Source organism: Salvelinus namaycush, chromosome 35, assembly GCF_016432855.1.
Source record: "Salvelinus namaycush isolate Seneca chromosome 35, SaNama_1.0, whole genome shotgun sequence".
Lineage (NCBI taxonomy): Eukaryota > Metazoa > Chordata > Actinopteri > Salmoniformes > Salmonidae > Salvelinus > Salvelinus namaycush.
In genome coordinates this window covers 17,707,464-17,829,077 of record NC_052341.1, presented here as the reverse complement: position 1 = coordinate 17,829,077, position 121,614 = coordinate 17,707,464, and the positions used below count along the sequence as shown (strand labels likewise).

General features: G+C 44.1%; 1 protein-coding gene across 1 annotated transcript; it reads right to left on the bottom strand.

Moving 5' to 3' along the window:
- Positions 1–5,044: 5,044 nt before the first annotated feature.
- akt3a (v-akt murine thymoma viral oncogene homolog 3a) lies at positions 5,045–80,501 on the bottom strand. Its single transcript, XM_038974635.1, has 14 exons — positions 80,302–80,501; positions 53,388–53,497; positions 30,295–30,420; positions 24,943–25,054; positions 21,214–21,361; positions 20,686–20,817; positions 20,475–20,540; positions 17,480–17,548; positions 16,068–16,190; positions 15,219–15,347; positions 11,250–11,464; positions 10,881–10,968; positions 10,446–10,548; positions 5,045–6,396 (listed from the first exon to the last, which is right to left on the bottom strand). Exons 1-14 carry the CDS (start codon positions 80,499–80,501, stop codon positions 6,311–6,313), a joined length of 1,707 nt encoding a protein of 568 aa, XP_038830563.1. The 3' UTR covers positions 5,045–6,310.
- Positions 80,502–121,614: the final 41,113 nt, after the last annotated feature.

Genomic DNA, 121,614 nt, shown 5'->3' with positions numbered 1-121,614 from the left:
TCTGAAGCTACATGGACATCAAATTAATTACAAGTTATTATTACGTCGCTGTTGGATGAAAACCTCGTAACTCCTCTTTTTGCCTTTTTTAAAATGTTATTTTTGACATGTATTGAAAGCAGTAAGTCCACTCAATGTACTCTGAACATTGACTCTAGGACCAATAAAATGTATTTAAAATAGCTTCTGAAAGTTCATAATTGTTTGTTCGTTAATGGGAAAATATGGCAGTTTTTTCAATTTCCTAAAAGTTTTCAGTTTTGGAGATGAGGTTTTCATCTGACAGCGATTTGTTTTTAAATAAATACTTTACAATTCATGCTCGTTCATAACACTACCAGGAGCAAGATGACAAGAAAATCTGTTGTAGACATTACAAACAGTAGCAGCAAAGTGTGTACACTGAGGTGTAAAATAGATTTATATATAGACCCTGCAGTTAGTAAGGATAGAACCCACATTGTCGTTGGTCGGAGTCGTGGCGATCACACAGCTCAACTCAGACCTTTGACCCTGGAGATGGCCAACGGCACTAGAATGCTTCACCCAGTGGAACTGAACATCACTCTGTTAATAACCCGCGGAAACAAACATCTGGGATTCCTAGGTGGATGTTCTACGTATCCTCCTCATATATAGCTACATTTTTTAAATATATTTTTTTAAATCTGCGAGTTCTAAATTGAATCGTGACTGAGTGGAACTGAGCTCTCTTAGAATAACAGGTAAGACATGTCCAGTAGAAAGGTAAGACCTCATCAGTGTCACTCAGCTGAAGTTGTCTCCCAGCAGCCTCTCCTGGCCTTGTTATTATCACACTTCATTATGACAATATTTTAACAATAAACTAATTTAAGCATGGACTGCATGAGGGGACTGTGCTTTCAAGTAATTCTCTTATTTATTTTTATTTATTTTAAATGTAAGGGCAATTTTCAGTTCTCTGAAATCATAAAAGGAGCAATTTACATGATAGCAGTTTATTTATGTAATAAAAAAAAGCGTATTATCATTTTGGCCCGTACTGCCAATTGCCCTTGGTAGTGTGCACTGCAACGTCAATAAGGACATTAGCTTCCCCCTTGAAATTCCCTGTTCTCAAATATGTCCTTATAAAAACAGTCTATTCCTTTTTTACAAGTGCATATTCATATGGATGAAATGGAAGTATTGCCGCGTTCACGTGCTATCGGAGTTATAGGAAGCTCCTAATTCCCAGTGGGAAAATTAACTTGAATGACCCTCCAAGTAGGAAACTCAGAAAAGGTTGTTCCCCGAGTTGCCACGTCTTACCACTGACCTTTTCAACTAAAAGATGACAACATACGTTTTTTACAATAACCTTATCAATGTGAATAATGTAGCAAGTCTGACCATATTGTCAATATAAAGCAAGCTAGCCAACGTTATTATTAGCAAGCTTATTGGTTGAAGAAGTGTTCCGACTTCAAAAGCACTTTTCTTGAAAACAATCATGTTGGACATCCCAGTTTCCTATTTCCCACAAGCACGTGAAGCCAGCAATAGTCACAGTTCAGCCAAGCGAAATGTGAAGTCTTCTGTGTCTGAAGCAGTGCCACAGTAATCTCTCGTTGTTAGATGCACATAACATAGGATGGTATCGTAGCGTCTGTCAACATACCGTGGGATGCGACGACTAACGATAGTTTTTTACAATTTGTAATGGGAGTTTCCGTTAAGGGGGACTAAGGGTTGGATTCAATCCGTATCGTGGAAGATCTGCGTTAAAATGTAAAGACAATTTCCGATTGGGCCAACATATGCAGCATTTAACATGAATGCAGTTTCCGCAATGCGGGAACATTGCCTTTAAATTTAAAATCAAGCTTTAACGCGGATCTTCTCCCCCAGGGACATAATCAAGCATCTGACATAATTATGCAAGATTTTATTTCTTTGTGTGACTTTGACAAATGGTGGAGGAAACAGAATTTCACAGAAAAACGAATAGTAATGCCGAAAAGGCGAAAGAGAGAATACTGTAACTCTCCCTTCCTTCCCCCTCGTCCATAATCAGCTGCAGTACTAAAGACCATAACATGACTGCTAAATACCCCAAAACATTATACTCAACCATATTCAATTCAAAAATAAAATAAACAAATTCAAGTTGTCCATTGATTAAATTTTTTTTTTTTTTTTTTTTTTAAATGTTTAAATAAAAATGATTCAAAATCACATTGTAAGCCATAAAAGCCCCTATTAATCACACATGGTGAAATGTTTCTTTTTTAGTCAAAACACATACCAGCAAAAACAAAAAAGGAATGCATCTTGGAAGACAAAGAGAAAACTCAACCATAACAGACAACCACACAATTGAAAGCCTAGGGGTTAGTGATCACAGCACAGTTGTTCAGTTTCTCTCCACATTCTTCTATCATACATAATTGGCCATATTAATAAAACAACAGACTGACATTCAATCATGAACAATTAACTGCTAAGACAAATAATGTCTTTCCCATATTTCACAGTCTTCTCTTATGAGAAGAGTTAACTTCCTACTTGTATCACAGCTGAACAAGATTCACCATTTCTCATTTTGCAATATAATCTCAAAACCACACCTGTTCCATGCAAAAAAAAGTTTAAAAAAAGGACTTTCTCTAGTGGCTTAAATATGGACCAATCATGTCACACTTTTTGAAGTTATGGCCATCATACCTTTTCAATAGACTCACTATATCGAGCCACCTCAAAATTAGTTATACCAAACGACTACTCGTTCTCTTATCAAAGCCATACCACAGTCACTTTCTGAACTAGTAATGTACAGTATATTGTACGCATACAAAATATACTTCTCTCTTGCTCAACTTCCTCTTTTCCCTCTTATTGGACCCCATCAACTACAATGAATATAAGACCAATCATTCATCCTTTGGGAATGTGTAATAATCTGAGAAATGTCACTACATCTGCTTTGGTCTTTTTGGTCCACATCACTACATTCACTCTAACTCTTTTCATACCTTCACAGACAGGATATCTCTTGCTAAAAAAAATGGTTTGTCTTCTGCTCTGACATTAGCATGATAGGCTACGTCCTCCTTGCTTTGCAAACCACTGGTGGAATATACTGAACCTAAATTATATCACAAACATCAAATGGAACTTGAATGTAACCTGGAAATCAGGAATGTGTAAACTCTGTCCTTTCGATGGATAATCGTAGGTCACATTGATGCTAAGCAAGGCTAACTTATGACTAGTGGATAGGACTTGTGCCTTAGTGGTTCTCTTAGGAACTTAGTCGGACTTTTGAAAGTTGTAATAGTAGAAAGCACAAGGTGCAATTTAAAAATTGGGTAGTACATCATCAGTTCCTCTTGTCATTGCAGACCGTAGAGACTTATTTATAACTTGTCAGAAATGTCCAGATCAACTAGTCCATGTCAGCTAATGGTTTTTAGCCCATTGATTATGTTGTAATGTTTGAGTCACTCAGATATGACATGAACACACATAAGACATGGCAGAATGTGTAGAATTGAAGGAAACTAGCTTTAAAATAGCAAGAAAATATATAGTTATACAGAATGGTGTGTTACGTTCCATTGAATACTATGGCTCTTCTTCCACAGAGCTAGTTACTGAATGTTGTACACTTTTAGAATAAATCAAATGATGCCAGTCAGCATAGAGTAGGTGGTTGACTTGACTATCACTTGAAGATTCCTATGCTGACTGTGGTACACTTCAATAAAATGATGACCCCAAAACATTATTGGTCATTGACTATTAGCTATGGTAAAACGGTAATACAACACCATAATGTTAAGGAAACTACATTCTATGTAGCATTGAAAGCTGTTACAAGATCCCAAAGTAGTCAGCCACAAAATAAAGTTAATTATACAGTGTATCTACCCTTGGAACATTGGTCAGAGTCTATAATACTCATTACCAAACAGTCTGCAGTGTATCTACCCTTGGAACATTGGTCACAGAGTCTATAATACTCATTACCAAACAGTCTGCAGTGTATCTACCCTTGGAACATTGGTCACAGAGTCTATAATACTCATTACCAAACAGTCTGCAGTGTATCTACCCTTGGAACATTGGTCACAGAGTCTATAATACTCATTACCAAACAGTCTGCAGTGTATCTACACTTGGAACAGTGGTCACAGAGTCTATAATACTCATTACTTCAGTAAGCTTTGTAGCTATTCTCCATCTACGCCTATTCTTACAATCTCTTGACTTTAAAACCGTAGAGCCAATGAATATATTCCCTTTGTAAATGCTTAAGTTATTCATTCTAATGTCATATTTTTCTTGTTCTAAAAAGCAGAGGTAAAGAAAAAGGCCTAAACATGCAGTGTGTTATTAAGCAACTAAAATGTAGTAAATTACACAGTTTGAGGAAGCTTGTTCTGTGCCATTCTCATGTATTTACATGTATTACAGGAATGCTCAGATGCTAGAAGACAACAGTAGCGTCATACCAGTTGAAGCTTATACAGCCCTTATATACTGTATGTGGAGAAGAGAACTTAAAGGTTTTAATACCACTTAGACATTCCAGGTTAGATGCCCGTGAAATGTAAAAGTCTTATGGAAAATATTTAATAATAATACCTTGATACTGATAGAGCAGACAGCATATTAAAGAGTTCTGTCTTTTTCATTGTCGTCATATTTTGGTAAGAGAACAAAGAAACAAACCAAAAAAAATAAAAAATTAGAGCAAAAACAAAAACATGAAGGCTTTGCTTCTACATTCTTAAGCCATTATTCGAGGTGCCTTTTTCATCCAGAACAAAAGACTGGACATTAATCCTAATCATATAACAAGAACAGTTCTACAAAAGAAGAACAAATAAATAAAACAACAGGAAGCCATTGCTGTGGTCCAAATCAAACAATGCCAATACCTCCCTCTTGTCCCCATTGAATCATAGTTATACAGTATGTCCCCCACCCCGGTCAGATAATTCAAATTCCTTCACCCTTCTTACAGGTTTAGCCCCACCCCCAAACCCCATTAGCCACCCCCCTTACAGGAGCATTAGACAGTAAACAGCCACCATCTTGCATTTCTCATTCACATTTATACATTTTTGTTTTTGAATGCTTTTATTTTCTATGGTGATATGTCTGAAATAAAGCTTTACATAATTTCAGTTGTGGGAAGCATCTACCTTCAGCCAGATAACCCTGACACACATACCTAGAATGCTCTTCCTCTCATCCTCACTGTTAAGACAAGTTGAGGTGAACCTTGCTGTTCCTGACAGCTAACGCACAGCTCGGATTCACAGGAGGTTACAGCCAACAGTGCTGTGCCTTCAGGCTCTCTTAAAATCTCTACACACAGTACACAAACATTTACTCCCATTCATACATAACATTGGCAGAGCAACATCCCAAAGCGTTCACACTATTCGAATGACTGATTTCACAGGCGAGAGGAGAAAGTAAAAATCACAGCCTATCAACAAATAGCAGACGAGACTAGAGGTTTACTTTTGCACACCTTAAATAAGGGACAAAATGACGTAACAGTATAATATGTGAGACTACAGTCATAGTGTCCATGAGAAGTGGTGGAGGTGGTTTGTATAGTTAGCGCTTGTAGCTTGACCTGCAGAGTAAAGATAGCAGTACCGGTGACCTGTATACGGAGGTGAAGACAGATTGATCTCTGTGTAGCCTGAGTGAACCGTTTTCTGGCCGTTTTTGACTTCTGAAAGAAAAATCTCTAATCCTATAGTAAACTTATTTCTATACACACAACACAGATGTTAGCTAACCAAACGACAATGTGTAAACCCAAATGTCATCAAGAGAAGAATGAGGACCGTTGCAGATTATGACACAGCAAACAAATGGAGAATCTCCTGTGAATCTCGAGTTCTAGTATACTGTCCTATGTGAAATGAGAACGCTAAAGACAGCAGCGCTCCCTACCAGGAATGTCAGTCTCCTACAGTAGATAGAACTGGATCGCAGAAGTCAATGACCAAGGGATCTAATGACACACAACACAACAAACCCGTTTGCCCTCTTGAGTCAGTTTCAAGGCTTTAAAAGGAGCATTCCATAAGAAATGCACCTTTAACTGTCGGGAACTACCAACAGGGCTGAACTTCTGTCTGACCACACATGCAAAATCCCCATGAAAAAACAGACACATAAAACATACAGTGATGGATCTCCATGCTCACTATGGAATGACCCAAATGGAGAGAGGAGGGGTTAGCTCAGGCTAGGTTGGTTTTATACTGTAACCTTCCATTGGTACTGATGGTGGTGCAGTACTGTCTGGATACAGCGATCATTCTCTCCCACTGGCCGAGTAGGAGAACTGGGGGAAGTGTGGTCTCCGCTCGTTGTCCATGCAATCCATCCCGTCTTCATCAACTGGGAGGGACAAACAGGACATTACTCACTTCAATCATGCAATTCAACCTTTTTACAGTGATTCTATTTAAGCCTCTCTGATGCTCTAGTGAGCATGTTTAAGGCCTAGATTCATTTAGATCAAGCGTTAACTAGCAATAGCTGACACCCTCATCGCTGATGTTTTGGCACTGTCGGAGGTGTAACTGCGCTGGAGCTGTCAAATCGGTGAGCAGCTGCTCTTGTGATCATTGTCACGAAGCCACACCCGTCCCACTCGAGTTAGAAGTTCATAACGAGAAGGTGTAGGCTATATAGAAATAATGATGCTCAAATTGAAAATCATTAAACAAAATAATGAAGATTTATATCAGCCAGGTGTAGATTACATCATATTTCAGTGTTCGAATTTGTGAACGACCCACTGGGCACAACGCGTCATTTCAACGTGGATTATTTGGTTGAGCCGTTGATCAATGAGATTACAACCTTCACTGAGTATACCAAACATTAGGAACACACTTACTAATATTGAGTCCCCCCCCCACCCCCTCCCTTTTGCTCTCAGAACAGCCTCAACTCATCGGGGCATGGACTCTACATGGTGTCAAAAGCGTTCCACAGGGATGCTGGTTCATGTTTACCCCAATGCTTCCCACAGTTGTGTCAAGTTGGCTGGATATCCCTTGGGTGGTGGACCATTCTTGATACACACAGGAAACTGTTGAGCGTGGAAAAACCCAGCGGTGTTCTTGACACAAACCGGTGCAGCTGGCACCTACTACCATACCCCATTCAAAGGCACTTACTGTGCATTCGGAAACTATTCAGACTTCTTCCCCTTTTCCATATTTTGTTACGTTACAGCCTTATTCTAAAATGAATAAAAAAATTATAGGCCTCCCAAGTGGCACAGTGGTCTAAGGCACTGCATCACAGTGCTAGCTGTGCAACTAGAGATTCTGGTTTCGAGTCCAGGCTCTGTCGCAGCCGGCCGCGACCGGGAGACCCAGGGGCGGCGTACAATTGGCCCAGCGCCGTCTGGGTTAGGAGAGGGTTTGGCCGGGCAGGGATGTCCTTGTCCCATCGCGCACTAGCGACTCCTGTGGCGGGCCGGGTGCAGTGCACGCTGACACGGTCGCCAGGTGTACGGTGTTTCCTCCGACGCTTTGGTGCGGCTGGCTTCCGGGTTAAGTGGGCATTGTGTCAAGAAGCAGTGCGGCTTGGTTGTGTTGTGTTTCGGAGGACGCACGGCTCTCGCCCTTCGCCTCTCCCGAGTCTGTACGGGAGTTGCAGCGATGAGACAAGACTGTAACTACCAATTGGATACCACAAAATTGGGGAGAAAAATCCTCAATCTACAAAAAAAAAGAGACATTCACATAAATATTCAGACCCTTTGCTATGGGACTCAATTGAGCTCAGGTGCAACTTGTTTCCATTGATCATCCTTGAGATGTTTCAACAACTTGATTGGTGTCCACCTGTGGTAAATTCAATTGATTGGACATGATTTGGAAAGAAACACCAGAGACCTGAAAATAGCTGTGCAGCGACGCTCCCCATCCAACCTGACAGAGCTTGAGAGGATCTCCAGAGGAGAATGGGAGAAACTACCTAAATAAAGCTGTGCCAAGCTTGTAGCGTCATACCCAAGAAGACTCGATTTATTTCAGCTTTTATTTCTTTCATCACATTCCCAGTGGGTCAGAAGTTTACATTCACTCAATTAGTATTTGGTAGCATTGCCTTTAAATTGTTTAACTTGGGTCAAACGTTTCGGGTAGCCTTCCACAAGCTTCCCACAATAAGTTGGGGGAATTTTGGCCCATTCCTCCTGACAGAGCTGGTTTAACTGAGTCAGGTTTGTAGGCCTCCTTGCTCGCACACGCTTTTTCAGTTCTGCCCACAAATTTTCTATGGGATTGAGGTCAGGGCTTTGTGATGGCCACCCCGATACCTTGACTTTGTTGTCCTTAAGCCATTTTGCCACAACTTTGGAAGTATGCATGGTCATTGTCCATTTGGAAGATCCATTTGCGACCAAGCTTTAACTTCCTGACTGATGTCTTGAGATGTTGCTTCAAAATATCCACATAATTTTCCGTCCTCATGATTCCATCTATTTTGTGAAGTGCACCAGTCCCTCCTGCAGCAAAGCACCCCCACAACATGATGCTGCCACCCCCGTGCTTCACGGTTGGGATGGTGTTCTTCAGCTTGCAAGCTTCCCCCTTTTTCCTCCAAACATAATGATGGTCATTATTTTAGTTTCATCAGACTAGAGGGCATTTCTCCAAAAAGTACAATCTTTGTCCCCATGTGCAGTTGCAAACCGTAGTCTGGCTTTTTTATGGCGGTTTTGGAGCAGTGGCTTCTTCCTTGCTGAGCAGCCTTTCAGGTTATGTCGATATAGGATTTGTTTTACTGTGGATATAGATACTTTTGTACCTGTTTCCTCCAGCATCTTCACAAGGTCCTTTGCTGTTGTTCTGGGATTTGCACTTTTTGTACCAAAGTACATTCATCTCTAGGAGACAGAACGCGTCTCCTTCCTGAGTGGTATGACAGGTCTGTGATCCCATGGTGTTTATACTTGCGTACTATTGTTTGTACAGATGAATGTGGTACCTACAAAGTACCTGCAAAAATCACTGACGCTGGAGAGTCATATCTCCCTCACTAACTTTAACCACCAGCTGTCAGAGCAGCTCACAGATCACTGCACCTGTACATTGCCCATCCAACTACCTTATCCCCATACTGTTATTTCTATCATTTATTTTGCTCCTTTGCACCCCAGTATCTCTACTTGCACATTCATCTTCTGCACATCTATCACTCGTGTTTAATTGCTATATTGTAATTATTTTGCCACTATGGCCTATTTATTGCCTTACCTCCCTTATCCTACCTCATTTGCACACACTGTATATAGACTTTTTATATTGTATTATTGACTGTATGTTTGTTTATTTCATGGGTAACTCTGTGTTGTTTGTGTCGCACTGCTTTCCTTTATCTTGGCCAGGTCGCAGTTGTAAATGAGAACTTGTTCTCAACTAGCCTACCTGGTTAAATAAAGGTGAAATAAAAAAATAAAATAAAAAAATTGCTCCCAAGGATGAACCAGACTTGTGGAGGTTTACCATTTTTTTCTGAGGTCTTAGCTGATTTTTCCACTATGTCAAGCAAAGAGGCACTGAGTTTTAAGGTAGGCCTTGAAATACATCCACAGGTACACCTCCAATTGACTCAAATTATGTCAATTAGCCTATCAGAAGCTTCTAAAGCCATGACATAATTTTCTGGAATTTTCCAAGCTGTTTAAAGGCACAGTCAACTTAGTGTATGTAAACTTCTGACCCACTGGAATTGTGATACAGTGAATTATAAGTGAAATAATCTGAATGAAAAATTACTTGTGTCATGCACAAAGTAGATGTCCTAACCGATTTGCCAAAACTATAGTTTGTTAACAAGAAATGTTCGGAGTGGTTGAAAAACAAGTTTTAATGACTCCAACATTAGTGTATGTAAACTTCCGACTTCAACTGTATGTTTACATTTGCAAACATTTCTAAAAAACAGTTTTTGCTTGGTCATTATGGGGTATTGTGTGTAGATTGAGGCTGTAATGTAACAAAATGTGGAGAAAGACAAGGGATCTGAATACTTTCCGAATGCACTAGAAATGTTTTGTCTTGTCCATTCACCCTCTGATTGGCACACATACACAATCTGGCTCAATTGTTTCAAGGCCAAACATCCTTATTTGACCTGTCTCCTCCCCTTCATCTACACTGATTGAAGTCGAATTCCAGGAGCCGCTTGTGAATTTGACAGCCCTAACGCAGCAGTTCCACCTCCAACACTGCTAAAACAACTGCTATGCGGCTAGCGTGGCTCTGATACAATCTAGCCCCAAAATAAAACATGATCATCTAACATATGGAAAGACATTGTTACACCACTTGCACATCTAACATAGCCTGAGTAAAGTGTCAAGTGACAGTGTCTCACCTTTTAAACATTAGCAAAAAAGAACAATAAGAAAAAGTTTCACTCACATTTTTCAGGGGGAGTTATTGTAATTGTCTGTGCCGTGAATTCTTCGTCAAAATACCTGGTATCTGTCTCTGACGACACCTGAGGTTTGAAGGGCGGTATCAGCTAGGTAGGAGGGGAGGGAAACACACAGCACTTGTGTCACAGAGGTGTTGCAGCACACAGGCAGGACTGGAGGCAACGAGTTTACACCTCCCACAATGCATTTCACCTCCCTCTGCTACCAGGGTTGCATCATCTTAGGAGTACACTGTGTCTGTGATGGTAAAGCACTGAAAGAGCAAGGATAACTTTCCTCTATCTAGACAATGAGTTAGCAAACTATGATCAGGAATGCATACTGGTGAGGGGCAAAGAGCAGGAGTCCTGTAGGACTCCCAACATGATTCTACAATATGAATGTGTACATATTATAGAACTGGTATTACAGGCATTACCTTCTTATCATAAACATCTTGCCACTCGATTCCAGTAAAGAAACTATGTCCCATGATTTCTTTAGCATCATCTGGACCTCCTCCAAGCCTGTGAAAAGTAAGCATCACAATTTATTCAAAGGTTTGTCTGCCTCCAAGACATTAGTGTTACAGTACTTTGAATTTGATGAATAGATATGATTGACTTGAAGCTTTTTAAAGCTAGCAGGGTTGGGGTTAACTGAGTGTAAAACTGAATTGACCTCAACCCTGATAGTTAGTTTAAATAGAGCTAGTGTATAGTCACTTCCAATGGGGCATTATTGGATGGTGAGCAGTGCTGCTTGGAGTCTGGCTGGCCAGGGTGTGTATAGTATAGCTGGCCTATACCTTTTGTTGGGGTCCTTTATGAGTAGTCCTGACAGCAGTGACTTGGCGTCTGACGACAGCGTGCGGGGGAACTTGATGTCCTCCATGAGGATCAGCTCAAACAGCTTCTCATGGTCCTGGTTGTAGAAGGGTAGCCGACCGCACATCATCTCATACATGACCACGCCCAGACCCCACCAGTCCACCGCCCGGCCGTAGTCATTGTCCTCCAGCACCTGGACAGACACACAGATCATGGAATAAGAACATATTATCAATATGAACTGTATGGTATCTCTATGGGACAGGCACTAACTCCTCTATTCAACATTGCAGTTCAGAGGAACAAACTGCTGCAAACTGGTCCGATCACCCCTGCCAACAACACACACAAAAACACGAAGCACATCAACTTTGTTATTTCGCCAAGTGTTTTACATACAACCGACTTCTGACGCAAAGTTGGTTAACAAACGACCTGGTGGACATTTGACCCCTGCGAGTTTCTGTTTCCAGGTCCAGCTGGTTTACTATGACTAACACAAAGCCCTATTCCACAGTACGGTGTTCCCGTGACATGAGAACCCAACAGCATCATGCAGTGGCATCACTACATAGACTGCGATGGCTGTCACTCTGCTGCTGCGTGTCACAGATGCCCCTGTTGGCCAAGCCAAGTGGCTGGCGCTGGAGGCCCTACCTGGCACGGGCAGACAGGAAACGCTCCTGGATGGACATAGAGGGCCTCGCCATCATGATGTGACCCGCTGGTTCAAGGGCAGCCTCACCAGAGAGAGAGGTGGATACCTGGCTACGGGAAGCATGGAGCCAGAGGAGCCACGTCTGAATCAAAGCCTTCTATCTGGGCTGCTGTCCTAATACACAATCAACCTGCTCTTCTCCTTCTCTTACATCGTCTCCGGTGTGCTGCCGTTCACCTTGTTGAAAAAGCGAGGGAGGAAGAGAGATGGAGGGAGTACAGGCTCCATTTCAGACCGTCGCTGAGGAAAGGCCTAATTAATATGACTACCTAACGACAAGTGGCGCTGGAGAGAGGCCAGTTAAGCATATGCTCTGAATCTCTAGAATAATAATGTCTTGTCTCTAATCTTAATGGGAAGCAGAACCTGGACGTGTCAACGCAATGATCCGCTGTCTTAAAGAGTAGTCCTAACCAGAAAATATCAACCAAGACAACATGACAACCTCCAAAAAACATTCTGAGTTTCTGGGCCCGTATTCATAAAGCATCTCAGAGTAGGAGTGCTGATCAAGGATAAGTTCTGCCATTTAGATTATATTGAAGAAGACGAGGACCTGATCCTAGATCAGCACTCCTACTCAAGACGTTTTATGAATACAGGCCCTAATCACTAAGAATTCAGTTAGACTGAACTTTAAATGACTGAAACAAGTTACTGTGTTTGTACACTACATGTAATCCCAAAAAGCTGAGAATTATCAAACTAAATAACACTGGAAGCAAATTGCTGGTAATAACACGTATTGAGCTTATCAAGACGGGCAACCGGCTGGATGGAAATCAGCATCACTGAGAGAAACAGTGGTACAGTCAAAGATGAACTATTCATGGGTTTGAACATAATGCTGGAGGGATAACACTGGATTACCAAGTAAAAACCTGAGGAGGAATGCTACCACGCACACCAGATGGAATATCCTTCCCCCTCATCAAACCAAAAGTTAGGAGAAAAAATAGTTACATGTTTAATGCCGTTTCATCACCTAGGGCCAGAGGTGTGTGTGTGTGTCTGTACATATGCATATGTGTGTACATATGCATGTGTGTGTGCAGGGAGAGCTGGGATTGGGAGTTTGTCCTGGGACTGTAGCAGGAGCAGCTCGGGTGCAGGCAGGGATGCGATTAATACACACAGAGCCAGTTGGGGTCCCCCCTGTTCCAGAGCCACAGGCAGAGAGGCAAGCCTGGAGGGGAGGAACAGGCCCCGTTCGGACAGCCATGTGGCGGGGCTGCTGCTCCCAGGACTGACTGGGGCCCTTGGCAGGCTTGGCTGGGCAGGGACAGAGAGAGAGAGCCTTTGGCTCCACCAGCCCAGTTACCCAGCGGGGCACAGGGAACAAACACACAGCTCCGCCCGCCCAGCCTGCCCTAGCTTGTGTACACACACATAAAGAAACATAATAGGCTAAATGTACATATACACATGGCGCATAAATGTGCATTGAAACACTACAGTATAAACAATTTAATATATTTTTACTACCGTTATCAAATCATTTGGTTATATCTTCCCAAATGTTTTAACCTGCACATTTTTTTTACTTTGTAAAAAATACATGCATATCAAAATGAGAGAGATGTCACTGAGTTATTTCAATAAGGCTAAAGTAACCAAAACTAGGAGAGTATGTGTTACAAATGTATTATTAAGAAAAAATATTTTTGGTATTCTCATTTGCCCTTTTTTTAACAAGGCAAATCAAATATATTTTACACAAACAAAAAGAAAAACTATCTAAATTTCATTTTATAACCCCAAAGCATTGGAATATTTTAACTTCCCTCTTTTAAATCCCAGCTACTTTGCATGTCTGGAACTTGGCGCGGAGTGTGTTCTGTTATTTTTACACCAGTGCGGCGGTATAGATTTCCAGGTTTCCCAGCCACCTTCTTCCAACCTCCCCCATCTGCCACCATCTGCCTCTATTTAGCATGTACTTTTTTGTGCAATCACATACTCTTGTGAAAAATAACCAACACTCAAATCATCTCCTGGCACAGCGGAGGGCCTTAGCAAAACAAAATCCAGCGCCAAATTGTCCTCCATACTTTTTTAAGTGGGATCTATGCCCCCGTCTATCCCCTGCCTTTCTTCCCCCACCCGACCCACAGTCCTCACTCCTCTGCACTTCATAAATATGCATTGTAGTAAAAACCTGAGACCATAACGTTGGTCATGTTTAAGCATTGGTTAAAGGGGGAAAAAAATGGTTTGCAATGTGGTACGTTTTTAAATGTTTTTTTTGTCATTCAGAAAGGACACCAAATACTTGTTATTGAGTTGTAAAATATTGTACATCTACTTTACTGTTGTTAATGACCAGAATATAGCAGTTCGTTATTGAACATTAAAGTGACTACTTAAAGCTAGAATCTGCAGTACCCCGCCTCCGTTTTGGTGAAAAGCTGAGAGATGCGCCTGGAAAGATGTAACCATTCAAAAATTCATACACAGAGCTATGGATGCAAGTGCCCTCCTTGATATCAAAATTATAGTTTTAACTAGGTTATGAGGATATACAGTGTTTGTTTACATTTACATTGTTTACAAACATTGGAGTAAAACAACTTATATTTTGGGTTCTGATGGGGTACGACAATTGAACTAAGTTCATGAGGCATTTATAAGGTCTATTGTTCAAGAATCAAAGAGCATATATCATTCATTTATAAGTCCAAAAATGGATGTAGCAACTAAACATTCTAGCTTTAAATAAAGAGAGAAGATAAAACAAATCGGCCAATGAGAAATCACAGCAGAACGGTGTTTGATATAACTAGATTCCTCAATTTCAATCTTACAACTTCACACATCCACTTGTTTGTCAGCCTGGCGCCAGGGACAGTGTCTCCTATAGAGCATGTGAGGGGGTTTACATTATGCTCACTGTGAGAGGCAGTGTGAGTCCCAATGGCGTCATTAGCTATGGGACTCTGCCATGAGGATGATGTAAACCTGCTGCCATAGCTACAAGCATTATTTGGCAGATGAATCTTAAAGTCTTGGCCATAAATAGGCTACAGTATCTCAATAGACTGGTTATTGTAGTGGGTTTATGATGTTTAGTTCTAAATCAAAGTGAACTGGGGTACACAACTATAATAATGATGTAGACCTAATACAATTGAGTTCTAATGCTCGGGTGAGTTTTGTACTGTATGTCAGGGGTTTGAAGGGGTGAATATACCAGACAGGGAATGTGGGTTTAGAAGGGACCGTACTGTACCTCTGGAGCTAGGTACTCCGGCGTTCCACAGAAAGTCTTCATTGTAGCAGCATCTGTGATTCCTTCCTTGCAGAGCCCGAAGTCTGTGATTTTGACGTGTCCGTCTTTGTCTAGCATTAGGTTCTCCAGCTGCAGGGGAACAGGAAACAACTTTGAAAGCGCTGAAGGCCAAGCCAGTGTGTGGGCAGGACAATGCCACAAGGACAGACAAGCACTGCAGTGCAACACAGTTAGAAAAACAGGCTTATAAAAGCCCAGGGATGTACTGCAAACTCAACGACTCTGACAACACATACTGTATTGCTGAGCTGCACAAGAGAAGGCAGTCTGTGATTCCTCTCTATGTCCCCCAAGTTTATTTGATAATTTCAAGTACACAAGAAAATGTACTGTCTGCCTCTGCCTCTACTCATGTCTCAGCCAGTAAAATGTGTTGTGGAGACACTTCACATTGTGAGGGAAGTTGAATAGTCTGACCAGAGTCACGTTAATAACAAGGAGGAAAGTAAACAAGTCTCCTTCTTGTTCACAGTTCCTAGCAGATGAAGGGAAAGAAACCTCAAGCTAGTCAAGCCGTTCAACCTTTTAATTTTAACGGCAAACGCTTCTTTTTTCATGTTTCAGGCAGGCTTGGGCCAAGGCTGTAAGCGAAACGCTGTGTCATCTTTCACACACCCGAGAGAATTTTGATGTTTTTCAAAAAGCCCCTCTCTCCCAAAACTGAAAACTCTGGAGCTTTTAATACATTCCCCACATCCCGTGCCACTCGCACAGGATAATGGGCCACATTAGGTGAGGGAAACAACAACTTCCCAAATATCTGATTACTTTCCCGCTTTTTTTGTTTACCTTGAGATCCCGGTACACAATCTTGGCGGAGTGCAGGTAGTCCAGAGCGGAGACTATTTCGGCACCGTAGAAGCGCGTGCGGTCCTCAGAGAACACCCGCTCTCTCGACAAATGGAAAAACAGCTGCAGGATAAACAGCAGGGACAGGATTGCAATAATTACTGATTTATTGGAGGAAATTAACACAACATAAACTGCCTCCCATCGCCATATTGAGATGATGGATGGTGGGGCCCTTGGAGGACGCCCGGCGAACTTAGACAGCAGCTGGCGCATCATCCCCATCTCTCCACCGGGTAGCCGGCGCGGCCTGTTAAATCAGCCTTTTAATCAATACACCAATCTTGTTAAAGGCAATCGGCGCCGCTCATGGGCTAACATCCCATTAAAGAGGCCGGCGCCCTTTTCTGCAATCATCTTTTCATTTTTGAAAGAGTGAGTATGGGAATACCCTCTCCTCCATTCTCTCTCTCTCTGTCAGATGTCAAGGCTCTCTGTAATTTCTCTGCCATCCCTCTCCCCCTCCTGTCTCCCTGCCCGAGCTCCTCTTGTACAAATTACCCAGGAGGACACGGGGCGGCACATCTTCCATTAATTGTTGAGGGAGGTTTGCATATGGCCGCTGGGGCGGTGCTAACGGCCTGCCTGATCAGCCTGACCAGCCTGACAGGTGGGGAGGAGAGGGGAGGTGTGGGGTAGAGGGGGGACTATGGGTGAGGACAGGTGGGCCTTCATCAGAGCACTGGCAGCTGTGAATGCGGCAGGCAGGTTTGTAAAGATGAGGGAGGGAGGCAGGCAGACAGATCGACCCACTAAGGTGAGGGGGTTCTGGGTTGGAGCTGGCTGGACTGATGGAGGGAGCAGGTGATGTTTAGACTGAGGGAATGAACGCAAGATTGCAAAGCATCCCGATTAAAAATGCCGTAAATCGAAATTTTTGCGAATCAAAAATCATTTCAGAATGTCATTTCAGTAATATCACCCATAGGTGTGTTCAAATGGACATAAATTGGGAAAAGGTTTGGAATGGTGACAGGTGGAGACCAGTTTGCTGGAAGCAGAAAATATCCAACTTTACCAGAGAGAAATACTGTGGAAGCGACAGAAGAAATGTATTAGACCATGATACACTCATACAATGCTCATTGGTCAATCTGAATTATTTCAGTATAGAATGATCCTGCAAACTCAAAAGTACAACAGTAATCTTACACTCCACAGACAGGACCTACACAGGACCGACCGTGTGCTGTACTCCTCTGTGTGTGAGTGTATGGGTAACTTTAGAGAGAGAGAGAGACAGAGACCGAGACACAGAGACAGAGTGAGAGAGAGACAGACGGAGAGAGAGAGCCACAGACAGAGAGAGAAAGAGAGGACAGACAGAGATACTGGTACTAGTCAGGGCTTACCTCTCCTCCATTCACATATTCCATTACAAAGCACAGGCGGTCTTTAGTCTGGAAGGAATACTTCAAAGACTGAAACAGGAGGAACAGAAACACAACCATCAGCTCCACAACCTGAGGATGGTTTTCACACCTAGCACATATGTATATTCTTGTTGTTTTTCAGAGAGAAGTAAGTTTTCTATCCAGGGAGTACACATTAAACAAAATAACAGTTGCTCTTTGACTCTCTTAAGCCTTGATTGCAGATGTGAGAGAAGTGAAACAAGGTGAAACGTTACCGTGATGTCATATGAACCTTAATTGTTTTGCTGCATGTGTGTGTGTATGTGTGTGTTTTTGCTTGTGTGTGTTTTGCAGCGAACAACAGCATCTGGAGTATCACTGAAATGACCTCTCAGTGATGTCTTGTCGACAGATGTAAAGCTAGACTTGGGCTGTTCATTTCTAACAGTTTATCCACTGCATTATAATGAGTCTCTGGGGGTTCAGGTACATATAGGCTCAATATGCTGCTAACTGCTTTTGTCTATTGTATGCATGGGTACATGTGAGCGTGCGTGCATGCATGCCTTTGTGTGTGTGTGTGTGTGTGTGTGTGTGTGTGTGTGTGTGTGTGTGTGTGTGTGTGTGTGTGTGTGTGTGTGTGTGTGTGTGTGTGTGTGTGTGTAGGGATGCGTACTCACAGTTAGGAAAGGGTTCCTGGTGCTTTTTAATACTCTGCTCTCTGTGTGTGTGTGTGTGTGTGTGTGTGTGTGTGTGTGTGTGTGTGTGTGTGTGTGTGTGTGTGTGTGTGTGTGTGTGTGTGTGTGTGTGTGTGTGTGTGTGTGTGTGTGTGTAGGGATGCGTACTCACAGTTAGGAAAGGGTTCCTGGTGCTTTTTAATACTCTGCTCTCTGTGTGTGTGTGTGTGTGTGTGTGTGTGTGTGTGTGTGTGTGTGTGTGTGTGTGTGTGTGTGTGTGTGTGTGTGTGTGTGTGTGTGTGTGTAGGGATGCGTACTCACAGTTAGGAAAGGGTGCCTGGTGTTTTTTAATACTCTGCTCTCTGTGAGTGTGTGTGTAGGGATGCGTACTCACAGTTAGGAAAGGGTTCCTGGTGTTTTTTAATACTCTGCACTCTGTGTGTGTGTGTGTGTGTGTGTGTGTGTGTGTGTGTGTGTGTAGGGATGCGTACTCACAGTTAGGAAAGGGTGCCTGGTGTTTTTTAACACTCTGCTCTCTGTGAGTGTGTGTGTGTGTGTGTGTGTGTGTGTGTGTGTGTGTGTGTGTGTGTGTGTGTAGGGATGCGTACTCACAGTTAGCAAAGGGTGCCTGGTGTTTTTTAATACTCTGCTCTCTGTGAGTGTGTGTGTAGGGATGCGTACTCACAGTTAGGAAAGGGTGCCTGGTGTTTTTTAATACTCTGCTCTCTCTGTGTGTGTGTGTGTGTGTGTGTGTGTGTGTAGGGATGCGTACTCACAGTTAGGAAAGGGTGCCTGGTGTTTTTTAACACTCTGCTCTCTGTGAGTGTGTGTGTGTGTGTGTGTGTGTGTGTGTGTGTGTGTGTGTAGGGATGCGTACTCACAGTTAGGAAAGGGTGCCTGGTGTTTTTTAACACTCTGCTCTCTGTGAGTGTGTGTGTGTGTGTGTGTGTAGGGATGCGTACTCACAGTTAGGAAAGGGTGCCTGGTGTTTTTTAACACTCTGCTCTCTGTGAGTGTGTGTGTGTGTGTGTGTGTGTGTGTGTGTGTGTGTAGGGATGCGTACTCACAGTTAGGAAAGGGTGCCTGGTGTTTTTTAACACTCTGCTCTCTGTGAGTGTGTGTGTGTGTGTAGGGATGCGTACTCACAGTTAGGAAAGGGTGCCTGGTGTTTTTTAACACTCTGCTCTCTGTGAGTGTGTGTGTGTGTGTGTGTGTGTGTGTGTGTGTGTGTGTGTGTGTGTGTGTGTGTGTGTGTGTGTGTGTGTGTAGGGATGCGTACTCACAGTTAGGAAAGGGTGCCTGGTGTTTTTTAACACTCTGCTCTCTGTGTGTGTGTGTGTGTGTGTGTGTGTGTGTGTGTGTGTGTGTGTGTGTGTGTGTGTGTGTGTGTGTGTGTGTGTGTGTGTAGGGATGCGTACTCACAGTTAGGAAAGGGTGCCTGGTGTTTTTTAACACTCTGCTCTCTGTGTGTGTGTGTGTGTGTGTGTGTGTGTGTGTGTGTGTGTGTGTGTGTGTGTGTGTAGGGATGCGTACTCACAGTTAGCAAAGGGTGCCTGGTGTTTTTTAATACTCTGCTCTCTGTGAGTGTGTGTGTAGGGATGCGTACTCACAGTTAGGAAAGGGTGCCTGGTGTTTTTTAATACTCTGCTCTCTCTGTGTGTGTGTGTGTGTGTGTGTGTAGGGATGCGTACTCACAGTTAGGAAAGGGTGCCTGGTGTTTTTTAACACTCTGCTCTCTGTGAGTGTGTGTGTGTGTGTGTGTGTGTGTGTGTGTGTGTGTAGGGATGCGTACTCACAGTTAGGAAAGGGTGCCTGGTGTTTTTTAACACTCTGCTCTCTGTGAGTGTGTGTGTGTGTGTGTGTGTGTGTAGGGATGCGTACTCACAGTTAGGAAAGGGTGCCTGGTGTTTTTTAACACTCTGCTCTCTGTGAGTGTGTGTGTGTGTGTGTGTGTGTGTGTGTGTGTGTGTGTGTGTGTGTGTGTGTGTGTGTGTAGGGATGCGTACTCACAGTTAGGAAAGGGTGCCTGGTGTTTTTTAACACTCTGCTCTCTGTGAGTGTGTGTGTGTGTGTAGGGATGCGTACTCACAGTTAGGAAAGGGTGCCTGGTGTTTTTTAACACTCTGCTCTCTGTGAGTGTGTGTGTGTGTGTGTGTGTGTGTGTGTGTGTGTGTGTGTGTGTGTGTGTGTGTGTGTGTGTAGGGATGCGTACTCACAGTTAGGAAAGGGTGCCTGGTGTTTTTTAAGACTCTGCTCTCTGTGTGTGTGTGTGTGTGTGTGTGTGTGTGTGTGTGTGTGTAGGGATGCGTACTCACAGTTAGGAAAGGGTGCCTGGTGTTTTTTAAGACTCTGCTCTCTGTGAGTGTGTGTGCCACTTCATCCTGTGGGATATAAGGTAGTGAATAGAACACTGCTTCTGAGACAGCGCAGCATATGAATATAACAGTAATTTCTTTATAGAACGTCATTCAACTTGCTACCAGTAGGTTTAGTTTGATGAAGTAATTAACATGGAGTGAAACGTACCTTTGCAATAATGACTTCTTTCTTCAAAATCTTCATTGCATAATATTTCCCGTTAGCCTTCTCTCTCACTAGAATCACTTTACCAAAAGTGCCTTTTCCCAGTAGTTTTAAGTAGTCAAAGTCATTCATTGTCTGAAAGAAACCGTAGGTCAAGTCAGTGCAGTTATAATAGTTCTAGAAAGCAGAATTTGTGTCTGATTTTAGAGGACTGATGGGAAACTTAACACATCATTTAACAGCTCCGCAAAATGATTCTATCCGTGTTTCTGTATCAGTCAATCAGGATATGTCTCCCGTGGTGTGGTCATCCTTTAGTCAGTGGAGCTAAAGAAGACACTTTGAACCAATGGCTTCTTGCCACTGAAACACTTCACGACGTGTTGCTTAGAATTTGTATGTTTATTTAATTTCATCCCTTAGGTCCCCGTGCGGGATGGGATTGGGATGTAACTTCATTCTGTATGTATCTATTCATGTTTGCTGACAATTATTATCACAAAAAGTCAGTGGTCCAGATGTATCTCTTACCTTCCGTTTATGGTGGCTGGTAGAGGTGTCCATCTCCTCCAGCTCTCCGATGTTGTCCATCTGAGCCGTGGGACTGCATTGGATCCTCTCTTCCTCCTGTCTTTGGAGTTTGTCTGCTACTATCTGGATGGCCTCCGTCCACTCATCCCTGTTTGCAGAACACAAACCTCTAGTTACAGATGCGGTCAAATATATCGGCATCCTTGCACTTTACTATGGCTTGCGATGGAGCAGAATGTTCTGTTTCTCTTTTCAAAACTGGTTGAATGGCAATTTTTACCCAGTAGGCAGCTGCAACTTACCACGTGATAAATTACACAGTAAATGACTTGCCTCCAACCAAGTTAATTTGAATTTGAAATTATTTATATATATTTTTGTCATGTGAAGTTGGAAATCAAACAAATACACGTGTGAACACCAAAAGTGTTTTCAATTTCAACTGATTTTAAAAGAAATAGGGGATCTTGCAAGGGTACTAATATATTTGACCGCAACTGTAGGTAGTGTGTCTTAACAGTCTATAGTCTGGTTAGCCCTGTCCACTTGTCCCTGTCAGGATATGTACACCTGTAAAGTTACATATACAGTATAACAATAGTCTGGAGTATGGATAGCCTATTTTAACTCATACCATACAGCAGCTGTAACACAGACACATGAACAAACTTCTGCATGGTAACAGTGATATTTCACAATGAAATGTAGCTACTTGTTTGACGTCTAATGTGACACCATTATGCATAATCAATGACATTCTGCTATGTTAAGAATGATCTATAGACAGTGCAATATATTCATTACACCTTCACAATGGGGTAAAACTAGAACTTTCAACAAAGGCTAATCTATGCAATCATCTATGTAATCGTCAATGATCAGTCGCTTTAAAACAAAACAAATGTTCACAAATTAGTTTATGTCAATGGGAACTACTGCGTGTTTGCAAATGGCTTTACCCCCCATTGGGTTTTCATTTGTTGTGCTGTACAACATCTGTTGCATTAAAAGAGTGATGCATTTGGATTTGTGAGCACGTGTGTATTTAATGATGATGAATATATCCGTGTGTGGTTTGTGCTTCCCTCTGGGCTGTACTGCTGCTACATCAACATTCCACAGGAGGGGATCGTTAGCATTTGGAAACTTTCATTTACAGTACGTTAATCTCTCATGGACCGATTCTTGTGGAGAAATGAAACGGTGAGAATCTGTCAAGGTTCACGTAGAATTATATGATTACGAGCAGCAGTAGTAGTTCCTGGTTTTGTTTTTTTGTCATTGATTATTTGGACGAATCAGGATTGGGGAGAAGGCGATGCTTAAACTCGTGCGGTGATTTTCAAGCCCGTGTGCAGATGATAAACGGTTTCCACTAGATTCCACATCCACAGTCAAAATTGGCTATATTGTAAAAATTCATGAAACCAAAAATGTCCTTTCGGGCCATGATAAATACAGGTGAAATTAGCAGAAGGAAGGGGTTTGAACTAGAGTTTCCGTTTGCGAGGGAGGAGACTTCGCTTCCTTCCTTTACACAAAGGTAATCACAACTGTTAATGGTATTCCCCCTAGAAGTCAAACAGGACATCTAGCACATGTGGTAACCTGATAAAACAAACAACATTTGACTCACAAAGTAGCATCCGTGTGGGTTTTTTTGTTCCATGTTTTGTTTGGACTTTGAGAGGCCCATATGTTACAATGAGGGATTGAACAAGATGCAAATCCATACCTACACAAAAAGACTCTTTCTGAACACCTTTTCCCAGCTTCACTCAGGTTTCTGAATATATCGGATGTGACTCCGAACAAGGGCAAAGAAAAGTTGTGTTCCATTTGAACAATCAAACGGCACAGTGTACACATAAAAAGCAACGGGAATCCTCTCAAGGTCGTGCAGATGAATGCGAGCCGAGCCTCTCTCCCTACCCCCTCCGTTTTTTTTTTAACGTATAATGAGATTTTTTCGCTAATGAGAGATAATGGGCCTGACTACAGTCGGGCGACGTGCCAGCTGGTGCCTCCCCTCTCCTCACTCGTGGGCCTGCCAATGCTGGGCCCTTGCCAGGCGGGTACAGTACAGTAAAAGTTGCTGCCAGCCAGCCAGAGACACAGTACAGTACAGTGGCTGTAAGGTTTAAGACAGGAACTGGAAAATACGTTTAACCTTTCCTCTTAACCGCTGGCTGCACTTCCCCTCAACCCCCTGGCCTGTCTAGTGAGGCTACAGCTCAAACTCAAATTCTCTTCACTTCACCAGCAGAAAGTAGAGTTTAAGACCATAACATCTGCCAGTGCTACTTCCTCTACCCAGCTCTGCTCCGTAGCTCACTCTCACAGGTCGCTGCCTGCAGTTGCCCGTTCCCCAGAGACAGAAGAGAGGATCGTCTGTGTGTGCCAACTGTGAACAGGCACAGCTTATTATCTTAAGTCTTATGGGCAAACACTGTTCTTTCTGGAGAGAGATAAACATCTCAATTTCCGAGAAGAAGAGCAGCTGGAGAATTTATGCCAGTGCTACTATACTTGAAAGGTCTCTTTTCTAGCCTACATACAAACCCCCCACAACCCCCTCTGCTGATCACCTGGTTGGTTTTACTGGAACGGTAAATGGAGCATGTATGATCTGTGTTTTCTATCCATCTTTGTTAAATGACACACTGCTCTAATTTCAAATGGATTTGAAACTGAGGACAAATATGTTTGTCGCAGAAAACGTTCACACAAAATTATCTCTGAAATACCATTTAGTATAAAGTCATTTCATAGTCATATTATAGGCCAGTGATGGGCAACTGGCGGCCCGCCACCGCAGATCAATTTCATTTTTGGGAGGAGGGAACTCAGTCGGGGTCTCAACTTAATGTTGTGAGGTAGAATACACAAGGTGCAATTTCGAAAATTGGTTGTGTATCAGCATTTTCTGTCTTGTTATGTCAATTAGCCATGTCAGCTAAACATTTTTAGATTGGTAAGTTAGTCTACCCTGCTATCTAAACATGTAGTAATCATGGTCAAATTTTTGACCGGGGAACCCCATTGATTTTGTTAGTCATTCTCACTCAGATATCATATTCAAAACTGCAAACATTTCTATCCACCCTATGGCAAAATTTGTAGAATTGCAGGATTCTTCAATTTCTTCTATCCGCTGGCAGGAGGGCCCCCAAAAGGCTAAGGCCGACTCTGACTACATGTGTAGGTATGGATGTGGATACGCAGACCAGCGAGTCACTGCAGCCCCTCATGATGAGTTCATATGTTTTTGTGGCCCCACTCCCATCAAAGTTGACCAGCCCTCTTATAGATTATCATAGTAAACCATCAATTAAAATAGAACAGGTGAACAATTTATCTCAGTTTTACATGACCTCCTGACTTGAGAGCTACACTATGACTTTTCATAGACGTACTGTTTTCATAGACGTACTGCTTTCATAGACATACTGCTTTCATAGACGTACTGCTTTCATAGACGTACTGCTTTCATAGACGTACTGTTTTCATAGACGTACTGTTTTCATAGACATACTGCTTTCATAGACGTACTGCTTTCATAGACGTACTGCTTTCATAGACGTACTGTTTTCATAGACGTACTGTTTTCATAGACGTACTGTTTTCATAGACGTACTGTTTTCATAGACGTACTGTTTTCATAGACGTACTGGGTAGAGGAAAAGCAGTCAGTTGGCCATAGATAAGCAGACTAAGGACTGAGCCTACCTTTCCTCTGGCGTGTCCACATGGAAGGTCCTCTCTATGACGGTGGTCCATTGTAGACATCTGATGATGAATGTGTTGGGCTTTGGTCGTTCTGTCTTCATCAGTTGGCATTCTGAGACAGAGAGGACAGATAGAGAAGCGTCTGTGAATATTCAGATTTACTAGATGTCAAATGTTGTGTCTGAGCTTCAGTTGCTGATAGGGCTGGGAATTGCCAGGGACTTCATGATACGATATTATCACGATACTTAGGTGCCGATATGATATGTACCGTGATTCTCACAATTCTCAATGTATAGCAATTTGATACTGCGATCTTATTGCGATTTGATGTTCCAAACATATTGCTCACTATAGTGTCTGCTGTAAAGGGACAATAGAGAGCCATGAGGAAATTCGTTTTGAAATAAAAGTGCAAATAATGTGTTGGCTTACTATTTTTTTTTTTTTTTTAAAGATGGGGAACAAGTTATAGGATGAGAAATACAGGAGTTTTGGCATAGGTACAGCCGATTACCGCTAGCTAACGCTACCTACAGTAGCTAATAAAACTAAAACTAAATTAAAACATTTACAAATCAATACTTGGGAGTCAAATATCAATATAATGTCATCCAAAAATAATATTGCATTATGTAACTGTAAAGATTTTTTCCCCAATCACTAGTTGCTGTTGATACTAGTTAATTGTGATGAAAGAGTAGGTTAGCTTTGTTATTGGTTATGTACATACACTGAGTATACCAAACATTAAGAACACCTTCCTAATATTGAGTTCCACCCCCCTTTTGCCCTCAGAACAGCCTCAATTCGTCGGGGCATGGACTCTACATGGTGTCGAAAGCGTTCCACAGGGATGCTGGCCCATGTTGACCCCAATGCTTCCCACAGTTGTCAAGTTGACTGGATGTCCTTTGGGTGGTGGACCATTCTTGATACACACGGGAAACTGTTGAGCGTGAAAAACCCAGCAGCTTTGCAGTTCTTGACACAAACCGGTGCGTCTGGCACCTACTAACATACCCCGTTCAAAGGCACTTAAATATTTTGTCTTTCCCATTCACCCTCTGAATGACACATACAAAATCCATGTCTCAATTGTCTCAAGGCTTAAAAATCCTTCTTTAACCCGTCTCCTCCCCTTCATCTACACTGAATGAAGTGTATTTAACAGGTGACATCAATAAGGGATCATGGCTTTCACCTGGATTCACCTGGTCAGTCTGTCCTGGAAAGAGCAGGTGTTCCTAATGTTTTGTACACTCAATGTAGATGGACTGTACTGCAGCAAACACAACACTTCGCACCAAGTTAAAGCTGTCTCATTCCATGCAGGAACACACACAGCCAGATGGGGCTTCAAGCCAACTGTGGAAAAGTTTTGCAATGTGCTCCACTGTCACCGCTACAGCAGCTATTGGGGACAATGTTCAGTCAGATGACAGCTGAAACAGAGTGTTGAGCCTGTACGTGCCAGTAGGTAATGACTTCCCTCCCTCAGCTGGCCTCATCTCTGCCGCCACCAAACGGCGGGACGGCCTAAATATAGGCGGGAAGGTTAATGACGACACGGCTAAGGTCGCAGGCGCACTCTACCTCTTTCTTCCTGCTCCGCTAATAAAATGGAGTCTCCCACTGAGCGCAGAGAAAACAAGGTCATGACGGAGTTCCAGTAGGTAGTAGCGCTGGACACAACATAGTCATTTAAGGGGGAATACAGACAGAGGAGATTGTTTTGCTTCAGCTAAACATACTAGGAGAGAGCTCCAGCAACTGTACTGCCATCAATCAATAGGCATTTATATTGGAGTGTTACTGTAATATGCATTCAGATTCATTTCCCTATTCTGAAATCCCTAGTGGGATAGGGCCACCACCTACACTACTGTCACTATTAGTTCATCAGTTTGCATTCTTGTTATATAACATTCTATCCTCATTTGAACTCTCCACGTATTCATGTACTTCAATTTACCAAACTATATTGAAATGTAATTAACAAGTGGTATATATTAGAAACATGGGGCTCTGGAGAAGGAAAATATTCATCAGGGACCATAGCATTGTTTTCTAGTCATTTAGGTGAGTTATCTGAGACATACTTAGTGTTTGACATTAGACTGTAGCCTGTTGGTCAGGCAGTGTTTGACATTAGACTGTAGCCTGTTGGTCAGGCAGTGTTTGACATTAGACTGTAGCCTGTTGGTCAGGCAGTGTTTGACATTAGACTGTAGCCTGTTGGTCAGGCAGTGTTTGACATTAGACTGTAGCCTGTTGGTCAGGCAGTGTTTGACATTAGACTGTAGCCTGTTGGTCAGGCAGTGTTTGACATTAGACTCTAGCCTGTTGGTCAGGCAGTGTTTGACATTAGACTGTAGCCTGTTGGTCAGGCAGTGTTTGACATTAGACTGTAGCCTGTTGGTCAGGCAGTGTTTGACATTAGACTGTAGCCTGTTGGTCAGGCAGTGTTTGACATTAGACTGTAGCCTGTTGGTCAGGCAGTGTTTGACATTAGACTGTAGCCTGTTGGTCAGGCAGTGTTTGACATTAAACTGTAGCCTGTTGGTCAGGCAGTGTTTGACATTAGACTGTAGCCTGTTGGTCAGGCAGGCAAGTAGGCAGGCAGGCAGGGAGTGTCTCAGGCTCTGTCTGTCTGTCTGTCTGTCAGTGACAGTATCTCTCCCCACGCTTGGGACGGACAGACAGGCAGGCAGGCGGGGCTGCACCATTCCATTTCACTGGCCCATTTGACTACAGCAGCCAGCGTCCCAGCACCACCTGGCCTCCCAGCTTTGGACAACAGATGTGGCAATACTGTAGTGCTGCCAAGCCAGCCGGGGCCGGATGTATGGCCACCCTCTCTCCCCCAGCCTTTAGATTAAAACCTGGCCGCGCTAGCTTCCTGACGGATGGAGAGAGAGAAAGCAAGAGTGAGAGAGTGAGAGAGGAGAGAGTGAGAGAGGAGAGAGAGAGAGTGAGAGAGAAAGAAAGAAAGCTCCCTACATGTGTCCAAGTGGTAACACAGCAAGGCCGGATGAATTGATGGATGGACCCACCCTCTTAAACTGTCCTTTCTTTCCCCTTGAAAAACTATCCAGCAGCCAATCATAAGGCAAATCTGAGGCCATTGTCAGTTCTGTTGTGTGTTGGGACAATAGGAAACTGTTGTAGTTGTTTCATGTCCATGTAATTACTGTGGCCTTTGTTGTAGGAACTGTGCCAAGGAGTCAAATGTTTCCACCAGCTTAGTGGCTATCAGCTTATGTCTAGTTGTTTTGGTAAACAGCTGAGGGATGGGGCTGGAGAAATGTAAAAACTTTCAAATTCATAGAGAAACATATGGATGCAAGGATGAACTATCCATGAGATCTAAATTATACTTTTGACCATGTTTTGAGGCTTTGAGGTGGAGTAAAACAAGCTTATATTTAGGGTTTTGATGTCATTTATAATGTATCTTCTTCAAGAATCAATGGGTGTACATGTATATCATTAATTTAAAAGTCCAGTTGATATACCAATCTCAGATTGCCCCTTTAAGTATACAGTTGAAGTCGGAAGTTTACATACACTTATGTTGGAGTCATTAAAACTTGTTTTTCAACCACTCCACAAATTTCTTGTTAACAAACTATAGTTTTGGCAAGTCAGTTAGGACATCTACTTTGTGCATGACACAAGTAATTTTTCCAACAATTGTTTAGACAGATTATTTCACTTATAATTCACTGTATCACAATTCCAGTGGGTCAGAAGTGTACATACACTAAGTTGACTGTGCCTTTAAACGGCTTGGAAAATTCCAGAAAATGATGTCATGGCTTTAGAAGCTTCTGATAGGCTAATTGACCTAATTTGAGTCAATTGGAGGCATACCTGTGGATGTATTTCAAGGTCTACCTTCAAACTCAGTGTCTCTTTGCTTGACATCATGGGAAAATCAAAAGAAATCAGCCAAGGCCTCAGAAAAAAAATTGTATACCTCCACAAGTCTGATTCATCCTTGGGAGCAATTTCCAAATGCCTGAAGGTACCATGTTCATCTGTACAAACAATAGTACGCAAGTATAAACACCATGGGACCACGCAGCCGTCATACCGCTCAGGAAGGAGGCGACCTTCTGTCTCCTAGAGATCAACGTACTTTGGTGCAAAAAGTGCAAATCAATCCCAGAACAACAGCAAAGGACCTTGTGAAGATGCTGGAGGAAACAGGTACAAAAGTATCTATATCCACAGTAAAACGAGTCCTATATCGACATAACATGAAAGGCCGCTCAGCAAGGAAGAAGCCACTGCTCCAAAACCGCCATAAAAAAAAACAGACTACGGTTTGCAAAAGCACATGGGGACAAAGATCGTACTTTTTGGAGAAATGTCCTCTGGTCTAATGAAACAAAAATAGAACTGTTTGGCCATAATGACCATCGTTATGTTTGGAAGAAAAAGGGGGAGGCTTGCAAGCCGAAGAACACCATCCCAACCGTGAAGCACGGGGGTGGCAGCATCATGTTGTGGGGGTGCTTTGCTGCAGGAGGCACTGGTGCACTTCACAAAATAGATGGCATCATGAGGTAGGAAAATTATGTGGATATTTTGAAGCAACATCTCAAGACATCAGTCAGGAAGTTAAAGCTTGGTCGCAAATGGGACTTCCAAATGGACAATGACACCTAGCATACTTCCAAAATGTGGCAAAATGGCTTAAGGACAACAAAGTCAAGGTATTGGAGTGGCCATCACAAAGCCCTGACCTCAATCCTATGGAAAATGTGTGGGCAGAACTGAAAAAGCGTGTGCGAGCAAGGAGGCCTACAAACCTGACTCAGTTACACCAGCTCTGTCAGGAGGAATGGGCCAAAATTCACCCAACTTATTGTGGGAAACTTGTAGAAGGCTACCCGAAACATTTGACCCAAGTTAAACAATTGAAAGGCAATGATACCAAATACTAATTGAGTGTATGTAAACTTATGACCCACTGGGAATGTGATGAAATAAATAAAAGCTGAAATAAATCATTCTCTCTACTATTATTCTGACATTTCACATTCTTAAAATAAAGTGGTGATCCTAACAGACCTAAGACAGGGAATTTTTACTAGGATTAAATGTCAGGAATTGTGAAAAACTGAGTTTAAATGTATTTGGCTAAGGTGTATGTAAACTTCTGACTTCAACTGTAGGTATCCCTTGGGAAAGAGGCCTCATGACCTCAATGGGACTTTCTAGTTAAAGAGGTTAAATAAATAAAACGAAATTGTCAAAATCATCTAGGCCTACTTATCGCTGTAGCATATTATTGATTTAGATGAATTGACGTACTAGAAGCCAGCACAGTGGATGACTCACTTGCAACAGAGAAATTATTAAGGGGATAGGGTAGGTCTGCGTCCTGTGGCTTCTCTTTGTAACCTATGAACGAGCCGTCCGTTTTCAGCAGGAAGTAGCGTGGTCTCCAGTTCTTGATATATTCTCCTGTAGAATAAGAGAGAGAGAGAGTTTTTGTTAGTGCATGAAATCTGCCAGTCCATAGATTCAAAAACAGTAAGGTATGCACTCATAAAGCAGTTAAAACCACTTAATACATTTTTAAATGGTTTTATGGAACAGGTTTAAAAAGTTGTTGGCTCTTTGAGCTCTATGCGCAATTATTTTTAGTGCAGACATGATTGTTTTTACATTAAAGTGCAGTAACACAGCTTAACCCCTATAATCAGTATCATTCTAAAGTGGCTACTGTTTCAATATCCATTCACATCAATAGCTTTTAGACTCTCATCATATGGCTTTGCTATGTTTTGGGATTAACATGATCAAAATGATAAAAACATGTTTACGATCTCAGGGCTGAAATCACTCCCCAACGATCATGTGCCTCATTTTGGGTTAGACTGGGGGACCCCTATCCTCCTACCCCGGGATTTAGGCTAGCCCTGTAGAGAGGGAGGTCAAATCTCCATCAGGGGGCCAGAGCAGACACCTTTAACCCTCCCGGGCGGCAGCAGCAAAAAAACAACATCTGCTAAGCAGCTGGTTATCCCGCATTACCAAACAAAACTTCTGGTGCAACAGCCTGCTCCATCTAATAACCAACAGCAGGATTACAAGGGTGTCAACATCTCAGCACACAGCGCTACATCATACGCACAGCACCGGGTTCAACACAGGATACTGGAGAGCATAGGCAGCACATCTGCTTTTTTAACATACACTGAGTGGACAAAACATTAAGAACACCTGCTCTTTCCAGGACATAGACTGACCAGGTGAATCCAGATGAAAGCTATGATCCCTTATTGATGTCACCTGTAAAAATCCACTTCAATCAGTGTAGATGTAGGGGAGGAGACAGGTTAAAGAAGGATTTTTAAGCCTTGAGACATGGATTGTGTATGTGTGCTATTCAGAGGGTGAATGGGCATGACAAAACACGTAAGTGCCTTTGAATGGGGTATGGTAGTAGGTGCCAGGCACACCAGTTTGTGTCAAGAACTGCAACGCTGCTGGGTTTTTCACACTCAACAGTTTCCCGTGTGTATCAAGAATGGTCCACCACCCAAAGGACATCCAGCCAACTTGACATAACTGTGGGAAGCATTGGGGTCAACATGGGCCAGCATCCCTGTGGAACGCTTTCGACACCTTGCGGTGTCCTTGCCTGACGAATTGAGGCTGTTCTGAGGAAAAAAAGGTGGGGTGCTACTAAATATTAGGAAGGTGTCTGTAGTATTACAACTACTGTGTAAGGTGCATACTAGAAGCTATGGTAACTGTTAATGGAAGAAGTTTGGAATTTGACTTGAGAGGGAAGGTACTACACTGCTGTCTGCCAAGATAGAAGTCATAGCACTTGACTGGAGTTTTTAAAAAGTAGCAAACAATCATATGCAAATGTTCTTCTTCTTGTTAATTTATTTTTGTTGATATTTTCCATTTTACAATAGATTTTTACTGTAGGCAAGAAGATTGAAAATGTCAATGAGACCGACAGTCAAACAACGATCTAAAAAGTACCATTCTTTAGTCCTTCCGCTTCCACATATAATACTAATATAACCATTATGTTCAATATTCAGTTCCATTTAGTTTCAGCATCAGGCCATTTCTGCTCCAGCCTCATTCGTGTGGATGGACACACTGAAATCCTCTATAATGGACGAGATGTGAAAATCCTAAAACGTGTACTTTGTGTTTTTAACTCCTGGTAATTAGCCCACCATCCCGATGGCTGACACGCACGCCTCTGTGACAGCTCTGATCACTTCTTTTTTTTACACCGGGAAGAGAAAATAAACAACATGTTCTATTTGTAACATCCACTTAAAGCATAATGACAGCAGCTTTTCTTAATTAACACATCAGAGAAAAACACCTGCTCATGTTAATTTGAGGAGACGGAGGTCTTTGCCGGTATGCCTCTGTGAGGCTGGGGTCTGTGGGAGGGGAGGACAGGAGGGGAGGAGAGCAGCTGAATGCAATGCAGTACGCCGTGGGGACAGGAGCCACCATAGGTAGCAAGGTCTCTCCTCCGACTCGCTCACACAGCCTGTCACAGGATCTCACCACTAACACTTGGTAGATAAATAAATTAGGCCTATAAATTATTCCTGATCAAAACAAGACATAAATGTAAGTATAGACATTTGCTACCAGACGGAAGAGTGGGCGTGACACAGTTAATTGCATGAAGTCACTGAGAGGGAGATGTCTAGCTTTTGAATTAATCACATGTACTGGATTTAAGCCAGAAGGTAACAGAGTGTTAAGACAGACAGGGTGGTCTTTAATGAATGCTACAAATAGGTGTCCCACCAGATTGCACTTAGTGTGTGAGTGTAGCTGTATTTGGTCAATGCAATATTCAATCTGTGGTGCTGGGTTTGCAGTGAGGCAAATGGTCCAATATCCTGGACTGAGGGTTAACCCAAACTGGGAACCAGACTATGTAGAGGGGGTAGCCAGAGGTGGAACAGAAGGGGATGGACAGTTACACCCACATATAGTTCCAGCTCTCAGTCTCAACTGATCCAATAGTGTTCCATCAAACTCTCAACGCTGGCCCTGGTCATAATGACTCTGCTAGCTCAAATTCTGAACATCTTGAATGAGCTTCTGTAGGCAGATACTCCATGTTATATTTTGGGCAGATTGAGAAAATGTCCTGCATTCAACACAATACTGTTTTTTTGCAGTACGATGCAAACAGTTGAAATAAAAATTCAGCTCAGCCACCCACAGAATCAGTTCTGAGAGAGACTGTTCCAACAGATCCAATTGCACAATTAAAGCAACATACTGTATGCCACTCAATTACAAGACCAGATTAATTGTTCATTTGTCAGTGGACTGAGACAGGCAGGTGGCTGTATGAATCTGGGAATGGACTTCGATGGGCCACTTCCACCGACAGATGAGCTCTTCACCAAAAAACTTTCAGCGGCCCAACACCGTCACAGCTCCTGAGACCGTTCTAAGAACCCACACCTCCATCTTCTTGTTCATTTGACGCAATCAGGTTTTTAGTTTTCAGAAGGAAAAAAAAAACACAGCCCATTTGTTAATCAGCCCAAACAAGTATTTAATTTAATGCTTTGGCCGGAGCCGGCCTGATTTGCAGATGGGCTTGTGACGGGAGCCCTGGGACCGGCGGGCTGCCACGTTCCAGCACACAGGGCTGGGCGCTCCAAACCTCCAACCAGCTTGTCTGGGCACCGCCAGAGACAGAGACAGCCGCTCCTGCAAACGGTGCCCCAGCCCCCAGCCCTCAGCCCAGGCACCGACATGAGCACAGAGACATGGGCAGCACCAGACCTGGCCAGACGGAGGGAGGGATGGATGGAAGGAGAGAGAGATGGAGAGAGAGAGAAGAAGAGAGGGAGGATAGAGAGAGAGAAATCTGTCTGTACCTGGATCTGCTGTTTCTCCTCACCATGTAGGTTGTGTACCATGGCAGCTTGCTGAGGGAGAGCGGCTGGACCCACTTTGTCAATTTGGCCAAGCTAACAGGAGAGGAAGCTCTCTGACAATAGCACAAAACTACCTCATGTTATCTTCTTTTTACACTGTTTAACTGAGAATGGAGACACTAATAAATATATGACCAAATTATACATAATTTAGCTTACAGTTTACAAGTTATAGGTATTTAGAGGCTATTTATTCAATGTGTATAAAACCTGTATAAACTGTACTGTATTTATAATTAGATAATATTTTAGGTTGACAATAATTCTATTACATCATTTCTGATATATCACGCCTTACTTTTATTTTCTTGCATAAGTAAAATCAGGATTGTGCCTCTACTGCCATTCATTCAGTCAATGGGTGATTCCAATTAGACTGGTTAGAATTTCGCCCTGACCACAATGGCTGCCAGAATAGGGTGACTAAATCAATGGAGGCCAGAGAAGTCAAGGGGTGATCCTTTAGTGATGCAAAGCTGCAGGGATTTGCTGTATTTTCTACCTGAATTGCCCAGAAAGACTTAGGAGTTGATCCCTTAGAGATGACGGTCATGTCCCCAGTTAAGACACTCAGACACAACAAGGTGGTCTGAGCTCTGATCCTCTGGCATGCCTAGATAGCTGGGAGTAAACAGTGGGCTACATCCTGCATGGACAGATTCCCCTACCATCAACCTGGGATGCCCAGGTAATCCACGCAGGGTAAATGCAGGGGTAGGGAGGAAGGTGTGTCCTTTACTCCTCTACGTGTGAAAATGAAGAAGAAGTGAAGTTATAAGAGGAGGGCACTAAAACGAAAATGGCCATTAGAAAGAGATCCTGTACACTGTTCAGTTCTTCCAGACCATGAAAGACATTCTCTCTTTTTATTTAGTTCAGACTCGGTGTGTGTGTGTGTACTGTGTTCCCATGCCCCCTGCCATAGGCTTGTGACCGGGAAGTAGCCCCAGGCACAGCTGCCCTGCTGCTCCAACCCAGAGGCTCTCAGACATCTTATGTGAAATCCAGGGCTGGCTCAAACCAATCCACTTACAGTGTATTAGTGTCATTACCAGGCTGCCCAGAAGGGAGGGGTGGCCAGGAGACTACTTGGCTTCTGGGAATGTACGCGGGGGTGGTGGCTGGTGACAGTGGTAGTACAGGAGTGAAAGCCAGACTGACTCTGTATGCCCTCTGTTTAACTGTTCCTCCCACAGTGAACTACAGTGAATGATCAGAAGAACACTTCCCCGCCAACCAGTGGGGAAAACAACCAGTGGGGAAAACAACCAGTGGGGAAAACAACCAGTGGGGAAAACAACCAGTGGTTACCTAGATTAGCCCATTAGTTCACAGCACAAACTTTTTTTCATAATGCAATGTACTTGTTGTCTGCTTGTTTTAGTCAATTACAAAATACATTTAAGAAAAATGCAATGTCTAAAGATTATTTGTCATCATTGCCTGCTCCCGAGCTTACTCACTACTTAGAAAAACGTAATCAAAAGACAGTACAGTATGAAGATAGGCTAAAACTGCTTCTCCAATAGAAATTGCCGATCACTCTTGTAGGTCACTGTGACGTTGGCTAACTGAGCTCATGAGTAGAAACAAGTTATTGCGTCTAACCGTCGTCTTGCGCCAAAATGCGCATGTGCAAATCAAAAGCACTCCTTGATAAAAAGTAGTTTCTCATGAAAATTAAAACGTGTTAGGTAGTCACTTTCACGAGGTTGGAGTAATGACATGTTCAACTACTAAAAGACATTGAGCCGAATCTATGTTGTGCCTTTCGATTTCAAGAAAATTAATTCTCTCATTGACTTCTCAATACCCCAAACCCCGGCCTGGTCTGTTTAGTCTGTTTCACAAGCGTTCCCGGAAGTCTCGGGATGTTGCGCCTCTGGGATTAGAAACTCTGTGACGTAATATTGTAGGGCTTCCCTCATGCCCCTTTTCATGATGGTGCTAGCAGCCACATGAATGAGTGCTAGCATCAAAAAAACAAACGGACTATACACCTACAAGTTGTGAGTGGCACTTCTAGTGGCCGGGGACTTTAATGAAGGCAAATTTAAATCCATTTTACCTAATTTCTACCAGCACGTCACGTGCAACTAAAGGGGGGGGGAAAAACTCTAGACCACCTTTACTCCACACACAGAGACGCATACAATGCTCTCCCTCACCCTCCATTTGTCAAATCAATTTTGGGGGGGGAACTTTGACCCCTTTCTCTCCCCAATTTTGAGATATCCAATTGGTAGTTACAGTCTTGTCCCAACGCTGCAACTCCCCTAAGGAGTTGGGATAGGTGAAGGTCGAGAGCCATGCGTCCCCCGAAACATGATCCTGCCAAGCCGCACTGCTTCTTGACACGCTGCTCGCTTAACCCAGAAGCCAGCCGCACAAATGTGACACAGCCTGGGTTCGAACCCGTGTCTGAACTGTGATGCAGTGCCTTAGACCGCTGAGCCACTCGGGAGGCTCCATTTCGTAAATCTAACCATAGTTCTATCCTGCTAATTCCTGCTTACAAGCAAAAACTAAAGCAGGAAGTGCCAGTGACTCGCTCAATACGGAAGTGGTCAGATGATGAGGATGCTACGCTACAGGACTGTTTTGCTAGCAGAGATTGGAATATGTTCCGGGATGCATCCAATGGCATATTGAGGAGTACACCACCTCAGTCACCGGCTTTATTAATAAGTGCATCGACGGCGTCGTCCCCAGTTGATATACCAATCTCAGATTGCCCCTTTAAGTATACTGTTGAAGTCGGAGGTTTACATACACTTAGGTCGGAGTCATTAAAACTCGGTTTTCAACCACTCCACAAATTTCTTGTTAACAAACTGTAGTTTTGGAAAAGTCGGTTAGGACGTCTACTTTGTGCATGACACAAGTCATTTTTCCAACAATTGTTTACAGACAGATTATTTCACTTATAATTCACTGTATCACAATTCCAGTGGGTCAGAAGTTTACATGCACTAAGTTGACTATGCCTTTAAACAGCTTGGAAAATTCCAGAAAATTATGCCATGGCTTTAGAAGCATTTGATAGGCTAATTGACATAATTTGAGTCAATTGGAGGTGTACCTGTGGATGTATTTAAAGGTCTACCTTCAAACTCAGTGCCTCTTTGCTTGACATCATGGGAAAATCAAAAGAAATCAGCCAAGACCTCAGAAAAAAATGGTAGACCTGCACAAGTCTGGTTCATCATTGGGAGCAATTTCCAAACGCCTGAAGGTACCACGTTCATCTGTACAAACAATAATACGCAAGTATAAACACCATAGGACCATGCAGCCATCATACCACTCAGGAAGGAAACGCGTTCTGTCTCCTAGAGATGAACGTACTTTGGTGCAAAAAGTGCAAATCCCAGAACAACAGCAAAGGACCTTGTGAAGATGCTAGCGGAAACAGGTACAAAAGTATCTATATCCACAGTAAAACGAGTCTTATATCGACATAACCTGAAAGGCAGCTCAGCAAGGAAGAAGCCACTGCTCCAAAACCGCCATAAAAAAGCCAGACCACGGTTTGCAACTGCACATGCGGACAAATATCGTACTTTTTGGAGAAATGTCCTTTGGTCTGATGAAACAAAAATAGAACTATTTGGCCATAATGACCATCGTTATGTTTGGAGGAAAAAGGGGGAGCTTGCAAGCCGAAGAACACCATCCCAACCGTGAAGTACGGGGGTGGCAGCATCATGTTGTGGGGGTGCTTTGCTGCAGGAGGTACTGGTGCACTTCACAAAATAGATGGCATCATGAGGAAGGAAAATTATGTAGCTATATTGAAGCAACATCAGTCAGGAAGTTAAAGCTTGGTCGCAAGTGGGTCTTCCAAGTGGCTCTGACTCTCGTCGGATGTGGCAGGGCTTGCAAACTATTAATGGACTACAAAGGTAAACCCAGCAGTGAGCTGCCCAGTGATGGGAGCCTACCAGATGGGCTAAATGCCTTTTATGCTTGCTTCGAGGCAAGCAACACTGAAGCATGCACGAGAGCACCAGCTGTTCCAGATGACTGTGTGACCACGCTCTCTGTAGTCGATGTGAGCAATACCTTTAAACAGGTCAACATTGACAAGGCCGCGGGGCCAGATGGATTACCAGGACGTGTACTCAGAGCATGTGCGGACCAACTGGCAAGTGTCTCCACTGACATCTTCAATCTCTCCCTGACCGAGTCCGTAATACCTACATGTTTCAAGCAGACCACCATAGTCCCTGTGCCCAAGAAAGCAAAGGTAACCTGCCTAAATGACTACCACCCCGTAGCACTCACTTCAGCAGCCATGAAGTGCTTTGAAAAGCTGGTCATGGCTCACATAAACACCATCTTCCCGGAAACCATAGACCCACTCCAATTCGCATACCGCCCCAACAGATCCACAGATGACGCAATATCAACCACACTCCACAGTGCCCTTTCCCACTTGGACAAAAGGAACACCTATGTGAGACTACTGTTCATTGACTACAGCTCAGCGTTCAACACCATAATGTCCACAAAGCTCATCACTAAGCTAGGGACCCTGGGACTAACACCTCCCTCTGCAACTGGATCGTGAACTTCCTGACGGGCCGCCCCCAGGTGGTAAGGGTAGGCAACAACACAGCTGCCACGCTGATCCTAAACACGGGGGCCCCTCAGGGGTGCGTACTTAGTCCACTCCTGTACTCCTTGTTCACGCATGACTGCGTGGCCAAGCACAACTCCAACACCATCATTAAGTTTGTTGACGACACAACAGTGGTAGGCGTGATCACCGACAACGATGAGACAGCCTATAGGGAGGACTTCAGAGACCAGGCAGTGTGGTGCCAGGACAACAACCTCTCCCTCAAAGTAAGCAAGACAAAGGAGCTGATCGTGGACTACAGGAAAAGGAGGGCCGAACAGGCCCCCATTCACATCGACGGGGCTGAAGTGGAGCGGGTTGAGAGTTTCAAGATCCTTGATGTCCACATCACCAACAAACTATCATGGTCCAAACACACCAAGACAGTGGTGAAGAGGGCATGGCAATGCCTATTCCCCCTCAAGAGACTGAAAAGAATTGGCACTTGGGTCAAGCTTCCTGTCATCCAGGACCTATATACTAGGCGGTGTCAGAGGAAGGCCCAAAAAATTGTCAAAGACTCCAGTCAACCAAGTCATAGACTGTTCTCGGCATGCAGTACCAGAGCGCCAAGTCTAAGTCCAAAGGCTCGTTAACAGCATCTACCCCCAAGCCATAAGACTGCTGAACAATTAATCAATGGCCACCCTGACTATTTCCATTGACACCCACCCTTTGTTTTTACAATGCTGCTAGATCTCTCTGTACTTTGCTCCGTTCATTTTGCCTCAATCCTGACTAGTCTCCCAGTCCCTGCTGCTGAAAAACATCCCCACAGCATCATGCTGCCACGACCATGTTTCACCGTAGGGATGGTGCCAGATTTCCTCCAGACTTGACGCTTGGCATTCAGGCATAAGAGTTCAATCTTGGTTTCATCAGACCAGAGAATCTTGTTTCTTATGGTCTGAGAGTCTGTAGGTGCCTTTTGGCAAACTCCAAGTGGGCTGTTATGTGCCTTTTACTGAGGAGTGGCTTCCGTCCGGCCACTCTACCATTAAGGCCTGATTGGTGGAGTGCTGCAGAGATGGTTATGTGGTTGCTTCAAGTTGTGTATTTACGGTATTCTATGTATTGCCTTGAAATCAACTCCAATTCACACAACATTTTTTAATGGCGCATGCAATTGGCACGCTGACTGCAGGAATGTCCACCAGAGCTGTTGCCAGAGAATTGAATGATCATTTCTCTACCATTAGCCGCCTCCATTGAGCCTGTTTGGGATGCTCTGGATTGATGTGTACGACAACGTGTTCCAGTTCCCGCCAATATCCAGCAACTTCGCACAGCCATTGAAGAGGAGTGGGACAACATTCCACAGGCAACAATCAACAGCCTGATCAACTCTATGCGAAGGAGATGTGTCGCGCTGCATGAGGCAAATGGTTGTCACACCAGATACTGACTTGTTTTCTGATACATTTTGATTTAAGGTATCTTTGACCAACAGATGCATATCTGTATTCCCAGTCATGTGAAATCTATAGATTAGGGCCTAATGAATGTATTTCAATTGACTGATTCCATTATATAAACTGTAACTCAGTCAAATCTTTGAAATTGTTGCATGTTGCATGTTTATATTTTTGTTCAGTATAATTGCATGGCTTCAGAAGCATTCACAATGATATAGGGTCTAGGCCTACAGTAAATTGCATTATGGCTGAGCATGATCATGCCAAACATTGTCAATAAGCAAGATTAAAGGCCTAAAAAGAGAACAAATAAACAAATCTAAACAGCGCTGGATAGGCTGCGTTTCCGCTGCCTACAATTAGCACTTTGGATCATGTTTTTAAGGACACTCCTAAAATATTTCCAACCCCTTCCAAATGAGCGCAAGCACGCTGATGTTAGACAGGTAAAATGTCAAACCTGGCGTTTGAGCTGGAAAATGCCAGTGCGCCAGTTTTTACATGACTAAATGGCAAACTAATGTGCATTTGACACTAGCGCCGCCTTAACGCCAGCTGAAAATTGAGCCCTGGGGGTCAATGGGAAATAATGTTTGTTCTCCCCAATTTGTGGGCATGGTTGATACCTTCTTATGACGTGAATATCGACTCAAGATTAATAGGCTAGTTAAGTGTAGTTATAGTATTAATAGTAGTATGTGTAGTATGTGTAGTATTAATCATAGCGATGGACTAAAAGCACATAAAAGTCCACTCCACTACATGCTATCCATTCTAGGGACACAATGACATCAGTGCTCTCACTTCACTAGAAGATCTCCCTTCCTGGCATATGACAAGATTCCAACAGCGATTTAATTTCCGAGAACAGCCCAGATGTATGATTAGTACTGCCATGATGAGTAGTACTGTGGTGGTGGGTTCCTCCAACAGCAGACAAAGGGTGGCTCTGGTTCTGGGGCCGGCAGCCACAGGCAGATTGAGTGGGGCGCCCAGGGGACCCTGGTGGTCCCCTGGGGCCCAGGGAGATTTCAGCCCCGCCAGCTGCACACAGCTAGCCCTCCTGGTGCCCCTCTCTACCCCCCCAGCTGGTGCAGCGTGCTGCGGATAGAGAGGTCAGATCATGGGCCACCATAGCCACACACTCACCCACACATACGTGTACAGAGACACATTACCAGGCGGCCGGATACAAAAACAACAGTCCTGTAGCCCAGCAATACAGCTCAGATCAACGCTGGCATTACACATACTAGCTTTCAGGCTGATAGATAGTACAGCTGGTAGTACAGTGTGAGAGTAAGGATGATTACTCTCATGACATTGTTTGTATACGCAACAGGAGCAATGGGGATAACTATTGACTTCTGAAAAAAGGTTTAGATTAGTGAAACTTTTTAGTGAGACTTAATGAGACTTTCAACTGGTAGTAAAGGATGAGAGTAAGGATGAGACTTTCAACTGGTAGTAAAGGATGAGAGTAAGGATGATACTTTCAACTGGTAGTAAAGGATGAGAGTAAGGATGAGACTTTCAACTGGTAGTAAAGGATGAGAGTAAGGATGAGACTTTCAACTGGTAGTAAAGGATGAGAGTAAGGATGAGACTTTCAACTGGTAGTAAAGGATGAGAGTAAGGATGATACTTTCAACTGGTAGTAAAGGATGAGAGTAAGGATGACTTTCAACTATTAGATGCACTCTCGAACTTTTGTATAATTACATCCAGTCATTTTGAAAGTGGTGTCCATGAGCCAAAATGGGTCACCGTTATATTGTGTCCTACATCATCCAATTGTGTACTACGTCATCCATTTCGTGTGATATGTTACGAATTTCTTGTGCTTGAGATCCTGGAGTGCATCTTTAACGTGAATCTAACAGTGAGAAGGAGGAACTGAGTAAACTATAAAAACTGACATTACAGGCGGCTGAGATGCGTTTCAAAATATTGCATGCGATATGGATCTCTTGTGATATAGATATTGCACATGTCAATATTGCAATTCAGATTTGAATTTATTTAATTGTGCAGCCCTACTATGTATTACCAAGTAATGATTGATCATTCCTCTTATTTACAACTTCTGATTTTGATTGAAATAGGCTTTATTACAGAAATCTTCTCATGTGTAACAAAGCAGCTGTCACAAATGTCCACATTCAAAATCTTAAGAAGCTCCATCCTTAGACCTTTAGCTAGATCTGACTGAGAGACTAATGACTATGTAATCCCATTCCCTGTCTCCCACACAGCACCTCTCCCCTCCCCTTCCCCTGCCTCCCCTCGCCTCTCCTCTCCTATTGGTCAGTCCCTGTAAAACTAGCAGTGCTCACTAGATGGCGCTGGCTCCCTAGAGCAAGCTCACTGTCTCCCCGGCTGCCTGCCTGGCTGGCTTCACACTCAGCACAGAGGGCCACAGTAGTCGGTGAGTGACGGAGACACTGCAGCCAAGAGGCCCTCTCTCCCTAATCCCCTTTCCCTCTCTGGAGCACGAGGGGGGGGTATGTGTGTGTGTATGTGTGTGTGGGGGGGCGCAGATCCTCCCAACTGGCACAGGTGGCACCGTGGCTGTGGCGTCCACCACCCCTCCAGCTAAGATGCAAACGCCCACTTTCCTAATCCCAATCTGAATTATGGAGAGGCGGGTCCGTCCCCGAGACCCCGGGGGAGAGGGATGAAGGTCGGTTTACTAAACACACAACCTGGGAGGGGAGGGGGACAGGGGTTCATTGAGCTACTGTACCTACTGTCCTCCTGCTCTCTATACTGATTATAGAAGATTCTGCAGACAGGCCTTCAATTAGCGAGGGGGTAAAGTTTGGTCACATGGGTAACGTTGATCCTCCGAATGAGCCTTTTCTTTACCCTACACAGGACATTATAGACTAGTAATGCCCCGATGTCCTCAAATACACAGGTCAGGATGCTCACACATACCTACAAATCCTCAGCTCAATGTCCCGTACATTACTCAATGAAGACATTACTCAAAACAATGTGCCAGTGAAACCTAATGCCCTCAAATTCCCAACACAAATACAGATTCACACAGAAAATGGGTTAAACTCACTACTTGACACATTCGATGACCAATGTAATAGGCTAATTGAGTTGGTGTTGGTGTTGTGCTACATTGTGTTAACCTGTTGTATTTTGTCTGTAAGCCTGTGATTGTGTTTGCTATGAAAACACGGATAATTAATATGATTATCTAAGGAACTGTGACCCAATTAGAGCTCATAATCAAATAGCCTCAATTGCTGTTATTGCCTCGATCTGTTTTCCAATCTAATTATTTGACTTGTGTAGATAGACTTGAGCGGTGCTGTTTGAATATATGTAATGGAAGGTCACTGCACCATTTAAAGGTGTAATGCGTAGGCATAATGTTCCACATCAATAAGCACCATGTGATGGTTGATGATATGCTTACTTACTTCACCAGATTGGATCTGATGTACACTGTTGGCATTTTAAATGTCCTTGCCTTTGCTGTCCTTTGACTTTATCCTTCACTTGATGTCACTGCATGAATTACCTTGACCAGCCTTCTCTTTGTTGAGTATAAATTACAATTAAAATAAATCATGAAACTTCAATAACATGATTAGAAAGCAAGTAAAAGCTTGGGGAATGATCTGAAACTACCACTGAAACCAGTCTTTACATGGGTGTCTGCTAGATAGTCACAGTAATGAAGAATACATAATAAATGCCATACTATACAGAAACACAGTCCTGTGAAACACCTAACATCTCTTAACAGTTTGGACAGCATTTCATCACTTTTATGCCTCAGCACTGTTGTAAGAACCACAATGTTAATATTTCAACAGTAATGTGGTCTCATTCATAGTGTGAAATTCATACAAGCTCCTCCCTTCATTTAACATGATAATCCTCCTATTCTTCAGAGACGACATGATTGAACCAACCAGCGCGTAGAGGCCAGGGTAGACTAATGCTGTCAATAGGACTGACAGGGGGAGGAGAGGACACAGACTACCTCCCAATGGTTGCCTGACACAGACAGAGGTCAGGGAATTAACTTTTAGTTAAGGACTGGTGGGGAGCTTCCCTGAGTGGAAGTCAGGATTCCCAGAAAACAGTGAGGAAGGGTATTAGACAAAGGGGTTGTTTAAGGTCAGAGTGCACTGCTGCTGCTGCTCATAGTATTTAAAGTAGCGGATTGCATTCCTCTGACAGGGAACCTGAACATCAATACCAAATGTATCATGATTTAGCCTACATTTCAATAATGAGTTTCCCTGACAGACGGAGTAGTAGAGGTGAATTAGCTAGCCTGAATGAGTATATTCTAATGGTCATCTCTTCTAATGGGCACACTTGGTGGTACAGGCTAAGAAGCCATTTCAGATATTCAGAGGGTGACCGGCCTGGATGTTCGGGGGATAGAGAACCAACTCAGGGGTTAGAGAACTGACGGGGTCAAAGGGTGTCAGTGTGCTGAGACTGTCACCATCACCACAACTGTCATTATTAATTCATCCCAGTCACAGGGTGACTCCCACATGTTCCACTGGGCCCCTGGACTGGACACAGCCATGTATTATGGATATACACAGCTAGCAAGAGAGGACCTGGAGTCACCTTCAATATGTTACTAACAGGAACTGATACAGTCATACAATTAGGCAATTAAATGTGTGGTGTGAATGAGTGCTAAAACTCAATAAAAAGTTGTATGTAACAAATATGCTAACTTTGGTTAAAGGCTAACTCAAACACGTTGGTTATGTTGGACTAAATCTTCTATCAAAGAGCGGAAAGGAAAGTGGACGTTGTTCATAACAGAACAACAACAGAATCACACAAATTGTAACCACTGTATCTGATCAGTGCAGTGTAAGGCAGAACCAACAGTCTGAGCGGAGTCTGTACAGTACAGGCCAGGCACAGCAGCGGTGGACAGGTGCAGGACTCAGGGCTCTGTGCTGCTGTGCTGTGGCCGTGCCTGTCTGCCTGGCTCTGTGCATGTGGTAGAGGCTCTGAATGGCCATTATATCCAGAGTGGATGGATGGGGCTATATTCTATTATTTATTCAGCAGTGCTGGGCTGAGCAGGACCAGGGCTCTGGGAGGCAGCTGGCGAAGGGGGGACAATACAGGATCCCCCCTGCCCCATTGTCCACCACCCCTCATACCCCAACAACGCCCCACTCCTCACCCCACTCCTCCACCACCGCTTTTGTGCTGTGTCCTGTCCTTCTCTTCCAGTAAACTAACCCCCCCTGAACCCTAAACACACACACACACACACACACACACACACACACACACACACACACACACACACACACACACACACACACACACACACACCAGCTGATAATCCCCTGTACCCCAGCACACCGCAGAGTAAACAACCAGGGACTGTCATATGCGTCCCCCCATACTCACACACACCAAATCCACTACCACCCATATTCCCACGCCACACCCCTGTACTCAACACTAATGAATTGAGACTAACAGTGCCACCAACCCCAGCCAAACTCATTTAAATGGGCCCATTCAGAGAGCTCATTGAAGCCCAGACAGTTAGAGCACTTGAGCTCACAAACTGCTGTCTGTAAAGTGGAGCTGGTGTTTATGATGTAGTGGGTGTCCAACGTCTTTTTGGAGTTGGCGAACCCTGTGCAGCCACTGGAGACCTTTAAACAGAGCTAAAGACAGAGAGATTTGTCTCCCTCTCCTTAACCAACTTCTGTGTTGATCTGCAGCAAATCTCCATTGATTTTTGCTGTATTGTTAATAGCTTGCTTGCCCAGATGAATGAATAGAAAGGATGCTAATATTGCCAGCTGGGCTGTGGTGGTTATATATCTGTGCACTGTCCTTTGTTCCATCCTGCCTTGAGTAAAATATCAATACAGCAGTGCTGTCAGGAAGAGGAGCAGTTTGGCCCAGACCAAGATGCCTCTCTTTCTCCCTTAATTGCTCTTGGCAAGCAAAGAAGATAGAGCAGAAAGACAAACACTGCCTATCATTGACTTTCCATCCACCGTAGCAGAACCACTTCAGAATTCATCAAACCATAATTCATACACACTTAAGACAAATAATATCACACCATTACAACTTAGCACACTCTACTGCTTTTTCAGGAAGCTATGAAAAATACATCAACAACAAGTCTTCTTACAACAGAACTCCCTATTCATTTTCTTCCAGTACGTAAGTAGCCTTGCACGAACCCCGGCTTGTGCGAGACGCAAAGGCTCATACTATAGGCGCAGGAGCCTTTCTCATGTTTCTGTAGTGTGAGGCAGCTTGATGTACAAGTACACCCCCTGGACAGGACGCTAGTCTATCACAGAGCCTTACCCACAATCTGTCTCCTTAATGCTGAGTGCCAAGCAGAGACGCATCGAGTCCCATTTTCACAGTGTTTGGTATGACTCGGCCGGGGATCGAACTCCCAACCTTCCAATCTCAGGGCGGACACTCTAACCACAAAGCCACTGAGTTGGTAAGAGGTGCATAAGAGGACATTGAACTACTCCTCAGAAATGCTGAGGAGAATCATCAATGATCCAGCTTGTGATCCCTTTTATTGCCCCTGATTAATAAGTTATTGCAGCGTCTTGACGGGTTGCCAACCCAAGCGCATCCTGACTTGACCCTGGTAAACTGCTCTCCCTGGGGGTAGACAGTGAGTGAGGATGGGCTCTGTCGGTCAGCCCAGCCCAGCCGCTTTGTGAGGACGCTACTGGGGGGTGTTAGGGGGTGGCGTGACCTGGAAGAGACCACAGCTGCCCCCCTGTCCCTCCACACCCCAATAACAAGACCCAGAGTTGGATGACAGAGTGGTTTCTACAGTGGAGTTTCTCCCAGTCACGACTGCTCCTGTCCTGTCAGATTCAGCCTTGGAGCTCAGGGATGAACCATCCCAGCGGGAACTGTGGATGTGATCTGAGACAGATGAGGTGAGAGTGTGTACTACTGTCTACCTAACCCAAACACCCTCCCCCCTCACTTCCACCCTACTCCAAACCACACTCAGACTGTCCCCACCCACAGCAGCAGCCTGGCACTGAGTGCGTCTCAAGTTCCAGTCATTATGCTGCACGACATCTGCACATGTTTATGTGTCTGTCTCTCTCCCTCTATCCCTCCCCCTCCCTCCCTCCCTCCCTCACAAGCTCTCCATCTCTCTCTCTCCTCCATGCACGCACGCACACAGACACACACACACGGACACACACACACGGACACACACGGACACACACACACGGACACACACACACACACACACACACACACACACACACACACACACACACACACACACACACACACACACACACACACACACACACACACACAGGCTCTCCAACACACCCACTGGAGTTGCTTTTCTTGCCGGCAGATGGCAAGTCAACAATCGCCCAACCAACAGCAGCGGTGCCTCATCGCCCAATCGGCGGCCCCCAAAATACAAGCATACATACACCCCCTCCTCTATCCTCCTCCTCCCCCCTCTCTATTTGCCCATTTCTTTCGTCCCTCTTCCCCCATCTCCCATCTCTTCACAGACACAATAATGACCCCTTTGTTTGTCTCTCCCCACAATACAGCTGCATAAACCATTTGCGGGTACGAGAGCCTCTCTCTTGTTAAAACACATGCACTCTAAAACACACACAGGAGCACTCCTACACACTCTCCGATCGCTGCTGTCGAGTGGGTTTAAAGAAAAGGTGCTGTGTTGAAGAGGCAGAGGCACAGCTGCATAGCGGAGGGTGGCAGGCAGGCAGGCAGACAGGCTCGCATATTAACCCTATAGGAGGTATGACTGAGCACAAGGAGAAAAGGGTTGGACTTCTGCTGTTGTGGAACTTTGATTGGTCAGATGCCTGTTGTTTGTAGAGGAAAATATACAGGACCTAGGTTAGTGGTAGAACACTAACAGGGTAGAGTGGTAGAACCCTAACAGGGTAGAACACTAACAGGGTAGAATGGTAGAACACTAACAGGGTGGTCCCGTGTGGCTCAGTTGGTAGAGCATGGCACTTGCAACGCCAGGGTTGTGGGTTCAATTCCCACGGGGGGACCAGGGTTCAATTCCCACGGGGGGACCAGGATGAATATGTATGAACTTTCCAATGTGTAAGTCGCTCTGGATAAGAGCGTCTGCTAAATGACTTAAATGTAAAATGTAAATGAGTGGTAGAACACTAACAGAGTAGAATGGTAGAACACTAACAGGGTGGAGTGGTAGAACACTAACAGGGTGGAGTGGTAGAACACTAACAGGGTAGAACACTAACAGGGTAGAGTGGTAGAACACTAACAGGGTAGAGTGGTAGAACACTAACAGGTTAGAATGGTAGAACACTAACAGGGTAGAATGGTAGAACACTAACAGGGTAGACTGGTAGAACACTAAGATGGTAGAGTGGTAGAACACTAACAGGGTAGAATGGTAGAACACTAACAGGGTAGAACACTAACAGGGTGGAGTGGTAGAACACTAACAGAGTAGAACACTAACAGGGTAGATTGGTAGAACACTAACAGGGTAGAACACTAACAGGGTAGAGTGGTAGAACACTAACAGGGTAGAGTGGTAGAACACTAACAGGGTAGAGTGGTAGAACACTAACAGGGTGGAGTGGTAGAACACTAACAGGGTAGAGTGGTAGAACACTAACAGGGTGGAGTGGTAGAACACTAACAGGGTGGAGTGGTAGAACACTAACAGGGTAGAGTGGTAGAACACTAGAGTGGTAGAACACTAACAGGGTAGAGTGGTAGAACACTAACAGGGTAGAGTGGTAGAACACTAACAGGGTAGAGTGGTAGAACACTAACAGGGTAGAACACTAACATGGTAGATGGGTAGAACACTAACATGGTAGATGGGTAGAACACTAACAGGGTAGATTGGTAGAACACTAACAGGGTAGAGTGGTAGGTACACTAACAGAGTAGAACACTAACAGGGTAGATTGGTAGAACACTAACAGGGTAGAACACTAACAGGGTAGAGTGGTAGAACACTAACAGGGTAGAGTGGTAGAACACTAACAGGGTAGAGTGGTAGAACACTAACAGGGTAGAGTGGTAGAACACTAACAGGGTAGAGTGGTAGAACACTAACAGGGTAGAGTGGTAGAACACTAACAGGGTAGATTGGTAGAACACTAACAGGGTAGAGTGGTAGAACACTAACGTGGTAGAACACTAACAGGGTAGATTGGTAGAACACTAACAGGGTAGATTGGTAGAACACTAACAGGGTAGATTGGTAGAACACTAACAGGGTAGAGTGGTAGAACACTAACAGGGTAGAGTGGTAGAACACTAACATGGTAGATGGGTAGAACACTAACAGGGTAGATTGGTAGAACACTAACAGGGTAGATTGGTAGAACACTAACAGGGTAGAGTGGTAGAACACTAACGGGGTAGAACACTAACAGGGTCGAACACTAACAGGGTAGAGTGGTAGGTACACTAACAGAGTAGAACACTAACAGGGTAGAGTGGTAGAACACTAACAGGGTAGAACACTAACAGGGTAGAGTGGTAGAACACTAACAGGGTAGAGTGGTAGAACACTAACAGGGTAGAGTGGTAGAACACTAACAGGGTAGATTGGTAGAACACTAACAGGGTAGAACACTAACAGGGTAGATTGGTAGAACACTAACAGGGTAGATTGGTAGAACACTAACAGGGTAGAGTGGTAGAACACTAACAGGGTAGAGTGGTAGAACACTAACAGGGTAGAGTGGTAGAACACTAACAGGGTAGAGTGGTAGAACACTAACAGGGTAGAGTGGTAGAACACTAACAGGGTAGAGTGGTAGAACACTAACAGGGTAGAGTGGTAGAACACTAACAGGGTAGAATGGTAGAACACTAACAGGGTAGAGTGGTAGAACACTAACAGGGTAGAGTGGTAGAACACTAACAGGGTAGAACACTAACATGGTAGATGGGTAGAACACTAACATGGTAGATGGGTAGAACACTAACAGGGTAGATTGGTAGAACACTAACAGGGTAGAGTGGTAGAACACTAACGGGGTAGAACACTAACAGGGTCGAACACTAACAGGGTAGAGTGGTAGGTACACTAACAGAGTAGAACACTAACAGGGTAGATTGGTAGAACACTAACAGGGTAGAGTGGTAGAACACTAACAGGGTAGAGTGGTAGAACACTAACAGGGTAGAGTGGTAGAACACTAACAGGGTAGATTGGTAGAACACTAACAGGGTAGAACACTAACAGGGTAGAGTGGTAGAACACTAACAGGGTAGATTGGTAGAACACTAACAGGGTAGATTGGTAGAACACTAACAGGGTAGAGTGGTAGAACACTAACAGGGTAGAGTGGTAGAACACTAACAGGGTAGAGTGGTAGAACACTAACAGGGTAGAACACTAACATGGTAGATGGGTAGAACACTAACATGGTAGATGGGTAGAACACTAACAGGGTAGATTGGTAGAACACTAACAGGGTAGAGTGGTAGAACACTAACGGGGTAGAACACTAACAGGGTCGAACACTAACAGGGTAGAGTGGTAGGTACACTAACAGAGTAGAACACTAACAGGGTAGATTGGTAGAACACTAACAGGGTAGAGTGGTAGAACACTAACAGGGTAGAGTGGTAGAACACTAACAGGGTAGAGTGGTAGAACACTAACAGGGTAGATTGGTAGAACACTAACAGGGTAGAACACTAACAGGGTAGAGTGGTAGAACACTAACAGGGTAGATTGGTAGAACACTAACAGGGTAGATTGGTAGAACACTAACAGGGTAGAGTGGTAGAACACTAACAGGGTAGAGTGGTAGAACACTAACAGGGTAGAGTGGTAGAACACTAACAGGGTAGATTGGTAGAACACTAACAGGGTAGATTGGTAGAACACTAACAGGGTAGATTGGTAGAACACTAACAGGGTAGAGTGGTAGAACACTAACAGGGTAGAGTGGTAGAACACTAACAGGGTAGAGTGGTAGAACACTAACAGGGTGGAGTGGTAGAACACTAACAGGGTGGAGTGGTAGAACACTAACAGGGTGGAGTGGTAGAACACTAACAGGGTAGAGTGGTAGAACACTAACAGGGTAGAGTGGTAGAACACTAACAGGGTAGAATGGTAGAACACTAACAGGGTAGAGTGGTAGAACACTAACAGGGTAGAGTGGTAGAACACTAACAGGGTAGAGTGGTAGAACACTAACAGGGTAGAACACTAACATGGTAGATGGGTAGAACACTAACATGGTAGATTGGTAGAACACTAACAGGGTAGATTGGTAGAACACTAACAGGGTAGATTGGTAGAACACTAACAGGGTAGAGTGGTAGAACACTAACGGGGTAGAACACTAACAGGGTCGAACACTAACAGGGTAGAGTGGTAGGTACACTAACAGAGTAGAACACTAACAGGGTAGATTGGTAGAACACTAACAGGGTAGAACACTAACAGGGTAGAGTGGTAGAACACTAACAGGGTAGAGTGGTAGAACACTAACAGGGTAGAGTGGTAGAACACTAACAGGGTAGATTGGTAGAACACTAACAGGGTAGAACACTAACAGGGTAGAGTGGTAGAACACTAACAGGGTAGATTGGTAGAACACTAACAGGGTAGAGTGGTAGAACACTAACAGGGTAGAGTGGTAGAACACTAACAGGGTAGAGTGGTAGAACACTAACAGGGTAGATTGGTAGAACACTAACAGGGTAGATTGGTAGAACACTAACAGGGTAGATTGGTAGAACACTAACAGGGTAGAGTGGTAGAACACTAACGTGGTAGAACACTAACAGGGTAGATTGGTAGAACACTAACAGGGTAGATTGGTAGAACACTAACAGGGTAGATTGGTAGAACACTAACAGGGTAGAGTGGTAGAACACTAACAGGGTAGAGTGGTAGAACACTAACAGGGTAGAGTGGTAGAACACTAACAGGATGGAGTGGTAGAACACTAACAGGGTGGAGTGGTAGAACACTAACAGGGTGGAGTGGTAGAACACTAACAGGGTAGAGTGGTAGAACACTAACAGGGTAGAGTGGTAGAACACTAACAGGGTAGGATGGTAGAACACTAACAGGGTAGAGTGGTAGAACACTAACAGGGTAGAGTGGTAGAACACTAACAGGGTAGAGTGGTAGAACACTAACAGGGTAGAACACTAACATGGTAGATGGGTAGAACACTAACATGGTAGATTGGTAGAACACTAACAGGGTAGATTGGTAGAACACTAACAGGGTAGATTGGTAGAACACTAACAGGGTAGAGTGGTAGAACACTAACGGGGTAGAACACTAACAGGGTCGAACACTAACAGGGTAGAGTGGTAGGTACACTAACAGAGTAGAACACTAACAGGGTAGATTGGTAGAACACTAACAGGGTAGAACACTAACAGGGTAGAGTGGTAGAACACTAACAGGGTAGAGTGGTAGAACACTAACAGGGTAGAGTGGTAGAACACTAACAGGGTAGATTGGTAGAACACTAACAGGGTAGAACACTAACAGGGTAGAGTGGTAGAACACTAACAGGGTAGATTGGTAGAACACTAACAGGGTAGATTGGTAGAACACTAACAGGGTAGATTGGTAGAACACTAACAGGGTAGATTGGTAGAACACTAACAGGGTAGATTGGTAGAACACTAACAGGGTAGATTGGTAGGTACACTAACAGGGTAGATTGGTAGGTACAGTGGGTTTTGTGTTGTGTCCTCATGATGGCCTCCTTGGTGACCCAACTGTTTCTGCATTCAACAACACTCCATCGTTGCTAAATCAGACAAAAAATAAGACGGACACAATCTTAACCTTCTTGAAGCGGACTGTCTTTCTGCCCCCTGCTCTTTTTATTGCCAGTGGCAGTTGTCCAGCTCACCATTTAACTAAGTGTCCTCGTCTGTGTGTGGATTTATCAGTTTACAACTGAACGGTCAGCTCTGCTTAACTCAGACTGAATGAAACCAGACAGCGGCGTTACTGAAAAATCTAATAATATTGTATTGGTCACATACACATATTTAAACAGACGTTATTGTGGGTGTATCAAAATGCTTATGAAATTGTATGATTCAAATAAACAAGCCTACGTCAGCACCAATGTCATTCATATAGTGCTGGGGTTATATTCCCATGAGACCAGCACAAGGCACGCTGCTATGTCTTAGGTTTGTGGGAATATGGTGTTACAGTCAGGGCACATAGCCTAATGGTCATGTCCTCCTGTTCATCTGCTTCCATCGTCTGACCTCTTTGGTCTGTCTGGCTGCCACAACTCTATCCATCCAGTTTCCACATCTCCAATGTCTCTCTGTCTGTCTGTCTACCACCCCTAACAGCCCCCCACACCTCCCTAACAGCCCCCCACCCCGCCACGCCCTAAAAACCCTCACTCCACCCAGGGGCAGAGCAGCAGGCTCCCAGCAGGGAGGATGAGGAGGAGAGATGTAGAAGGTGAGGCTGGGTGCTGTGGTGTTGATCGTTGTGGTGGGTAGGGGTGTAGCTGCAGGGAGGATGAGGAGGAGAGATGTAGAAGGTGAGGCTGGGTGCTGTGGTGTTGATGGTTGTGGTGGGTAGGGGTGTAGCTGCAGGGAGGATGTTAATGCCTGCCCCAGACTGTGAAGCAGACAAACAGGCAGTCAGGGAGACAGCAAGACAGGCAGGCAGGCAGGAAGGCAGGCAGGCAGGGAGGCAGGCAGGCAAGGTGACAGACAGGGTGACAGGCAGGCAGGGTGACAGGCAGGCAGGCAGGGTGACAGGCAGGCAGAGTGACAGACAGGCAGAGTGACAGGCAGGCAGGCAGGGTGACAGGTAGGCAAGGAGGCAGGCAGGGAGGCAGGCAGGGTGACAGGCAGGCAGGGAGGCAGGCAGGGTGACAGGGCCACCCAAAGCTGCAGCAGCACTGGCAGACAGACAGTTCTGCAGCCTGAGAGCTCATCTCACTGTAATTCTGCTCAGGAGCTCAACTGGGTTTTCATTCACAGCCACATGAAGTGAAACCATGAGGGACCTGAAGCATATTTCTGAGCTACCCTGCACGGAGGGCAGTACAGTATAAAATGGTACTGTAAAAAAAAGGAGAAAGTTGACATATTTCTATTATATATTTATTTTTATATACCCAAAGCCAATTTACTATTTATTCCTGTACTTTAAAATATTTAACAAATACATAATCTGGCAAATTATAGGATGATCTAAAGTCTTGTTCTTGCTTTATCCTCTCTTCCTCTGCTAATCTGATCTAATCTGGGTTTTGGCCTTTATATTCCGGGTTTATGGAGTATGACAGAGAGACAGCAACTTCATTGAGTGATCGGGAGAGAGTGTGTGTGCGTGTGTGTGTGTGCTCTACAGTACCTGCTCATAACACCTCTGTGAATACCCTACAATCCTCTCCTACAAATCTCTACAGTGACAGGCTGTTATCTGGTACCTGAACAGGCAGCTGCGCAACATCCCACTGCAGAATACTGTAGAACTGTAGACCCCAGTCATACCCTCACTCACCACATCTACAGTATACAGTTTGAGTTCCATTTACTTTCACATGGTGTATATTTGAAGTGAACCCATCTCATCTGATTGCCATAACTCCAATTTAAACAGAAGGAGAGAGGAGGCGGTGAGGGAGGCAGAGGAGAGGAAGTCTGCCAGCTTGCCAGAATCTCTGGAGCATCCAGTGTGAATAAGAGCCAGGGCAGCTTATCTAGTCATTTATTGCATGTGCTCAGCATTCCCCCCCCCCCCCCCCCCCCTCTCAACTCCCATCCTTCACTCGCTCTCTCTATTCCTCTCTTTCAGAGAGTGTGGGCCTGGGCCAGTCATTAGTTGTGTGCGGTGTGTCTGTCTCTACCTTACGCCACAGCACAGAGCACGGCCCCCCCATTAAGAACACCAGTAATGAGGGGGATGAGCGCTGCTAATTGTAAAACTTGGACCCTGCCAGTGGACCATATGGGAGGCATTTATCCTTTCTGAAAGCCATGCTAACCGTCACTTACATGATTTTTGTCAGGGCTTTTTCCTGGAAAGCAAATGAATAAGTGTCTGATTGGCAACTGGAGAGTATGGTGGTGACTGAGATGGAGAAGCGTGAATTTCACTTATTTATTTTCTCTGTCCAAGGTCTCCAGATTCAAAATCTCTTTTCGTGCAAATAAAAAAGAAATACATGCATTTTCAGTAGGCCTAATTACTGCAAATGCGACTGAAAGGTGTTCCACATACCAGGCTATGGGCTGTTCTAATTTCTGAAGTAGATTCCACTACTCTCTCAGATACAAAGTTCTGAAAAGATGCCTGGGAGTTGTGTGTGAAGTAGGAGTTGGCTGTGTTCAAACACATGGACACATGGTGGCATCTGCTATAGCCACCAGAACCACTGTTGCATACTGCAAATGCCAGAAGAGCAGATAGACCTTTAATGTAAATCATTTACAGAGCAGGAGACAGCTGTAGCCCAGCAGTTAGCAGGCATATACGGTAAAGGACAGCGAGAGCGAGAGCGAGAGAGAGAGAGAGAGAGAGAGAGAGAGAGAGAGAGAGAGAGAGAGAGAGAGAGAGAGATGTTGAAGGTAGGGTTTATCATTAGTGGGACATGATCATTTCTGAGATCAAGAGACTGTTTCAACAGAGACGTGCGGACCAGCTGTTTCTCTAGGAAATCATTATTTATGCTTTCTGAATCTCAGGTCACTTTACTGTACATTGGTCAAAGTGACATTATGAGCACAAGCTGTGGATGTAGAGTCCAACTCTGCCCACGACAGCGTGCAGCAGCCTGGCTGGCACAGCTGACGGCATATTTTAGTCCCCTGTGAAGAATGTATCATTGTTAAAGAGTAACTTACGGTTAGCGTCGGACAAATACTTCAGCCAAGGATAAGATAATATGGCACTAATTTGGCTGTAATCAAATACACCCTCTGCATATGAGCCAGAAGCACTGGCACAGTAGACAAGAAGTCCATTGTTTGCCAGATGCTATCATTCTATAGGTGCATGAGCAATCTCTGCCCTTGTATAGACAGGAGAGGTACTACTAACACCTGTTGCTGTATGAGACTACACTCAGACTCCATTTGCCTTTGTGTGAAATGTCAGAGCATAGAACACATTTCCAACTACAATGTCATCTTGTGCAGACAGATAAATCAGAACCGGATTAGACTCGGTCCATCCATGTCTTCAGAACAGCTCATACTACGAACTATTAGGGCTCTGAGTGCGAATTGTCAGGGAGCTCGGTTACCAGAACCCCTGTGAAAACCATTTCTCTGGTAGGCAGGAGCACATTATTAATAACTTGCTCCTCTTCACAGGAACCAATAAGGCCATTATGGGGAGAGTGAGAGCACCCTTTCAGCGCTGGCTACCTACAGTGGCAGGCTGAGCAGTCAGAGAGATACTGTATGTCAGGGTGACCGGTGACTGCCGCTGCGGCTGTCTGGTCTGAAAGGGCTGTAATGGCAGGAGAGCAGAGGCAGGCTGGAACAAAACCGTAGCAGATAGAGAATTGGGTCCCCTAATTCTTTAACCCCTAATACACTCATACAGTACAATCTCGTCTCAAAGCCAATCATAGCACCCTATTCTAGATCTCAGCAGCCTGTTTGCTCTACCTACCATTGGTTTGGTACACTCCAAAATGTACGTTTGTTAGATGTTTTCAGCTTATGGTTTTAAAGGGGCAATCTGCAATTGGTACATACATTTTCTTTTCTTTTTAAATGAATGATACATAGCAATTGATTATTGCCCTCCATAATTATTTGGACAGTGAAGTATTTTTTCTTATTTTGGCTGTATACTCCAAAAGTTTGGTTAAAGTGCAGACTGTCAGCTTTAATTTGAGGATATTTTCATCCATAGCGGGTGTATCATTTAGAAATTACATCTCTTTTTGTGCATAGTCCCCCCATTTTAGGGGAGCAAAAGTATTGGGACAAATTCACTTATATGTGTATTATTGGTCCCATATTCATAGCACGCAATGACTACATCAAGCTTGTGACTTTACACATTTGTTGGATGCATTTCCTGTTTGTTTAGGTTGTTTCAGATGATTTTGTGCCCAATAGAAATTAATGGTAAATATTAGTGTAATTTTGGAGTCACTTTTATTGTAAATAATAATATAATATGTTTCTAAACACTTCTACATGAATGTGGATGCTACCATGATTACGGATAATCCTGAATGAATTGTGAAAAATGATCAGTGAGAAAGTTAGACGCACAAATATCATACTCTCCAAACAATGCTAACCTCCCCTGTTTTTGTAGTTGTGAGAGGTTAGCATGTCTTGGAGGTATGATATTTGTGCATCTGTAACTTTCTCACTCATCATTATTCATGATTCATTCCGGATCATCCGTAACCATGGTAGCATCCACATTCATGTAGAAGTGTTTAGAAACATATTCAATTCTTAGTTACAATAAAAGTCACAACACATTTTTTTTAATCACAAGCTTGATGTAACCATTGCGTGGTATAAATATGGGACCAAATACTTAACGTTTTACTACTTTAATACACATAAGTGAATTTGTTCCAATATTTTTCTCCCGTAAAATTCTAAACGATACATCCGATATGGATGAAAATACCCACAAATTAAAGCTGTCAGTCTACACTTTAACCTCTTAGTCATTGTTTGATTTCAAATCCAAACTTTTGGCATATAGAGACCCAAAAATGCTTCACTGTCCCAATAATTACAGAGGGCACTGTATCTTAGAAATGCCTCATGAGCTTAGTTCAACTGTCTTACTCCATCAGAACCCCAAAATGGCCTTGTTTTACTCCATCAGAACCCCAAAATGGCCTTGTTTTACTCCATCAGAACCCCAAAATGGCCTTGTTTTACTCCATCAGAACCCCAAAATGGCCTTGTTTTACTCCATCAGAACCCCAAAATGGCCTTGTTTTACTCCATCAGAACCCCAAAATGGCCTTGTTTTACTCCATCAGAACCCCAAAATGGCCTTGTTTTACTCCATCAGAACCCCAAAATGGCCTTGTTTTACTCCATCAGAACCCCAAAATGGCCTTGTTTTACTCCATCAGAACCCCAAAATGGCCTTGTTTTACTCCATCAGAACCCCAAAATGGCCTTGTTTTACTCCATCAGAACCCCAAAATGGCCTTGTTTTACTCCATCAGAACCCCAAAATGGCCTTGTTTTACTCCATCAGAACCCCAAAATGGCCTTGTTTTACTCCATCGTCTCTAAACAATGTGATTGTAGACAAACTCTCTAAAGCTTGAAAACATGGTTAAACTATCATACTGATCTCGTGGATGATTAGTCCTTGCAATCATTGCTCCATCTATGAATTTGATAGTGGTTACATTTCTCCAGCCCCATCTCTGTTTACCAAAAATGTGGTTGGTGGCCTCTTTGTTGTTGTTTGAATCCCAGATTGCCCCTTTAGGGTACTATGTCATCATGAAACACCCCATCTACCTTCCAACTGAATCAAATCAAAATGAAAGCTGGGACCGAGGGTAGGGAGGGGGGTCAAAGTCAATATTTTGCTGGTGGTGGAATTAGGGCCACAACAGCACACCACCGTGGTAAGGAACAGGTCCTAATCCGCTGCTGCACAGGCATATGGTAAATGTAATTGTATTTGTGCCCACAATAGCATGGTAATTGGAAAGCCGTAGCTTCATCCGCCCATGACACTTTTCCATTATCCACCTGCCCACCCCGGGGCTCAAAGTGCAGAGTATCTCTCTCTCTCCATCTCTCTCTCTCTCCTAGCTTTCTCCTATGCCTGAAAAACCCAGCCACATGCTCCCCAGCAATACTCTTAAGACCCCTGAAATCCCCAGAACCCTTCAAACCCCTTGCCCCTAGCTAAGGCTTAGTAGTCCTCCGGCCCCAGACTCTGCGGCCCCGCCCCCTCACCCCAGCGGTCTCACTGATTGGCCTCTGGCATTTACTCTCCGCCAGGCCGGCCTGTGATTAGCATGCTGAAATTCATGGGGGATTACCAGTGTGGCTCTGCTGCTCCAGCCGGTCCGGCTCGCACTATGACCCATTCTGGCTCGCACAAGCCAATGACCCGTTCCAATGAGCTGTTCCGGTTCACACAAGCCAAGGCTCGTGTTGCTCGATGTGGTGGGCCACTTTATAGCAGGTTAAAAACAAATTCTACTCTCCTAATCTAGCCCACACAAACCATCCCCTCTAATCCTAATATTAGTCTAGCAGCTCCTCTCCAGACATGTTCCACTGCTGTGGAGACGGTAGGGGAGAGCTTTCTACAGACACTAGTACGATACTCTGACTGGCCATTCCTATAGTGGTTAGTGTACTGTACTTCCTGTAGTGGTGAGTGTACTGTACTTCCTAGAGTGGTGAGTGTACTGTCCTTCCTAGAGTGGTGAGTGTACTGTCCTTCCTAGAGTGGTGAGTGTACTGTCCTTCCTAGAGTGGTGAGTGTACTGTCCTTCCTAGAGTGGTGAGTGTACTGTACTTCCTAGAGTGGTGAGTGTACTGTACTCCCTGTAGTGGTGAGTGTACTGTCCTTCCTAGAGTGGTGAGTGTACTGTCCTTCCTAGAGTGGTGAGTGTACTGTCCTTCCTAGAGTGGTGAGTGTACTGTACATCCTAGAGTGGTGAGTGTACTGTACTTCCTGTAGTGGTGAGTGTACTGTACTTCCTAGAGTGGTGAGTGTACTGTACTTCCTAGAGTGGTGAGTGTACTGTACTTCCTAGAGTGGTGAGTGTACTGTACTTCCTGTAGTGGTGAGTGTACTGTCCTTCCTAGAGTGGTGAGTGTACTGTACTTCCTAGAGTGGTGAGTGTACTGCACTTCCTGTAGTGGTGAGTGTACTGTACTTCCTAGAGTGGTGAGTGTACTGTCCTTCCTAGAGTGGTGAGTGTACTGTCCTTCCTAGAGTGGTTGGTGTACTGTACATCCTGGAGTGGTTGGTGAACTGTCCTTCCTGGAGTGGTTGGTGAACTGTCCTTCCTGGAGTGGTTGGTGAACTGTACTTCCTGGAGTGGTTGGTGAACTGTACTTCCTGGAGTGGTTGGTGAACTGTCCTTCCTGGAGTGGTTGGTGAACTGTCCTTCCTGGAGTGGTTGGTGAACTGTCCTTCCTGGAGTGGTTGGTGTACTGTACTTCCTAGAGTGGTTGGTGAACTGTACTTCCTGGAGAGGTTGGTGAACTGTACTTCCTGGAGTGGTCGGTGTACTGTATTTCCTGTAGTGGTTAATGTATTGTACATCCTGGAGTGGTTAATGTACTGTACATCCTGGAGTGGTTGGTGTACTATACTTCCTGGAGTGGTTGGGGTACTGTACTTCCTGGAGTGGTTAATGTACTGTACATCCTGGAGTGGTTGGGGTACTGTACTTCCTGGAGTGGTTAGTGTACTGTACTTCCTAGAGTGGTGAGTGTACTGTCCTTCCTAGAGTGGTGAGTGTACTGTCCTTCCTAGAGTGGTTGGTGTACTGTACATCCTGGAGTGGTTGGTGAACTGTCCTTCCTGGAGTGGTTAATGTACTGTACTTCCTGGAGTGGTTAATGTACTGTACTTCCTGGAGTGGTTAATGTACTGTACTTCCTGGAGTGGTTAATGTACTGTACTTCCTGGAGTGGTTGGTGTACTGTACTTCCTGGAGTGGTTAATGTACTGTACTTCCTGGAGTGGTTAATGTACTGTACTTCCTGGAGTGGTTAATGTACTGTACATGCTGGAGTGGTTGGTGTACTGTACATCCTGGAGTGGTTAATGTACTGTACATCCTGGAGTGGTTGGTGTATTGTACTTCCTGGAGTGGTTAATGTACTGTACATCCTGGAGTGGTTGGTGTACTGTACTTCCTGGAGTGGTTAATGTACTGTACATCCTGGAGTGGTTGGTGTACTGTACAGTATATCCAATATTGAGACAGTAGATATGCTCAGCTGTACAGCATGTTTCCTGAAAAGTTACAGAACTATGAATGTCAGGTGACTTGTCTGTCCGGATATTACTGTAAGCCCTGAGGTAGGCTAGTTGTTTGTTTTTCACTGGCTATTTCAGGGTTCTACTTCCTCTGATCATTGGTGACACTCTGTTCAACCTTTCCTCTCTGACTGGATATGACCCATAAAAACAGATGTAACAGCACTCTACAACTAGACAGCTAAACAACTAAATCTCTATGTTATGTACAGTGGGGAGAACAAGTATTTGATACACTGCCGATTTTGCAGGTTTTCCTACTTACAAAGCATGTAGAGGTCTGTAATTTTTATCATAGGTACACTTCAACTGTGAGAGACGGAATCTAAAACAAAAATCCAGAAAATCACATTGTATGATTTTTAAGTAATTAATTTGCATTTTATTGCATGACATAAGTATTTGATACATCAGAAAAGCAGAACTTAATATTTGTTACAGAAACCTTTGTTTGCAATTACAGAGATCATACGTTTCCTGTAGTTCTTGACCAGGTTTGCACACACTGCAGCAGGGATTTTGGCCCACTCCTCCATACAGACCTTCTCCAGATCCTTCAGGTTTCGGGGCTGTCGCTGGGCAATACGGACTTTCAGCTCCCTCCAAAGATTTTCTATTGGGTTCAGGTCTGGAGACTGGCTAAGCCACTCCAGGACCTTGAGATGTTTCTTACGGAGCCACTCCTTAGTTGCCCTGGCTGTGTGTTTTGGGTCATTGTCATGCTGGAAGATCCAGCCACGACCCATCTTCAATGCTCTTACTGAGGGAAGGAGGTTGTTGGCCAAGATCTCGCGATACATGGCCCCATCCATCCTCCCCTCAATACGGTGCAGTCGTCCTGTCCCCTTTGCAGAAAAGCATCCCCAAAGAATGATGTTTCCACCTCCATGCTTCACGGTTGGGATGGTGTTCTTGGGATTGTACTCATCCTTCTTCTTCCTCCAAACACAGCGAGTGGAGTTTAGACCAAAAAGCTCTATTTTTGTCTCATCAGACCACATGACCTTCTCCCATTCCTCCTCTGGATCATCCAGATGGTCATTGGCAAACTTCAGACGGGCCTGGACATGCGCTGGCTTGAGCAGGGGGACCTTGCGTGCGCTGTAGGATTTTAATCCATGACGGCGTAGTGTGTTACTAATGGTTTTCTTTGAGACTGTGGTCCCAGCTCTCTTCAGGTCATTGACCAGGTCCTGCCGTGTAGTTCTGGGCTGATCCCTCACCTTCCTCATGATCATTGATGCCCCACGAGGTGAGATCTTGCATGGAGCCCCAGACCGAGGGTGATTGACCGTAATCTTGAACTTCTTCCATTTTCTAATAATTGCGCCAACAGTTGTTGCCTTCTCACCAAGCTGCTTGCCTATTGTCCTGTAGCCCATCTCAGCCTTGTGCAGGTCTACAATTTATCCCTGATGTCCTTACACAGCTCTCTGGTCTTGGCCATTGTGGAGAGGTTGGAGTCTGTTTGATTGAGTGTGTGGACAGGTGTCTTTTATACAGGTAACGAGTTCAAACAGGTGCAGTTAATACAGGTAATGAGTGGAGAACAGGAGGGCTTCTTAAAGAAAAACTAACAGGTCTGTGAGAGACAGAATTCTTACTGGTTGGTAGGTGATCAAATACTTATGTCATGCAATAAAATGCTAATGAATTACTTAAAAATCATACAATGTGATTTTCTGGATTTTTGTTTTAGATTCCGTCTCTCACAGTTGAAGTGTACCTATGATAAAAATTACAGACCTCTACATGCTTTGTAAGTAGGAAAACCTGCAAAATCGGCAGTGTATCAAATACTTCTTCTCCCCACTGTATGTGGTAGGCCTTGCGCCTGCACCTTAAAATCCTGCTAGATGATCCCACCTTTTCACCAGTGTTGGTGGTTTTATATGGCCTGAACACAGCAGTGGTAACTGTAATAGCCTAGACTAGGCTAGTTCTCAGAGACCTCACAGAGTGCCTGTTATAATCTACCACCTGGCTCATTCAGGGGGAGGCTCTCTAACTGTGCATACCTCCACAGCTGCACTGCCTTGTGCTGCTGCCAGTTGGGGTGTGCGGGTGGGTGGGGGGCGGGTGAGGGCAAACCGGCCGGGAGAGATGCTCCACTACTGAGGAGGCCTGGACCCCAGGGGGCGCCTGTGCTAATCAACCTGTCCGCTCCCCTGTTCCGCCCCTCCTCACACAGCCAGCCTGCCATCAGAGGGGGTAGGGACAACCCCACCACCACCCCCAGCCACAGCAAGAGGGCAGTGTGAACCACAGAGGGAGGGATAAGACTAACACACCTCTCCCAAGCCTAAAACCAACCCCACCCAAGTACAGCCACTGACTGGTACTACACACACTCAAGTGTTTTGGCCTATACTATCAGGGGCTGTGAGTGCAAGAGAAATGGAGACAGAGAACGAGAGAAAGACTCTGGAAGTCAAATACAACAAGCTATAATGTAGATGAGTGTGCAGTTGTAATAAATAAAGACCCCATCAGACTCACCAGGAAGCCAGAGTAAACACCATCCTTCTCCCCCACTCCCCCTTCTCTCTCTCCTCCCCCACTCCCTGGATCCAGGGGCTTTGACAGCAATCATCTGGAGGCCCTCTCTCCCCATAACAAACAGGTGTTCCGTTTCACAACCTCCTCCCCCTCCCTCTCTCCCCCACCCTAGTGCAAACTGTTAGGGAGGCCTTTCTGCTCTGAAAGCAGCTGCGGTGGCTATAATTAGCCAGTGGGCCACGGCGGCGGCGGCGGCGGCTGCTGCTGCTGCAGAGAGGAGAGCGCTCCTGTTGCCATTGTATAAAGTTGTGTTATGAGTTGAGACGTGCAGTGCAGTCAGGGGGGGATGTATGAATTATGGATGGGGGATCCATGCTCAGAGGAAAGCCTGCTTCTGTCTATGTGCTGATGGTGATACTAACGGGAGAGTGGAGGAGGAAAGAGGGACAACCTCAGGGAACCTGCCCAGTGAGCCTGCCTGTATTCAGTTATGTCATATCGACTGTACTGTACCAATAATATTTGACATGGTTTACATTAAACCAGATACGAGGTGATTGTGGAGCAATGATTATGGCAGACCATAATTCCTATTTCCTTACATTCTGTAGCTCCACAGTTAAAATGTGTATTGACAGAACTATGTTTGGATTGCTGATTACCCCTGCATCTATGTGTCAAAGAGCCCTGCAACAAAATATGTGTCAAATTGACTTGTCTACCTAGGGGTTCCCTCATTTGATTGGCAACCAATAGGGGTCAGTCTACTACACAGTCATCTCTCCCCGGCTGAGAGCGAAAGCCATGTGTGACTATGTGGTGAATGTGTGTATATGTGTGAATCAGTAGAGAATTGTATGACAGAGGAATCAATAGTGGGCTGAAGTAAGAGTACCCATAGCGTGAAACATAATACCTCTTTCCTCTCTGCCTATAGTTCTTGCTGACATGAGTTGGGACAAGATTTAGTGGTGGAGAAGATAAGCATTTTGTCGTGCCGTTAAATTCCCAGGGCATGGCACCTCAACACCACCATGCAGTGTCTGATCAGGAACATAGTCTTCCTATCCTATTCACAGAGCGCAGCCATCACCTCTGTAGCACAGAACAGCCTGTTCTCTCCACAATACACCTCAGCTTGTCCCCATTCCACAGCTATTACTGAACTGAGCCCTACTCAAGATGAGACAAAGCAGTAAGAACTAGGCAATAAAGTCCCTCAGCACATTTGAATGAACAGAGTAGCTGTGGACTGGATGATACTGCAACAGAGGAGCTGTGGACTGCATGATACTGCAACAGAGGAGCTGTGGACTACAACAGAGGAGCTGTGGACTGGATGATACTGCAACAGAGGAGCTGTGGACTGGATGATACTGCAACAGAGGAGCTGTGGACTGCAACAGAGGAGCTGTGGACTGGATGATACTGCAACAGAGAAGCTGTGGACTACAACAGAGGAGCTGTGGACTGGATGATACTGCAACAGAGGAGCTGTGGACTACAACAGAGGAGCTGTGGACTACAACAGTGGAGCTGTGGACTACAACAGATGAGCTGTGGACTGGATGTGAATGGATACATCTCTGTGACGGGTTGCTAGGCTATGAAGGGGTTTTAGGTGCACCAGGGGAAATCACCTTCACTCAGAAATATATATGTTCATATCACTTACCTTTATGAACAGGTCCAGAGTTGGTGAGGGTGAAGAGGCAGCGCCGGAGAAAAAGAGAAAGAGAGAGATGCTTAGAGAAATGTAAAGAATCATCATAGAACAAACTGGAAACTATATACAGTACATATATGCTTGCTGTTTGGGGTGTTAGGCTGGGTTTCTGTACAGCACTTTGAGATATCAGCTGATGTAAGAAGGGCTATATAAATACATTTGATTTGATTTGATACATACATGGGAGAACAAATCAGTGTGTGTTTGTGTGTACGTAGGTAGGTGAGCAAACTGCCCAGTGCCCATTTTCAAAAGTCACACTCATCTCTCCTTCACACACACACTTCTCTCCACATCCACCCGACCATGACAGACAAAGCTCCTGACAAAGCTCCTGAAGAAAAGAGGGAGGTGTGTTGTTCAGGCCCTCTCCCCACAAAAGCCTGCTTGTCTCCTTACACTTAAGAGCCATTAAAAGCACATTGACCCTGTGTCCTGACGTACGTGCGCCTGGCGTGCTGCCTCAATGGCCACACACTCGGGGCGTGCGCAAGTGTTTGCCGAGCCCTTCAGTGCTTCTCTTGCGGCCACTGCCCTCTTGCACAAAACGCAAAGCCATTAAATAATTAATCCATCATGTTAAAAGATTCTGACAGCCTACACAAGTTAGTCCAGTCATGGCTTATAAAATAAGGGCATGGAAGGTGATTTCTACATGATAAATTGACTGATTGATTGATTGGTCTTGGGTCTTTCCCACTTCTAAAATAACTGTACATTGGTATTTCCTGGAGGCATAACTACAAGTGTCAGATGGAAAAGAGCTTTCTGATAACAACTGTCACAAACAGAGATTGTGGTTGATGTAAATAGTCCAGTAATGCACCGAGAAATCATATAGCCTATGCATATAGGCCTATATAAAAGAGAACCATGTTTGGACTTTTTGTGGTGTACTGTAAACATAATTGTAATTTGCCAAGGAGCTACAATTTGAGCATCCCTCCCCTGCTAATGCTTGGTGGCCTAGTGAGATCTAAAGTCAAACAGGATGGAATCAACTAGGCCTGTTGGGGTGAACGTGTTATCGCTACACCAGCAGTCATGAGTCAATAACAGGTTGAAACTGAGTGGAAAGCATAGACGTAGTGGATATTGTTTCAGAGCCAAACACAACGAAATGGACAGTGCTTTCTAAGGTGATGATTCATTCAAAGCATTTAAGAGGTTGCATGTAGAACCCCCATATGCATATTAGAGCTTATGCATACGCATAGGCCTTTATATGAGCCCAAGCCTGAAAAAAAAGCCTGAATTAAAATAATGATTGTTCCATTATACAACAATTATACCACAGCATTGTTGAATACTCGTTTCTGATTGGCTAGAAGGGGATTCTAGAATGGACATTAAAACCAGATAATGGGACAGTTGGAAAAGATACCAAGACACCTTGCAATCATGACGCAATATGCACGTGCACATGCAGACCATACTTGCTACAAAGTTACAGAAAGCTAAACCAACAATCCGACAAACCAAAATTGGATAAGCGCAGGTCCAACGAATAAAACGTAGCTAGCTAGCAACTGATTAGTTTTTTTCAGAGACATCATTTTTTGGAACATCTGATGACCTAACATAGTGAGTGATGAAAATGAATTTCTCCGGGCCCTACTGTAGTCATGACGCAAGTGGCGCTATGATGTCAAATCCTCCCACATTTCTAGTTTGACCAGCTATTTCCAGCAATTGATATTTTGAATTTGGTTGTCATATTGGCAACAAACTATTTAGCTAGCTTCTAGCCTAGTGTTTGATATGCAATGTGATCTCATAATGAACAGTGGGTGCAAGTGTCCTGACGAGAGGGCACTATGCCAGGCAAAATTGGGCATCATTAGCTCATTATCATGGATGTATCCAAATGAATATCAATAGAAAACAGTTTAAACAAATGCAAATGCGGCTACTTTGCTGTTAATCTGTCTGCAGAGACCGTGACTGTGTTAGCCGTAGCTAGTCTTCTACCTAGCAAGCAAGCAAGGGATAAGAACCTTGCTGGTGAGCATGGCAACGGAACATATAGAATGAGCAACTGGGTCGCGTCCTTAAATATATAACTAATCGAACAAACGACTGGGTCGCGTCCTTAAATATATAACTAATCGAACAAACGACTGGGTCGCGTCTCTAGCAACCAAAGATGAGAAGATGAGATGAAGTATGAAACATAAAAAATTATAAGAATTAAACCAGTAAATGTGTACTTTAGTATTGTTTTCTTTGGTAACTGTGGTATAAGCGGGATAAACGTCTCCGTTCTGTACATTAACTTAATGTAATCATGATAGCTGTACTGGGGTCGGAAAGCTCAGTGTACACAAGCGTATCGGTAGGGTCGGTATCTTCTGGCAAGGAGAGAACATATAGGCCTAGGCGATGCGGTTGGTTCATTGATTTTGCAGGGCGGCTTGCAGAGTAGGCTAGCTAGCCTACAATTATAGTGAATTTGTATTTGATATTATATTTTCATAATTAAATAGGCTAACACATTATTTAGCTACAGAATATCTCACCACTGTGTTTCCATCTCCTCCTTTCTCCATTCCTTTCTGGAGCACGCAGAGAGAGGGGCTGTCAACAGTTTAATTAAATATGTTTTGTTGAGGGCCTCCCGGGGTCTCTGGGTTCGCGCCCAGGCTCTGTCGCAGCCGGCCGCGACCGGGAGGTCCGTGGGGCGACGCACAATTGGCCTAGCGTCGTCCGGGTTAGGGAGGGTTTGGCCGGTAGGGATATCCTTGTCTCATCGCGCTCCAGCGACTCCTGTGGCGGGCCGGGCGCAGTGCACGCTAACCAAGGGGGCCAGGTGCACGGTGTTTCCTCCGACACATTGGTGCGGCTGGCTTCCGGGTTGGAGGCGCGCTGTGTTAAGAAGCAGTGCGGCTTGGTTGGGTTGTGCTTCGGAGGACGCATGGCTTTCGACCTTCGTCTCTCCCGAGCCCGTACGGGAGTTGTAGCGATGAGACAAGATAGTAATTACTAGCGATTGGATACCACGAAAATTGGGGACAAAAGGGGATAAAATAAAAAATATAAAAAATAAATAAATAAATGTTTTGTTATGAAAGCATGTTACTATTGATGTTCCCGAACAGATTACATTTGGTTTCACAAATTTAGCCCCCTTTCCCTTTTCCACATTTTCTTCCCGTTACAGCCTTATTCTAAAATTGATTAAATATTTTTTTCTCCTCATCTATCTAAACCCAATACCCCATAATGAGAAAGTGAAAACAGTTTATGTGTGTGTAAATTTACTAAAAATAAAACACAGAAATACCTTATTTACATAAGTATAAATACCCTTTGCTATGAGATCCGAAATTGAGCTCAGGCGCATCCTGTTTCCATTGATCATCCTTGAGATGTTTCTACAACTTGTGGTAAATTCAATTGATTGGACATGATTTTGAAAAGGCACACACCTGTCTATATAAGGTCCCACAGTTGACAGTGCATGTCAGAGCAAAAAACAATACATGAGGTCGAAGGAATTGTCTGTAGAGCTCCGAGACAGGATTGTGTTGAGGCACAAATCTGGGGAAGGGTACCAAAAAAAATGTCTGCAGCATTGAAGGTCCCCAAGAACACATCGATTTTCAGCGGCAGCGACTGTGAGACTAGTCAGGATCAAGGGAAAGATGAACGGAGCAAAGTACAGAGAGATCCTTGATGAAAACCTGCTCTAGAGAGCTCAGGACCTCAGACTGGGGCGAAGGTTCACCTTCCAACAGAACAACGACCCCAAGCACACAGCCAATACAGTGCAGAAGTGGCTTCAGGACAAGTCTCTGAATGTCCTTGAGCGGCCCAGCCAGAGTCCGGACTTGAACCCGATCGAACATTTCTGGAGAGACCTGAAAAAGGCTGTGCTGCGACGCTCCCCATCCAACCTGACAGAGCCTGAGAGGATCTGCAGAGAAGAATGGGAAAAACTCCCCAAATACAGATGTACCAACTTTGGAGCGTCATACCCAAGAAGACTCGAGGCTGTAATCACTGCCAAAGGTGCTTCAACAAAGTACTGAGTAAAGGGTCTGAATACTTACGCAAATGTAATATTTCAGTTGATTATTTGTTTTATTTGCAAAAATTCCCAAAAACCTGTTTTTGCTTTGTCATTATGGGGTATTGTATGTAGATTGATGAGGTAAAAAAAATATTGAAACCATTTTAGAATAAGGCAGTAACTTAAGTCAAGGGGTCTGAATACTTTTCAAATGCACTGTAGTTGCATCATGCAGGCCATATATGTTTTGATTTCTAAGACATTCTAAGGTTTGTATCATTCACAACTAAAGTTGCCAAATCACTAGATTTAAAGTTTATAGAATCTATTTCTAATTATGACTTTATGCTCAACATAGCCACTTCATATGCACACTCGCTCGGGAATGGGAAAAATATAATTTCTGTTCAATTGTATTCTTCTCTGTGTATTCATGGATGCCAAGGGAAGCCAAGCTTCCCCCAAAAATGTACCAATAAATTAGCTTTCGTCTCTCGGTGTTCCATAATTTCCCATCAATTCACAAGAGGCTGAATGTATCTCACAGGAGAAAGCATCCGAGCGAGCGAAATAGCGCCCCTCTGTCTCTCTACTTGTAGACCATCTATCTGATGCTGTCTGGTCCAAACGAGTATGACATTGTTGCCAACCGTAGCATTGAAGGCAAGGGAAGCCAGCGAGCGTCCTATCAAATCCCATTGAGAGCATACGTCATTGACAGAAAAACGTGAATTGTTGTATCTCTTGATGTTGTTGTCCTCCGGAGGCTAGCTAACCAGCTAGCTAAAATGGGCCCTTCCCTAAATTATTCATGGAGGAGATAGGGATTTGGACTTGTGGTTTTACTTAAACCTCCATACTGGCCAATGATTAAAACGGTGATTCTGGTGCAACCATACATTGTGCCACTGGCCTGAGAAGATGGAAGTTTGATATGCATCTAGATGTAGAAGGCTAATGTTAACTAGCTAACGTTGCCCGTGAATGGAAGTTAGGCTAGTGAGCAAGCATTTTAGCCAGGTAACCTAGGACAACAACAAATTAAAGCGTGCACTGTATGACAAGAGTGAGCATGAAAGAGAGGATGGCATTTGTGTTTCTCTACAAGTAAGGTGAGTCAACATGTTTTTCTACTTGCATGAACGTGCACACATACGCACAGAGAAATCAGAACCATGGACAGCCACATCATATTTAGCTTACATTGATTGGACTACATTGTTTTTGGTATCTTTTAGTTGTCACTGTATTAGACTAAGCCGAGGTTCTACATCAATAGTTGTTTAGTAGTCCGAAAATGTTGGAAACATTAACTTGCTTGACCATGCTGTAGGTCATGTAACTGTGTTACTGTACATGCAATATGCTTTGTGGACTTCACTGGACAGGGGTTGCTATCCAGTTTTGTGATAAAACAAAGGTGTGGTTAAATTTCTACCACTGTTTCATCTTATTGTCTAGGCCTTTAGGTCTATATTTCACGGTCGCAGGGCATATGAATTAACAGGTTATAGAGTAAACAACGCAATTATCACAACACATAGGTTGTAATATGGAGAGGCTTCCCCAGTACCCATGCACCACTACGGATTCTTCTTACTAGAAAATCATAGAATAGAAAATAATGGAATGGGATTGATAAGCATCTCTTCTCTGCTGAATGAACTATATAATGGATGTGTTGTGATGGTGTATATTAAATGGATTTATTAGACTTTTTAAAATGTAGATGTTCTAAAGGCGCACATCATAAATGGGCTCCTGAGTGGCGCAGCAGTCTAAGGCACTGCATCTCAGTGCAAGAGGTGTCACTACAGTCCCTGGTTCGAATCCAGGCTGTATCACATCCGGCCGTGATTGGGAGTCCCATAGGGCGGAGCACAATTGACCCAGTATCGTCATGGTTTGGCAGGGGTAGGCCAATATTGTAAATAAGAATTTGTTCTTAACTGATTTGCCTAGTTAAATAAAGTTTTTTTTATTTTTTTTATCAAACATCAGCAGCTTATATGAGTGGAGGCACGGAGATGCTAAACATGTTTGTTAATTATCAGTCAATTACTGTGAGACCGGCAGTCATTTGCATTACCGGCCACAGCCCTAGAATCAACCCAGACTAAATGTTCCAAGTCATTCTAGACATCTACCTCCTTCTAGGAACTACAGTCTCAGTGGGATATGGAGGAAGAAAGTCTGTCCTTCTACTGCCTTTGCTTCAGATGGTGCTGTCCTGTTTGTGAGACTCAAACAGCTGTGCACTTTGTGGTTCCCGCAACACATGTCCATATCTGATCCCTCTTTAAAGCTGCTCCCTTGTCTGTGAATGGGATGGATAAATACTGTGTCCATCTAATTCTGACATTGGCAGTAGGCAAGTGCCAACTACCCAACCTGCCCTCAATGGGCCTGACACTGAGAGGTGAATCTTAGACAAGCCCTTTAGACTTTGGACCAATATATCACAGGACTTCACACTTATTCAAACCATAAAGTAATAGCAAGAGCAAAGACACAACAAGAGAGTGCATTGTCTTGGCAGAAGCAGCGAATGTGACACACGCTTGAGCGGAATACAGTTGGACAGACACTTCAAACCATAAAGAAAAATAGAAAGTCACAAGTTTGTTGTTGCTGTTGGTTGTTACAGTAGGCAGTCATTGCCTAGTACTGAAGCAACCGGGTGAAAACAGGAAGCGATGACGGAAGCCTATAAAGAAATGTTTGTTTTATCGGGTTAGTGGCACCATAGACTTCCAAATTTGCATCCCAATGGTGAAACTCTCCGAACACTAAGACAGTTGTCTTTTTTAAAAGGGGATTGGATGAGAGAAGAGAAGGGGGGGGGGGGGGTTCACAATGAAGACTTGCTTCGGACCCAAACAATCCTTGCCTTTGTCCTGCTAGAAAATGCTTAACTGTGCTCCGGCCCAGCACCCAGCATACCAATTAGTGAAGCTTTGACTCACTATCAGACAAGCCCGAGACTCAAAAGGTCACTGTCTGGGCCGTTTACAGACACATCGGGGTCCCAAGTCTAGGACTACATCCCAAATTGCACCCTATTCCCTACATTGTGCATTACTTTTGACCAGAGCCTTACGGGCCGTGGTAAAAGTAGTTTACTATATAGGGAATACGGTACCATTTGGAACACAAGCTAGAGCCTGCCAGACACACATCCTTCCTTTCCCAATCCCCAGCCACAAACTCTCACATTGAGACACATTAAATAAACACACCCCCTCTTTCAACCTACAACATACTGCTCTGTAGAGACTTCCTCTTTCCTTTAAGGCACAATTTTTTCATTGAGCTGGCTAGTCTTGTACAGTGTCGTTTTTTTGACAGCCTACTGTACATCATTCATGAAGAGCAAAGGGAGTGAGTGGAGAGCATCGGGATACAGTGTACATCAGTGTGGTGTCCTGTCCTCAGCATGACTGTTTACCTTAGCTCAATGAATCTACACTCTGTGTCCTGAGGGGGAAGAGGCATTAATGTGCCCTCTTCATGACAGTGCTGGTGTGTGTGGACCATGATAGATCCTTAGTGATGTGGACACGAGGACTTGAAGCTCTCAATCCAATCCACCATAGCCCCGACGATGTGAATGGGGGCATGCTCGGCCCTCCATTTCCTGTGGTCTATGTTTTTCTGACGTTGAGGGAGAGGTTGTTGTCCTGGCACCATGTAAACTTACTGTTGTTTAGCAGGGTATGAAAAACAAACCAACAAAGGACCAACAGTAGGCTATATCTATGAACTAACATGTACCTCCTTGCTCCGGCAGTTACGTCGTTGTAGGTAGAATCATTACACTGACTTAATCCAGTCAGGATGATCAGGTTTTCCCTATTAATAGAACTGACTCTCCCTTGTCCTGTCTCCTGGGTCACATCATGACCTGTCTGATCTGTTAAGTCACTTTCACCAGGGTACACACTTGTACACAAATATAAAACAGTCCTTATTTACACTTTACCATTCTGTCTAACCCCTGATGTCGGGACAGTTGTGCTGCCAGGAAGCCTGAATCATTAAGATGCTTTCAAAGTATCTTTCAGTTCTCCACTTCATCTAGCACAGCAAGGACACACTCTACAAGCAGGAAGATACAAACATGGATGAGGATCTACAATGCGCCTAGGTGTCATAACAACATTTGGTCAGTTGAACAGCACCATGTTACTACCTTGACATTAGTTCTCCTGTCACCTCCCTAGTGTTGTACAAAAGGCTTTGTTGTGTTTTGTTGCTATTACTTAGTCCTGACTTCCTCCTCAGCGCTCTTGAAAGGCTGGTATTCCCATGGCACTTTCACTTCCTGTCTATCAGCCAGTGAAGTTCTGGGTTCAGGTCTGGGGAGCGTGCCCAGAAGAGGCCGCTCGAGTAGGAAGTGGGAAGAGAGAGAAACAAGAGGCAAGGAGTGTCTTGGTTGCAACAACACATTTCAACATTACACCACTCAACCGTTGGTTCCGGTTCTCTGTCATGTACACGGAAGAGAAGTCATTAAGCCATAAAGCCGTTGGTAATGTCAACATTACCTCTTTAGGAGTATGACACAAGTAGGGCTGTGACGGTCATGGACTTTTGGCTGATTGTAATTGGCCAGCCACATGTCTGCTGTCTCCGTAATAACCGTTCAAATAGAAAATATATACATTAAAAGAGGCTCATTTTCTAATTTCCTGCATGTGCTGCCATAGGAATAGAATGAATAGAACGGGCATCCCCATTCAAGTCAATGATGCCATAATGGGTGGACTGGCGGCCATTGCGAGTATACCCATAGGAGCAAAGCAGGAAGTAAAAGCAGGAAGTTTGTTGATTTGTTGATTCAACTCAACTGACATAACATAAAATACATTCCATAGCATGAGCTACAACAGTTAACATCATTTGAATGAACATTCGACATTACCATGGAATTTATTGCATCACAATATCAGGCAGCCATTGTGAGTGTACCCATGAGTTTACCAGTCAAATTGCCAGAGTTAGATGTTCCAAGCCCATTCTATTCATCATTTGCTACAACACCTTGCTTGTTTTAGCAAGGGCAACAACGCTTAATCACATTGGTAAGAGTCCATGTTATCTCAGAAACTGACTCAACTGCACGAATGCCCAGCAGTCCTGTCTTCAGTCAGCGGTTCATAAAAAAAGATATACAGTACCAGTCAAGTTTGGACACACCTACTCATTCAAGGGTTTTTATTTATTTGTACTATTTTCTACATTGTAGAATAATAGTGAAGACATCACAACTATGAAATAACACATATGGAATCATGTAGTAAGCAAACATTTTTGTTGTTATACATGTATATATATATATATTAGATTTTAGATTGTTCAAAGTAGCCACCCTTTGCCTTGATGACAGCTTTACACACTCTTGACATTCTCTCAACCAGCTTCACTGGTCTCATTGGTCATTGTTCCAATATTTGTATGTGGCTAGGAGATGATACGTGTGCAAGTACAGTTGCCATGTGTGACTGTCTGTCTGCATATGAATGTACTCTGGGCTCAGTCACTTAAGTGAAATATTTCCCCTGAGATTGGGCGATGATTAATGGACTTGGTGATAGCCAGCCAGCCAGCCAGTAGATGTTAGACCAGATGGGAAAGCAGAGTTTCTTTTAGAGAAGTTTGTCAAGTAAAGTCTAACATAGCATACTAGACACACTAAGCACATCAGCTAAGGTACATTAACCTTACAGTACCTTAGCATTGACATTAGCATTAATATTAATAATAAGATTATTACAAACAAAAAAAAGAATTTCCCTCAAGGGAGTATGAACTATTGCTCATTGTCAATTTCTATTAAACCGGTGCGATGTTAGCCTATTTACCAGCCTCTCTCTGCTGTGGGGTGATAGAGACAGATATGAATGTGCCCCTCATAGATGCAACATGCTCTTTGATTGGTGCTAGTTATACCAGATAAGACCTGTCGTTGTGGTGTGGGAGTGGGGCAGCTGTGTGGCTCCAGTCACTCCCTCATTAACGATGAGGGCCAGACCAGCTGTATGACACAAATCCACTGGAAGACAAGAGAAGAAAGAGAAGGAAGAAAATAACCTATCTCTCAGAGACAAAGAGAGGGAGAGGGGTGAGGCCCCTCCGTGCTGCGACGAGATCGGCTTCACGTCCCCAGGGAGCTCCACCTGCCACCTGGCCAGCCCTCACCCCTTACCCCGCCCCTCTTGGTCCCCCTTTGTGTCCCCTCTATGGTGACAGAAGATCCGGTCACATTTGTGTGTTTTCATCTTTCCTTTCTGACTGTGTGTTTTCAACTTGGAGGAGGCGCCTCCCTCACTTCTGACTTGGTACCATCTGCATCAACAGAACAAAGGATGGATGATGAAGAATGGATCAAAGCTAATGGTGTCAAAAACACTTCCTTCATTTTCATAATCTGCCTGTTTTTAACTAAACTGTCTATCCAAGTGTTAAATTGTTAAATGGATCAAATGTCTGCCCGGATTACAATGAGTGTCCCCCCCCTGTTAATGCACACATACTGTACCAGGCATTTCATCCATACACTTGGCATGAGGACATGGCTGAGTGCAGATGTATTGCCACCCACTCAAAGGGGGGTTAACACCCTTCCAGACGCAGTCACACTGGGCAGGGTAAAGGACGGCCAAGTAGCGCCCTAATCCTCACACTGGCTTGGCCAGCCTTTTTGTTTGGTTTCCATTATTATTGATATGTCCCCATCTCTGAGTGCCATCTGGGGGCTTTGTGTGCCCTGCGGCCAGCTTTGTTACCAGGAGAAGCTCTGTTACAATGGGGAAGGGGGCCTGGTTGAGAGGAGTAGGGAGCAGTGGAGACCCTTCAGCTCCTAAAGGGGGCTGTGCCCTGCCCTCTCTCTTTCCCCTCTGGGACTCCATACCCCGGCCGCTAGTGATGCGCGCGTTGACTCATAACCCGCAGTCCCCGTGGTTATATACCTGAGCTGGTTGAATAAAGAGAAAATAATACCTTTAAAAAATCTATACAAATTTGACAGTTACAAAACGGGGACTTCAAATAGGCCTATGGCACGTAAAGGGAACTATAGTCTATTGTTCAAATGGGTTAAAGGGAAACTGAAATCTGGACACGGAGTATACCCTCTCACATAGCCTTAATATTAACTCCTACAGAATTCAGCATTTCTTGCAGTAAAATGAAGGCTACATTTTGACTCAGGAACAGGAGTGGCGGAATATGATTTCTTTCTTTCAGCCTCTTGAGAGAATGTGAATGTGCAATTAGATACCGTCTGTAGAGGTGCTGTCTTTATCAGCATCATAAAACCTGATAGTATTTCAACTAGATAAAATATGCATCCAAGCCAAACTTAAATCTTATCAGAAATATGTTGGGTCGTTTTCAGAGCTTTCCATTTCCTTACAACCGGTCAAACTGATGACATTTGGAAATGTTGCACAGAAAATCTTACCGTTTGTATTTTTTTTTAAGAGTTATTTCATTTTCTCCCTTGTCGTCTAAACGTCTTTGCGCCGTGAATGAAGCAGAGATGACAGAGAACTTTCCAGATGTAAACTAGACTGAAGCATTCATTCTATCGATTTACAGTTTTTTACAATCACCTTGGCACTAACTTCAGAACCTTGCTGTCATTTTTCAAAACTCTAGACACAAAACACACAAAACTTTTCAAAACTCTTAACACTTTTTCCAATTGCTTGGATACAATACACATAAAGCTAAGATCATTTGTTCATTGAACTAAAATCACCTGTTCAAAATGAAAACTTAACATCAAAGTATTACCATTTCAAAATGCAATTCACACATTACATCTGAGATGACTGTCTATTAATTTCATTACAATGATCTAACTATCAATTGATACAACTGTTCAAAATGATAAGTAACTGTTGCATTACTCTTAATGCAGAGTTTTATGGAAACTGACAAACAATATTCCATGTTAAGATCATTAAAGTTTCAGGATAATGAGATCCACTGACACCAATTACCGTGGAACATAAACCAATTGGACCACATTATCTATGGATATTTCATCATCATTCTTTATCAAACACTGTTTCCATGGTCCCATGTACCACTTTTCCAGACCATGTTTTCAGATTTGACATTACTGTACACTCACCGGCAACTTTATTAGCTACATCTATCTAGTACTGGGTAGGACCCCCTTTTGCCTCCACAACAGCCTGAATTATTCACGGTGTTGTATGTTAAGAGATGCCCTTCTGCACACCACTGTTTTAAACGGCTGTTATTTGAGCATTTGTGGCCGTTCTGTCAGCTTGAATGAGACTGGACATTCTCCTCTGACCTCTCTCATTAACAAGGTGTTTTTGCCCACAGAAACGTCGCTCACTGAATGTGTTTTGTTTATCGCACCATTCTCTGTAAACTCTAGAGACTGTAGTGCGTAAAAATCCCAGGAGGGCAGCTGTTTCTGAGGTGCTGGAATCAACATGTGTGGCACCAACAATCATACCACGGTCAAACTTGCTTAGATTACGCATCTTGCCCGTTCTGTTTGGTCGAAAAACAACTAAAGCTCTCTACTCTATATACTGAGTTGCAGGCAGCCACATGATTCGCTGTTCGAAGGAGCAGGCTATTTGTGTTGACACGCAGGTGTACCTAATAAAGTGGCCAATAAAGTGGTTACTGATGATTGAATTCATATTGTGGTACGAATATATAGTGAAATGAGTGGTATCCACCTACAACAACATAGCAATAACACGGAGCCAGCAGGTGATCCAGGTCACAAGAGGTCAAGCAGTGGAAGGAGGAAGATGAGGAAGACGTGGCGGTCAAAGGAATGGCAGGGGACAAGCACCCCTTCTGAGAGGTGGTCGTGGGCCTCGTTTGAGAGGTGTGGGGGAATGTGGTAGAGGACACGGACCAAGACAGCGGCAGCAACAGCAAAGAGTGTCCAATGAAATCCAAGCAATAGTTGTAGACCATGTTGTAAATCATGACATGACAATGACTGAGGCAGCTACAATGATTCAACCAAATTTCAGAAAATCAACCGTGACCTCAATCATCAGAACTTTCCGCAATGAGAACCGGTAAGTCTTCAGCAGGCACTAAACGTTAGGTTACTCTCAATTGTCAAATGACTGTATACTGCATGCCAATGTGTACCACAGAGTGTGTGATATGACTAAATGTGTTCTGACTGTAATTTTCCCAACAGAATTGAGAATAGGCCATTTAGGGGAGGCAGTTGCAAAATTCTGACTGACCAACAAGAGCGGGCTGTGGTCAATTTGGTTCGGTCCAGAAATGATATTTGCCTTACAGAAATTCGGCAGCACATCTTGGACAATGACGACAATGTTCAACAATGTGGAAGCCATAAGTTTGTCAACTATTGCACGCACGCTGAAAAGGCACCAGGTGTCTCTAAAACAGCTATACCGTGTGCCTTTTGAAAGAAATGCAGACAGAGTGACGCAACTGAGGACTGAGTATGTTCAGGTATGTTCAGGTATGTTCAGTTTCAAGAAGCCTGTTGTGAAAAATTCCCCAAAAATTCTACAACATTGTAATCAGTAATTCTCTTTTCAAAATGTATTTTTACAGGGAGATGGAGCTGGATGCTGATGAAAACCATCACAAATTCCTCTTTTTGGATGAGGCAGGCTTCAACCTGGCCAAGACAAGGAGGTGAGGTCGGAATTTTATTGGCCAGTGGGAAACCATCCAAGTACCTGGACAACACGGGGCCAACGTCACCATGTGTGCGGCTATATCAGAAGATGGTGTGGTGAGATGCAGACCTCGTATTGGATCATATAATGCAGCTCTCCTTGTAACCTTCCTTGATGAGCCAAAGCAGGTCTGTAGAGCTGATGGCGTGACCTATGTCATTGTGTGGGACAATGTCAGGTTCCACCATGCTCAAATGGTGCAAGCATGGTTTCAGGCCCATCCACAATTTGCCGCCCTGTACTTACCCCCATACTCTCCTTTCCTTAACCCGATTGAGGATTTTTTCTCCACATGGAGGTGGAATGTATATGATAGGCACCCTCACGAACAAGCCGCCCTTCTCCAGGCCATGGATGACGCATGCAATGACATCACGGCAGACCAGTGTCAGGCCTGGATTCGCCATGCCCGAAGATTCTTCCCAAGATGTTTGGCTAATGAAAACATCCATTGTGATATGGATGAGAACCTGTGGCCAAATCCACAAGACAGGGTTGATGGAAATATAGAAGTACAGTAATCAATCCTTTGTTTTGCTTTTTACAGTAAGCCAGGTGAGGAGCACTGCAGTTGAGGTTTCACTGTAGTTTTTTTGTAGCTAGTTATTTTTGCTTTGATTCAAAGAAACCTGTTGTGATTTTATTGTAATTCATCAATAAATTTCAGATTTTGTTCAATGATTCCACTGTGTCTATAGTATTCTCTCTGCTAGTCCTTTTACAGTGATTTATTTACGTGTAGTACCATAATGAAACATTTATCACATACTACAATATTTAATGAATGTACGAACAACTACACAGTGAAACTATCGGTATCTTGTGTGTGGGTGATCTAAATTCATGTTTCTATGGTATTTCATAATAAAGGAGTTATTTGAACTAATGATTCTGCAAGTGCAAGGTTTCTTTAAATGAATGCACAATGCAATGTTTTGAACATTGGACAGCCTGTGTTACGAGTGATGACCATTTTGAGTTTTGTGTCTAGCGTTTTGAAAAATGACCACAAGGTTCTGAAATTAGTGCCAAAGTGATTGTAAAAAACTGTGGGACTTTATTCTGGTGAGCAAGGGTTTATTTAGTATTCTAGGGCAACATGTGACAGAAGTGAAGCTGCATGTATCTAATTGTAGGCTAACAAATAGTCTACCAAAATGTTGGAAATTATAAGCATAAATATATCTAAATCAGGCAAAAGGAAATTCCTCCACCCTCTGTCAAAAAATCTGACTGTAGCCTAGAGCGTTTTTTTCTATATTAAAGGGTTAAGGTCGAGTGACAGCCTCAGATCTTTATCACATATAGTCGGGCGGTTGCGGATGGGTTACTAGCAATTGCAGACGGGTGAACAAACAACTGACCAGCGCACCACTACCACCCGCCTGCCCTCCCTCACCACACTCACCTCCCTGCAGCCCGCCATAGCCTTGCAGCTGCTGCACACGCTGCCAAAACCAGTGCTGGATGCTGGGCCCCCAGACAAACAGCCAGTCCCCCTGTACTGCAGCTGGGGACACCATGTGGGGTGGTGGGCTCCCAGGGTCAGAGAGGAGGGCGACATTCCCCACCCTGACTGAATAATCTAAGGTTTAGTAAAGCAGGAGGATTAGAGGGGCAAGTTTGCTAGCTAGCTAGAGAATAAAAGAACAACTGATTGAGGAAACGAAGTCGTCAGTGGTTATGGCATCTGTTATGGCTCTCGTGGACAGACACACGTAACATATCAATGGTATTAGCGTCTGTCAACAGACTGTGTGATGCGACAACTAACAAGGATCTTTGTTTAGGTATGCTGCTTTTTCATCACTGATCATTTGGACAAATCACGATTCCGCAGGTGCCTGCATCTTTCGAATTTTGGAAGGAGAGGGGGCATTTGGCCATAGAATTGCCTGAAATTTACAGAGAGTTCCCATTTAGGGGGGTTGATATTTTACAAGTCGCATTAGTATATTTATTTTAACATCTGCCCCCAGAATTTAATTGAGGATCCAACGCAAATACGCAAGATTCTCATACTGGGTTTCCAAGATTAGTCGTGGGCTAGCTTTCTATAGCTTTTGTTGTGTCTGTTGAATGAGCGGGTGGCCTTGGCTGTCTATCATCAAGATAATCTTTTAGCAGTCGACGCGCTGCTCTGACGAGGCAGTGGAAACAAGGGGTAGTGGAAATGCTGTGCTAGCCGACGAGGGGAGGACAGCTTATGTCGCAGCATTCCCCTTGTGTTAATCCATAATGCCGTCTTCCTCCTAGAGACTTCCTGATTAAGGGTGTACACACACGGAGGCAGAGCCGGTTAGAACGAGATGCTACACACTTCAATCTTAGCACTGGGCGAGCGGCTGCCTGGGAAAGAGTCATGGAGTAAGTAGTAATAATCCCAGCTAAAAATAGCAGCCTCATAGCAAAGAGTTAGCTCCTCTCACCTGAGGAGAGTGACTGAGATGCCACTTCTCCCTCCTAAATCCTAGAAGGGAAGATCTGCTTGGGTGCATGAAAACACAGGGGAAAATAACTCTTTGCTACAGTATGAGAGACAGTAAGAATGTTTTAGAGTATGTCCTACAATTATGTGAATCAACAATTCTGAGTACCCCATCTTGTTACACTATTCATTGAGACAGGGTAGGATGTTTTGCATGATGTCTTGTGGCATTCCTCTCTTTCTAAAAGAGGACCAGTGGACTCACTTGGTGGTGAATGTTTTATGACTGTGTTGTTCTAAAATGTTAGCTTACTGGATGTCCAGAACAGAGGAAGTTGGTGGCAGCTTAATTGGGGAGGACGGGCTCATGGTAATGGCTTGAGCGGAATTAGTTGGTATCCATGTGTTTTATACCATTCCATTCGCTCCGTTCCAGCCATTATTATAAGCCGTCCTCCCCTCAGCAGCCTCCTGTGGTCCAGAAAAACAGATTTTTGCTCCACTACACTGCAAACAACCTGAGAGCATGAAAGTATCTCTCCATGCTCCATCTCTCCCTCTATGTCCTCTCTCCCCCCTCCATCCCTCCCTCCATGTCCTCTCTCCCCCCTCCATGTCCTCTCTCCCCCTCCATCCCTCCCTCATGTCCTCTCTCCCTCCCTGCTCCATCCCTCTCTCCGTCGTCTCTCCCCCTCCTCCATCCCATGTCCTCTCTCCCCCTCCTCCATCCCATGTCCTCTCTCCCCCTCCTCCATCCCATGTCCTCTCTCCCCCTCCTCCATCCCATGTCCTCTCTCCCCCTCCTCCATCCCATGTCCTCTCTCCCCCTCCTCCATCCCATGTCGTCTCTCCCCCTCCTCCATCCCATGTCGTCTCTCCCCCTCCTCCATCCCATGTCGTCTCTCCCCCTCCTCCATCCCATGTCGTCTCTCCCCCTCCTCCATCCCATGTCGTCTCTCCCCCTCCTCCATCCCATGTCGTCTCTCCCCCTCCTCCATCCCATGTCCTCTCTCCCCCCTCCTCCATCCCATGTCCTCTCTCCCCCCTCCTCCATCCCATGTCCTCTCTCCCCCCTCCTCCATCCCATGTCCTCTCTCCCCCTCCTCCATCCCATGTCCTCTCTCCCCCTCCTCCATCCCATGTCGTCTCTCCCCCTCCTCCATCCCATGTCGTCTCTCCCCCCTCCTCCATCCCATGTCGTCTCTCCCCCTCCTCCATCCCATGTCCTCTCTCCCCCCTCCTCCATCCCATGTCGTCTCTCCCCCTCCTCCATCCCATGTCCTCTCTCCCCCTCCTCCATCCCATGTCGTCTCTCCCCCCTCCTCCATCCCATGTCGTCTCTCCCCCCTCCTCCATCCCATGTCGTCTCTCCCCCCTCCTCCATCCCGTCTCTCCCTGTCCTCTCTCCCTCCCTGCCCTCTCCCTGCTCCATCTCTCCCTCCCCGTCCTCCATCTACCCCTTCCTGTCCTCTCTCATTCACTGCTCTATCTCTCCCTGTCCTCTCTCCTTCCCTGCTCCATCTGTTCCTCCCTGTCCTCAGCCTATGACCCAACATGACCTCTGGCCTATAGAGGCTGTGACTAGGGTTGCTGTCCCTATCATGAAACTGTCTCCCTGACAAGCACAGCACAGAAACCAGAGAATATAGATCCGTTCTCGGCACAATGTCAGGAGAGAACAGAAACCTTATTGTACACTACACACTCCCTTAGATACTGTAGGGTACTACAGTACACATTTCTGTTTCTAAGCAGGGATTGTTTTATTTCACAGAAATAGGTGTTTGCAGCCAATATTCAAACCTATGTATGACATTATAGACAACGACAACTTGAGATTAGAATGTCAGGTTCACTTACTGGCACAATACTGTTTATGAGGGCAATGAGAATCCATGAATTGATCCTTGTTTGAGTGCGGGTCAGGCCCTGCCAAAGCACCATAAATGAATGAGTCGAATGGCTTTGGCCATCACAAAAGAGTCAAGCCTGGCCAATAGACCAAATGTAATAAAAGGGACAAGCCAGGGCTGGGAGTGCTGCATTATGGGTGAGGGAACGAGTAGTACTGGGAGACTGTGGGCAGAAGGCCCATCAGTGTCTGAGGAGAGGTATGATGATGAGAGGGCTGCTTACAGAGACATTATTAGTTCTGTCAGCCTTGCAGCCCAATGCACATATACCCAGCTACAGCTACAACTAGTTACAGCAGCCTGGGCCCTGTTGGTGGGCTGCTAGGACTAAAAATATATTGCCTGCCTGTCCTCTTGCCCTCGGACACTTCACAGTCTCTGTACATGACAATGTCACGCTATAGGAGGAAATATCAAAACATACAAATTGAGGCGGGGGGGAGAGAGAGAGAGAGAGACCACATCTGGTGATTAACCTTGAGCAGAGAGGGCTGTGTGACAGGGAGTGACTGGCAGGGTAGGGCAGTAATAGAATAACCGTGTAACTGACGGTAATGGATGAATACTGTCATGAAAATAAAATAAACCGTCAAAACCATTTAAATAGGCATACATTCATTTAAGGATTTTGTTTAATTTGTATTAACTTTATTTTCATGTAGATACTTTACATAATAGCGAGAGTGTTTAATTATTATAAGCTATTATTTTTCTAACTTAGTCTGTCTATTAAAATGTCTACATCTCCTCCTATTTCCAACTGTACTTTGATGCTCAAGCAGCTAATACCCTAGAGCATTATAGGATATGGTGTGAGGACTTTCTTTCAGATAATGCACATTTTCTTTGCTTGCTAGTAAATAAAAAGGTTGAATGTGTCTGACTATTCATTAATTATTCAAAAGCAGTCGACAAGGTTGTTCTGGCCTATAACGCGCTAATGTTGTGTCAACTGGACAATGTGCCAATCCTATCCAACCTGACTTTGTATAATTTGATACGGATTCTGTTTTGTTGTTTGACATGAATGAAAATGCCAGGGAGGAGTAATTGTGAGTAGGAATCAAATTCTTGATAAGTGTTTCCTAGGGGACCCTATAATATTTGGTTACATTGAATCTTATACTACTACTACGCTAACATATTCATGCTTCATGTATTCTTCTTTGATTTAGAGGATAAACAAACAACATGCTGATTTAGGTCTACACCATCACTGGTATAATCAGGCTGTATAGCTCATTACGTTTGCTCCGACTCAGTACATTTATTAGCTACAGTTGAAGTTGGAAGTTTACATACACCTTAGCCAAATACATTAAAACTCAGTTTTTCACAATTTCTGACATTTAATCCTAGTAAAAATTCCCTGTCTTAGGTCAGTTAGGATCACCACTTTATTTTAAGAATATGAAATGTCAGAATAATTGTAGAGAGAATGACTTATTTCAGCTTTTATTCTTTCATCACATTCCCAGTGGGTCAGAAGTTTACATACACTTAATTAGTATTTAGTAGCATTGGCTTTACATTGCTTAACTTGGGTCAAACGTTTCAGGTAGCCTTCCAGAAGCTTCCCACAATAAGTTGGGGGAATTTTGGCCCATTCCTCCTGACAGAGCTGGTGTAACTGAGTCAGGTTTGTAGGCCTCCTTGCTCGCATATGCTTTTTCAGTTCTGACCACAGATTTTCTATAGGATTGAGGTCAGGGCTTTGTGATGGCCACTCCAATACCTTGACTTTGTTGTCCTTAAGCCATTTTGCCACAACTTCGGAAGTATGCTTGGGGTCGTTGTCCATTTGGAAGACCCATTTGCGACCAAGCTTTAACTTCCTGACTGATGCCTTGAGATGTTGCTTCAATATATCCACATAATTTTCCTTACTCATGAAGCTATCTATTTTGGTAAGTGCACCAGTCCCTCCTGCAGCAATGCACCCCCACAACATGATGCTGCCACCCCCATACTTCACGGTTGGGATGGTGTTCTTCGGCTTGCAAGACTCCCCCTTTTTCCTCCAAACATAACGATGGTCATTATGGCCAAACAGTTATTTTTTTGTTTCATCAGAACAGAGGAAATTTCTCCAAAACGTACGATCTTTGTCCCCATGTGCAGTTGCAAACCGTAGTCTGGCTTTTTTATGGCGGTTTTGGAGCAGTGGTTTCTTCCTTGCTGAGCGGCCTTTCAGGTTATGTCGATATAGGACTCGTTTTACTGTGGATATAGATAATTTTGTACCTGTTTCCTCCAGCATCTTCACAAGGGCCTTTGCTGTTGTTCTGGGATTAATTAGCACTTTTCGCACCAAAGTACATTCATCTCTAGGAGACAGATTTTCCCATCATGTCAAGCAAAGAGGCACTGAGTTTGAAGGTAGGCATTGAAATACATCCACAGGTACACCTCCAATTGACTCAAATTATGTCAATTAGCCTATCAGAAGCTTCTAAAGCCATGACATCATTTCCTGGGATTTTCCAAGCTGTTTAAAGGCACAGTCAACTTAGTACATGTAAACTTCTGACCCACTGGAATTGTGATACAGTCAATTATAAGTGAAATAATCTGTCTGTAAACAATTGTTGGAAAAATGACTTGGGTCATTCACTTGCCAAAACTCTAGTTTGTTAACAAGAAATTTGTGGAGTGGTTGAAAAACGAGTTTTAATGACTCCAACCTAAGTGTATGTAAACTTCCGACTTCAACTGTAGCTAGCTAACTAGTGATTAGCGGCTAACATGATTTAGGCCCAACTTGCTAAGAAAACAAACGGATAGTGTAATTATAGAACGCTAGTGGATTTATATTAAGAAGCAAAGTGAAAACAGCATCGTTGTCATCAACATTGTTGCTTGTGCTGCATTGACCTGCATTGACCATGCAGACTGAACGCAAGTGTCTGGTGGTCAAGCAACAACAAATGCGCTCCTTGAATGACAGAGGACGGGGCTAAGTCTGTGTGGAAATCGGCATGGAGAGTGGAGAGAGATGACTCAAGTAGCGGAGTAAACTATAAAAATGGACGTTACACGCGGCCTATCACATTTAACAAACTAAAAACATTAAAATACCATTATAGAAGGTAAAGTAAAAACCCAAACCGGTCTGTGCATCAATACGTGTACATCGTAAAATACGGTATACCGCCCAGCCCTAATACAGTGTCGGCCCGCAATGCCCTTTTATGAATGCCCATGTGTTAGCCTACCATTTGTAAAACAGGCAATTTACAGTTAATCCCTTTCATTTGGTTACATTATATTTGGTTAATTGCATGTATTAATTACAGTACTTTACCATTCTCATTCTCTTAGTAAATCAACCTCTTACACTTGTGAGAAACAAGTTTTGGTTTATTTCATACCATCATCTAGACCTATGAGCAATGAGCATGTATCTGGTTTCTCTGTCCTGTTAAATGTTGACAAATAAACCAGCCTGCTTAGAAGCTCCTGGCCTGCTTCGCAAATGTCAAATGTAGGAAGGTGCCCAGCTGGGCTTCTCAGTCATTTTTTGTTCACCTCACACAGTAAGTCAACACATTATTTTTATTTTTTTTACATCCATTCAAATTATAATAGTTCCTCACAGTATTTGATAAAACATCCCCATCAATAATCAGCGTCGCTGATAAATAGGCTATGGACATGGTTTTGTGTGTATTTTAATAATTCTATTTCATCTTCATATGATAACATAGCTGTCCCCTTCATACTTTCCTTGTCAATTCATTCTTTTATAGCCTACTTTCAGGAAAGCCTAAGGTAGGCCAAGATTTTTCAATATGTTTTAAGGAAAGGAGAAATATTTGCTCGTGTCTGACATAGACTGGTGGCCTTGATTGACGGGTGGTTTTACGGGCGTGTTCATTCAGAAAGTTTCCTAAATTAGCCCGTCTGGACTCCATCTCTTTAATAAGAATCACATTTTAAGGTCATGATGTCATCTTGTAAAAGGTCTGTTTTCAGTAGCTTAGGCTACATTCCCTCATTACGCCGTTCTCTCTTTGAAGAACATATGTCAATGCCACTGCCATCGAATGACCGCAGCATTAGGGGTTTGTGACGTTATGCAAATATTTTGGGGAAACCCATCGGACTTCATTTGAATGGTTTTGTGTGTCGAAATAGGATCTGTATTGAATTGTTTTTTATGCGGAAAAAACATTCAAGGACAAGGTAGGCATATATCTTTATTTTGACTCCGTTAATGTGTCAATACAAAAATGGAACAAATGCTCTCCAACCTGGTATTTCTTAATTTGTTGATTTTATATTTATAAGTAATAACCTGAATAATCATGATGAAATGCCATGATAATAACGAAGTACAATGGCTTGTTTCAAGTAGGTTTTTATTAAGAAGCATATCCATGTAAACAAGCATCATTATGACCTCCCCCCTGAACAGTTATGTCAGTGACCATGTACATTGGCCCAGCCAATTACCGTAACCTCAAATTCCAAGACCGTCACAGCCCTACGGTGGAGTGAGTTTAACACTCTCGGGGGGCTACCTGACGCTGTGTGAGGGCCCACTACCTGCTGGGATGGAAACATGTTGCCTGGTCAGGGATAGTCAGTGTCAACGCTTCACTGTGCTATACTGTAAGCGCTGCAGGGTTAATATGCTGGGACTAGTAACTCAAACGGCAAGAGAGTGGTTGGTATTGGTTTACTGTTACTGTACTGGGGAATGGTTGGTGTCAGTGTTGAATCGAAGAAAAGCTCAATGTGATTGGCAAACGCTAGGCCTACTACTTTTCATTGTAAAATTAGCATAGGCCAGTCCCCCCTAAACAAATGAATGGACTTCAATAAATGTGTGATGAAGAAGACATGTGAGTTGAAGACGAATAGAGTTAGGCACAATATACACTAGGAGACAGGTACAATCAAGGGAAAGCCTTTTTAGAAGAAAAACCCTAGCTTTACTTAGCCTGAAAATCAGTTATGTTACAGAAACGTAAAAGCAGTGTGGCAAACCTTACAATGGCTTTGTCTAGCGAGTAAACAAGAAAATACAAACATGCTGTCTAAATGCCAGACAAAGGAGCTGGGGAAAAAACATCCTCCACTCAAACAGACATAGTAAAATGTTTTTGAAAGCTTCCGTCTCATCTCCAGCAGCAAGGGGGAAAACAGTTTCCTGATAGCTTTCAGAATGAGTGCACTTCCTCCGTCTCTCTCTAGACTTCTCTCCTCTCTCCCTCTCTCACACGCTTTCCTATCTCCCTCTCTCTCCCCCCTCTCTCTCTCTCCCCCTCTCCCTCCCTCCCTCCACAGATGAGATGGCTTGAGTGCATTTCATTTCCTCTACATCTCTCTCACCCTCTCTCCCTCTGTCCAAGATATGAAATTGGTAGAGTGGTAGAGTGCAGGGAGGTGGGGCTCCCCAGAGCATCGTTCTGTGGGATGGATTTGGTGGTGGCCCTGTTGCCCTCTCTAGCTGCTTAATGGACCCGCTTCCTCCCGCTTCACCCCCTTTGACTAGGAATTTCTGGATTGTCTGAGGGGTGGCGGTAACCCGGCCAGGAGCTCCCTGTGCCCAAAAGCTATCAACAAACTAAAGACAATCCAATCGAATGACTTGTGTTCAATGAGGTGAAAGGTTCAAAACATACTGGCAATAGAGGGTGGGCCCATCAATATGTGCCACTGTCAATGTTGACAGTACTGGAAGTGGTTTTGGATACTATGTACAGTAGTTTCATGTCCTTTATGTACTGTCACTAAGGCTTAGAACACAAAGAGGGGTGTGGATAAGTCACACAGGGAACCACTGATGAACTACAGTTTGTCTGTAAAATGCTGCCTTGTTAAACGTTTTGCCAGACTTTATACCTAGTGACAGATTTCTGTGAGAAAGGGTGAGTGCCAGGTAGCTACTATTCTGAGGTCTCATTCACATTCAGGTGCCACTGCCTCTGCCGCAGCACTCCCATCCAGCGGTACAACAGCAGACGTGAGGATTGTTTTGTTTTCTGTCTGTGAAACACACCTCAATGACAATAACAATCCCAGCTAGGTCCCTGCTCGGCTACCAAGTGCCGTCTGTCTGGCTCTGAGGGGACTGGCAAGGGAAAGTCGTGCACGGTGCAGTCCGTGCCTCACGCCACCGTCCCCGCGCTGTGCTTCTGCCTCCCTCTGCCACTGACGCTGTCGACTCAGACTGGCTGGGGAATACAGCAGGGTGAATCCGGGACACGCCGCACCTCTTCTAGCTCACGCTACAGTGACAATCACCACCCCTGGGGCCTCATTTAGAACCGTTGCGTAAATTTCACACTAAATATCTGCCTGTGCCATTTCTGAAAAGAATACGTACTTCAGCGGCAGTCGGTGATGTTTAAGATTAGGGAGGACCAAAAAAAAATTCATGAGCATGGCCTTATTTCTATTACAGCATATTGGATGACTGTCAGCCATATTCCATTCCCCCAGTTCAATGTAACATCGATAGGTTTAGGCTATTACATTATACTCAAATTTTCCATATGCCCATCATGAGGTTGCTACAACCTAGCATATAAATGAAAGTTTACAACGTAGATGCACGGGTTGAGAGAAAAATTTGAGTAATCAAGGTGACAGACAGTGACATCAAGGTGACAAATACCACCTTGCACACTCTTGCACGCATCTAGCTGATCTAGGGTGTGATCATTAGTCCAACAATTGCAAACAAGAGTTTCTATTGGACAAATTCAGGTATGTTTATCCCTGTTTTTGTTCTGTTTGCCTCCATTTAAAAAAAGTTTTTCAACAGAATCTGAGGAATGAATACACCCCTGATCACTCACACACACAGTTCACTTTCATAGTATGCACATACAAACAGCATGATCACTTTGCTCATTGTATAATTCCTTCTCACATCTATGCGCTCTCCTCCTCTCACCTTTTCCCTTTGCTTGTGGACTTCGGTGCACAACAACAGTTGTCTATGAACAGGCAAGCTAAACCTTCATACCATAACCGCTAACTGCTACAGACCGCCTACATCGTTGTCACCATATTAGCTTATGTCATAGTCCACACAGCTACTATAACTAACGAGTTAGTAAACCTCCTACAATCATGCAGTACAGTGTACAGCAAGCAGTTCAGCAGTTACACTGGCGGGCCCTGGTGGTAATACTTTTATAAAACCATAAGCTTAACTTGACTTGGAAGAGTTCCAGTTTTGGATAGCCTTAACCAGATAGCTAACATAACATCCCTCTTTGTTTGAGCCGGGTGTTTGAGTAGGCTAAAATAGCTAGCTGCATTCACTAGCTAAGTAAGTAAAAAAAAAAAAAAAATGAAATAAAACTAGCTCTCTCCCTCCCTCTCTTGCTCCTTCATTTAAGAAATGAATTTGTTCAAAACTGTTCAGCTATTTTCTTTCTCTCTCTTTGAGTCAACTACCCACCACATTTTATGCAATGCAATGCTAGCTAGCTGTAGCTTATGCTTTCAGTATAAGTTCATTCTCTGATCCTTTGATTGGGTGGACATAGGGCTGGGCGAAATGGACAAAATATCATATCACGATATTTTAACATTTTTGACGGAGTTACGGTATTTTATGTTTTTTAATTATAAAAGTTCTAAATGTTCATGACCCTATTATAAATAATTTCAATGGGGCTTTCTCCACTTATACTGTTCAATCCAACTCCAAGCAAAAATCATCTTCACCATTTTCTGCATTTCCTGCACTTTTATTACTATTTCCACACTGTGCCACACAGCATGATATGGGCAAAAATATATATAGGCTTAGTTAATTGATGGACTGTTGGAATCATGGAAATATAACGAGTATCCTATTCTATAGTTGGAATATAGTGGGCAGCACCTTGAATACATTCTTGACATGACAGCGAATTAATAAACCAAGGAGGAATTATTGACAGGGTAGGAACCCAAGTGTTGGTCAGTGTTTCCAGGTGACACTAATTAGATGTTGCATTACATGTTTTCTTACTTCATATAGCTAGCTAGCTGGCCAACATATTCATGCTTTGCCTATTCCTCTCTGATAAGATACCGTTGCACAAACATGCTTATCTAGGCCTACGCCAGCACTGGTACCAGTCAGTATTAGCTAGCTAGCTATGTTTGCTTTGACTCTTAATACATTTAGCAAGGTAGCTAGCCATCTAACTAGCAATTAGCATTAGCAACACCTTGCTAAGTAAAGACAAACTACAGGATAGTAGTTTGCAGACAGTAAGATACACAAACTAATAGTGTATAGAAAGAACGCTTGTGGAAATCAGCATGTAACCAACATTGGAGCATCAACTGACCATGCAGAGTGAACGGCAAGAAAGTGCTCGTGACTCCGTGGTCGAGCAACTGCTTTCTCCTTGAGCGACAGCGGGCAGGGCTTGGTGTGGTTGTTGGCATGCAGCAGCAGGAGGAAAGGGAAATGACTTGAAATGACTCAAGTAGAAAACGGAGTGAACTATACAAAGTGACATCATACACGCCGGAGTTGCGGATCACATTTAACAAACCAAACATTGAAATAACATTATAGAAGGTAAAATAAAACAAACAGTTCCATGCATCAATATCAGTATATTGTAAAATATGGTATACCGCCCAGCCCTAGGTGGACAACATGTCAGATCATGCTGCAAGAGCTCTGATATGTTGGAGGACATCCTCTGGAAGTAGTTATTCTTACTTTGTAAGTCTATGGAACGGGGTGAGAACCATGAGCCTCCTAGGTTTTGTATTGAAGTCAATGTACCCAGAGGAGGATGGAAACTAGCTGCCCTCCATCTACACCATGGTGCTATCCCAGAGAGTGCTGTTGAGGCTACTGTAGACCTGTTTTAATCCATCATTTGGTGATGTGAATATATTTAGTACAGTTTTATCTAAAAAGGCTAACATTTTTAATGTTTCACAGTTTTTATTTTTAGGAAATTCCTCTGAGGAGCCTCCACTAATGTACAGTACCAGTCAAACGTTTGGACACACCTAGAAAAACCTTGGAATGAGTAGGTGTGTCCAAACTACTGACTGGTACTGTACGTCTAAAAGGATTGAGATTTATAAACTTGGCACACGCCATACATATGCATGTTTCCTGTTATAAATCCGACCTGAGGTAAAAATGCATGCCATATTTGGCGAAAGACACAGTTTCTGAAAGAAAACAATGGCTAATTGTTGTGGACCTGTCAGCAGAATGTTTGAATTCAACAATGCTTTGCATTGACATTACCCCCAACCTTAATATATGCTGGACTGCCTGCAAGTTCTGAAAAAATGTCTAGACTACTGAAAAACATTGACATTAGATTAGGATACTTACAGTAGTTTCATACATAACACAATGTAAAAGATGAACTGTCTGTTCACCTGTTAAATTTGGCTGTAAACTGCGCTGCCTATGGGTTCGCATAGGCTATGTATTTCAAGTTTTGCTGTAGCCCTATCTATTCACTAGGCCCCATTAAATAAATAATGAGCGTGGTCATTTGTTGTATGGCTACTTCAGGAAGGCATCACGGACAGAAAAGATGAGGAATTTATTCTGCAACGGAGGACAATCTCAATGTGTTTCCTCGACAACATCGTAAACTCAAATATACTCTCTAAAATAACTTGCATAAGTATGAAAGTACATGGATAATTAAATTGAAAGGGGAAATAAAGAAAATGTCTGTCTATGAAAAGATAGAACAAGATGTGAAGCACTCAAAGACGAGCACATACAATCCCTCTGTCTGTACAGAATAATTTGCCTTCATAATCAGCCATTCATTTTCATTAGCTAGGGCTTACTGGCCGAGGGAACAAATACAGGCTTTCCTGCCTTAACAGGAAGTGAAGAGTGACAGCCCTGCTCTCTCCTCCCCCTCTATTGTTGGCAGAGGGAGTAGTGTTCAGAACATTTCAGCACCACGGGCTAAGACAGTTAACACTGTCATTTCCTGGTCACATCCCAGCAGGAGACCGTCCCTCCATTTCCCCTTGATACTGAATAATGTAAAGCATGTAATGTGATGCTGATACTGTGATACTATTAATGTACAGACCGGAGGAAGCTTCATCAGCAGTAATGTCACAGCGTTCCCCTTCTCTGATGGGTTTTGCAGGAGGGTGTGGGAATGGAGGGGAAGGCTAGCTGAGCTGAGGGGTGAGCTGGGTGAGGAAATGACACCTCAACGGAGGTGAGAAAGGTGTGGGGGAAACCCGTATTTTGTCTTAGCGGGAGGTGGGTCAGAGCTTGGTAGCCAGTTTAGTTTATTCTGATGCGACCAGCTTAAAACACAAAAGGCAATTTCTCTAAAGGTCACTCAAGACCCAATTTCACAGAACATGAGACAGCCTTCACAACACCCAAGAACTGACTTACAATGACTGTAGGTAAACAACGATGGGGGGGTTGTGATACACTGCCACACACTACAGTAATCTAGTAGTCTACATATTGCATAATGTTGTAGTGCAGGAAGGGATGTGAGGGTAAATATGTTGAACATAATGAGATCACATGTTCCCTTAAGGCTTACAGAGATGCAGGTGGCTATGCTCTCGGCCGGGCTATGGCTGTAAAGCATGTCACTGACAGCTGTAACTCCTGTCCAGCAGCACTTCTACACAGAGGAGACAGAACAGCTATAACTCATTAAAATCCATAGTTGCTACATCCATCTTTTGATAAATTAATGATATACATCCATTTATTCTTGAATAATATAACGTATAAATGCCTTAGGATCTTAGTTCAACTGTCGTACCCCATCAGAACTCAAAATATAAGCTTGTTTTAATGGTTTCTTAATGTAAACAATGTACATGTAAACAAACACTGTATAGCCTCAAAACATGGTTTAATCTATAATTTTGATATCACAGTCCTTATATTTGATATAACAGCCCTTGCATCCATAGCTTGGTCTCGGAATTTAAGAGTGGTTACATTTCTCCAGGCTTTCTCCTCAGCTTTTCACCAAAACATAGGCGGGGTGTCCGCTTTGTTATTGTTTCAATTGAGGACTCTAGCTTCAACATCCCTGGGTTGTATATCGGGTCCCTTTATGGATTCTCCAAACAAGCTAGTCAGTTGACAACACTGTCAGACAACACTGAAACACCCTCTTTGCAGCTTTCAGTATACTGGGAGAAACAAAGAAATGTAACCAACAAAGTATTACCAAGGAAGTGTTTACTTTGTACATTGGCTATAAAGGCAAAGCTTGATGACATTGCACCAATGCAGTTTGTGTGAATACCAGTCATGTCCAAGGTCTCCATTCCCCTTCATACTTCAGGTGACGATTGGCTGAGGAAACATGAGAAAACATCCCTATTTTGACAGGTGCTTCCATCCTAGGTGACCCTGAGAGATCTCCAAACAACCCCCCACCAGGCCTGACTGATGATGTATGGCAGACCTGTGTGTGTGTGTGTGTGTGTGTGTGTGTGTGTGTGTGTGTGTGTGTGTGTGTGTGTGTGTGTGTACATGTAGCGTCCATGTGTACGCGTGCATGTGTGTGCCTGCCTGCTAGACTCCCAGTGTTTTCCCGTCACGTTAAAGCAGCAGTGGTCTCAGCCCAGCCAGCCCAGCCAGTCCTTTTGCTTCTGGTCATCAGTTCAGCTTGTGCGTAAACAAGTTGACAGGCCCGCTGGTTGGTGGTGGTGGGGCACGTATCCAGCCCTACACTCTCCCCATTCCTCCCCTCTCGTCTCCTCTGTCCTCCCACCCTCCCCGGCAGCCACTGCCACCACTGTCTCGCTCATCCACCCTTCCAGCCGGCAGCGAGCCGAGCAGCACCATCAATCGATGTGCTCCACCACTGTCTGCATGCTGATGACGACGGCCGGGCCAGCCTGTCCCTCTCTGTCGCCCTTTAAAAAGAGAGGCCTTCCCTGCTGCTTTTATGGAGCACTAACCTTTTAGAGCACCCGCCATGTAGATTTAATGCCAGAGGCTGATACAGGAGAGAGAGAGACCAGCAGGAATACAGTGACCTGAATCCTCCATTGTCGTTAAAGGGATGACACTTAATGTCAGCCAGTTGTAGGCCTTTTTCTCCCACAGCGTATTATGATTGTTCAATTCTACATACGGTCAAGAACAATATCTAAGTTCTATTACCAGTTAGTAGGAGAGAAGAGGGGGCTAAACATTATTTAGTGTGGCTGGTGGCATGATGACAGAGGCAACATGGCTTGTGGAAGCTGTGACTGAAACGTCTGGAGTGGCTGGAAGCTGTGCTGCGTCGGCAGGGCTGGGGATGGGCTGCAGGGAGAAAGCTTGTCTTGCGTAAAGCACACACACAGTGTAAGCAGCCTCAATAACGTCACAATCTTAGATTACTAGCCCTGAGCTCCACATAATCACATTAACATCCTGGGCTCTGTGGCCTTTAGGAACATTAACTACGTAATGAGGGATTCGGCTACTTTACTGCCACATGCACTGACTGTATAAGGTTAAAACTTATTTTTAAATATGTTTTATTGTCACATACACCAGATAGGTGCGGTGAATTGTGTTGTTTTACAGGGTCAGACATAGTAGTACGGCGCCCTGGAGCAAATTAGGGTTAAGTGCCTTGTTCAAGGGCATATCAACAGATGTTTCACCTTGTCGGCTCAGGTATTCGAACCAGCGACCTTTAGGTTACTGGCCCAAAGCTGTAACCGCTAGGTTACCTGGTTTCCTACCTACATACCTCCCCTAGATGTACCTGAGAGAGCATCACCTCTGGAAAGGAGCTGGTGAGAGGATGATTAAAAATGCTGTGTAGAAAAAAACAGGGAACAACAAGGGGATCAGTCAAAAGGAGCTTTCTAAAGCAGCTGCTGCTGAAGTGGATGGAAGGTGGTCATCACGTCACCAGTAGGCAGTCCCTTCGGCCTGTCAGGGCTTTAGGTCTAAGCTTTGCCCTTTTGACATCTTAGAAAGAGTTTGTGAGGGTTGAAAAGATGCAGCTTAAAATGCACATTAAGTGTGGTTCAGAATGTGTCCCTAACCACCACAGACAGCATAGAGGTAGTTTCAGCACCCAGAACCAAATCTTCAGAACGTACTGGCCAGGAACTCAATTTACCGTAACATTTTAATGTAGGTCTGTCACAAGGGCCTACATAGATGGGTATGGGCCTTGTTGTGATTGTCACAGATAGAAGAATAAAACATTATGTTGGTGACTGCCTCCACACAGTTGGAAGTGAGTGAGTCACTGCTCAACAATGTGCACAGTTTGTTAAACCGCACTGTATCCCTTCCTCCGGATGTGAGTGTGGATGTCATTCACTACAAAAGCCCCCAGTGTCTGTCAGTGTGGTTGGCGCAAGCTGGCTGTGTGTGGTTGTGAGTGTGCATGTTTATCACTGTTGTATGTAAATGAGAAAGGAAGAGAATAAAAGAGAGATGCAAAAGAAGAAAGGGAGGACGAAAGTCAGAGAGGTACGGAAAGAGGAGAAAGAGACTAGTGTTTTGACTGTCTACTCTGTGCTGCAGTCGAGAGGGAGAGAAATGGGCGACACAAAGACAGCGGCGGCGGGTGATTGATATCAGAGCGGTCTGGCACTGCCACCTGATCCACTCGGCTCCAGCAGCACTGAACTCACTGAACTCACCGAGCCAAGATGGCCGTCCAGCTGGAAGCGAGGGGATGGGTGCACAACAGCCCAATGCCCACTCGCTCATCACTGATGTCTCAACACTGCTGAGGGGTTTGTACTGACAGGCAAGCACAGTGGCATTCCCATGCATAGACACACCCACCCACACATCCATTTATTCTACACATGATACAGTGCATCTTCTGGCCATGATTAAAGAGAACTATGGATCATCATTTTGGTTTATGTATTTTAACATCCTACTGCCTCTCATTATAGCATGTCTTAGAGACATCGATAATATGCATCTAGGATTTCCTTTTCTGAGATACTAGGCCTATACAGTTTAGAACTCTGTGTAGCCTAAGTGCTAATGTGGGAAAGTGTGGATGTGACCTTCGACAGGAAGCCTTACCTCAACCCTCACAGCCATTAATCTCCTGGGTTACCATTCTAAAATCATATCAATCATATACCTGGTGTATCAATGTCCCATCCTAACTCGTCCCAGACGAAAATCTATGGTTAAATTTTTTTTTTGAATTAAGACAGGAGTCTAAATGCCTTCCTTCCTTCCTTCAGAAAGGACTACTTTCACACAGAAAGGACTACCTTCACACAGAAAGGACTACTTTCACACAGAAAGGACTACTTTCACACAGAAAGGACTACCTTCACACAGAAAGGACTACCTTCACACAGAAAGGACTACCTTCACACAGAAAGGACTACCTTCACACAGAAAGGACTACCTTCACACAGAAAGGACTACTTTCACACAGAAAGGACTACCTTCACACAGAAAGGACTACCTTCACACAGAAAGGACTACCTTCACACAGAAAGGACTACCTTCACACAGAAAGGACTACCTTCACACAGAAAGGACTACTTTCACACAGAAAGGACTACCTTCACACAGAAAGGACTACCTTCACACAGAAAGGACTACCTTCACACAGAAAGGACTACTTTCACACAGAAAGGACTACCTTCACACCTTCTTCCTCATATGACATCCGCTGAAGATTTAGTTGACTTTGCATATTCTCATTGGGCTGTTAGCAGCACAGCTTGCCTGCCTAGTCTAATGTAGTCCAGCATCATACTGTAGCGAGATGTGCTACATACATGGCAGTCATCTGACAGCCTAACTATGATGAATGTGAGTGAGGGCCAAGGCCCCATGGTCCCAACCAAGGCCCCAGGGTTACGTAATAGAAGCACACTTTGAAAACAACTGTCGGCCATCTTGGATGCTGTATCCAGTTCAAATACTGAACAAAAATATACTACTATACTATAACTATTGTAAAATAGATTGTCTGTAAAATCTGTATAATATGTATAAACTGAAGGTAGAAGCCTAAGTGTTATTGTTTCTTAGTTTACTCCAATTGGGGGAGGGGTGGTAGGGTTAGCGGGGAATAATAAAGGTATATTAAAAATAAATAAATATTGGAGGGTGAGGGGCCTCCCGGGTGGCGCAGTGGTCTAGGGCACTGCATCGCAGCGCTAGCTGTGCCACCAGAGATTCTGGGTTCGCGCCCAGGCTCGCATGGCTTTCGACCTTCGTCTCTCCCGAGCCCGTACGGGAGTTGTAGCGATGAGACAAGATAGTAACTACTAACAATTGGGGAGAAAAAGGGGGGGTAAAAAAATGTTTATAAATAAATAATTGGAGGGTAGGTAGGTAGGTAGGTAGGTAGGTAGGTAGGTAGGTAGGTAGGTAGGTAGGTAGGTAGGTAGGTAGGTAGGTAGGTAGGTAGGTAGGTAGGTAGGTAGGTAGGTAGGTAGGTAGGTAGGTAGGTAGGTAGGTAGGTAGGTAGGTAGGTAGGTAGGTAGGTAGGTAGGTAGGTAGGTAGGTAGGTAGGTAGGTAGGTAGGTAGGTAGGTAGGTAGGTAGGGTTGAAGTCGGAAGTTTACATACACTTAGGTTGGAGTCATTAAAACTTGTTTTTCAACCACTCCACTAACTTCTTGTTAACAAACCATAGTTTTGGCAAGTCGGTTAGAACATCTATTTTGTGGATGACACAAATTTTCCCAACAATTGTTTACAGACAGATTATTTCACTTATAATTCAACGTATCACAATTCCAGTGGGTCAGAAGTTCACATACAGTAAGTAGACTGTGACTGCGGCTATGGAACCCTGACCTGTTCACTGGACGTGCTACCTGTCCCAGACCTGCTGTTTTCAACTCTCTAGAGACAGCAGGAGTGGTAGAGATACTCTTAATGATCGGCTATGAAAAGCCAACTGACATTTACTCCTGAGGTGCTGACTTGCTGCACCCTCAACAACTACTGTGATTATTATTATTTGACCATGCTGGTCATTTATGAACATTTAAACATCTTGACCATGTTCTGTTATAATCTCCACCAGGCACAGCCAGAAGAGGACTGGCCACCCCTCATAGCCTGGTTCCTCTCTAGGTTTCTTCCTAGGTTTTGGCCTTTCTAGGGAGTTTTTCCTAGCCACCGTGCTTCTACACCTGCATTGCTTGCTGTTTGGGGTTTTAGGCTGGGTTTCTGTACAGCACTTTGAGCTATCAGCTGATGTAAGAAGGGCTATATAAATACATTTGATTTGATTTGATTTAAACAGCTTGGAAAATTCCAGAAAATTATGTCATGGCTTTAGAAGCTTCTGATAGGCTAATTTACATCATTTGAGTAAATTGTAAGTGTACCTGTGGATGTATTTCAAGGCCTACCTACAAACTCACTGCCTCTGCTTGACATCATGGGAAAATCAAAAGAAAATCTGCCAAATACATCAGATTTTTTGGGGGGGGACCTGCACAAGTTTGGTTCATCCTTGGAAACAATTTCCAAACGCCTGAAGGTACCATGTTCATCTGTACAAACAATAGTATGCAAGTATAAACACCATGGAACCACGCAGCTGTCATACCTCTCAGGAAGGAGACATGTTCTGTCTCCTAGAATGGAACGTACGTTGGTGTGAAAAGTGCAAATCAATCCCAGAACAACACCAAAGGACCTTGTGAAGATGCTGGAAGAAACAGGTACAAAAATATCTATATCCACAGTAAGACGAGTCCTATATCGACATAACCTGAAAGGTCGCTCAGCAAGGAAGAAGCCACTGCTTCAGAACCGCTACAAAAAAGCCAGACTACGGTTTGCAACTGCACATGGGGACAAAGATTGTACGTTTTGGAGAAATGTCCTCTGGTATGATGAAACAAAAATGTAACTGTTTGGCCATAATGACCATCGTTATGTTTGGAGGAAAAGGGGGAGGCTTGCAAGCCGAAGAACACCATCCCAACTGTGAAGCACGGGGGTGGCAGCATCATGTTGTGGGGGTGCTTTGCTGCAGGAGGGACTGGTGCACTTCACAAAATAGATGGCATCATGAGGTAGGAAAATTATGTGGATATATTGAAGCAACATCTCAAGACATCAGTCAGGAAGTTAAAGTTTCGTCGCAAATGGGTCATCCAAATGGACAATGACCCCAAGCATACTTCCAAAGTTGTGGAAAATGGCTTAAGGACAACAAAGTCAAGGTATTGGAGTGGCCATCACAAAGCCTTGACCTCAATCCTATAGAAAATTTGTGGGCAGAACTGAAAAAGCGTGTGCGAGCAAGGAGGCCTACAAACCTGACTCGATTACACCAGCTCTGTCAGGAGGAATGGGCCAAAATTCACCCAACTTATTGTGGGTAGCTTGTGGAAGGCTACCCGAAACGTTTGACCAAAGTTAAGCAATGTTAAGGCAATGATACCAAATACTAATTGAATGTATGTAAACTTCTACCCACTGGGAATGTGATGAAAGAAATAAAACCTGAAATAAATCACTCTCTACACTATAATTCTGACATTTCACATTCTTAAAATAAAGTGATGATCCTAACTGACCTAAGACAGGGAATTTTTACCAGGATTAAATGTCAGGAACTGTGAAAAACTGAGTTTAAATGTATTTGGCTAAGGTGTATGTAAACTTCCGACTTCAACTGTAGGTAGGTAGGATGTATGTAAACTCAGCAAAAAAAGAAACGTCCTCTCACTGTCAACTGCATTTATTTTTAGCAAACTTAGCATGTGTAAATATTTGTATGAACATAACAAGATTCAACAACAGACATAAACTGAACAAGTTCCACAGACATGTGACTAACAGAAATGGAATAATGTGTCCCTGAACAAAGGGGGGTCAAAATCAAAAGTAATAGTCAGTATCTGGTGTGGCCACCAGCTGCATTAAGTACTGCAGTGCATCTCCTCCTCATGGACTGCACCAGATTTGCCTGTTCTTGCTGTGGAGATGTTACCCCACTCTTCCATCAAGGCACCTGCAAGTTCACAGACATTTCTGGGGGGAATGGCCCTAGCCCTCACCCTCCATTCCAACAGGTCCCAGATGTGCTCAATGGGATTGAGATCCGGGCTTGTCGCTGGCCATGGCAGAACACTGACATTCCTGTCTTGCAGGAAATCACGCACAGAACAAGCAGTATGGCTGGTGGCATTGTCATGCTGGAGGGTCATGTCAGGATGAGCCTGCAGAAAGGGTACCACATGAGGGAGGAGGATGTCTTCCCTGTAACACACAGAATTGAGACTGCCTGTAATGACAACAAGCTCAGTCCGATGATGATGTGACACACCACCCCAGACCATGACGGACCCTCCACCTCCAAATCGATCCCGCTCCAGAGTACAGGCCTCGGTGTAACGCTCATTCCTTCGACGATAAACGCAAATCCGACCATCACCCCTGGTGAGACAAAACCGCGACTCGTCAATGAAAATAACTTTTTGCCAGTCCTGTCTGGTCCAGCGACGGTGGGTTTGTGCCCATAGGCGATGTTGTTTCCGGTGATGTCTGTTGAGGACCTGCCTTACAACAGACCTACAAGCCCTCAGTCCAGCCTCTCTCAGTCTATTGCGGATAGTCTGAGCACTGATGGAGGGATTGTGCGTTCCTGGTGTAACGCGGGCAGTTGTTGTTGCCATCCTGTACCTGTCCCGCAGGTGTGATGTTCAGACGTACCAATCCTATGCAGGTGTTGTTACACGTGGTCTGCCACTGCGAAGACGATCAGCTGTCCATCCTGTCTCCCTGTAGCGCTGTCTTAGGCGTCTCACAGCACGGACATTGCAATTTATTGCCCTGGCCACATCTGCAGTCCTCATGTCTCCTTGCAGCATGCCTAAGGCACGTTCACGCAAATGAGCAGGGACCCTGGGCATCATTCTTTGTGTTTTTCAGAATAAGTAGAAAGGCTTCTTTAGTGTCCTAAGTTTTCATAACTGTGACCTTAATTGCCTACCGTCTGTAAGCTGTTAGTGTCTTAACGACCGCTCTAAAGGTGCATGTTCATTAATTGTTTATGGTTCATTGAACAAGCATGGGAAACAGTGTTTAAACCCTTTACAATAAAGATCTGTTAAGTTATTTGGATTTTTACAAATTATCTTTGAAAGACAGGGTCCTGAAAAAGGGACATTTATCTTTTTGCTGAGTTTATATATGTGTATGTATGTACTGTCGTGGCCAAAAGTTTTGAGAATGACTCAAATATTAATTTTCACAAAGTCTGCTGCCTCAGTTTGTATGATGGCAATTTGTATATACTCCAGAATGTTATGAAGAGTGATCAGATGAATTGCAAAGTCCCTCTTTGCAATGCAAATGAACTGAATCCCCCAAAAACATTTCCACTGCTTTACAGCCCTGCCACAAAAGTACCAGCTGACATGTCAGTGATTCTCTCGTTAATACAGGTGTGAGTGTTGACGAGGACAAGGCTGGAGATCACTCTGTCATGCTGATTGATTTCGAATAACAGACTTAGAAGCATCAGAAGGAGGGTGGTGCTTGGAATAATTGTTCTTCCTCTGTCAGCCATGTTTACTTGCAAGGAAACACGTGCCGTCATCATTGCTTTGCACAAAAAGTGCTTCACAGGCAAGGATATTGCTGCCAGTAAGATTGCAACTAAATCAACCATTTATCGGATCTTCAAGAACTTCAAGGAGAGCGGTTCAATTGTTGTGAAGAAGGCTTCAGGGCGCCCAAGAAAGTCCAGCAAGCACCAGGACCGTCTCCTAAAGTTGATTCAGCTGCGGGATCGGGGCACCACCAGTACAGAGCTTGCTCAGGAATGGCAGCTGGCAGGTGTGAGTGCATCTGCACGCACAGTGAGGCGAAGACTTTTGGAGGATGGCCTGGTGTCAAGAAGGGCAGCAAAGAAGCCAATTCTCTCCAGGAAAAACATCACTAATATTCACTAATTAACTACACATGGTTGATGATATTACTAGTTTATCTAGCTTGTCCTGCGTTGCATAAAATCGATGCGGTGCCTGTTAATTTGTCATTGAAACACAGCCTACTTCGCCAAATGGGTGATTTAACAAGCGCATTCACGAAAAAAGCACTGTCGTTGCACCAATGTTTACCTAACCATAAACATCAATGCCTTTCTTAAAATCAATACACAAGTATATATTTTTAAACCTGCATATTTAGTTCAAATAAATTCATGTTAGCAGGCAATATTAAACTTGGGAAGTTTTGTCACTTCTCTTGCGTTCATTGCTCGCAGAGTCAGGGCATATGCAACAGTTTGGGCCACCTGGCTCGTTGCGAACTAATTTGCCAGAATTATACGTAATTATGACATAACATTGAAGGTTGTGCAATGTAACAGCAATTCCGTATTTCACTGAAAGAATAAACGTTTTGTTTTCTAAATAATAGTTTCCGGATTTGACCATATTAATGACCTTAAGGCTTGTATTTCTGTGTGTTATTATATTATAATGAAGTCTATGATTTGATAGAGCAGTCTGACTGAGCGGTGGTAGGCAGCAGCAGGCTCCTAAGCATTCATTCAAACAGCACTCCACTGCGTTTGCCAGCAGCTCTTCTCAATGCTTCAAGCATTGCGCTGTTCATGACTTCAAACCTATCAACTCCCGAGATTAGGCTGGCAATACTAAAGTACCTATTAGAACATCCAACAGTCAAAGGTATATGAAATACAAATGGTATAGAGAGAAATAGTCCTATAATAACTACAACCTAAAACTTCTTACCTGGGAATATTGAAGACTCATGTTAAAAGGAACCACCAGCTTTCATATGTTCTCATGTTCTGAGCAAGGAACTTAAACGTTAGATTTTTTACATGGCACATATTGCACTTTTACTTTCTTCTCCAACACTTTGTTTTTGCATTATTTAAACCAAATTGAACATGTTTCATTATTTATTTGAGACTAAATGGATTTTATTGATGTATTATATTAAGTTAAAATAAATGTTCATTGTTCATTCAGTATTGTTGTAATTGCCATTATTACAAATATATATATATATATATATATATATATATATATAAAAATCGTCCGATTAATCGGTATCGGCTTTCTTTGGTCCTCCAATAATCGGTATCGGCGTTAAAAAAAACATAATCGGTCAACCTCTAATCACAATCACACCATGAAACATACAGCCCTGCCCTTCTTCTTCCCGGAGAGATATGTATTCCTGTCTGCACGATGAACTGAGAACCCAACTGGCTGAACGGACTCAGACAGTATATCCCGAGAGAGCCATGTTTCCGTGAAACAGAGTATGTTAAAATCCCTGATATCTATCTGGAAGGAAATCCTCGCTCTGAGCTCGTCAACTTTATTATCCAGAGACTGAACATTAGCGAGTAATATGCACAGATCGGTAGGTGGTGTGCGCACCTCCTGAGTCAGACTAAAAGTCCACTCCGAGTACCTCTTTTCCACCGGCGGTGTTTTGGAACAGCCTCTGGAATCAGTTAAATTGCACTGGAGGGTACGAACAAAGGATCCGATTCGGGAAATTCCTGGTCGTAATGCTGGTGAGTTACCGCCGCTCTGATATCCAAGAGTTCTTCCGGGCTGTATGTAATAACATGAAACATTTCCTGGGCTAATAATGTAAGAAATAACACATAAAAAAACTAAATACTACAACGTTTCCTAAGAGCTAGAAGCACGGCAGCACTGTCCGGCGGGCCCTTTTTTTTAAGCCGCCTCCAATTTGGCAATACGTCCAACCGGCCTCACAACCGCAGACCACATGTAACTAGGGCTGTTACGGTGACCGTATTACCGCAAAACACCAGTGGTCACGAAGGCAGTCAAATTCCACGTGATCAATCAGGTTTCTCCAAGCTCTGATGCTGCTGTTGGTCATTAGTAGCCTACCAAACTTGCTAACTGCCTGGTACTCAGCACTCTATTGTCCCTCTAACCACTCTGACATCAATGCAAACGTAATCGAAAATCTCATGAAACACTTCATGAGAGCCCATAAACTCATGTTGCGCAACATTTCTATAGGCTAGGAAATTGCGTGAGAAAACAGTGGTGGCCTCTATTAAAAAAAGAGGAGGATCCCATCAGCTTTCTATAAGCTAGGCCTACAATATTTATTTCTCAACTTTCCTAATATTAAGCACATTGCTTCTCTTTACAACAGGAGTAAAGCCTACCTGGGTGGCATTAAAAAATGTACCATGGGAAAAGCATCCTCCATTAGCTATTTACGTGCATAGATGACGTGTATTTTTCCCCCTAACCCTGTTTCGAGACAGGTGCCTGATAATGGTCCATTCTAAATCTAAACAAATTTCGCACATATACTAAATAATATATGTAAAGACAAGATTAAATCAAGAATAGTCTGATTGGTGACAATATTAGCCTATCACTTGTGAATTATATATTATCACTTGTGAATGATGCCCAGCGTAAGGCAAGAAACAATGCCTTTTTTGTGTGACTTTTTCAAATCATAGTCGCACACCTCATGTAGCCTAGCCCATAGGCCTATATGTTTTGATAAGGTTTGTATCACAACTAAAGCCGCCAAATAACGTCTTAAAATGAAGCACATTAATCCCCTTTACAAGGGGTGTAGAGCCTAACTGGCATACATAAGCAGTGGGTGAGTTTTCATGTTTGGGAAAGGTAATTTTCACCATAAAAATGCACCCTTATAATAAAAGCATTACATGCATAATCACATTTGCGGTCACTTTTGATAATAGTGTTTTCCCGCTAATGGAACATTCACGCTTATAGCCTACTGCAGTGTGCGCATCGCTGGGTTTATAATGTTAAGAAATAGCCTAATAGTTTATCAGCATTTTAAGCTAAACGTTTTGATCTGGTGCGTCAGCCTCATTGCGTAAAACAGTTTTTTTGATGCAAGTGGTTGTATTAATTTGGGATCTATCGCATTCCACAACTGTCCCAGACTATGTTTGACATTTTTATTTCTTGCACACAATAGGTAAACTTTTATACTATGGGGGATAGTAGATTAATGTAGGCTAGTGCTTTTGCTGTTCGTTAGGCCTACTCATCTTGTTGGCTGACGAAAAGTAAATGTGGACAGTTCTTCCAATATCTTCAATATGCAACTCGGAATTGGATAAGGATGCGTGCAGTTGCGTTCCCAATGTGTCGGTCTTCACTTGTAGCCTGTTAGAAAGACCCGATCACGTGATGGAGAGCCATATGAGTGAGAGGTGCTTTGGAGCATGCAGCACTCAGGGGGAAGTGAATTATAATTATTATATTCAGCCAAAAGGGCACAACAGCCACTGGCAGCAAAAGACATGGATTTTTTTTAAGGGGCATTATGGCCACAAAAAAGGGGATGACGCCAGAAAATTTGAGGCATTATCAAGTGCTTGTCAAATTGTGAATGAGAGGCTGATGAAGTGTGTAAAGCCTGCACAAAAACCAATAGAGCTCATGCCTTTCATGAGACTTTTTTCAAATCATTATTAGAGTCGTATCATGCAGCCTTAGAATGTATTAAAAATCAAAACATATAGGCCAACGTTTGTAGAACAACTACAGTTTGATTAATAACTCTAAATTAAGCATATAGGAGTACCTGTTTCTTTGTTACCCGCTCAACACAGAATAGCTGCATGTGCGCACTCCCTCAAATCGTTAGGAGAAAACATCCTTTCTATTTTATTCAGCTTTGTTCAATTGTATTCTTCATACTATAAAATTACATAAAATAATGCACGGGAATTGCAAGCAAATCTTGTCTGCTAAATGAACTAGCGTAGCCAACAGCCTGATGAGGACCTAACATAAGGACAACCCAGAGTTTGCTATTCTGTTCTTCTGAAATAGACTCCATTTTCTTCATATCATGCTTCTTTAGACCTGTCTAAATTCTGGATTTATTGTGAAAGTGTAGGCTATATTACATGGATTTATTAGACTTTTGAAAATGTAGATGTTCCAAAGGTCTGCGTCAGTGGCTTGAAATGCTGAATGTGTTTATGTTAATTAATGGTCAATTACCGTGAGAGCAGCAGTTATTTGCTTGGCAATCACTGACTGACGAAATTTCATGACCGCCACAGCCCTACGTGTAAACACGCCAGCCCAGGACCTCCACATCCGGCTTCTTCACCTGCGGGATCGTCTGAGACCAGCCACCTGGATAGCTGATGAAACTGAGGAGTACTTCTGTCTATAATAAAGCCCTTTTGTGGGGGAAAACGCATTCTGATTGGCTGGGCCTGGCTCCCCAGTGGGTGGACCTATGCCCTCCCAGGCCCACCTATGGCTGCGCCCCTGCCCAGTCATATGAAATCCATAGATTTGGGCCTAATGAATTTATTTCAATTGACTGATTTCCTTATATGAACTTTAACAAAGTAAAATAGTTGAAATTGTTGCATGTTGTGTTTATATTTTTATTCAGTATACTGTATATACATTCCTGAACCAACCACTGCTCCTCACAGAACAGCATGCACACGCCTGTGCTTGACTCTTCCATACTAATGCCGGAGTGGGACACTTTCCCATGAAAGATTCATTGAACACTTAATGAAAAGTGAGCGTATAGTTTGGATGTTCCATTGCTAAAGGCAAACGCGTCATCACCACGACTGATCAGTATCTGTTACCTAAGCTGATAGTTCAGGCCAGCAGATACTGCATGCGTGTGTGGCATCAACCATGAAGACTTCTGTCATGGTATCCCAATTTTCCTAATGGCTCACAGCTGATTACATATTTATGAGCATGGCCAATATATACTCGGATTAAAAACAAAGGAGGTCCTACACACACACCCTCACAACCCCGAGTGCGTCTACAACACAACAGCTCTGATTGGCTAGGTAGGGATAGGCTTATGGAAGAGGCCATACGTATGTCAATGCAGCATAGACCGGCAGAGTCCAAATACTCGGCCCTAAATCTGGTGTCCTTTGACAGCTCTTTGGTCTTGGCCATAGTGGAGTTTGGAGTGTGACTGTTTGAGGTTGTGGACAGGTGTCTTTTATACTGATAACAAGTTCAAACAGGTGCCATTAATACAGGTAACGAGTGGAGGACAGAGGAGCCTCTTAAAGAAGAAGTTACAGGTCTGTGAGAGCCAGAAATCTTGCTTGTTTGTAGGTTACCAAATACTTATTTTCCACCATAATTTGCAAATAAATTCATTAAAAATCCTACAATGTGATTTTCTGGATTTTTTTTCTCATTTTGTCTGTCATAGTTGAAGTGTACCTATGATGAAAATTACAGGCCTCTCTCATCTTTTTAAGTGGGAGAACTTGCACAATTGGTGGCTGACTAAATACTTTTTTGCACCACTGTATTGACTTTTACTTTCTTCTCCATCACTTTGTTTTTGCATTATTTAAACCAAATGGAACATGTTTCATTATTTATTTGAGGCTAAATTGATTTTATTGATGTATTATATTAAGTTAAAATAAGTGTTCATTCAGTATTGTTGTAATTGTCTTTATTACGATTAATCGGTATCGGCTGTTTTTGGTCCTCCAATAATCGGTATCGGTATCGGCGTTGAAAAATCATAAAATCGGTCGACCTCTAATGGCTATGTTAATTTCCCAAAAACAACTCAACGCAATCACTTCTCCTTTTAATCATTTTAATATATATATATTTTTTTATATATTTTTTTTTTTACCCCCTTTTTCTCCCCAATTTCGTGGTATCCAATTGTTAGTAGTTACTGTCTTTTCTCATCGCTACAACTCCCGTACGGCTCGGGAGAGACGAAGGTCGAGAGCCATGCATCCTCCGAAACACAACCCAACCAAGCCGCACTGCTTCTTAACACAGCGCGCATCCAACCCGGGAGCCAGCCAGCTGGAAGCAAGCACCAATGTGTCGGATGAAACACCGTACACCTAGCGACCTGGTCAGCGCGCACTGCGCCCGGTCCGCCACAGGAGTCGCTAGTGCGCGATGAGACAAGGATATACAGAGCCTGGGCTCGAACCCAGAGTCTCTGGTGGCACAGCTAGACCACTGCGCCACCCGGGAGGCCTATTTTAAGCATATTTTAACACAGGCTGACAGTGGTACGTTGTTGAAGAACAGTAAAAAAACATTCCCTCTCTGCTTCAGTAAACTGTTTCCTACAGGTTTACTCATGGTTCCATTTAAAGTCATTGAGCTTTGTGTAAAAGGCAGTATCAAGCAAGAGACCCGTTCCGGGGTATAACGCGCTCTCTCAGATCGACACCCATTAGACGCCCATGAGTTTAGCCAAAGCCAATCAATACCAAGAGTGTTCCTCAGAGGTTGAACCAAAAAAGTAACAACATCTTGAGTCAAACCAGCCTCCATTCCTACAGCTCGCCTCTAAGCCTTGCCCCCCAGACCCAGGATCAGCCTAACAGTGCCATAGGTATGGGCCACCCCCTGCTCCTTTTCCCCTTCAATGGCACCATTCAGGCGGGTGGCAGCTGACACGGTCACACTAGCCAAGATGTCCGTCCCTGATAAGACCCTGAACAGAGGTCCTGTCCTGTCTGCCCCCGAAACCTGAGCACTGGACGGGGAAAGAGCACAGCCAGACATGGCTGAGTGGTCTCTCTCCCCCTCTCACTCCTTCTCTTTGCGGTATCCATCCTCCTGACTCTTGAGTCATCAGACTCTTGACATTGAGCTCATCATTACAGTAGTGAACTCTATGATCCTGCAACTCTTCACACCAAACACCAAGTTTGAGCCAGCGTATGAGCAGAGAAACACGGGCCTGGTAATATGTACCAATGGAAACCTATAGAACAGGGCTGTCCAACCCTCTTCCTGGAGATCTACTTTCCTGTAGGTTTTCAGTCCAACCCTAATTTAGCATATCTGATTCAGCTAGTTAAGATCTTGTTGAGCAGCTAATTAGTATAATCAGGTGTGTTAAATTAGGGTAGATCTCCAGGAAGAGTGTTGGGCAGCCCTGCTTTAGAACATCCCTGCTGAAAAAAACAGCATAGACCAGAATAGGCTGATTATGCTGGTCACCTGCCTTCACTGTGTTTTTGCTGGTGCCTTCATTGTGGTGTTTTTGCTGGTGCCTTCATTATGGTGTTTTTGCTGGTGCCTTCATTGTGGTGTTTTTGCTGGTGCCTTCATTGTGGTGTTTTTGCTGGTGCCTTCGCTGGTGCCTTCATTATGGTGTTTTTGCTGGTGCCTTCATTATGGTGTTTTTGCTGGTGCCTTCATTGTGGTGTTTTTGCTGGTGCCTTCATTGTGGTGCCTTCGCTGGTGCCTTCATTGTGGTGTTTTTGCTGGTGCCTTCGCTGGTGCCTTCATTATGGTGTTTTTGCTGGTGCCTTCATTATGGTGTTTTTGCTGGTGCCTTCATTATGGTGTTTTTGCTGGTGTCTTCATTATGGTGTTTTTGCTGGTGCCTTCATTATGGTGTTTTTGCTGGTGCCTTCATTGTGGTGTTTTTGCTGGTGCCTTCATTGTGGTGTTTTTGCTGGTGCCTTCATTGTGGTGTTTTTGCTGGTGCCTTCATTGTGGTGTTTTTGCTGGTGCCTTCGCTGGTGCCTTCATTATGGTGTTTTTGCTGGTGCCTTCATTGTGGTGTTTTTGCTGGTGCCTTCGCTGGTGCCTTCATTATGGTGTTTTTGCTGGTGCCTTCATTATGGTGTTTTTGCTGGTGCCTTCATTGTGGTGTTTTTGCTGGTGCCTTCATTGTGGTGTTTTTGCTGGTGCCTTCATTGTGGTGTTTTTGCTGGTGCCTTCATTGTGGTGTTTTTGCTGGTGCCTTCATTGTGGTGTTTTTGCTGGTGCCTTCGCTGGTGCCTTAGATGGGTTTTGGACATTGGTGACCAGCATCAAAGTGCTTTATTATTTAAAGACAGTACATGACATATATCATAAGGCCTTCATTTGAGGGCTTAGTTTTTCCCTAATACAGTGGCCAAAACAGGCCTGCAAGTCACATTCTGCTGGCTTGCAAAGTGATGTTTAATTCCTATTAAATGTTGGTATCCAACAATTTAAACTTTTATTCGACCACAATCTGAAGGAAAAAGGAAACCGCACACTTCTCTTGATAGTATCACTGATATTTAATAAGCTTACGTATCGGCCTCACGGCATTCGTCAGAGCTTATATGATTTTTTAAAATTTGCACCCTTACGTAGACCTGGCCCCACCCACATCCGTTCTACACATCGAAGGGGGTTGGAGGCAAAGGAAAAACAAATAAGTGCTAACAAATATAACAATATGCATTTCATAAATATTACAAAAGTGTATAAATTCTCCCACAATCTACATTCAGAATGACTGCCAGGGTTAGAAAGAGGAGTAAATAAGACTACCTAAACCATCTAAATGGGAACAACCGTTTCAGTAACGTGTGCAATAAGTCCAACTAATAAGTGCACCAAAATGTGTTATTTATCTGTGTAGAATAAGATTAATTCATCAAATCAATGTACATGCAAAAACACAACAAACCAAAAAGATATTGAAACAAACAATTTAAAAAATCTAACTGCAATAGAGCATGCTGTAAAATATGATAATAGGTGTGGTTTTGCCAGACCAGCTTGACCAGCTAGACCTGGGATGGGTAACTGGCAGCCCCCCTTTTGTAGGCCCGCGGAACAAAAGGGAACTCAGTCTTGCTCTCAACTTACTGTTAAGAGTTAGAATAGTAGGATACACAAGGCACAATTTCAAAATGTGTTTGTGCATCAACAGTTACGTTATGTCAGTCACTGACTGTCACTCAATTAGCCCATTAAAGCAAAACATTTTTAGATTGGTATGTTAGCTGGCCACTAGACCATATCCATTTGTAGTAATCATGGTCAAATGGGGGGGGGGGGGGGAGCAACAAAATGTTGCTTAGGGCCCCCAAAAGGCTAGGGCCGGTTCTGACTGCATGTGTGGGTATGGATGCGGGTTTTCAGACACGTGAGCCACTGCGGCCCCTGCGGCCCCCCATCAAAGTTACCCATCCCTGAGCTAGACCATGTTGGACCAACATAGACCAGCTTGGTCAACAGCATACCAGCATAAACTGGTCAACAGCATACTAGCATCAACAGCATCCATTACCAGCATAAGCTGGTCACCAGCTTGGTTGCTCAGCTAGCCTAACTAGCTAGGCCATGTTGGTCCCACCAGCATGACCAGCATAGACCAGCATGTACCATCTTAACATTTAAGCTGGTCTATGCTGTGAATGTTAGCCTTGCAGGGGGATACTGGATCTAGAGAATGAGTGAGAAGACTCTCTGGATGGTAGGACGGAAGGCGGAAGATGATTGAGTGCCAGCGATGATAGCAAGCAGACAGAACATTCCAGGAATGTTTAATGAGGGAGAGGAATGTTCTGATTAAGTAATTTAAGCCGCTCGATGCGCCCCTGTTGTTGTTCTGACTACTTTGATAAATGTGTTGACTGCAGACATTGAAATATGTCTTCAGTGAGAGTTAAAGTCTCATTCAGAGAAAGGAGATAATGGGAAAATATGTTGACTATCAAGATGAAAACAACTATTTGCTAATTAAAAAGTAGAGAGTGTTTCTCTGAAAAAACGAACTTTGAGGCTCCTTTTGGGAGGAATGCTGTGTTACTTATCTAGTGTATGGCCAGTAATAACTCTTCCATTATCATTAGACTGTCATAACTAATAAAGCCAACTTTATCAAAGCATGCTTTTCATTCAGTAAGCCTTAATCAAATCAAAAATCGAATTTTATTTGTCACATGCGCCGAATACAACAGGTGTAGACCTTACCTTGAAATGCTTACAAGCCCTTGACCCTTAACCAACAATGCAGTTCAAGAAATAGAGTTAAGAAAAATATTTACTTAATAAACTAAAGTGATTTTTATTTTTAAAGTAACATAAGAAAATTACATAACAATAACGAGGCTATATACAAGGGGTACCGGTACCGAGTCAATGTGCGGGGGTACAGGTTAGTCGAGGTAAAATGACTATGCATAGATACACAACAGCGAGTAGCAGCAGTGTAAAAACAAAGGGGTGCGGTGGGGTCAATGTAAATAGTCCGGGTGGCCATTTGATTAATTGTTCAGCAGTCTTATGGCTTGAGGGTAGAAGCGTTAAGGGGCCTTTTGGTCCTAGACTTGGCGCTCCGGTACCGCTTGCCATGCGGTAGCAGAGACAACAGTATATGACTTGGGTGATTGTGGAGTCTGACAATTTTTTCGTCATTCCTCTGACACGGCCTAGTATATAGATCCTGGATGTCAGGAAGCTTGGCCCCACTGGGCCGTACGCACTACCCTCTGTAGCGCCTTGCGGTCAGATGCCGAGCAGTTGCCATACCAGGCGGTGATGCAACCAGTCAAAATGCTCTCAATAGTGCAACTTTTTGAGGATCTGGGGACCCATGCCAAATCTTTTTAGTCTCCTGAGGGGGAAAAGGTATTGTCGTGCCCTCTTCACAACTGGCTTGGTGTGTTTGGACCATGATAGGTTGTTGGTCATGTGGACATCAAGGAACTTGAAACTTCTATCCACTCCACTTCAGCCCCGTCGATGTTAATGGGGGCCTGTTTGGCCCTCCTTTTCATATAGTCCACGATCATCTCCTTTGTCTTGCTCACATTGAGGGAGAGGTTGTTGGTCTGGACACACTTCCAGTTCTCCGACCTCCTCCCTATAGGCTGTCGCATCGTTTTCGGTGATTAGGCCTACCACTGTTGTGTCGTCAGCAAACTTAATGATGGTGTTGGAGTCGTGCTTGGTCACGCAGTCGTGGGTGAACAGGGAGTACAGGAGGAGACTAAGTACGCACCCCTGAGGGGCCCCCGTGTTGAGGATCAGCGTGGCAGCTGTGTTGTTGCCTACTCTTACCACTTGGGGGCGGCCCGTCAAGAAGTCCTGGATCCAGTCGCAGAGGTAGGTGTTTAGTCCCAGGATCCTTAGCTTAGTGATGAGCTTTGTGGGCACTCTGGTGTTGAATGCTGAGCTGTAGTCAATGAACAGCATTCTCACATAGCTGTTCCTTTTGCCCAGGTGGGAAAGTGCAGTGTGGAGTGCGATTGAGATCGCGTCCTCTGTGGATCTGTTGGGGCGGTATCTGAAGCGGAGTGGGTCTAGGGCTTCCGGCATGATGGTGTTGATCTGAGCCATGACCAGGCTTTCAAAGCACTTCATGGCTACCGACGTGAGTGCAACGGGCGGCAATCATTTAGGCAGGTTACCTTCGCTTTCTTGGGCACAGGGACTATGGTGGTCTGTTTGAAACATGTAGCCTATAGACATTAAATTACATGTCATATGGATATCGATCCTGTCCTATACATTTCCTGCTACAGGTTACAAGTACGAGTAAACACATGCTGGGCATTTTCATCACATTTGGTAAAGATCAAGCACTTTAACCCTCAACACAGACATGGCAATAGCATTTAGAGTCTAAATGCATCACACCCCAACCTTCCTAGTCCTCTCTCCTGCTCAGACAGGGCTCAACACACAGACAAGACACGCAGCAGACGTTTACACACACAGAGTGCAGTTTGGACTGAGGGATGGATAAGAGTAGAGCAACATGAAGAGCACTGAGTCTAGTACTATGTGATCCACTATCTGAGGATCAGAACACATGGACCACATCAGTCAGCAGGCTGATGACTAATAATAATGCAGCACAATCATCAGAGAAGGCCGGCCCTGGGCCATCCAGACACACACACACACACACACACACACACACACACACACACACACACACACACACACACACACACACACACACACACACACACACACACACACACACACACACACACACACACACACACACACACACACACACACACGTCATGGTTCTGGATTGGGCCATGAGTCAGCAGTACCCTAACCCTGTTCCTCTGGCCTGCACCCCTCCCTGGACAGCAGCAAACAAGACCTCTCCCAGCCAGCTAGTCAGACAGACAGCCAGCAAAACCTCACCCAGCCAGCCAGCTAGTCAGACAGACAGCCAGCAACAAGACCTCTCCCAGTCAGCCAGCAAGTAAGACCACTCCCAGACAGCCACCCAGACAGCCAGCCAGAAAGACAGTGAGCAAGCAAGACCTCTCCCAGCCAGCCAGCCAGAAAGACAGTGAGCAAGCAAGATCTCTCCCAGCCAGCTAGTCACGTACAAGACTGCCAGCAAGCCACCCAGCCAGTCAGCAAGCAAGACCTCTCCCAGCCAGACAGACAGCCAGCTAGCTAGAGAGACAGCCAGCCAGACAGACAATTTTCTGTGTATACAGTAAGTCTGTCTGTGTGCGTGTGTGTCCTTGATGCATCACACAGACACGCAGGAAAGGCTGAGTCGTGACTGTGGAGGCTGCACTCCTCCACTTAATATGCGTAGATGGAACGCGCTACCAGGCAGGCAAACGCACGCTGGGGCCCATCATGAGGAGAAGACTGGAGGCAGACAGGTCTAATAGTAGTGAAGCCACACTGTATTATCTACTAGTGCTCTTGGAGAGGGGAGGAGCAGCTAGACATGTACCATAAGTGTGATAAGTTGATAGCAAATTATGGAAACAGACCAGATGGGTCACATCACATTGGCTGCTGTCTGTGTCTCACTTTCTTCTGAGTCATGGAGGAGATTTCCAGGGAGTTCCCACTAGCAGCCCCCCCCCCCCCCCCCCCCACCCCCCACCCCACCATGAGGCCTGGGCGGAGGGGGAGAGAGGGGAGCCAGAGGAGTGGTGCAATGGCCACTGAAGTGTTGCTCTGTGTGGGATCAGATGGGTTCTCCCTGCCAGAGGTGACTGAAGGTACAGCGCAGTCAGCAGAGCTGGTACCACCAAGGTCAGAGTCAGAGAGAGAGAGAGTGCGCGAGAGAGAGCTTCATTCATGCCTCCGCACAGCTTCCACCCCCTCCCACCCCCACTCCCCTTTTTCCCCAGTCATAACCCCTGCAGTACACAGTGTTCCATCACTGTTCTGACTGAGACCGCAACAGAGCAGCCATGTGATCCCAGCAGCCCCAGAGCACTCATTATGCACACACACACACACAACACACACAGGGAGGTCTGCTCTTAACCAGAGATGATGACACAGACACGCCATCCAGAACCAATCCAAGGGGGCCATGTGGGATGCTTATCTGAATGGTGCAGATGCCATCCATTTCCCTCTGTGCTTCACCATATGCTAGAGAGAATCCATGTAGATCTGTGAGGGAGATATCTAGGAGATCCACACTGCAAAAGTCATCGAATTATATTAATACATGTCTTTAAGTGAGCCCCAGAAGCAGTTGGACTTATTCCATCAAACCCAGTGACCGGATTTCAGGAAGTAGCTGAAAACAATTCACTTTGGGTTGTAATAATACACACATGGAAGAATGCTGCTTTTGATTGAACCGGGAAACCCGTTTACAGATTTGGACTGAATAGAGCCTAGTAGTGTATTGTTCTACCTTCGTCTCCGATCTGCTGCTTCCAGGGGATGAGGACATCATTGGCCCAGAGTTCAATCAGCACTTAGTGAATTGAGTGTGAGAGCATGGATGGATGGAGGGATGTAATGCAGGGAGGAAGACAGAGGAGCTGGTCAATCATCCTCTCTTCAGCTGGCCCCCTCTCAGAGAGACCCATTCAGCTGGTCCGTAAACAGGAAATTATGTCACCGCCAGACGCCCCCCTTTCCCCTTGTATCACAGCTCTGTTTTCACAAACTCACCCAGTAGACACAGCCTGTGTCAGTCCAGGGACAAACTAACTTTACTGCAGCAAGGGAAACACAAGCAGGAAGGCAGGCGGTTAGAATGGAGCGGGACAGAGCGCGGAGGGAAAATAGATGAGCGAAGGATGGAGAGAGGAGAGGGAGGGGCAGAGAAAGAGAGGGTGAACAAGGTCATGTTGGCCTGAGTCCAAGCCCAACAAAACGTGCTCTGTTTCCCAGGCAGCTTATGGCCGAGGCTCCTCTCGTCTCCCCATCTGCAGGCTGCATGGCTGGAGGAAGGCGTGGCCCCTCCCCTCCTGAGCAGGGAGGGAGGGAAGTTTGAACGGATCCCCCAGATTCCCACATGGCTTTATATGGGATGGAATGGACAGCTCTGGAGCATGTGCACATCTGGGAGGCTCCGAGAAGTTGACACACACACACGCGGTGTGATTATGTTAATCTTACTAGTGTGTTCAGACGGTGTGTGTCATACACTGCATTCTTTTTCACTCACCTACCCGTGTGATTTGCATTGAAACCGATGCAACGGCTGCACACTCACATGACCTCTGCACTGCTAGTATTATAAAGCTCTAAGGTTCAGACATTTCCCAGATAACTCAACAGCACTCTTGCTCCCACCCGTGCCCCCCCCCCCCCCCCCCCCCCCCACCCCAATGCATTTCACTGGAATCCCTTGCAGAGCTTAAAGCCTTGATTCAATCATGTCTGATGAAAAACAAGCTTTGTCCTTAAGCTAATTTCTTGGTTTAGGCTAATTCTGCTTTGGGTGGATCAATACTTCAATACCATCAAATAGCACTTAAACTGCAAGCCTTGACACTGTGTAAGACCACAAAAGCATTGGAATAATGGTTCTGTACTATGGCCTGGAAAATTGCATGCAGACGCCTCCTAAAAAGCTGCATTCCATTTTAATAGACAGACATGAGCTCTGGGAGCTTTAGAGACAGAACACAATGTGACTGTGCTGCAGGCCTAAAACCCCAGAACAGACTGTGGCTCATCACATCTAGAATAGATGCCATTTAGCAGACGCTTTTATCCATACAGGTGTTCCCGGGAATCGAACTCACTATCCTTGCGTTGCAAGCGCCATGCTCTACCAACTTAGCTACAGAGGACCAAGACAGCTAGAGATCCTATTATAATAAGTCTGTAGCAGAACCCCTGGGGATCAGAAACCCCACAAATCACATCAGACATTAAGGTCCACTGACCATCCACTTCACCACTTGTATTTTGTCCATAAAAATCTATTTAGGCAGCAGCTCAATGAGAGAGCAGGAGCTGGAGGAGTGTACCTGGAGTCTTCTAAATCAACTCAAGTATGTCAGACATGGACTAGGGGCTCATAATTCAACCAAATGGGGTGGCAAGAGTGACTGGAGCCAGCCAGTGCCATCGCTGCTCACATGCTTGGACAGACACACAAACTAAGGATGTAAGGCAAACTAAGGCTGTCTCTAATTTAGTGCAGCACTGAGAATTTTTAGGTGGTTCGAGAAAAATGTTGAACAATCTGTCAGAGAGAGCACCCACCCAGGGCACAGACTGAGGGGGAATAGAAGGCCATCAAACAGACAGAGACCAAGACAGACAGAGTGAGCAAGGCACCAAGACCAGTGTAGACCAGGGGTGATGTCTTGTCCGTCTTCATCAAAAGATCTCAACAGACTCAGAGAAACCGGCCAGTGACCCACGACCCTGTGATGACATGCTCCTCACATGTCAGAGCTGTTGTGCAACAGGCCAAGTGCATAACATCAAATCAAGCTTTATTTATACAGCACATTTCAGACATGGAATACACCGCAATGTGCTTTACAGGAAAAAGATAATAAAAAACAATGAAAATAAAAGCTGAAATATTACAAATAAAAATCAAATCTAACACAAACTTTATTAAATTAACTGAGAAATTACACAAATCTTAAAGAAAAATCTTAATTCTCTCTCTTCGGGGTTTATGTCAGATTCAGCACAGCACCCCTGAAGGACTAGGACCAGAAAGGGACACTAGCATTGAGTCAGGGACAAGGGAGGTTGTTTCATGTCTAGTAGAAGCAGAAGCCGGCAGCAGACAACAGCTTAAGGCAAATACAATTCTGTCTCTATTTCACACACAGTAGGGGAGACCAAGTCAAATCGGAGTAAAACAGCCTTGCAACATCAACACTGGGGCACTCCTTCCCCTTCATTAAGCAACAGCAGCCAAACACGCACGCACACACACGCACGCAACCTCCACAAGCTAAGCTCAGACAGACACTCAGAAAACCATGTACATACTACAGGCACATGCTGTGTGCTCCCCCTTCCCCTCCTCTCCTCTCATACACCCACACACACTGTTCTCTTCAGACACAATCAGAATGAAGCCATGCCCTGGCGTAAAGCAGCCAGCCAACCATAATAAAGAGACTTGTCCCTGGGGAGACACACAGAATAATCACCCATCCATGTGTTTACTCATTTTCTCTCTCACTCTCAAACACACATCTCCATGTTCTCTCTCTCTCTCTCACTCTCACTCATCCCAGTCGGTTACAAAACAGCCCATAAGAGGAGAGGTACTACTTACCCCTTTTTTGCACCCAGCCTTCTTTGACGATGGTGACATCGCTCATGGTGCCTCCCAGCCTCGATGCCGGCGGTGTTTCTCGCCCTCCCTTACTCGCGCTCTCCCGGCAGCTCGCTCAGTTGCTCTCGCTCTCTCTCTCACACACTCACATACAAGTGGTGTGTCGCGTCTTCTCTTCCTCTCGTGGTTGTTTCTTCTCTCCCTCCCCTCCCCTCTCTCTCTCTCTCGTTCTCTCGTTCTTTCTCTCCAGACCTTCCCACTCTCCAGTGGTGACTCAGCCTGGAAGGAAGTAACAGGGGAAAAAATAATACATAGATTATTTTCTCTCTCTCTCTCCTTGTCGTTCCCCCTTCATCCTTACACAATCTGACATGACAAACAACAGGTCATTGTGAAGCCAAATAACATCCCTCCATTCCTCCACTCCATTTCCACTTTTCCCTTGTTGCATTGTTTTCCCCTCAGCAGTTGGACTCTCCTGTTGATACTTCCTATTCATCCCTGAACCACATTCCTATGCTGTTTATTAAATAGCTATATTGCAATGTTCCTGTCTTTATTGCTATTTTTATATCCTTATATTCTTTCAAAACAGGATAAAAGAAAGTGACAAACATCTAACCTAAATGTTCCCTCCAGTCTAAATGGCCAATAAGATAAAACAGAAAGACAATCAAGCATCAAAAAAGGTATTGATTATGCTATTAGTCCCATAGAGTCAATGTCCGCACCCCTGCAGAAATATAATTGGTATAATAAAATCCATCAGTTTAAGCTAGAGATATCAGTTGTTTTGCCTGGGCTGCATCTCAATCCACTGTGTTTGTCAGACCATGATAAAAATGTTAAAAAGGTATTCTCAAGGAAACATCTGTAGCATACGAACGTTTTTGCCTACAAACTATTATGACCCCTCTAATGAAAGATGAGACTCTCACGAACACAATCTGAAGGTAACCAGTTAAAAAAAATTATGGAAGTACAAGGGGTTAAATATATGTAATAAATAAAGAAATAAATTGTTTTCTGATCTTTCTTATCTAGCAGGTATAGGACAGACACTTCAGAACAAACTTACTTTTGATAATTTTTGGGACTTTCTATTTATCCATGTAGGAAGCTGTTATTCACTGCATTTCTATGGGCTAATAGCAGTAAGGCCAAATTCAATATGTTTCCTCCCAAAAAATGTTATATATAAATGTTTTATACCTTAAGGGGGTCCTACAATTCAAAATCAAATAGCTAAATGATCCTTGGTATGACTATCTTAAATCCCCCCCCTCACTCGGCTTAGACTCTCAAGGATTAACAGGGTGAAGATCAAGCTGACCCCGGATTTGATGAAACAGACAAACAGGAAAGAAAAACAAAGTGTCTCTTCTCACCTATGCTATCTAATATAATACCTTGCTGACATTACTCCACTAATGACTAGACTAGTAAGCACACTCAGAGGAAACATTCTTCCTTAGAGGTCAAACCCCCCAGCACCTTAACTAGAGGGATAAATTAAGAACCTGAGTAAAACAGTACGACACTCAGTTACTTCCTCTCTCATCTGATCTGAGCTAAGGCCTGAGGATTCATTCATAAACGGTGGTAGTATTGGAGATGGTGGTGGGTGGGCAGCTGGAGCCTCTGGTGAGAAGCCAGGAGAACCGGATGGAGGCTGTAGCGGCCTGGAAGAGGCTTGTGTGGGCTGTGGGGGCACATCACTGACCTGAAACTCTAGGATACGATACGCCATTCCTAAAAATAACACTGTTGTCAATGACCCTATGCTACCTTTCAAAACTTCCATCGAAAAGGCTGTTGAGTGAGCCTCTTCTTCAAGTCTCCGGCTGGAGACTCAAGTCTGATTTATCTAAGCTATCATCTAATCGAAAAGGAACTTAGATTTGTGAGCCAATGCTAACTAGGGTTAGCAGAATGACTTGAAGTCTAGCATGCTAGCAGTTGCCATAGACTTCCAGTCATTGTGCTAACACTATTTAGCAATTACGCTAATACTAGTTAGCAACTTCCTTCAAACTGCATGTAGAGACATATAAATTATATCCATGAGTTCATCTGACTGTGGAGAAGTAAAGGGCTTCATTGCCAAATTCCTGAAG

Bases quoted from the DNA above. Each gene is read 5' to 3' on its own strand.
- akt3a (XM_038974635.1), bottom strand. From the start codon at position 80,501: ATGTCGCCCTCCTCTCTGACCCTGGGAGCCCACCACCCCACATGGTGT. The intron at 30,421-53,387 runs GTGAGGGTTTTT...CTTATTCTACAG, and splicing joins CTGCTCTGCCCCTGGGTGGA to GAGAATATATCAAGAACTGG. The intron at 20,818-21,213 runs GTAAGAGATACA...GGTTTCTTTCAG, and splicing joins CCAGCCACCATAAACGGAAG to ACAATGAATGACTTTGACTA.